The 144,179-nt window shown below is 39.8% G+C and overlaps 4 protein-coding genes across 4 annotated transcripts; 2 read left to right on the top strand and 2 right to left on the bottom strand.

Annotated features, from left to right (window-relative positions):
• The first annotated feature begins 38,905 nt into the window (after positions 1-38,905).
• Positions 38,906-106,132, top strand: raph1b (Ras association (RalGDS/AF-6) and pleckstrin homology domains 1b). The gene is given in 17 exon segments (XM_052127512.1): positions 38,906-38,924; positions 46,810-46,934; positions 50,894-50,996; positions 51,176-51,765; positions 56,483-56,569; positions 56,994-57,068; positions 67,050-67,127; positions 78,879-79,038; positions 79,138-79,259; positions 80,413-80,478; positions 80,685-80,828; positions 83,970-84,080; positions 93,420-93,518; positions 100,361-100,481; positions 103,413-103,555; positions 103,734-105,263; positions 105,266-106,132. Coding segments are annotated over 16 exon segments (4,413 nt in total). The 5' UTR covers positions 38,906-38,924; positions 46,810-46,814; the 3' UTR covers positions 106,130-106,132.
• A 1,636-nt stretch (positions 106,133-107,768) lies between these two features.
• Positions 107,769-109,508, bottom strand: spp2 (secreted phosphoprotein 2). The gene is made up of 6 exons (XM_052127517.1): positions 109,419-109,508; positions 109,013-109,134; positions 108,705-108,827; positions 108,277-108,384; positions 108,011-108,056; positions 107,769-107,907 (listed from the first exon to the last, which is right to left on the bottom strand). The coding sequence occupies exons 1-6, from the start codon at positions 109,474-109,476 to the stop codon at positions 107,780-107,782; spliced, it is 585 nt and encodes a 194-aa protein (XP_051983477.1). The 5' UTR covers positions 109,477-109,508; the 3' UTR covers positions 107,769-107,779.
• A 2,500-nt stretch (positions 109,509-112,008) lies between these two features.
• alg11 (ALG11 alpha-1,2-mannosyltransferase) lies at positions 112,009-119,501 on the bottom strand. The gene is made up of 5 exons (XM_052127514.1): positions 119,376-119,501; positions 118,671-118,892; positions 118,117-118,488; positions 115,744-116,321; positions 112,009-114,431 (listed from the first exon to the last, which is right to left on the bottom strand). Exons 1-5 carry the CDS (start codon positions 119,420-119,422, stop codon positions 114,148-114,150), a joined length of 1,503 nt encoding a protein of 500 aa, XP_051983474.1. The 5' UTR covers positions 119,423-119,501; the 3' UTR covers positions 112,009-114,147.
• Positions 119,502-124,266: 4,765 nt separating this feature from the next.
• cpb2 (carboxypeptidase B2 (plasma)) lies at positions 124,267-138,577 on the top strand. Its single transcript, XM_052127516.1, has 11 exons — positions 124,267-124,374; positions 124,982-125,057; positions 125,923-126,047; positions 126,328-126,436; positions 126,553-126,654; positions 134,753-134,857; positions 136,329-136,439; positions 136,673-136,763; positions 136,912-137,114; positions 137,214-137,298; positions 137,409-138,577. The coding sequence occupies exons 1-11, from the start codon at positions 124,298-124,300 to the stop codon at positions 137,594-137,596; spliced, it is 1,272 nt and encodes a 423-aa protein (XP_051983476.1). The 5' UTR covers positions 124,267-124,297; the 3' UTR covers positions 137,597-138,577.
• The last annotated feature ends 5,602 nt before the right edge of the window (positions 138,578-144,179 follow it).

Below are 144,179 nucleotides of genomic sequence, written 5' to 3'. Positions count from 1 at the left end.
GGAATGACTTCTTGTTCTTAACGATGAGGTGACTCACCCGGAATGACGCTTCGGTGGCTGCCTTCGCTTTTGTAGTTAGTTAGCTGTGAGAAAAATGACTGCTGTCCGGACAACTGGGATTTTTGTTCTTTCACCTTTCTCCTTCTCGGCTCGCTTTTTGGAGGAAAGTCGGTGTTGTAGTTTTTATGAAGGGTCCGAAAATGGCGCTCCACATTCCCTTTCTTAGGCATAGCAATGATAGACTGGCAGATGAGGCAAACGCACTTCGAAAATGACATGGTGAAAAATGACTCCGTATGGAAATGGTAAGTTTTAGACTTCTTACTTGGTCCAGCTTCTTTACTCATTTTTAAACCCTTTCTCAAGTTCAAAAGAAATAAATTGGAGGCTAACTGGGCAACTCGCAAGCTTGCTAGAGGTTTGCAGCACTTAGCGCCGTTGTATGCGCATGCGCGGCGATGACTGGCTGCCCTGTATGTCAATCAAGTGACAAATTTTATAGCAAGGACTGATGATAGGCTAACGTCTATTTTTTTTAATGCCATGCGATCTACCCACACTACCTTTGCGATCGACCGGTAGATCACGATCAACGTATTGTGCACCCCTGACCTAGACTGTAGCAGCCCGCCACAGTTTCATAATGAACCAAAAATATATGTACACTTCTCATAATAACATAAAAGATCTATAGCGTTATGTTTTGTGCTGTTGCTTCAGCAAAGCATCTCTCACTCTCAGTCAGCATCTGAGCCACTTTTGCTTAATTTATTTGATGGCTCAAATGTATTCTCTAGTCGATTTTGTGTTTTGACCATTTGTGAACCGTGTTAAACTCCTGAGACTTTTTTTGTCATCACCATTCATGTCTATACAACCAATGTGTTTATGATTAAATTACATATTTAATTATTATATTTTTATAAGTACTCCAAGTTCTTCATAGATCTAGCCTCTTAATTTTGCTTTCAAAGTGCACCAGATTGATGCCTTTAACTTGAAAATGTACAACATTTTCTTATGGGGGAGCATGACCCCTGGCCCCCTTAGAGGGTCTGAGGTTCACCCACCACAGTCTCACAATTCTGTGGGAATCGCTGCTTTATTATTTATTATTATTTATTTAAGATCAGATGGTTATTTTTTTCCAAAGCCACACATAACCACCAAAGTTTAAATTCTTGTTTTTGCGCAGTGGTAGATTGACAGACGAGTAGGCAGATATTTGCTGCTGTTCAAACTCAATCGAACGGATGAGTATTTACACTACGAGCTCAAAGTGGTCACGTATTTTCGACCGCCTCCAAATGTGGTTGAAGTGGACAAATCTCAAAACATATTGGTTCAAGTTTACACCTGTCTAGCATCATCCCATTTCAAATGGATCGCACAAAACGCATATTAATACCAGGTGTAAACTGGCCATCTAGTTACCTTGTAGATACCTTATTTTTTTCCTGTCAAAAAGACAGACAGCATTTTCAATTACCCATCAATATTTTTCAAATTGTGTAAATTACTGAAACTTTTCAGTTAACACAACCTTTGTGGTCTATAAATTAATTTAGTTTAATCTAGAATTTAGTGGCTCTCATGATTCTACTCTCACTGGTTTTTCCTCACACTTGTTTTCAATGAAATTTTAATTTGTGTTTTGTACTGGCAGCAGCCAGAATCAGAATCTGGAAAGAGTTATGTTGAATTATTGCAGACAGTCTGTTCTGACAGGTTCATAAAACTGTATGACAAGCGGTCATCGTACTGGAAGATTTCAAACTCTAGCTTTAAAGGAGTTGGAAGAGGGCCTCATGATACACCCCAATGCCAAACCCCAACTATGGGAATATTCCATTTGATTTAATCCCCACAGCATGTGTGTGTGCATGTATAGCAAAGAGGTTGTGTTTATGGGTGTACACAGTTCTAAAGGGTTTATGTTTGTATGTGTCTTCTTGCCACAATGTAGATAATTTAAAAAATAATTAATTAAAGCCAGATAACGGCACAAACCAAAGGAGGCCATATATTTTTATAACATGAAATTCACAGACACTCATCTTTTGGTTTCCTCAGTCTTGTTATAAATATCACTGTAATATATCAGATAAGCAGTGTTCCATAAAAAGACCATCTGGACAGGTTTAGATCCACACTAAGCTATTGTACCATAGATATTTCTGTGCTGTCCAGAAATATCTGCTCTTCTTTCTTATGATTTCATAGCACTGGTTTCTGATTGTTTTATCTGACTCTTGTTATCTGTGGGTGATACACTGACAGTAGCTCATGAAGGGTGTTGATGTGATTGTCCATATCCTGTCATATAGTGAGTGTAACATGAAGTTTTGACTCATGCACGTGCCATCTGTGAGGATGGGGGGTTCAAGGCTAGTTAATCAATAACCCAGCATTAGAACATCCCAGGAAAACATAAGAGAGGCATTCACTCTTTTACTCTTAGCTTTTTATAAAGCATTATGTGTTCTTTGTACCATTTTCTGTCAATTCCTCTACTCTCAGTAATAGACATTTCATGTTAAAGTCTCACTGCTGGGGTTTTCCTCTGACATCATCTCCACTAATTTGTTTTGGCTTCTGTTTTATGCCCCCATGCTTCCCATTTCCTGTTCACACAGGAAGTCTCAGCATTGTCTTCCACTGGGCTTTGGCCTTAGCAGGAAATGCTGATGGACACACCTGGTCGTCATCTCTCTTTATCTCTCTCTATCTCTTTTTACACACACCATAGGATTGGGAACCGAGAACTGGTTCTTATTCGAAACAAGTAAAAACATTCTCTTACAGTGTGTTTCCTGCAGCTCTATTCAGCCGCAACACTGCCTCTACCTAATCTACAGCACGAAACACACAGCGTGCGGCCAGTGTAGTCCAATTCTTGAGCAAAAGACTCTTATGAAACAATTCTTTTGATTCTACAATAGGGCTGTGTTGATACTCAAATATCAATTTATCACGATATATGATATTGTATCGATACTTTAGATCCATGTATCAATATTTATATTCAACTATTTGTGTATTCATATCATGTAAACTCACAACAATGTTGGCACACTGTAACATCCAAATCAATTTAATGAGCTCACCAAGAGACAAAAACGTGATGACATGCATTTCATCAGACATCTGTATAAAACTGAAATATACCCAAATGAATTGGAATTGAAACCGATTCGTAATCTAATCAAATTCTGATTTTGTTATGTATTGCAATATAAATTTAATCGTGATGTGTATTGCAATCAGGGATGCACCGATACTTTTTTCTCTTCTGATTCTGATATCGGAAATCTCATTATCAGCCGATACCGATTTCGATACCAGTGTTGTTTTTTTGCATAATCCATTTAGAATATCTTTGCATTATTTTGTAGAACTAATTGGGTTTGCTCTTTAATATGTAAAGAAAATCAAACCTCTTACTTCATATTATTTAAATTTAAATGTATAGCTTATTAAAAAATACTTTATTATCAACTAGTATTCTGGATAATGTAGCAGCAAAATTAACAGTAATTATTTTTTTTTCTTTACTTTAAAGGATTCAGATCTCTTTTTTTTGTTCAATTTAGTTCACTTTTTGTTCACAGAAATCAGCTCACTTTTCATTCACACAGAAGTTTTGGGAACCCATTCAACTTAAATATTATTATCATTTGTAAACAAATAATAATATACTATAATAGTAATATATCTCATTCGTGCACCTTTAATTTTAAACGCTCACGCTTTTATTTTGACATTCTGAACTCTCCAGGAAATCCTGTTTGTAGGTAAGTTCAAAGTAGAATAATTAGCTTCTTATTCTAATTCTAGTAAAAAAAATAATAATAATAAAAAAAAAGCACCTCCAGTGCCATTCTAAATGCATATTATATGTGAACCGAACTTTTGAGCAAATACATCTGAGATGTTGTTTGTGAGTAGCGCTCAATTATTGCACACCGCATTAAGGCTAAAAATAGCTGCGTGTGTGCGTAAACAGAGCATCGCCATTTACTGACGCCGTGGACCTGACAGCCAGGTCAATCAAGGTCTGGATGGAGGACCACCGTATCAAGACCCTGTCATGGCCAGCCCAATCTCCAGACTTGAACTCCATTGAAAACCTCTGGAATGTGATCAAGAGGAAGATGTATGGCCACAAGCCATCAACCAAAGCCGAACTGCTTGAAGTTGAGCTAGGAGTGGCAAAATGTCACCCAACAGCATTGTGAAAGACTGTTAAGAGAGTATGCAAAGACACATGAAAGCTTGATTTGAAAATCAGCGTTATTCCACCAAATACTGCTTTCTGAACTCCTAAGTTAAAAAAAAATTGTATTGTGTTTAAAAATGTATATGTGTATTTTCTTTGCATTATTCGAGGTCTGAAAACACTGCATCTTTTTTGTTATTTTGACCAGTTGTCCTTTTCTGCAAATAAATGCTCTAAATGTCAATAATTTTGTTTGGGAGAAATGTTGTCTGTACTTTTTCATTTGACTCAAACTCATACCTATAAATTATAAATCCAGAGAAACTGAAAATGTTTTAGTGGCCTCTTTATTTTAATTTCTCCAGGGCTAGCTATATATATATATATATATATATATATATATATAATCAATAATGTAATAAAAACAATTGATTTAGTATTTTTGTTTCATATATATTTAGAACCAATTATTGAATTGATGTTATGCCTCCAAAATCATTTAAAAATTTATTTTTAAGCAACTATTGGCAAGGATTCTATTAAATTCATCTCTGATTTGTTATATGTGCTATGTTGAAATCTGAAATGATCTCATAATTTGGCAACAGACTGCTAAGAGCAGTAAATGCAATAAATTGTAAACTAATACTCATTAATTGAAAAGAATTAGATTCATTAAGAGGAATAGGAATATGATTTAAAATTTATCATTAAATTTCCTATTATTAACATTCCTTGGTATCCGTGTATTTTGAACATGTTCTGTTTTCTGTACTTGAGACACTATGTATGACAGTCCTTTGGAACTCATCTGGTTTTTGTCATGTCTTTGTGGCGCGGTCTTCTTTCTCTTTCTTGTACTGTTCTTCTTTCATGATCTCTTATACCTAACTACCTCCTATTTTGAGGAACAGAATATTGACAAGACACGTTTTAGCTATTTTCCCTGTTAATAAGCATTTTCGTTACACATGTTCATTTATATTGTTCTGATCCAAAGCTAACCAACACACGCTCACATACAGTACATGCATCCAAACACGCACACAAAATGTGACCAATTTAACTTTTTCAAATTATAACGTTTTTGGCCAAGACAAAGATGTATGCTCATATGCTATAACGGTCTGGAACTACATGCTCATGTCAAGTTTTTCTCTCTTCATAATTGAAAATATTTCCAATTTTGAAGTGTACAGGCCTCCCAACTCAAACCAACAGATGTCTTCACACTGCATGATAATACTATAATTCAGCTTTAACACTACTAGTAGGATATTTTTGCCTAATTTAAAGATAAAACTCTATCCCTGCCATATTGTATTGGACCCAAAGACATGTGGTCCAATACAATTTTGTCATGTTTTATTATGTTTTTTTCCTTGTGATAAAGTTAATTTAATACAAACTCCCTAAACAAACACCATCCCAAGATGATATATAATAGGGTTGCTGTTTTTTCAGGACAGTTTTTCGAATGTGACAAAACTGTTGTTCTGTTTGTCTAACACATGTGTCACCCTCAGAGTGTATAAAGAAAGATCTAATGAGGGAGTTTTTTTGCAAGGACACCACATGGTTTGCAAGTCAGTGAGCCACAGCTTTGTCATGCGCCACACATGCAGCGTCTCATGCTGCCATGTGGACAGACGGTTGGCACAGTTGTGTCTCAGTATGCAGCTGTGGTCTGCTCTGATTGTGGTTACACGCATGTACCCGCGTCCTATTCATACTCTATACTTTTGAGGTGTGTGTGCGCTTGTCACTCAAGTCTTTGAGGGGGAATAGCAGCTTGTGTGTCGAGGAATCAGCACTCTTGAGTCAGTAGTCAACTTTACATTAGTAGTTCTCACACCTTTTGTAATTCATTTTGAGTTTAGGCTATGAGTCGGTGTTGTCTGGTTCAAGTTTTGATTAAAGGAACCTTCTTTCTCTTTCATATTTCTTTGAAATATGCAGTATTCACACACAAGGCAATGGTTCAGCTACAGTATTATAGCTGATTTTTGAAGTTGTTGTCCAATAGTCATATTTGTGGGGGGCCACAGAGAATAGCATGAAGCCTCCACATGCACTATGTCTCCGTGGTAACGCGCTCAACAAGCTACGTGATAAGATGCATAGATTGACTGTCTCAGATGCAGAGGCAACAGAGATTCGTCCTCCGCCACCCGAGGCGAGTCACTACATCTCCTCTAGGACTTGGAGCACATTGGGAATTGGCATTCCAAATTGGGGAGAAAAGGGGAGAAAATCACAAAAAAAAGTCATATTTGAGGTATGACCAAGTGTAATTTATGGTGTAGAACTAAACCGGAAAGTCTCTCGATATAATGATTACCACAGACCTATTTTACTTAAAAATCGAAAACTGCCATTTTAAAGTCCCATTAGAAATTCCTCATAGAGTTGAAAACACTAATTCTCTTCCATGTTTAGGACCACAAACTTATCAGCTCTCTAGCAGTCATTGAGTATATCTTTTCACCCTCTGAGGAATTGATTTGGTATGATGTAGTAGCTGCATGCTACACTTTACCTCACTCAGCAGTGTTTACACAATACTCTCTTATATACAAATTTATATTTTCCCTCTTTTCCATTCCAGGCATACATTATCCTGCTTGACATTTTGAGCATAGTGGAAAAGGCCAACGCTAAACCAAAGGTAGGTCACCCTTGCTCACCTAAACTGTAACAATACTTCCTTCAGTTCTAGATCCTTTTACAGACATGATATGGGACTGTTGGTGCATAATCTTTTTTGATAGACATTTTGTTTTGTCTTTGCTAAAGGAAAGTTAATTAATTTTGTTCAGCTTACATTGTGATATTCTCTGTGTATATGCACAATAACAGAAATAACTTTAAAATATTGTAAGAGTGAGCTTGACAAAAAGGAATATTTTCCAAGTAGCTGAAACCTCTTATGAAACATTTGCATAATGACTGGTGGAAGCTTGGTGCCTGTTTTTGATCTTGAATCTTTTTTTTACCACCAAACACAGAAAAAAAATCTTTACAAAGATGGCCCTTACTATAGTTTATGTTTATAGTTTAGTGTTTTCAGAGGTACCATGCAGATATGTCTGAAAAGAAGAAAGGGTAAGCAGAGATGTTGGAAAGAGTGACTGAATTTTGGGAAGACACACTGGGTGAAGGTTTAGGATTAATTTGATAATAACTGGCTAAACTACCAGTTGTCATAATTGACAAGTTGGTCTATTGTTTAAACTACTTGATGACTAGTCGGTGTTAGGATAATAATCTATATTTGTGTCCCCCATTAAAACCACCACCATTAAAAATATTAATGTTAGTAGTAGACCTCACCTGGATGACTAGTCGTTTAATCAACCTCCCTGGCACATCACTAGTGTGTATGAGGTGTGTCACTTGGTGTGTGTGCATGCAGTGTGCATAGGTGCCGATCCTGTGAGTGTGAGGGGTTTAAGCACCCACAAGAAAGCATATTCCCCATTTATTTTCTCCATTGTGATTTCAACATTAACAGATTGGGCGATTACATGAGAGGTAACACATTTCAGTAAGTTGTACCGTATCTTTCAATATTCCCTGATGTTTATTCGTGATTTTTCACACTATAAGTCAGAGTGAGAGTGTGTTTTATGGAGAGAAAACGGTCTTAAAACCTCCCACAAATGCATGCAACAGATCCACTCACACACACAGCAATCCACAAAATATAGTGCAATCCACAAATGCACACAATATATGGACACAGCAATCCACAAATGCATGCAACAGGTCCACACACACACAGCGATCCACAAATTGTAGAAGGTAATTTTTTGATCCATAGCATTGTAAGGGCAGCAACCACCATCCATAGCATTGAACGGGCAGCTACCACGATCTTTATTATATTATCTGGGTAATTTAGATAATATAATATTAAATTATATTAATATATAAATTATAATAAAATTATTATTGAATATTAACTGAGTATTTTACTCAGTTATTTTATGTCCGATATAAGAGATTTACAGTATATTTTGACAAGAGCAAGGTGAATCTGTGGATTTCGGTAAGCACAAAGAGGATTTTATTCATGATCAGGTCATTGACAAATGCACTTCCCCTGCCTTAGGTGATGTTTGTCTCAAGAAAAAGATCTCATATTGTCTAGTCTGCAGGATAGAGCAAGAACGATGGATGCTGCTGATCAGCAAGCTTAAAAAATGGAGAGTCCACGTATTGTCAAGTAATGCATACCACAGACCTTATTTTACACACAAATTCAAAAACCCCATTATAAAAATCCATATGAAAATCCAGAGGGAATTTATGGCGAATTAGAGGTTCCGGGAATTCTGGGTTCGCCTACAAATTGATGTCACGTCTGAACAGCTCCACTGCAAATGTGAGTAAGACACCGGTTATTGCATTTAAAATACAGCACACAATAGTGGTGCTGTTTAGTGGATTCTACCCTGTGTGTTCTATAATCCCACACCCTACATCAATGTAAATGCCCCCCTCCCCCTTTTTTTCTCCCCAATTTGGAATTCCCAATATGCTCTAATTCCTCATGGTGGCATGGTGACTCGACCTCAATGCGGTTAGCAGAGGACGAATCTCAGTTGCCTCTGCGTCTGAGATGTTAACCCGCACATCTTATCACGTGGCTTGTTGATCACGTTACCGTGGAGACATAGCGCATGTGGAGGCTTTTCACCACGGCATCCACGCACAACTGACCACGTGCCCCACCGAGAGCAAACCACATTATAGCGACCATGAGGAGGTTACCCCATGTGACTCTATAGGGCCAATTGGGTTGCTTAGGAGACCTGGCTGGAGTCACTCAGCACGCCCTGGATTCGAGCTTGCGAACTCCAGGGGTGGTAGTCTGCGTATTTACTCGCTGAGCTACCCAGGCCCCAGTAAATGGCTTTTGTTGAGTTCAGACTGAAGAATAATTTTAAAAATAACCTAGAGTAAGTCAGGCTGAATTGGATGTTAAGACTCCGTGACATGAGGCTCTCATTTGACTTTATGTGAAATACTGGTACTCTTTACAGGAAGTTGCTGTCCAGTAAGTAAGAAAGTTGCTGTCTTTCTTTTGGTGTCTGGTTAATTTAGGCTGACATTTTAGGCTTACTTTTGGAGACTAAACAAGAAGCTTGCAACTGCCTCAATGTACTTTCAGGGCATGTGTGTGTCCTTTAAACAAATGTAAGCAAACCAACCAGCTGCCAGCTCAGAGTCAAATGTTGTGGGCTGACGTAGTGTGCGATAGTGTGTCGCTCCAGCTCTCAGCAACATGCTTGTTGTATTTAGCAGACTTGCCATTCCCAGTTGCTGGAGGCATGTAAAGTCAGAGACTTCTGTCACGTCAGTATGTCCATCCTGACACACAGCAGGCCTTCACAGAACAAGCAGGTGGCCAATGCCACACAATCCAACTGTAAATTAAGTGCTAAAGATGGCTCTGTTAAATGCAGTCAGTGGAGGCACAGTGGGAGAAGATTGTAGACAAGCTGCAAGTGGAATACAGGAAGGTATCCACTATTAGGGATGGGAGTAATATTGTGGTTGAGTAGTATAACCCACAAAAAATATATCTATTTTGTTTTCTATGCTTTTTGTTTTGGAAAATGTTTTTAATGAACAATATCCATTTATAATAATAAATAAAAAACATAAAACATTTGCACTCACCCAGGGCTTACATAGAAGCCAATACTGACCGCATTAGGATAATGCACATATAGAAACTCTACATAAAGGCTATCGCATTTTTATAAATGCACATGCTATTTATTCAGAAAAACAAGTGGTAAATGTTGACTTTTACCGCTTCCGGGTTTCTCGTACTGCATCGCATTTCCTTTCCACTATAAAAACAGATCCATTTACATTTACATTTATGCATTTGGCAGACGCTTTTATCCAAAGCGACTTACAGTGCACTTATTACAGGGATAATTCCCCTGGAGCAACCAGGAGTTATGTGCCTTGCTCAAGGACACAATGGTGGTGGCCGTGGGGATCGAACCAGCGACCTTCTGATTACCAGTTATGTGGTTTAGCCCACTACGCCACCACCACTCATGGATCCTTTTCCATTGGTATCCATGAATCGAACAAGAACCGAATATTGAGTAGAATTCCATAAGAATCAAAATATTACAAGTATTGCCACACTTTGCTTTGCTTGAAAGCACACAAAGGTGCCATTGTGTCTCATTCTCCCATCCAACATCTCGACAACACATATACAGCGCCCCCTAGTAGAATCAGTTGTAACTGCATGATTTGGTGAGAGATTCAATGGGAAATACTGTATTAAGCGCTGCTCACGGCGGGCAAATTAGAAAAAGAAAATACTAGAGATGCACCGATTGCAATTTTCTTGGCCGATTCTGATTTTTTTGCATGTGTGACCTGCCAATACCGATTTCTTTTTTTTTCAGATTTTCTTTCTAAGAACTATTATTGACCGCATATACAAACAAAATCTACCTTTCTTCAATGCAACATTTTCTTTTCATTAGAAAATAAATGATTAAACATTACAATTTCCCCCAAACTGCACTAAGTTACAGGATCTTCTCTCACTTAAACAACTCTCAAAATAAAGTGCTCTGTGACTGGAAAGAGGTAGAAATAACAATTAACTGCAAATGAGTTACTTTATATAACAAATGTCATTTTCCACTATTTTTATAAATGGACCTTTTTCTCTTTATTAATTGTCTAACAAAACAATTCCAAAGATCTGAAAAAACTGAAGTGTCCAGTACGCTCAACTTACGTTAGATGTTCAAATATCAGTTGTAAAACTGAGCACTGCTTCGGGAACAGCTTGTAACCATACCTGTCAACACTCCTGTTTTTCTCAGGAGTCTCCCGTTTTGTTATTTCTCCCAAAAGAACTCCCGTAATTTGTAGGGCCCAAACCACGTTATATGAATAATCAAATCAATATATTATTCCAAGGTGGTCCATTTGCCAGATCTTGAATGAAACGCATCCTACTCACAATCGACACATCATACACATTACAAATCCTTTATGACCTCAACCTGGCAACCTACAACTCAGTTGCGCTGTTGATATCTGCGCAGGCAGTAGATGCGGGATGCTAAATCAAGCATTACTGGTAGATGGGAGGAGAAGACTCAGCTGGTGCTCCGGTGAAAAAAACAAAATGTACATGTACATTTAACAACAGCTGGATGGAAGAATGTAATTTCATATCCCAAAGCCATATCGACAATGCCCACGCCTTTTGCAATGTGTGTCGCACTGATTTTAATATCGGACACGGTGGGAAAAATTACGTTACTCAGCACATTAAATCACAAAGGCACAATTTCTATAGTATTTAGCCTGCCTCTGCCATCCGGCACCCCACTTCCCCTCACCCGGATTTGTGTACCCAAATGTTGACAGATAACGGGCTGCGTTGCGTGTGTGACATGACACGAGATTAAACAACTCTGGCAACGCAACGTTGGAAAGTACCTCCTACTCTGTATCAAGGAAATGTATCAGATTTCTGAAACCTCTGTCCTCAACTATGGAGAACAGCTGGTCATCCAGGGCCATGAATTCCATAATTTTTCTCGTAAATGCTTTGGTCTTTTCGCTGCTCATTCCAAGGGATGATTGGAGAGGCTGCTGACTTGTGGCTGGCTCTGAGCTCTGGCTAGCTTTGGCCGCATTCCCTTTTTAGCTTCTTTTTTAAAATGGGCATTTTCAGCTGGGTGATGGTGTTTTAAATGTCTAATTAGGTTTGTTGTTCCGAAAGTTCCCACTGTTTACTTTGGCCTTACAATTATTACACATTTCGAACTTTATGTATTCTTCACTCACAGTGAAGATCTTCCACGCCAATGACATGTTTACGTGCGGCTGTTACGAAAGACGTGTGGCTGACCGGTCGGTCACCAGTCCGGCCGAGCATGCGGAAAATCGGCTAATTCCGGTCCCTAGCCGGTCGATCAGTGCATCTCTAGAAAATACATTTGGAATATTTGAGAAGTGTTTTTAAATTCGACTAGATTGTAAAGAACTTTGATCAATTAGTCGTTTACTCATGCACAAGTGCACTAATAAAAAACTATGTGCAATGTGCTCCTATTTTGATTCAGAAGTCGCAATGGGGCTTTTTGGAGAAACGGGAAATTAGGTTCCATTTTTTTGGGACAGTTTTGTGTTTTAAAACTTTGTTAGTGCTATATAAATATTGTTTGTAAACTCTATTTTGCATGCTTTTTAACCTATGTTCCCCTTCTGTCGCTCACTCGACATTGTGTCGATGTGGTGACACTGGGGTCTCTCTTGAGAGCCTTTGTTACCTCTTATCTTTGAGAAAATGCCAATGAGAATTGGCGAACAGAATTTGCATGCCCCTCCCCCGGACATACGAGTATAAAAGGAGGGAAATGTGCTCTGTTCAGACAGATTTTTGTCTTCGGAGCCGTTGTGTTTCGGCGAGCTGAGTAAAACCCACTGCTTTTCCAAGCCAGTCTTATGTCTCGCTCGGAGCCCCTGAGCTGGATGAGAGTTTTGCCGCTGTATCGGTGAGCGTCTTGGCGTACTCTGTGATGGAGCTAGCGCCTACGGGTGTGCCGGCCTAATCTGAGGCTGACGCCGAGCTGTCCGCTATGTTTACCCAGGCTGCCTGGCTGGACTGGAAAACAGATGGCGGCCATTCAACACATCTTGCCCCACCGTGGCTCAAGATCCCGCATTTCATCTGGTCGCTGAGGGCAGTTTGGAGTGCAAAGTTGATGCAAAATGTCTCCACACGAGCTTGCGTTTCGCTTGTTCGGATGCGTTTGAATGGGAGTAAATGGAGCATGAAGTGTAGTGTGACCACCTCATTACTACCTAACCAACAGACAAACAAACACAGCACATTACTTAGGACGAAGCTGGAACCATTGTACAAGTGCAATGCAGATGAATGAGAAACAATGAATCACAAGAACGTCACTGAACCTCTTCAGTGTGTCTGCTATCAACATGTAGTGACACCGATGAGAAGCACACACATCAAAACTACAAAAATAAAATACTACTAAAATACACTGCATGCACAATTATTGGCAAGTGAGTATTCTGATCTTATCATTATTTATATGCAAATCTTTACAACTCCAAACCATATAATCTTATATGCTTATTGGATTCAATCACAAGTTCAAGAAGGCTGAAACACAACCACCACTGAATAAGATTCACAAGTTGAAGGATCAAGATTGGGCAAAGAAATACCTGAAGACAGATTTTTCAAAGGTTTTATGGACAGATTAAATGAGAGTGACTCTTGATGGACCAAATGGATGGGCCCGTGGCTGGATCACTAATGGACACAGGGCACCACTTCGAGTAAAGCACCAGCAAGGTGGTGGAGGGGCACTGGTATGGGCTGCTATCATTGAGGTAAGATGAGGTAGTTGGACCTTTTTGAGTTGAATATGGACTGAAACTCAACTCCTAAACCTACTGCCAGTTTCTGGAAAGTATTTTCTTCAAGCAGTGGTACAGGAAGAAGTCCTCAGCATTCAAGAAGTCCCCGATTTTTATGCAGGACAATGCTCCATCACAAGTACTCCACTGCTTGGCTAGACAGCAAGGGCCTCAAAAATGCTCAAATAATGACTTGGCCCCCATCCTCACCTGACCTAAATCCTATTGAGAACTTCTCAAACACCTCTTTAAACAGCATTTATGAGGCTGTGGCTAACCCTAATCCTGCTGCTTCAGCAACAGTTGAGCGTGAACAGATCAATAAACTGACAGACTCCATGGAAGGATGGAAGGCTCATGGCAATTATTGAAAAGATGGTGGCTATATAGGTCACTGAATATTTTTGAAAGGCCAAACATTTTATTTAATTGTAATTTTGTGATACTTGTTTGTTGCACTTACTCTAAAAATTAAGAATAAACCATTGAGTTTCTTTTTTTAATTAAGTTCCCAAAAAATGTCTCACTAATAGTTGCTTAATAATAGCTTAATAATTGTGCACACTTGTATGTTCCCCTGAGAAAGACAAAACTCACTTTTCCTTTGTTAAACATTCAGGTTTGAGGTTCAATAACATTTTGTATTGACTGAGAGCATTGTGTTTGTTCAACAATAAAATTAACCCTGAGGAATACAGTTTGCCTAATAACTGCTTGCAGTGTAATGATGAATTCTGCTCAAAATATTGCATTTGTGCTTGTGTTTAAATTTCAACTGAATTTGGTAGAAAACTTCAAAATAAGTTAAAGCTTTTTGTCTTTATTTTCTTGTTTATTACCATGCAGTAACTCACTGACATAGTGATTGATGTATGTCTCCATGAAATTAAAGACCCACCCCTCTAAATCCAAACACAAGTGGTCACAGGAGATGCATTTGAGCGACCGGGTGTAAACACCAAAGCGTCTTGCCTGACCACATGTGACCTGAGATGCATCTTAATACCAGGTGCAAATGGGGTCTCAGACACACACACATGCGCACTAACACACATACACTGAGTCAAGAGAAGGGGATAGCTGGCAGTCAGCACAATCTGTGAACATGTTTATGTGGATTTTGGGTCAGGCAGGATGTGGCAGATGTGGAAGTGAGGATAGCGGAGTACTATATTTGGAGGGTACAGCTGGCATAACTTGAACCCAATATTTATTCCTATTTTAAACTTAAAAATCAGTCTCTAGTTGTAATTAGGATTCTTAATGGATAGTTTACCCACAAGTTAAAATTCTCTCATTATTCACTTACCCTCATGCCATCCCAGATGTGTATTACTGTCTTTCATCAGTAGAACACAAATTAAGGTTTTTAGAAGAAGATAGAGCTCTGTCAGGTCCTTATAACAGAAGTACACTAGTGCCAGCATTTTGACGGTCCAAAAGTCACATTTAGGCAGCATAAAAGTAATCCATGCGTCTCCAGTCAATCATTGAATGTCTTCTGAAGTGAATCGATAGGTTTATGTAAGAAACAAGTTGATTATTAATTAATTTTCAACTTTTAAATTGGTGCTTCCATCCAGGGCTCTGATGCTGTTTGAAATGGCAGAACTCTTGCATGGTGTTCCTTCTGCTGTTGTAAATAATTCCGATTTCACGCATGAACTCACCGACACTCTTACATCAAGCTTCGCATCAGCTGCTGGCAGGAAGTGCTTTTTAAAAATGAATAACATTTGGAGTCGAGTCGATTACTTTTATGTAGCCTAACTATGACTTTTGGACCATCAAAGTGCTGGCACCCATATACCTCCATTATAAGGACCTGACATCTTCTAAAAACCTTCATTTGTGTTCTGCTGAAGCTTTCTTCAACAGCCATACACATCTGGGATGGCATGAGGGTAAGTGAATAATGAAAGAATTTACCTTTTTGGGTGAATTATTCCATTAATCCGCTTAGCACAGAGCATTCATTAGTATTAGATTAGAATAAACTTGTGCGATTATTAATCTGCAAAGGGCTGCAATTCAAGTAAATAAACTGGTTTAACTAGATTGCATAGCAATGCCCATCTAAGGTTAGATTTTGTAACAGAAATATATAAATAGTTAAAGCCGGCAGTATAAAATGGGCAAATCATTACCAATTTTTGGTCAAAAGGAATCCCTTACTATTTTTTTTTTTTCATATCTAATTGTAATCACAATTATTTTCAGAAAAATCACAATGTGACAGACCAGATTGTCAGTCCTATTTAGAGCAGTGCTTCTGCAGTATTATAGTGTTATGAGCTGAAGTGTGGCTCAGATCCTTTGCATTGCTGGAACATTTCGGCTTGTGTTGTCAGACAGAGTGAAGGTCAGACTATGGAAAATTGACGCACCTCTTCCCAGACTTGGGAAGTTCCTCTGGACTTGTGTAGCTCCCATATGAATGGAGCCCTTTCATTGGGCCACCGGCTATGCATGTGTGCACGTGTGTTGTGTGCCGTTTTGAAGGCCAAGGGATATGACATTAATTGCTGAATGAGAATCAACCCACACCCCAATGAAATGTCTTAAGACACCATGTGATTGTCTCTTATTTGATATATTTCTGTTTTTTTTTTATAAATTCTATTGCCTCTCCCTCTCTGTGCTTTACAGTATCTCTCTATTTCTCTTTACTCAAAAGTAAGGATATGTCATTCTAAATAAAATACAAGGAAATTGGATGAAGGCACTGATTTTCATAGGGCTATAAATAGTCAATGGCATTCATATCCACTTAAACTGCCTTAAATGTGTAGTTATGTATTTACTCAAACTCAACCTGTTCCACCAGGGAAATGGCACCACAAGATGCAACAGTGTGTTACAATAATTGACAGTGGTCAGATCTAGGTCAGAGGTGTGCGAGTCATTCTTGCAGGGATGGGCAGTAGCTTTGCTACAAATAGCATGTAGCAATGTAGCTTAACTACATTTCTGAGTAGCAATGTGGTAGCTTCGCTAGTTTTATATTAAGTAGCTTTACAGTAGCGAAGCTACAGTCAGGTCCATAAATATTGGGACATTGACACAATACTGATCTTTTTGGCTCTATACACCACCACAATGGATTTGAAATGAGTGAACGGTTACAACAGTTTGTATATGTGCCTCCCACTTTTTAAGGGACCAAAATTAATGGGACAATTGTCTGCTCAGCAGTTCCATGGCCAGGTGTGTGTTATTCCTTCATTATTACAAGGAGCAGATAAAAGGTCCAGAGTTCATTTCAAGTGTGCTATTTGCATTTGGAATCTGTTGCTGTCAACTCTCAATATGAGATCCAAAGAGCTGTCACTATCAGTGAAGCAAGCCATCATTAGGCTGAAAAATCAAAACAAACCCATCAGAGATATAGCAAAAACATTAGGTGTGGCCAAATCAACTGTTTGGAACATTCTTAAAAAGAAAGAACGCACCGGTGAGCTCAGCAACACCAAAAGACCCGGAAGACCGCGGAAAACAACTGTGGTGGATGACCGAAGAATTCTTTCCCTGGTGAAGAAAACACCCTTCACAACAGTTGGCCAGATCAAGAACACTCTCCAGGAGGTAGGTGTATGTGTGTCAAAGTCAACAATCAAGTGTAGGGTATTCAGGTCAGGTTTGGGGAATGTACAATTAATTTTAAATGATCGTAATCAATGATTAATCATAATCATTTTTGTATGTATTGTTTGAACCAGATAACAATACATACAAAAACGCCCCAAAAAGGGCTTATGTAGTCCAAGAGTCTGCTTCAAATATATATAGATAATTAAACACAACGAATTATAATTAATTAGGAATATACATTATATGCAGACAGGCTATATTAATTTTAATAACACCTTAATGGAATTGACCCGTAGGCTACCGCAATCAGTCAGTTCGTCCAGCGAACTGCTTTGCTAAATACTCCTGATCAATTCTCTTGAAGGTTTATTCTTAGTTATAAGCTTGCTCATCAAAGCACATTAACTTACTTTGATAATATCAGCTCGTAGCTTTAGATCACACATTAAAGAGGCTTTGTTTTATGACCAACAAACACAGACAATCAAGCGTATAATTGATTTTAATACAAGGCACTAGGATATATCACTACACTTGACAACACAAACATTTAACATAGAATAAACATAAAATAAACAGAGTAAACAGTAAGGGAAAGTAAAGAATTATTAGAGGTATGGCAAACTTATTTCAACAATTAACCCTTTGGAGCCAACACGGAAATTACACACTGTGATGCATTTGAATTTCAATGGAATAATACTTGCACAATGGACCTTTGTGTGGATGAGCAAGGCTGCGTGGATGTCGCGTCCCCGTGGCGTCCTTGAGATGGGCTTTTCTGTCGGTGCTTTCAAAACGTGGATTGTTCGCGGAAAGTTCGAGGCGTCTTAAAGGGTAACTGTTGAAGAGTCGACGGGTGTTCCGGAGGGTTGCAGAAGATCGGGGGAATAGGGCAGAAGTGTAAGATGGCTTGAAGGGATCCAGAATAAGTCCAAGGGGAAGAGGTAAGAGAGCGATTCCAATGCCGGGCCTGACTTTTAACGGTAGGGAGGTCACACCTCCCTTGGGAGGGCTGACCCAATGAGATCCCTCCATTTTGGGCGCGAGATGATTCCTTTGTCCGTCAAGGCTCATTTGCATGTTTTATTGACCGGGTCCGGCTTTGGCTTGAATAACTCAAAAGATGGTAAAAACATAGCAGAATGCAATTCTAAGGTGATCTTATATTTATATTCAGCTAGGACAAATCGTAAGGTTTAATTTGATACCAAGAAACGTGTATTTGGTACACTTAAAGGGTAACTAAACACCTGCTCAGAGTCTGACTCCACCCACTAGAAATATTTGAAAATGCAGGAAAAGTGGGCAGACCCCGGCGGGGATAGAGGGAACGAACCGAGTGCGGGGCTGAGCGGGGGGTTGGCACCTGAGACTCGTAGTGACGGATTAATTGACAGCTGCTGTCAGACTCTGTTATTATTATTCCTCACACGGTCGCAAGACGACATGTACATGAATCTGGCGTGGTGAGCTGGAACCTGCTTACGCCAGCTGTCACCGCTACGCCACGAAGTACCGCAACAGCCAATAGGAAAATTCAACTGCAGTAGCCACCGTTCAACCTGAAGAGGGCAGCACTCAGACGTTTTTACACCATATATTGTAGAATTGAAACACTTTATACACAAATGTCAAAAAAATTACTTGAATCAATGACCAGTACTAATAAAGCCCCATGCTTACAGATCATTAACTTAAAAAAGTTGGTTTAGGGTTTAGTTACCCTTTAAAAGTGGATATACACTCTTAGTCTATTAAATATAAGGCCTCAGAGTTTTACTACACAACTCAACAGTCCTACTAGTTTGATCTAACATCAGAAACACAAACATACGGGGATTAAAACATATTCCCTTAGAAATAAACATTTCTAGGTTTCAAATGAAAACACACACACACACACACACACTCTGTTGCCAACTTTCCACGTGCCTTTCTCACATGGTACAGCACGGGTTTGGAGTGTCACATGGGAAAGGAGGTTTGTCAATAGTTCATTGTACTTCACAGACTAGCGGGCACCATTTCAGTGATCTTACAAGGGGTTCTTTGAATTCAGAATCGATGAGTTAATGATTATCCCTCATACTCTACACAAGAGAAGACTTCACCAGAGTGAATACAGAGGGTTCACCACAAGATGTAAACCATTGGTGAGCCTCAAAAACAGGAAGGCCAGATTAAAGTTTGCCAAGCAACATCTAAAAAAGCCTTCACAGTTCTGGAACAACATCCTATGGACAGATGGGACAAAGATCAACTTGTACCAGAGTGATGGGAAGAGAAGAGTATGGAGAAGGAAAGGAACTCATGATCCAAAGCATACCACCTCATCAGTGAAGCATGGTGGTGGTAGTGTCATGGCGTGGGCATGTATGGCTGCCAATGGAACTGGTTTTCTTGTATTTATTGATGATGTGACTGCTGACAAAAGCAGCTGGATGAATTTTGAAGTGTTTCGGGCAATATTATCTGCTCATATTGAGCCAAATGCTTCAGAACTCATTGGACGGTGCTTCACAGTACAGATGGACAGTGACCCGAAGCACACTGCGAAAGCAACCAAAGAGTTTTTTAAGGGAAAGAAGTGGAATGTTATGCAATGGCCAAGTCAATCACCTGACCTGAATCCGATTGAGCATGCATTTCACTTGCTGAAGACAAAACTGAAGGGAAAATGCCGCAAGAACAAGCAGGAACTGAAGACAGATGCAGTAGAGGCCTGGCAGAGCATCACCAGGGATGAAACCCAGCGTCTGGTGATGTCTATGTGTTCCAGACTCCAGGATTTGCAACCAAGTATTAAAAAGTGAAAATTTGATTTATGATTGTTAATCTATCCCGTTACTTTTGGTCCCTTAAAAAGTGGGAGGCACATATACAAACTGTTGTAATTCCTACACCGTTCACCTGATTTGGATGTAAATACCCTCAAATTAAAGCTGAAAGTCTGCAGTTAAAGCACATCTTGTTCGTTTCATTTCAAATCCATTGTGGTGGTGTATAGAGCCAAAAGGATTAGAATTGTGTCGATGTCCCAATTTTTATGGACCTGACTGTATATTTTTGATTAGGTTGTAATGTAGTGTTGACAAAAGCTACACCGCTACATCATGCCTTGTACCCGGTGTTTCTTATCAGCAGTTTTGAATCAGAACTAAAGATGTCTGAATCATTTGTGGATGCTTTCACTTGCCATCACGTTTAAGGAATATTTAAAACACAGAAAATAAAGAGACCGCTGCAGTGGATTTATAGTCAATGGAAACCAAACATGCAAATGCCTCCTATCATTTGCCAGTGATGAATTACATTGACCATGCAAATACAACAGTATATGAATATGGTAATCATATATCAAATTACCATGGTAGTAATGTGGTATTCTTTGAAGTACCCTGCATGCTAAAATAAATATTTATTTTATTTCTTATGGGATTCATATTTAACTGTAGGTTATAACAGAATCACACAATCATAAATCAAAACATTAAATTACCCTTGTTCAAAAGTCTGCATACCCTTATTGCATACCCTTATTAATCTGTATTGCCCAGTTTAGCATCAATAACAGTGTGCAGTCTTTTGTAATAGTTGCCTACGAGGCCCCAAATCCTTGCAGGTGATATAGCTGCCTATTCGTAATGGAAAAATGCCTCCAGATCATGCAAAGTCTTTGGTCGTCTTGCATGAACAGTTTGAGATCTCCTGAGAGTGGCTCGATGATATAGGGTCATTGTTGTGCTTGAAAATCTAAGAGCGTCCCATGTGAAGCTTTCGTGCAGAAGAATGCAAATTGTCTGCCATTTTTTTCTGAAAACATGCTCCAGTCATCTTGCCATCAATTTTCAGAAGATTCCCCGTGCCTTTAGAGCTCACACCCCCCCAAAACATCAGTGAGCCACCACCATGCTTTACAGTGGGGATGGTATTCTTTTTACTACAGGCCTTGTTGACCCCTCTCAAAACGTAGCGCTTATGGTTGTGACCATAAATCTTTATTTTGGTCTCGTCACTCCAAATTACAGTGTGCCAGAAGCTACGATGCGTGTCAAGGTGTTGTCGGCATATTGTAACCAGGCTTTTTTATGGCATTGGCGCAGTGAAGCCTTCTTTCTGGTAACTCCACCATGCAGCTCATTTTTTGTTGAATATCATCGTATTGTGCTCCTTGAAATAACTCCACCATCTTTTTCCAGAGCAGCCTGTATTTCTCCTGAGGTTACCTGAGGGTTTTTCTTTGTATCCCGAACAATTCTTCTGGCAGTTGTGGCTGAAATCTTTCTTTGTCTACCTGACCTTGTCTTGGTATCGAGAGATCCCCGAATTTTCCTTGCATTTTCAAGGCTATTGATAGCTTTTTATATCCTTTTCTGTCTTTTATAAATTTCCATTACCTTGTTACGCAGGTCTTTTGACAGTTCTTTTCTGCTCCCCATGGCTCAGTATCTAGCCTGCTCAGTGCATCCCTGTGAGAGCTTACAAACTCATTGACTATTTATACACCGACAATAATTGCAATTTAAAAAGGTGTGGGCATTTAACCTTTTAATTGCCATTTAAACATGTGTGTGTCACCTTGTGTGTCTGTAACAAGGCCAATTCAAGGGTATGTAAACTTTTGCTCAGGGCCATTTGGGTGATTTCTGTTATCATTATGATTTAAAAAGGAGCCAAACAACTATGTGATAATAAATGGCTTCATATGATCACTTAAATAAAAGACAGTTTTTTGCATGTTCAGTCATATTTTCATAATGCTAAAATGTCACAATTTCTGCCAGGGTACGCAAACTTTGGAGCACAACTGTATATATGGTAGTTGTATTGCAAAGGACCATGGTATTACAATCTAATACCATCAGAAATAACATTGTATTGCACAGATGTGCTCACACACACATAGGGCTGGGTGATATGGCTATATAATATTATCTCTATATTCTTTTTCATATCATTTGATATTGATATTTATCACGATATTGAATCACATTTGCACATAGCAAATGTTTTTTCATTTCCAAAAAAAGAAGAGAAAACAAAATCCTAAAAAGTCTAAATAGTCTTTACAAAACTGCGCTGGGGGCCCAGACACAGCCAATGCAGTGGTGTCTGAGGGATCTTCTATGAAAATATAACAATATTTTATAGAGTTTATCAATTGAGTGCAGTTGGATATGAATGTTGTAAGATGATCTGTTCATTTTGAATCATAGTGACAATGTATGTATATGTATATATATATATATATATATATATATATATATTTTTTTATTCAAATTATTTTCATATTTCTTTGCATACAGATATTCAGTGTCATATTCAGGGCATCAATGAAGCGTGTTTCCGTGTTTAGAGAAAAATATTCAAGAATACAGCGCAGAAAGATCCACAATAGTATCCAGCTGCAGACCCGCAGCACCACCAGTTTCAGAACCCCAGCGCCAGAACCTGAAGTGAGGGGCGGAGCTTATGTTCTAAACCGAGTAGCGCCACCTAACGTTTTGGAGCGTAGTTTGCTTTTATTACAAACGAAACATCATACTTCATACGTATGTTATAATGATACATTAAGGTACAGTACAATAAGCATTTTAAAACATTGATGTTGTGTAATATAATTGTATATAGTTATCCGTTTCATTGTATTATGAGAGTTACTTCCTGATCATGATGGTGAAAATTAATGCTTGAAACTTATGGGCATTTTATATAAAATATACTTTATTTCACAAGAACATGTGCAGCATGCATTTTTCTTTATGTAAAATAAAACATGTCAAAAAACTAAAAAAGAGAGAAAATTCTGCATCATTTTAAAAGAAACAATAAAAATATATACAACAAATGACCAATTCAACCCTAGGCCCATTTTATCACGACAATCCTGTATAAATTAAACTTAAAATGTATCAAATGAGGAATTCACTCTCAGGCTCATTTTGTCCTTACATTCTTGCAAAAATAACTCCATGTCATCCCTGAACACAAAATGAAATAGAAAGGGCTCTCTGGAAGGTTCTGACTGTTCCAGGAGATTGTTGCGGGCCTTTTCCTTGTCGTCTTCATACATTCGAATGAAAAGAGGCTCTTCCATTGCACCCCTGAGCAGGTAACGGTAACATTAACTCACAACAATGCATATAACAGAGGAATGTGGAACAAACACTTTAACACCTTCATAAGATGTCTTCAAAACGTCACCACAAGGCCCATTTACAACACGCAAAAATGTATCGAACCATCCGTAGAATTTTTTTTTTTTAATACAATAAAGTATGACAACATATTCAAGCTTCAATAAGATGATAAAGTTATGCACAAATTAAATATTTAGCAGATAATAGCTGAACTTAATATATGCGATAATTTTTCACCACATGATGTCAAAAACGTTAGACAACGTTACACAAATTACCATGCTCTCCGCCATGCTTGTCTCATTTTCAATAACTCCGCCCCTCACTTAAGGTTCTGGCGCTGGGGTTCTGAAACTGGGGTTCTGAAACTGGTGGTGCTGCGGGTCTGCAGCTGGATATATCTCGAAAGATCAGATATTATGTAACCGGCACTGTTGTTTTGTCGCGCTGCTCACTAGAGACGATGAGAGGGCGTAACCGTCATCATGATGTCTTGCAGTCAAGATGGAATCAATCTGGGGTCTGGATCCGGACCTGGTGACCTGCGTAGCAGGGGCATAAGCAACTTCATACAGTCTGACGCCCGTTTCACACATACTCCGTTTGCGGTGCGTATGCAGTGCGTATTTTTTTCCGTACCCATGTTAACAGGTTAGAGCTTTTACACTGCACGCGGATGCAGTCCGTCGATCCGTTCCAGTTGCGGTGCGTATACAGCAGTGCAGCGATCGTTTACGCACCGAGTCTATTTTTGCTGTGCTGCACCGCACTGAATTAAAGTGGCAGCGCATTGTTCACATTAAAATAGACATAGATTGACAAGAAACTGTAATCATTTCATCATATACGCATAATTTCAGTTAATGTGTTCTACAGTTACTAAATTACAGGGTCAAGAAAAACAAAAAAGAATGATTATAGTCCCAAAAGTTGCAAAATGCCATCCTATATGATTTTTTACCCTAAAAAAAAGACAGAGTGAACGCAAATGCGTCTCATTCTTCTCCTTCTTAGCAACAGATATAGCGCGATAGCTTTTCTTCAACTCGAACTACATGTAAAACAAAGAATCACAATGATTAAAATGAATTTTCATACTGTTTCAATGCCTTAAAAAATCTCAAATTTAACGTTTGGGTTTAAAATCAAAATTCCTTACACATTTTTGATTTTGTGGCACACAGAAACTGCGGATCAGTAGCGCACTGCAAACGCAACATATGTGAAAGCACTGTAGCGCGTGCTGCTCCTGTACCGTATACGCACCGCATACGTACCGCATACGCACTGCACACGAAGTATGTGTGAAACGGGCGTGAGGCTGCATTTCCACTGAAGCGGAAGAAATCTGCACAAAGCCACTCGCAACGCTAGGGTACTGCTTGCCCCGCGCTGCTGTCAACTTTACAATATCCCTCGCGAGCTTGATGCTCCACTTCCATAGGAAGGAATTGAAAGTGCTCGCTCAAATTCGCTCAGCACGCGCCATTGGAAACATACAACAAGAAAGCCAAACTGCTAGTGTTTTTAGAAACACGCATGTATAGATCTAGAATACAGGCTAAATATAGAAAATTACTCAAAAGCTTATCGTCGATATCATGGAGTATTTTTATCGCGATAAATATTGATATCGTTATATCGCCTAGCCTTACACACACAAGGAATTTGGCCTCTTATCAAAAGCTTTCTGTACATAAATACAACAGCTAGGCACATTATTGCAGATAAGATGAATAGTATACTGTATTTATGCAGTTTTTGTACAAGAATGTGCAAAATAAAATATATTTAAATGGGTATGGGTTTGTAGAGGTAGTGGTAGAAATCTGAAAAATACAATATAGTGATTTTAGAGAGAGAGACAGATTTAAAGCCATAGATGATGCCCTCAGCACAGGTCAACTCATCAACTCGGCCACTACCAATCTGTCAAACAGAACAAGAAAAAAAAAAAATAAAGCTACAGTCTAAAGAGGGGATTGTAAGATTAAGAATTTGCCTTGAAATAGCTTAAGGTATTGTTACATCATTTCAACTAAACAGCCATTGTTGCCAAGATTTAAAATGTTATTTATTAAGTATATGTATAATATATTTATATTTTATAATATAAATCTAATTAAAAATAAGCGAATCATGTTTTCCCACACTGTTTTTTGTTTGCCGTTAGCACATTCAGACCTTTACAATCAGTGGCACTAATCGACAAGCATTTTTAACTTGGAACGGTTGGTTGCTGCACGCACCTTTTCAGCTGCTCATCACGGGTGAGAAGAAGAATTAACTACTTGACAAGTATGCAAAATAAACAAGATAAGAAATTAGTTCTCGAGCAGATAAAAAATATAAAATAAGTATTCCTCTTGAAGCTACAGCAGCGATGATGAGTTTGTTATTGATTTGCTCAAGAAAGAAAACATTAAAAACACTTCACAAACTATTTTTGTTCACCTGTTGGACAAGTTGACTGACAGTATTATCATGTATACACAGTCTGAGGGGTTATTAGAAAGAATAGAGTGTAAAAATGGTGTAACGGTTCAAACATGTTATCATTTGGAACAATATTAATTATAAGCCACATTTGTTAAAAATCACTGTGTCATGCACTCATATAATGACTGTTAAAACAGATGTTTAAAACAAATGTTTGATTGGATGTTATTGCCATGTAGATCTACTTGTGTTATACATTTGCTCAAAACCCTGCATGTTACTATTTAAATGTGACAAAATTGAAACGCTCCTAGTCTATATAACGCAAACAATAAAACACTGATATCACACAACAAACCCATTATTAAAACAAAGAGCTACACCGTTGGCCAAAAGTTTGGAATAATGTACAGATTTAGCTGTTTCAGAAGGAAATTGGTACTTTAATGTAAAAAATTATTCCATCACTATTTGAAAAGTCATTTTTTATCAAATCTAGACAGGCCCCATTTCAAGCAGCCATCACTCCAACACCTTATTCTTGAGTAATCATGCTAAATTGCTAATTTGGTACTAGAAAATCACTTGCCATTATATCAAACACAGTTGAAAGCTATACAATGCTTGAAACTGCCAAAATACTTAAGATTAAATTATTACACTACAGTCTTCAAAGACAAAGGATTGCTGGCTCTAACAAGGACAGAAAGAGATGATATACAACTAAACAAGAGGATAAGTACATCAGAGTCTCTTGTTTGAGAAATGAACAACCAGCAAGACACATCTATGGCAAGTGCTACAGGAAGCTTGGGGTGAAATGTCACCTGAGTATATGGACAAACTGACAGCTAGAATGCCATGGATCTACAAAGCTGTCATTGCTGCATTTGGAGGATTTTTTGACAAGAACACTTTGAAGTAGTTTAAGTTCTGTGGTTTTTTTTATTTATTTATTTTTTTATTATAATAGTATTTTTTCGTTTTGTTAATGTCTTGACTATACATTGTGATCAGTTGAATGCCACTTCAATGAATAAAAGTACCCATTTCTTGAATGAATTATTCCAAAACATTTGGTCATATGAATATGCACTGCAGTGCACTAAAAGTAACAGTAATAGTATTAGTATTATTAATATTTGATGAACAAAAATACTTAAGATCCGTAATGCTGTTTATTAAAAAAAGTGATACAAAGGCAAATGGCAGCAATATATGTATATCATAATAGCGATATAAGAGACTTCACGTAAGATTAAATGCAAAAGCTAAACAAAGGCATTTGATGCATATTAAATTCATATCCTCACTGCTGGGTAGGGATTTCTTCCTCCAGTTCCTTCAGTGTTTAATGTTGGTGGTCAAAACAAGACATGTCATTTTTATTTGTTTAGCGCTTTTCACAACACACATCATTTCAAAGCAGCTTTTCAGAAATCAAGCTTTAGCAGAAAAATAAATGTAATGTTTATAAAGTCTTAAGAGTCTTCGTTGTTTAGTTTGATTTAAATATAATTGTAAATTGAGTGTACAAACCAAAAATGTAATAATTATTGTAAATAGAACCCAAGTGAGAAAGCCGAAGGCGTCTGTTAAAAACTCCATAAAATGTTGGTAAATGGAGAAAAATAACCTTGGGAGAAACCAGGCTCACTGTGGGGGCCAGTTCACCTCTGGCTAAACACCATGAATATAATGCTAATATAAGTTATTTGTGTACAGTGCAAGTCTTGGTTTGAAATTTGTAAACTAAGTAAGTGTTAAGGGCCAGTGTTTAAAAGATTTTGTATGAACTGTAAGATTAATGACTAATGTCTTTGAAGTCCATAGTGGATTAGCTGCAGAAGTTCACATAGATGCACTGTCCTTTGTTAGTTGGCTGATTAAGACTTTTGTTGACAATTAATTGGTAATAATCTAAAGCTTATTTTTTTTTAATTCACATTCTCCGTAAAAAAAAAAGAAAAAAGCTTTGCTTTGTTGCTGCTCAATTTTGGGAGCCTCGGATACCTCTGAATATGAAAAAAGGCCAATGCCAAATTGGCAAACAGAATTTGCATGTCCCGCCCCTGGGCATACGGGTGTAAAAGGTGGGGATCATGCATCTGTTCAGTCAGGTTCTGCACTGAGAAGCCGAGAATAAGGTTCGGCCACTACAGCGGCTTGGTACAGTGTTGTGGCAAGGGGGACACAACGTCTCGTTACCTCCATCAGGGAATTGGGGTTACACTAGTAACCTAGATGTTCCCCTTCTGTCACTCACTCGACGTTGTGTCGATTGTAGTGACACAAGGGGTCCCTATTCATTAGCGACACCTACACTGAACCGTGCTGCTAGTGCAGCAAGCTGTAGCGTCCCAAAGGAGCATGGGCATCAGACTGCACGTAACCTTCCCTAACGCCCCACTAAGACGTCATATTGTTTTTATTAGGTTCCCAGCATCCGACCAAGGATTTCCCCTTGAGGGTTGGGAACAAACAACGTGACAGGGAGCGTGAGCCTAGTGGACTCTCCTGGGAGAAAGAGCGCACATGTTCACCTCAGTAGAGGGGAAAGGCGCTAGTGCAAGCGGTGCACCCTGTCAGTCGTCTGACTCAACCGACTCAACTCGGAGATTGTAGAATCTCGCAAGGTATTGGGTGTCACCCAGCCCGCTGATCTACAGATGTCTGCTAGAGAGGTGCCATTGGCCAGTGCCCACGAGGATGCCACACTTCTTGTAGAGTGTGCTCAAACCTGCAAGGGGGCGGGCACGGACTGGGTCCGATAGGCCAATGCAATTGAGCCGACTACCCAGTGGGCAAGCCTCTATTTGGAGACAGTGTTCCCTTTCCGCTGTCCGCCAAAGCAAACAAAGAGCTGCTCAGAGAGTCTAAAGCTCCGTGTGTGGTCCAAATAGCAAAGCACGTACCAGACACAGCAACGATAAGGCTGGGTCTGCCTCCTCCCGGGGCAGCGCTTGCAGGTTCATTACCTGGTCCCTAAATGGGGTCATAGGAACCTTGGGCACATAGGTCTTAGGATGACATGAGCATCTGCCGGACCGAAATCCAGGCAAGTGTCTGACAGAAAACTCTTAATGGAAGTGAGCGCAATCCAGAGGGCTGTCTTCTGGGAGAGGGCACTTAGGTCGACTGATTCAAAAAGCTCGAAGGGGGTTCTCTGGAGGCCCGTAAGGACCACGGAGAGATCCCATGAGGGGAACAGTCATGGCCTGGGAGGGTTCAACTTCCGGGCGCCTCTTAGAAACCTGATAATCAGGTCGTGCTTCGCTAGGGACTTGCCATCCACTGCATCATGGTGGGCAACATATACCTTTAAGGTGGAGGGGGACAGCCGCCCCTCCAGCTTTCCCTGTAGGAATGAGAGCACTGACCGGACTGCGCACCTCTGGGGGTCTTCAAATCGGGGAAAACACCAATTTGCGAACAGAAGCCACTTTAGGGCATAAAGCTGCCTGGTGGAGGGAGCTCTGGCTTGGTTGATGGTGTCTATGACAGCTGGTGGTGGACCATTCAGATCTTCCGCATCCCATCCAGGGGCCAGACGTGGAGGTTCTAGAGGTCTGGGTGCATATGCCAGAGGGTGCCCCATCCCTGAGAAAGAAGGTCTTTCCTCAGGGGGATTTGCCAGGGAGGTGCTGTCGCGAGAAGTGTAAGATCCGAGAACCAAGTCCGGGTGGGGCAGTAAGGGGCCAAAAGAGTGACTTGTTCCCCGTCCTCCGTGACCTTGCATATAACCTGTGCAAGTAGGCTCACTGGGGGAAATGTGTATTTGTGCAGCCCCCGGGGCATCTGTCCCGAGGGGACTTGCCTCCGACCTGTGAGAGTGGGCAATGGGAGTTCTCTTGGGAAGCGAACAGGTCTACCTGTGCTTTTTGCATAATGCACCTGAGAGTGGGGCCTTCACTCTCCTTTGAGTGGAGTCTATTGAGACAGCGCGTCCGCTGTCATGTTGAGGCTGCCCGGGATATGAGTGGCGTGCAGCAAACTCAGTCAGTGCGGACTCCAAAGCAGGAGATGGCGGGCAAGTTGTGACATGACGAGAGCACACAGCGCCTTGGCCATATATGTACGCTATCATCGCGGTGCTGTCTGAACGAATCTAGACGTGCTTGCCTCTGATCAGCAGGAGAAACCTCCGCAGGGCAAGAAATACAGCCAGCAGCTCTAGGCAGTTGATGTGCCAACGTAGCCACAGGCCCGACAAGGAACCAGCGGCTGCGTGCCCATTGCACACGGTGCCTTAACCCTGTTTCGAGGCATCTGAGGTGACCAAGATGCATCTGGACACTTGCTGCAGGGGGACTCCTGTCCGCAGAAAACAGAATTCTGTCCAGGGATTGAATAACTGACGGCAGAGGGGGGTGAAGATCACAAAATATGTGCCACAGTGCCATGCCCATCTCACAACTCGAGTCTGAAGCCAGTGCTGGAGCTGTCTCATATGCATCAACCCTAGCGGCGCGACCACGGCTGAGGAAGCCATATGCCTCTGGAACTGTTTTAGAGGGACCGCAGTGACTTTATTTGAATGCAGAGAGGCAATTCAACACTGACTGCGTGTGCTCGTTTTTGAGGCGCGCTATCATTGAGATGGAGTCTAACTCCATGCCGAGAAAAGAGATGCTCTGAACTGGGGAGAGCTTGCTCTTTTCCCAGTTGACCTGAAGCTCTAGATCGTAGAAAGGGTCTGTGTCCGGGCTAAATTAAATGTAAAAAAGTATGCGTCCTCCATCTACCGCTGCGTAACAATCTTAATGCCAGACATGTGTTAGAATGTGTTTTTGCGTGAGCATCTTTAATGGGAGTTTGTGCAGACCCCTTATTTTCGGCAGGCGTCCGCCCTGTGTCAGCGGCACACCGATGTGTGCCTCTGACACAGGGCGGAAGCCTGGCAAACTGAATCGTGTAGCCGAGTCGGATGGTCCTGCCCAGCGAGTGCGACTGGTTGGAAAGCGTAAGCCACGCGTCCAAGCTCTGCGTGAGGGGCACTAAAGCGACTATCACTTTTGACATACCTGTTGGGGCTTCACAGTGGTGGGGAGCAGGTAATGTTGCGTTGGGAGGCAAAGTTGCGTCCTGAGGCATGTGTGCTGAGAAAAAGACTCAAGGCACTTACCTCCCTCCACATACCCGGTAGGGGGCGGGTTAGTGACTAAGGAAGCGGTCCTAGTAAGACGTCCTCTGGACTTGTCAGAACCGGTTGGCCGGAGTTGTGAAAGCTGTACAGACGTGGACATGGAGGTGAAGTTTCTACGTCCACAGTGTCACTTTGGCTGTAAGGTTTTGTTGCCGGGGTGCCATGAGAACGGCGTTTGCTGGCACTGGCTTGGTGAACCAGGGGATGAGGAAAGCACTCTTATTAAAAAAGTGGGCAAATGAAAAAACAGAAACCAAGGATCCTCCTCCCGGTCCTCCACCGGGGGATGGTGTAGTCTGGCGGTCGCGAATGTCTCATCTCACCCCCTGGGTGGTCTGTCTCGGGAACGCTTGGGAGCCTTCTGGGTCCTTCAGAGGTTCGTGAGATGGGGGCATCTGCTTCCTGCGGGTAGCTCTACGCTAGGGCTGAGAGCTGGGCTCTGGTTGAGGGGGAGCTTTCTGCTGGTTTCTTGCTGCCGCAGGAGGACGCCCTCAGCGTGGCTGTGAGCAGCGCCCTGACCCAAGGGACCAGACATCTAACCGGGGGGGGATGTGTAAGCATGCCGGACATCTGCACGATTTAGTTGTAAGATATCAGCTCACTTTTCATTCACACAGTTAGTTTTTGGAACCCATTCAAATTAAATGTACAACTAATTTGTAAACAAATAATAATATATTATATATACTGTAATATACCTCAATGCCTCACACTTTTATTTTGTCATTCTGAACTCTCCAGAAAGACCTGTGTGTCTGTTTGTAGCCATGTTCACAGTAGTATAATTAGCTTATTCAAAATCTGGTAAAATGCACCTCTAGTGTCATTTTAAGTGCATATTATAAGTGAACCGAACTATTGAGCATCTACATCTGAGATGTGGTTTGTGAGTACTGCTCAAATGTTGCACACCGCGTGAAGGCTAAAAATAGCCACAAGTGTGTGTGGAAACAGAGCAGCGCCATTCACTGATGCACTGGAGCTGTGCGTGCATTTTATATATTTACTTATTATATTAAATACAGCCTTTTATGATTCACAGAGCTATCGCACGTCTTCAAGTGGCTTTGAATAAAATGCACGAGTCATATGAACTATTTTAATTGTGTTTTTATGGTTCTTTAATGTCATTTAATTTGAGCTTGACCGTAACGAACGACTAACCCGCAGTATCGGATTTGGATTGGGCTCTTCGGATGTATTCCCGATCTGTCTAAAAGCTTCAGTATCGGAGCCGATACGATCTAGGTATCTGATCGGTGCATCCCTAAAAATAATCCACACGACTCCAGTTGACAAATAAAGTTCATCTGAACCCAAACGATATATATATATAAACAAAACAATACTTATATACTTTTTAACTACAAATGTTCACTTTCATACTTCTCTGTGATGCGCACTCATGAGAGGGATGATGTAAGCTCGTTGGTGAGGTCACTCGTCACGTGGAGGAGGAGGCAGGAAGCGCTCATTGTTTACAAGACAAACTTGCACAGACCAAGCGCCGTTCACAAACCAAAATAGTCCAAATCAATATAAAATAAAAATCTGTATCTATCTACTTGTGCTTTTTCTTTAGCAGAAATATATAGGCTATATTACTGTCAGGAATTTAAGCCACACAAGTTGTAGTTAGTGAAACCAAGTGTGAAAGCGTTTACCGTAATTTCCGGACTATTGAGCGCACCTGAATATAAGCCGCACCCACTGATTTTTAAATAAAATATTATTTTGAACATAAATAAGCCGCACCTGTCTATAAGCCGCAGGTGCCTACCGGTACATTGAAACAAATTAACTTTACTCAGGCTTTAACGAAACACGGCTTGTAACAAAAATAAATAGGCTTTAACGAAACACGGTGTGGCAGCGGGGCGTGGTCAAGCGCCCGTCCGGAGAGAAAAGCGGTAAGGCGCTTACACCTGAGCTAAATTATGTCTAACACCGGTGTCTAATTTCAGTAAGCATGGGGAGAGCGGCATAAAAGGCAGCAGCCACAGAGCTGAGAGAGTGACACACGTCAGTCTAGTGTTGGCGCATAGAAGAATTGAGAAACTTTATAAAATTGATTGTAAACATTGCTGTGGCCTTAAGCCTTACCTGGAACGTCAAGTACCCTGCTGAAAACTGTCACACTGGTGCCCGTGTGACAGTTTTCCCAAGAAGGACACGTGAAGCAGGGCACTTGAAATTAGACACCGGTGTTAGACATAATTTAGCGCAGGTGTAAGCGCCCTTACAGCTTTTCTCTCCCGGACGGGCGTTTGACCACGCCCCTGCTGCCACACACGGCTTGTAATAAAACATTTGCAGTAAACAGTAGCCTACCAAGAAAGTCATTGGTCACTATCTTCCTCGTCCTGTGCACTGAAACCACTGAATTCATCTCCTTCGGTGTCGGAGTTGAATAGCCTCAGATTTAGTAGTCTTTTTGCACTGAGACAATTCCTCACGCTGCTGTTTCCAACGTCTTATCATCGACTCATTAAGACCAAGCTCCCGTGCAGCAGCTCTATTTCCTTTTCAACAGCCAGATCAATCGCCTTCAACTTGAAAGCAGCATCATATGCGTTTCTCCATGTCTTTGCCATGGTGAGGGTGACAAAATTACTACCGTAATCAGAATGATGGGAAGTTTGAGCGCGCTCGATTTAATCTAAACAGTAAACAAAAAAAGTTGTTTTGACCTTAACCCGTTCGGCAATTTCAATTGGTCTAATGAAAGCTTCACGCCGCCAAAAAAACTGAGCACGTCACAGAATGTTTTTTTTTTTGTGTTTTTTTTATATATATATAAAATTTGAAAGCGGGAAAAATCCATATATTAGCCGCGTCATTGTATAAGCCGTGAGGTTCAAAGCGTGGGAAAAAAGTTGCGGCTTATAGTCCGGAAATTACGGTACTGAGATTCACAGGGTTTACACGGTGAGATCAATGGTACAGGTGATTCACAGAAGAGAAGCTTTTCAAACTGAAGAAGAGGTAACAGGTGAAACAGCAGGGTTAGCACTAAACAGATATTGACGAAGATCAAGATTTACTGACAGGTAAGTAAACGCAGTGAGTCCTTTGTGTGAGACTTGACAGTGAATTTGAGTTTTTTATGCAGGCTGTGATGAGGGAGTGAATTGAGTGCAGGTGCCATGAATTAGAAATCAGGTGATGAGGACCGGAGTGCTGAGGGAGGGGCAAAGTCAGAGGGAGGCGTGACAATGACAAAGTTTTCACATATACCTGAGTTCGCTGGAAAAACGGCACGGGCACAGACGATGAATTCAGATATCGAACCTTTGTTTCTTTCGATGGTCTGAAATCCTCAGGGGTAAAATGCTCACTGCACACCCTCCAATATTTGAGAGAATGTAGGGGTGTACTGATATCCAGGTTCAGCGCGATAAGCCAGAGCTTCAATCGGTCATAATCATGTATATGCAATCAATGAAAAATGTATGTTTTTCCCAGCATGCAATTTCTTTGGGGTTTCTGGATGTTGAAGCATCCAAGATACACACACACCAAACGACCATTTTGAACAAAACGTTTATACATATACAAATCTACAGCAAAGACAATTAAACCTTTTTTCAATGCTCCTCCACGTGACGTTACCAACAAACTTGCATCATCCCTCTCAAGAGCGCGCATCACAGATGTACGGAAGCAAACATTTGTTGTATTTAAGTATTGTTTTGTTTTTTTAAATAATCAATTGTTTGGGTTCAGAAGAACTTTATTTGTCGACTGGAGTTGTGTGGATTATTTTGATGCACCCTAAATATGCATTTTGCAAAAATATTTTTGCATTGTTTAAATGAAATCCTTAAAATAAAAATCTTAAATTGTGTTTTGATGAAGAAAGAAACTGGGTGAGTGTGAGTTAATGATCAGCAAATTTTCATTTTTGGGTGAACTATTCCTTTAACTCTTCTGCCACAAGCATTTTAATTATCTGAATATTTATTTATTTTATATATATATATATATATATATATATATATATATATATATATATATATATATATATATATATATATATATATATATATACACTCACCTAAAGGATTATTAGGAACACCTGTTCAATTTCTCATTAATGCAATTATCTAATCAACCAATCACATGGCAGTTGCTTCAATGCATTTAGGGGTGTGGTCCTGGTCAAGACAATCTCCTGAACTCCAAACTGAATGTCAGAATGGGAAAGAAAGGTGATTTAAGCCATTTTGAGCGTGGCATGGTTGTTGGTGCCAGACGGGCCGGTCTGAGTATTTCACAGTCTGCTCAGTTACTGGGTTTTCACGCACAACCATTTCTAGGGTTTACAAAGAATGGTGTGAAAAGGAAAAACATCCAGTATGCGGCAGTCCTGTGGGCTGAAAATGCCTTGTTGATGCTAGAGGTCAGAGGAGAATGGGCTGACTGATTCAAGCTGATAAAAGAGCAACTTTGCCTGAAATAACCACTCGTTACAACCGAGGTATGCAGCAAAGCATTTGTGAAGCCACAACACGCACAACCTTGAGGCGGATGGGCTACAACAGCAGAAGACCCCACCGGGTACCACTCATCTCCACTACAAATAGGAAAATGAGGCTACAATTTGCAAGAGCTCACCAAAATTGGACAGTTGAAGACTGGAAAAATGTTGCCTGGTCTGATGAGTCTCGATTTCTGTTGAGACATTCACATGGTAGAGTCAGAATTTGGCGTAAACAGAATGAGAACATGGATCCATCATGCCTTGTTACCACTGTGCAGGCTGGTGGTGGTGGTGTAATGGTGTGGGGGATGTTTTCTTGGCACACTTTAGGCCCCTTAGTGCCAATTGGGCATCGCTTAAATGCCACGGCCTACCTGAGCATTGTTTCTGACCATGTCCATCCCTTTATGGCCACCATGTACCCATCCTCTGATGGCTACTTCCGCAGGATAATGCACCATGTCACAAAGCTCGAATCATTTCAAATTGGTTTCTTGAACATGACAATGAGTTCACTGTACTAAAATGGCCCCCACAGTCACCAGATCTCAACCCAATAGAGCATCTTTGGGATGTGGTGGAACGGGAGCTTCGTGCCCTGGATGTGCATTCCACAAATCTCCATCAGCTGCAAGATGCTATCCTATCAATATGGGCCAACATTTCTAAAGAATGCTTTCAGTACCTTGTTGAATCAATGCCACAAAAAATTAAGGCAGTTCTGAAGGCGAAAGGGGGTCAAACACAGTATTAGTATGGTGTTCCTAATAATCCTTTAGGTGAGTGTGTGTGTGTGTGTGTGTGTATATATATATATATAAGATAACTATGTATAATAATTTCATCATTATATAATTGTTATTTGAGGGGCTTTCTCAGCAAATATTTGTATATGCGATTAATTGCGATTAATTAATTGGAACACCATGTCATTAATTAGATTTTTTTTTAAAATTAACGATTGACAACCCTAAAAATTACCCTTATAAACACTCAACATTTACAAAGTAATGGAGCAGGGAATGTTTCTTAATGTGTCGGCTGGTGTTTTTACAGACATTTTCAACCTGTCCCTCTCTGTAGTCCCCACATGTTTCAAAACGTCCACCATTGTGCCTGTACAAAAGCAATCAATAACCACTTTTTTAAATGACTGGCGTCCTGTTGCTCTGACCCCCATCAAAATGCTTTGAGAGGCTAGTCAGAGATTACATCTGCTCTGTGCTGCCCACCTCTTTGGACCCATTGCAGTTTGCCTACCACAACAACCGCTCCACTGATGATGCCATTGCATCTACAATACACACTGCTCTCTCCCATCTGGTAAAAAGGAACACATGTGAGAATGCTGTTTGTAGACAAGGTTAGAATGGGCAGCAACATCTCCTCATCTCTCAGCCCACTCCTGTATTCCCTATACACACATGATTATGTGGCAACACATAGCTCCAATGCCATTATTAAGTTTGCTGACGATACGACGGTGGTAGGTCTGATCACTGACAATGATGAAACAGCCGACAGAGAGGAAGTGCACACTCTGACACGCTGGTGTCAGGAGCATAACCTCTCCCTCAATGTTAGTAAGTCCAAGGTGCTTGTAGTGGACTTCAAGAGGAAAGACAGAGAACACAGCCCCATCACCATTAATGGAGCACCGGTGGAGAGAGTCTGCAGCTTCAAGTTCCTCGGTGTCCACATGTAACAAACTCTTTCAGAAAACCCTAAGATAATAATACTCTAAGGGTACGTCAAATACCAGTAAATGACCAGAGAGCAAGCATATGTGAACTTAATTTATGCTTTTAATTTGTTTTATTTAAGTGTGGTCACAATTAGCTATTCTTTATTATTTTTTACATGCACATTTTAGAATTAAGATGTAACGCAGTTCAATGGAAAGGAGGCGGCGAGAACCGGCTTGGCAATATAAACAGTATTTTAACGATTAATTTAAACAAAAGACAAACACACACACGACTGACATGTCCGTAAACAATCTCTCTCTCATCGCACCTCCGTCTGCAATCGGCCTTTATCCCTCTCAGAGGCTTAATTAGCCTGATAAGGTACCAGGTGTGTATAATCACGACCCGGCCCTGTCCTCCACCCTGTCACATAAGAGTATAAATTCATCAAAACTAAGTAGTAACACAAATGTAAGTATGGAAATTATGCATTGACCAAAACAAATTCAATCAAAACCATCTTTTCTTTGAGCTTCTTTAATGTAACCTTTTGTCTATATTCCAGCTCTTCAAACTCTGTTTGCTCTCTTAAGCAACTTAACAAATTAATAAATCGCTGATTAAAACATTATTAACTTTTAAAAAGTGCTTCCTGCCAGTAGCTGACGCCAAGCATTATGTACGCATGTCAATGACTTCACTCAAGAATTCGGAAGCGGTGCTTATTTACAATAGAAGAACGAAAGTCACGTGAGTTCTGCCATTTCAAACAGCATCAGAGCCCTTGATGGAAGTGCTAATTTAAAGTTAAAAACGTTTTAATTATTATATATTATTAGTTTCTTACATAAACCTATTGATTCACTTCAGAAGACATTCATTGATTGACTGGAGTTGCATGGATTACTTTTATGCTGCCTAAATATGACTTTTGGACCATCAAAGTGTTGGCACTCGTGTACTTCCATTGTAAGGACCTGACAGGGCTCCATCTTCTAAAAACCTTAATTTGTGTTCTACTGAAGAAAGGCAGTAATACACATCTGGGATGTCATCAGGGTAAGTGAATAATGACACCATTTTCATTTTTGGGTGAACTATTCCTTTAAGGCCTGTTGACACCAAGTGTGATCCTGACATAAAAGGTATAAAATATGTGCTTACTATCAAAGATTAGCCCAATGCAAAATTGTACGTAATTCCATAAATTAAAAAATGGATATCTGATTGATCTGTATGGCATCCGAACACTAAAAATCTAACATCCATAATTAATAATAATAATAAAATATTATCGCAGTAAAATATTTTGGTATATATTATGTATAATCTTGTCATGCATTTATTCCATGGCGAATTATGAAAATTTGGAATTGTTGTGAATAGTCCTTTATTCTGTTTCTGATGCCAGATTTTTGTGCTGTGCTACTCTTTTCCTCGCATGCCCTTCCCGAAACAGAGGGTACCAGGAGGGTTGAGTTAAAAGAATAGATAGATGGAAAGCAAAACTAAAAATACCCCCTGCACTCTCCTCACCCAAACTTTAACCTCTATTTAATGAAACATCCATTCAGTGCCGTCCATACTCAGACTGATTACAATCAGACATTTGTATAAACATACAGTAACACATTCTTTTAATATCTTGATATGACGTGCTCAAAGGTCAGTGACAGGAAGTTACATAATGACTGGTGTGAACTTAAGTGTTTACAAGAGTGTTGTGTTAGAACAGCTGTTATTATTGGTTTTAAACATGAAGTGGGTAAGTGTAAAGCTGGCTTTGTTTCTGCACGGGTCTCTTTTTACTTTGTAATAAACAGAATGTGAGGGCTGAGGAATTGGTAAAGTCTGATTTAGGGTTGGTTATAAAACGAGAGCTAAAAGCTTTTAAAATTTTGCATTTCCTTGTTCGGTTTGCTTTAGCATGGCAATAGGGCTGCTGGATTTGGACAAAAAGTGATATTGTGATTATTTTGAAAAATATTGTGATTATGATTTGTATTAAAAACAAAACTAGCAAGTGATTCCTTTTGACCAAAATTTGGTAATGTTTTGCCCATGTTCTACTGCAAATAAAAAGGGTACTCTTTGCGGAACTAAACTTGGATCTTTTTAACTTCAGCCACAAACAAATAATAAAAATAAAAAACAGAGAAATAGTCTACTTCACATTGTACCTCCCACTTTGTACCTGTTGTCAACTTTGTGATAGGCTATCAGCTCACTATTCATCATCGGTTTTTGGAACCCAGTGAACTTCAATATTATAATATTTTATTTTGTAAACTATAATTGTCTAAAAAGCTTTATCCATGTTTTTATTATTAATTTTATTGACATGCTGACCTACAGATTTCTCCTTCAAAAATCCATCAGGTAAGGGTTTATGGTTGGTTCGGTGATCTGTTGACTTGGATTGCAAGTGAACCACTGTTTTGTTGCAGATCTGAGTGCTTACTTGAACTTAAGTGAATGTATCAGGTTCTGAAATGCTCCAAATGTGCCAGGTGTGAAAACGCCCTAAAACATCAGATCTGTGCAGGATTGTTGTGTTTTGATTGTCATTGTATTTATAATATCAACACCAGTGTTTAATATATTTTATATTGCCTTCCATTTTTGTTAATGGCACTATTCAGTCATGCCATCAATTTGCAGGCCAACCCAGTATGCTAATTTGCCATGGGTTCCAGAATAGCATTTTGGGATCCAGAATAGCGACTGTGGTTAACTTTACTGATAGCTGATCACAAAGTATAGTCAGGACATTACTGATGTACAAAAACAGCACCATCGCTATTTGAAAAAAGTAATTTTGATAAAATCTAGACAGGCCCAATTTCCAGCAGCCATCATTCCAACAACTTGTCCTTATAGTAATCATGCTAAATTGCTAATTTTGTACTAGAAAATCACATGCCATTATATCAAACACTGCTGAAATCTATTTGGTTTGTTAAATGAACTTGAAAGTATTCACAGCGCTTCACTTTTTCCACATTTTGTTGTTACAGCCTTGATTAAATTCATTATTTTCCTAAAAATTCTACAAACAGTACCCCATAATGACGACGTGAAAGGAGTTTGCTTGAAATCTTTGCAAATTTATAAAAAAATAAAAAACGAAGAAAATCACATGTACATAAGTATTCACAGCCTTTGCTCAATACTTTGTTGAAGCACCATTGGCACCAATTACAGCCTCAAGTCTTTTTGTGTATGATGCTACAAGCTTGGCATACCTATTTTTGGGCAGTTTCTCCCATTCTTCTTTGCAGGACCTCTCAAGCTCTGTCATGTTGGATGGGGAGCGTCGGTGCACAGCCATTTTCAGATCTCTCCACTCAAGAACATTCACAGAGTTGTCCCATAGCCACTCCTTTGTCATCTTGTCTGTGTGCTTAGGGTTGTTGTCCTGTTGGAAGATGAACCCTCGCCCCAGTCTGAGGTCCAGAGTGCTCGGGAACAGGTTTTCATCAAGGATGTCTCTGTACATTGCTGCAGTCATCTTTCCCTCAATCCTGACTGGTCTCCCAGTTCCTGCCGCTGAAAAACATCCCCACAGCATGATGCAGCCACCACCATGCTTCACTGTAGGGATGGTATTGGCCATGTGATGAGCAGTGCCTGGTTTCCTCCAGACATGATGCTTGCTATTCAGGCCAAATTGTTCAATCTTTGTTTCATCAGACTAGAGAATTTTGCTTCTCATGGTATGAGAGTCCTTCAGGTGCCTTTTGGCAAACTCCAGGTGGGCTGTCATGAGCCTTTTACTGAGGAGTGGCTTTCGTCTGGCCACTCTACCATACAGGCCTGATTGGTGGAGTGCTGCAGAGATGGTTGTTCTTCTGGAATGTTCTCCTCTCTCCACAGAGAAACGCTGGAGCTCTGTCAGAGTGACCATCTGGTTCTTGGTCACCTCCCTGACTAAGGCCCTTCTCCCCCGATCGCTCAGTTTGGACAGGCAGCCTGCTCTTGGAAGAGTCCTGGTGGTTCCAATCTTCCATTTACAGATGATGGAGGCTGCTGTGCTCATTGGGACCTTCAATGCTGCAGAAATATTTCTGTACCTTTCCCCAGATCTGTGCCTCGATATAATCCTGTCTCTGAGATCTACAGACAATTCCTTGGACTTCATTGCTTGGTTTGTGCTCTGACATGCACTGTTAACTGTGGAACCTTATATAGACAGGTGTGTGCCTTTCCAAATCATGTCCAATCAACTGAATTTACCACAGGTGGACACCAATCAAGTTGTAGAAACACTCAAAGATGATCAGTGGAAACAGGATGCACCTGAGGTCAATTTTGAGTGTCATGGCAAAGGCTGTGAATACTTATGTACATGTGATTTTTTTTCTTTTTTTTTTTTTTTTGTTTATAAAAAAAAAAAATATTTTAATACATTTGCAAAGATTTCAAACAAACTTCTTTCATGTTGTCATTATGGGGTATTGTTTGTAGAATTTTGTGGAAAATAATTAATTTAATCAATTTTGGAATAATGCTGTAACATAACAAAATGTGAAAACGTGAAGTGCTGTGAATACTTACTTTTTTTTTGTATATACTGTATAGATATATAGAATATATTTATACAGTATATATTTACATGTATATTTCTTCTCCTCATTTTTACTTTTTTTGTTTTTGTGGTGAAATGACATGTTCTTGACAGGCTTTGTGAGATTCACCAGAGCAGGTTGAGGTTTGTTACTGCTGACATGTCCACAGGGAGGAGGTTGTTTGGGCTCTCTGTCCTGACATCAGTCAGCTTTGATGTTTTAGCATCATACTGTGTATATTCAAAACACTCAAGAGCTACTGGAAAGGATACAGACACCCATATGCATATACAGCACTCAGTAGGCTGTGTGTTGTGTTTTACCATTTGTCTTGTGTTTGGGTAGCGCTGATTAATATCTTTAGCATGCATGCCTCTTTTGTGTTTGTGACTAAGCTCATGTAGTTATGCACACTTGTGCTTGTAGAGTGTGTGTGTGTTTGTGTGGTCAGGAAGTTAAAAGTTGTTACGGTCCGGTCACTTTGTCAGGTTGTGGTTCATCCTGACAGGACTGTGGCCGTATTGGCCGGCCTCTGTGTTTTGTGTTCCCCCTTTTGTGTGTGTTACCACGGTGCACTCTCCGGTGACATCGTGGCCCGGTCAACCAGTCAGGTTGGGTTTTGTCTGACAAGGACCATGACGTCATCGTCTCCTGTGTTTACACGGCACAAAGACATCCATCTAGTGCATGGGTACTCAATATTCGGACTTCGGTCTGGATCTGGACCAAAGGACAGTTCAATTCATACCGAGATCTAAATCTTTGTGCTAGTTATCTGAGACCTGGCTAAGTGATTGTGTAAGCATACATGTATACGTGCCCGGAGCGAGAATAGCGTGTCCAATGGTATGCACTTATTCCTGCTTTCCTCGCGTTGACTCTCTCCCTGTTATAGACATGAGGCGCGTATAAAGCCTGATATACTGTACGTAGTTGCAGGTTCAGTTATTTTAACAATAGTAGCGGAGACCCTGCTACAGTTACTGACACCTTTTGCTTAAACACTGTAGAAAACAAAAATGAAGCATCTGTCTGGATGTGATTCAGACGGTTCAACTGATTTTTGTTCTAATTTTGTGAAAATTAATCAGAGATGTCATCATGGCATGCATGGCAAAGAAAGCCTATTTACACTTAAAATAAGAAAACAGTATTTTAATGATTCACTGTTATGTAAATTGTTTGTTTGTAGATTTTCACTTTAAGGAAAATATAAAAATGGTCAATTCAGACTTACATTTTCTCTCAGGGGACACCCCTGAACCCCCCATACAGTGTTATTTATCCATCAAAAGGCCTCCTATGTCCCACACATACTATATATTCTGAATGTAAAAATATTTAAACACTGAAACTGGACTGATGTCATGAGCTTCAAAATGAACTCTTGTTCTTTTTAATATTCATATCCAAGTGCCCTCGACTGATGAAGTCTTGATTAAATATTTTAATCCTTTGGTAGATGATCCCTCAGACCCCACTAATTTGTCTCCCCCCACTAATGTCTCTCTGCCCCAATGTCCTCACCCCTGCCCAAATTTGAAGAGACTATTTTGACTGTTTCGGATTTATTTTGTATTTCTTTACAAAGTACTGTTGCTGCTAGCATGGCAAGTTATGTAAACTATTAAAAAATATGCTGTATATTATGTAATTTCATAGCCATATGTCGTGTAAGCTACATATTATTATCTGGACCTTTGATGGAAGACCGGACCTCTTGGAACTTGAATTTAATACCCCATGATCTAGTGCATGTTTACATAGGAGAACAATTGAAAAACAGTGCAGATGGAACCAACAACACATTTGGTGGGAACGGTCCCTTTTGGGTCTCTGTGTGTGAGACTGTACTTGCATATGGAGAAGGGGAGAGTGTGTTTGTGAGCGAGTGTGTGTCACAGAGAACAGCTGCTGGAGGGTGGGAGAGCCTTGACCAAATTGCTCGCGGGGGAAATGAAGAATTCTGCACATGATGGACATTTCCTGTCTATCCCTCTGTTCTTTCCTCCCTCTGTATGTCTCTCAATCTATCATTTTCACTCATTTACACACATGGTTTTGTAGTATAAAGTGGCAGCATATCCAATATTTTGACACATCCAATTGTATCACTTAATTACATTCAAACAAACAAATGTGTTTACACTTATACCATGGCTGTTTCGACCAAGAAATACATTCGTCCATTCATGTACCTAGTCTTTGTCTATGTTTTGTATCATCAACCGTGTGTATGTGTGTGTGTGTGTGAGAGAGAGAGAGAGAGAGAGAGAGAGAGATAGATCAGCAGAGCTTAGTTGAAAATCAGCAGCTGTTAAGCAACAGGGAGCCAAGTCAACACACCTCTCTAATTTCTCTCTGTCTCCACCAATTTTCAATCTCTGCTATCACTCTTTCCATAATTCTTCAATATCTCCTTTATGCCATATTGTTCTCTCCTATTCTCTTTCTCTCTCTCTCTCTCTCTCTTTATTTATCCACTTTGGGCTTGACTGATTAAGCAGAACCATCGCTGTTCTCCTTTGAGTGACTGAAGTTATCATTACCATCCTGCTGGACTGAAGGCAGTGTGGCTTGATCAAAACGTCTGAATTAAACCACATATGACATATAGTTTCACTGAACCTGTGAAAGCATGTCTGATTGGTTGGGAGACTGACTGACTCAAACAATGCACATGCAAATCCAGTGAAAATGCTGCATGAAACCAGCCCATAATAGTAATGCTTAAAACATTCCAGCTTGGCATCTCCCACTGATGTCAGCAGGGTTGTGTTGTAAGAAAATAGTGGCACCAGGACTATCCAAACCCAAAGTTCAGAAAAAAATCTTAGTCTTGTGTAGCCAGACTTTTGTCTTTAGGCATAAAGTCTGGTCCACATTGCATCTTTTCTCACCAAAAATGGCCTATCTAAACAGGAAAGGTCTGTCTGTCAAACATGTAAAGCAATCAACCACAGTTTTGTTGTTTTTATGTGCCATTTAGGGTTGGGTTTTTCTTTAATAATTGATTGCCACAATAATTGAACCATTCAATTAATTGCACAGAAGTGTAATTGGAAGTGTGTGTTCGCAATACATTTTTACCAGTTGAAATATGTGTTCAACAGCAATAAGTACCAATTAATTAACCAGTTAGTACCAGTTAATTTGCTACTAAGTGCCTCAGACAATAGCCTTGTTTCCACTATCGGGCCAAATAAGGGTGTGCTAGTGCTAGGGCTTCATCGTGCCTCCTCAGGGCTTTCTCAGGACCAATGGCCAATTACCCTTGGGCCAAACAAAGGCCAATCGGCAATTGAGACTGGTTCAATTTCAAAGGCGGAGTTTCACCAAACTTGTCAGTATATGCATCCAGCGCACAACAGTACAGGTTCAATAAATCAATAAAACCATGTGGGCACAGTACAAATCGGTTAAAACGCACAATGGACAAAGAAATTACTTTCCATGGTTCGGAGAGCTTCAAAAGTGATGCATGACTGTTCAATATTCATCTTGCTTTTAGTCATCTGCAATTCTAGATCGGACTGCAATAGCTGCAGTTTGAACTTTTGTCTTCAAAATCTTCTCTAGAAACATTTTAAAAGAGAACTTCATCCGCTTTCAAACCTGGTTCATATATTACCACTCAAACAAAAACAAACCCCTGCTGGATCAAAGAGAATGGGGTCAGCAGGGCTAAGGAGAGTTCAGAATTCCCAGGGGATTTTCTCTGCTTTCAGGTTCCCTTTAAATGCCGTGATTGATGGAGAAGAAGAAAAAACAGGTTACCAGAGTCTCTCCTTAATGTGCTTTATGAAGAACTGGCAGCATAAAGTGTATGTATTAGATGTAAACTCCATATATATATATATTTCCAAATTTTGCAGTATTTGAATAAGTAGATATTCTCAAACCAAGAATATGTTTTAAGTTTTTTGTATTGTGACCTAGATATTTATATAATATTGTAATGTTGCCTACTTTTGTTCCCTCTCTTTCATCCATTTATCGCCCAACCTTGACTCAGCCTGAAACGGCCTTATAAATACTAACATGCTGACTCATATCTTCTGTTTTTGGTTTATCCACAGTTTTGGCAGAACATGTGTTGTTACTTTACTGTCCTGTAGAGGGCAACCCTCGCCTTACACCCCCACACTTCTGTTCTATTGAAGTCATTACCTATACACCTGACACTCCCTTTATTACAGTGTTGCCTCTGTACAGCATTACACACAAAAAATTTATTTAATTGACTTAAATTTGAACAAATGTTGATTTTGGTCCAGAAATTGGATTGGCTTGTGCATTGTTTTGTTGAACTGTGAGTAACACTGCTGAATGCTGTATGGAAAGTAATGACTTTAATAACTTATTAATAACATAATAACAATTTTTTTTCAACAGAAATTATTTAGGACCCACATCAGGCTTCTGAGATACAGCAGGGGTTGCCATAGCAATTATTGTGGGGGGGTTAAACTGATGGTGGGAGATCTAGAAAGGGTTTCCATAGCAACTATGCCAGTCTTTGAGACTGAGCAGAGGTTACCATAACAACCACATCACACCCTCTCAGAAAACAACCTTGATTTACAGTGCATGCATATTAACACAGGACTGCATACACACAGATAATGAATAAATGGGTGTATCAATTACAATGGTAAACTGGCAGATGTTGTCTAAATGTACTGTGCTGTCAAATGGTGCTTGGAAGGTGTCATATCACAGGTCATCACTTCATTTAAAGAGAGATTCAAAAGTTGCCATGGTGATGGGAGACAAGGGAGAAACAGAGAAATTAATATCACACAATGGATGACATAAACTGAATTAGCCATCTTGATGACCTGTGACGTATGTCACCGTTCAGATGACACTCTGTGTAATTGACCGTAATAAGACCCAACAAACCTGACAAGTTGCTTTTTAAAGTATTGGTGTGTTTTGTCAGCAAGGTGAAATTTCTGTAATGTTCTGTATATTTAGACATCAGGCACTGTGTTGATGTGAACACAGCACATTTGTTGAGTCGTACTTTGATTACTGTATCATGAGCACTGAGGGTGTGTGTTTGTGTGTGCATTACAGCAGATATGGAGCAGGTATCAGATGATGAGCTGGAACATGCTGCTGAAGAAGACAGCGATAAAGAAGATCAGGATCTGGACAAGATGTTTGGTGCCTGGTTAGGAGAATTGGACAAACTCACACAGGTGTGCTTGACACAATCACTGAAATGCACTCGCATACATGCATCATGAACATGTAATACATTGGTTACTGCTAAATCCTGTTTAAAAAAAAATCTGGTTGACCAATATTTGTACAATTCAAAATTTTCTGCATAACCGGTAATTGGCTCTTTAACGCTTAAATGTATATCTTGGTTCACTAGTGACCTGGAACCACATTCAAACCCCTGTAACTTTTTCTTTTTTGGAGTTGTGCCCACACCTCTTAAAAAAGGAATTCATAATGGCTTAAGTACCAAAAGTGTATAGGGTCATTTGAGACCCTAGGTTTGGAATAGTGTGGTTTTTTTTTTGCACTTTATATTTTTTATGATTATTTCATATATAAGTTTACTATCACAGGATATCTATTTCTTTGTTTGTTACAAGAGAAAATTAGTACTATATTTATACTAATACATATTATATCTTGTTGATTTTCTGTACAACAATAGTGAATTATCAGCATCCCATATGCGTGTACACACAGGGCTTGAGTTGAGGGGGAATGCGAGGGGATGGCATCCCCCTTGTTGCAAGAAATACCAAAAAACCTCCCCTTTGTAAAACCACCTTCCCTCCTTTAATTGTATTACTTAAAACTAACTATCAAAAAAAACTATCATGCAAGTAAAATATTTAATATTTAATTTTAATACGTTTAATAAATAAAAGAATTTAAATAAGAGCGATTAGCCAGTCAGAATTAGATTTCAACATTTATGAGGTTGCCAAATTTCCATAGATGTAATCCCCCCAATTAGATATTGACGCTTGTACAGTTTGGATATATGCCATCAGGGTGACACTTTAGTCACGCAATCTGGCAACCTTGAGCATGCAAGCTCTCTCTCCACTGCAAAAAATTATGCCAGTTTTCTGAAAACACTGTAAAACAGGTATGTCGGAGTTTGCGATGGGTTGACTTGCCCTTCCTAGTGTTCACATGAAACGTACGCTACACGTTTTCAAATGTTTCACGCACTTACAAACATGGTCAAGTAGTAGATTGGAGTAGAAAAAATGCGTGTCTGCAGTGGGTGAACCAGGAAAAAAAAAACTTTAACAAAGTTAATCAGAAAATACAATTACAGAGGGTAATATGTGTATATTATGGTCATGTGTCCTAAGGGTCATTGAGGTGATGCTAATTTTTTTCCTGATCTATTAAATTAAAAATAAATGCAATTCACACAAACCATTTACTTGAATACACCTCTTCTATGATAAACATTTTTCAATTGCTGAGTTTAAGTCATATTGCTATTTTTCTGGGTTTTACAGTAAAAATGTGATGTGGTGACCAGAGACAGAAACAAAAAAAAAGTCAGTCTCATTAAAAGCTGACATTCTTGAAAATAAATTGTTGGCATGACTAGTGCAGAATAATATTTATTGTTATTTCTTTAAAAAAGAAACAGTGAAATAATTGTATGAAAAATATGGTTCATATTTTAAAATGCTTTTGTCCACCAAATCAAAATCTTTGGATGTAACCAGCTTATTGGTTATGTTGACCTTAAAAACTATAAAACACAGTAAAATAATGTTTTGTCCGTATTTAGTTTGCCGAGATAAACATTGGTACTGAGGCTATTTAGTACAGATGGGCCACTTTTATTCAAATGAATGGGAGAAAATGGAAATGGTCAATGGACGTAGAAAGGAAGATGTTTAAAAATATATATGTATGTGGCAGCAGGGGCGTGGTCAAGCGCCCGTTGGGGAGAGGAAGCGGTAAGGGCGCTTGAGCCGGTTCTCGCCTCCTCCTTCCCGGGCTTCGGCACCAGTGTAAGGGGGTTACGATGAGCAAGGAGGAGGCGAGAACCGGCTTGTCAATATAAATAATAATTTAATTAAACTCAAAACAAAAGCACAAACATAAACACACACATGACGGACATGTCCGCTAACGATCTCTCTCTGACGGTCTGGAGGTTCTGTGGCTGCTTTTATGCCGCTGTCCCCATGCTCACTGGAATTAGAGACAGGTGTTAGACATGATTTAGCTCAGGTGCAAGCGCCCTTACCACTTCCTCTCCCCGACTGGCGCTTGACCACGCCCCCTCTGCCACAATGTATTTTTACATTTTTATGAAAAGGCACATTTGGTTAATGTGGTGTTATCCTGAATTTCTTGATATTTTGTACTCAAAAATTCATATTTATTTTTTTAAATGAAATGAATTATAAGTTGTTTATGCTCATGTATTCAATAATAATAAAAAAAGGCGACACCATCCCCCTTTTTTAAAAATCAAGCACTATGCACACATAAATATTATACAATTTATTTTTAAAGGTAGTATATTTTATTCTATTATTTTCTAATTGTCTTGAAAATATTTAGAAAATTTGACTCTATCTGGGCATTTTGTAGATCCATTTGTGACAGTTGCACGTGCCAGGTCTCTGAAGACCGGAATATGGAAGACTGTTTGGTGAAATTCCTATGCATTTAAGGGTTAATAATTAGGTCTCCTGACAAATTTCATGAATAATTATAACATATTCATAATGCACATTGTTTTTATTGTTATAGTATAATTATTATTAGGTTATTATTGTCTATGCTATAAGCAGAAATAAACAATAATTAATAATCAATTCAGTACTCTATTTGTCATTAAAACAAAACAATGGATATCTAGTTAACACTTTAAGCTCTGATGGTGTTTTTAAAGATTTCCTGGTTCAGTGGGATACCCAAAATTAAAGACGTATAACAAAAAAAAAAAAACAAGGATAGGTCAAGTGGTTTGTAACATTGTAAAAAATACATTTTACAAATTTTAATGATATAGATTATGAGACTCTCAGCCTAAGAAACTGCTGAAAAATCACAATTTACTTTTTTCTATTATTTGATATATATATATATATATATATATATATATATATATATATATATATATATATATAATCTCATGGTGTAAATAAGGTAGCTCCAAAACACTATGTTAGCTGTTTCTGAGTGTTGATATGATAAGCAATCAAACTTTATAGCATTACAAAAATATTGATCATGGTGTCCAAAAATGTGTTTGTGTCCAAAAGCCTCTCCAAACAAAATAAAACCTAATAATTGTACATAAAAAACCTATTACACATTCAAAGACAACAATGACTGTATGCATACATGGAGACATGATTTTAGTACTGAGATTTCACAGAATGAGTAAATTTTGAATCAATGAGTCTGCATCATTTACATGGCACCATCTCCTGGTGGCCATGTGTAACATTGTGCTTTGTGTGGATTATCGAATGATCTTTGCATCCGATTACCTTGTATCGTTAGAAAGATAATCACCTCCTCTATGTAATGGTATATGATATTTGATGTTCTGTTTATTCTTCAGCGAAAACTCTGCATATAAGCAACACCAACATAATTGTCTAAGAAATATTCTTAGCTATTACTCGCTATACTTTTGCTTTAATTCTACTCTTTGAGAGCTTTCTAACAATATATGGCACATAGCTATTTGAATAGTTTTATGTTTTTACTGATTGCAATAATGTGTACAGTGCACTTTTTTAAAATAAATGATCAAAACGGAACTCTTCTGATTTGTATGCAAATTTCAAAGCACTTTTGTTCATAATGCTTACATACATTGTAAATAGAGCTTCTAAGTTTTCAAACGATGCCTAGTTGGTCAAGACTGTTGTTTATGTTTTGCAAATTTTTTGGCGGGCCCAACCGAGCTTAAAGGGTTAAAATAGGGTCACTCAATGTGATATTGTGATTTATATTGTATTGAGCAAGTATTCCTTTTTACAGAGGATTCCACAAGGGCTGAATTTATTTCAGAATGGCTTTTGATTCAAATATTTGCATTTTAATACATTGTATTGTATCATTTAGCTGTCTCATCTAATTTCACCTTATTCTTGCTTTCTCTCTCTCTCTGTCTTTCTTTTTGTCTCTATTGTAGAGTTTGGATGATGGTCGTCCTGAGAAAGTGCAGAAAGCTCCTCTCAGACAAGAGACAAACCTTGCTAATTTCTCGTACCGTTTCTCTATGTACAACATCAATGGTTAGACTACAGGCACAGATAATGGCCTCTTCAGATGTTTCTGATATGATTGGTGTTTATACATGGTTTAGTGTGGTTTATGTTCAGTAACTTTGTTTTTATTTAAGCCATCTGTACATCTGTCTTTATTTTTACACTTTACGGTTACACATTTATCTTTCCTCTTTCTATCCATATAGAAGCCATTAACCAGGGTGAGACAGTGGACCTGGACGCACTCATGGCTGACCTTTGTTCGATAGAACAAGAGCTCTGCACCATCAGCAAACCCTCGGGCAAGACTTCAGATACCAAATCCAGACAGAGGCCCACGGGCCGCTCGGCCAGCACCAAACACACCGGAGGGGGCAGCAGCGGGGGGAGCACCAGCAGCAGCACCCGTGCTTCTCCTGCCTCCACTGTACGGGGTGGCAGCAGCCAATCATGCCCTATGGCCTCCAACTTCTCCTTGGATGACATTACAGCTCAGCTTGAGAAGGCATCTTTGAGTATGGACGAGGCGGCGAGGCAGACATCTGAGTCTTCCTCACCATCTTCCTCCTCATATTCCTCTGCAACTCTGTCTCACCCGCCTTCTAACTCGCATCACCGCCGCACAGGATCAGTGGGTGCGGTCATCGACCAGGAAGTGCGTTCCATCGGTCATTCATCCAGGTCAAGCATCAATTCTGTCTCTGCATCCAGCATGGATTCACTGGATATTAGAGGGCAGGAGAATGAGACTCAATCACAGCAACAGAATCAGAACCAAAACCAGACTAGCACGGAGGTAACACACTAAATATCTCTATAATAGGTCATATTTTTGGCTTTTTCAGTCTTCTTTGAGTTCTTTTTGGATAATTTTGCTGCTGGTGCTTTAATTGGAAATAAAAAAGGAGAGTGTTAGCCATAGAGTTCAGACTCTAGAAGAGCTGGACACTGTAACCATGACAACATGTCCCTGGAGACTACTAGTTTTGAAGGCATGAGAGACAGTGATGCTTCTCTCTTCACTTTGATAACTTTAGAAAGCTTAATTTCTGTAGGGTTTGAGTCCACTGAGTGAAACATAACAGTGGAAACTAAAAACAGATGTGAAGGACTTAAATCTAAGGCATAACACTCACAACAACAATAAAATAATTATCCAGAGAAGAAATTAATAGAGAGGCAGTGTTAGACAGGACACAAAAAGTTTCTTTATCAACACAGAGCTTTTTAACAGAGACAAATCTCTTGGAAATGTATTGAATCTTAAAAAGTCATTAATATTTCTATAGTGATTATACATTATAGACTTTCTGATAATTAAATTCTGAATAAAATGACTACAGTGAATCAGTGAAAAGTAGTCGCCAAAAAATTATTTGACATGTCATTGAGATGTTTATAAAAGAATCATTTACATGGCTATCCTGTTTTTCACGAAACAATTTAAAACAAACATGTCTCTTTACTCGGAAATTCAGTACATGTATACAAAGAGAGATAGACACACGCACATTCCTATTCATAGTTCTTGTTTGTTCTTTTGTTGGGGGCAAAGTCTCTAGTGGTTTTGGGAAATGTGATTTTCACTAAATTCACCCTGGAATCATTAAAGCAGAGTCATCTCTTTACTGCCCACAACCCCCACACTCAAGTCTTAGTCATTAGTCATTTGAATAAAATGTATCACAAGAACACACACTCAGCTTTTATAGTTCCACAGTACTGCTGGATAAAGATGGAAAGACAATCCAATAAAGCAGTGATATGTTGCACCACTCTGTTAACCACAACATTGCTTTATATGCACCAGGAAGTTATATTTCGGATTCCATTAAAATACACGTAAATGTGGGAACTGTCAGTTATTGTGTGTGTGGGTTTGATGTCTGGATGAGAGAGAGAATGCATGTGCAAACCCTACTCTTGTGGTCTTGCATGCAAATATTACATGACATGTGTACACACTGTCATGTAATGTCGACATGTTGACTGTAAAAAGTACAGTGTGACAGTAACACCTGCACAAGCCGCACTAACTCATTTAAAGGTCCCATGAAATGGTTTGATGAGTCCAGTTTTCTTTCCTGTATGGACATATCTACTATTTAAGGCTTTAGTTTACGTAACAGCTGTGAACTATGATTTACTACTTGCTCTAGCTAGTCAGAAGTTGGTGGATTTTTGGGAGGGATGGTATCATTCTAGAGTGTATTTGTTGTACAAAAACAATTGTGTGTTCAAAATGGCTTATCGATATTTTTGTCTGTTTTCCACGGAGAGACTGTACATTTTAAATGAGTATATAAGCTAAACGTTTATTTTGTCAACTTTAAGTACAGTAGCATAAAGATGGCCTCAAAGCTATCAGACATTGTCTTAAGGCCACAAAATTGCCAATTTTGATTTCGTGGGGTCTTTAAATGCATGATGTGTTTTATTTGGTAACATCTTTGCAGTTGAATGCTTACAGTGAAAGTTTCTGTTTCTGTTGTGAAAGTTTCATGTCAGATGAGATGACTTTTACTATATGTCATCGATATTGATATGGGGTGAGACATTGCACAGGGATAAACATACAAATGCACACTGATTTAAAGCATAGCCACAACTAGTGCTGTCAGTCTATTAGAATTTGTAATTGTGATTAATTGCATAATTGTTCATAGTTAATCGCAATTAATTGCAGATTTTGAAAGTGCTGAAATTTGCAATATATAAATACAGTACTTATCCTTTCAAAATGCATTTATTAACATCTTAGGAAAAAAAACAAAACATATAACAATATAAGGTTTATTTACATATTCCAAACAAAGCCTTCTACAGTATAAAGATAGAAATGCACTAATTTAAGTAACATTAAACGTTTCGGAAAGTCTAAGTGGGAGCTTGATTAATTTAAAGAACTAAACTGCACATAGGTTGCATATTAATTGCAATGTCATTAAATCTGTTAAACTGTCATCCTCCACAATATTGATCAGCCGGTAGACTGCAGCTATCTGCTTTGTTACAGCAATTGTGACGCAGTGTTCATGATTGGCACCAGGGTGTTGGCGCCAGTGTCAAGCAGCGCTTTGAAGTTCACATGAAAAGTGCTTGCAGACTAAATGTCTGATTCTGTGTTTTGGTGATAGTTAAGACTTGATGTGCTTCTGTGTTAATTAAAATGTGCCTTACATAGGCTGAAAAATACTTTATTTCTGTCACAAGTTCTATCTTGGCTTGATTTATACTACAAATAGCATAATTTCTCCTTTTCCCATCACTTTATCACTGTAGTATATTATTTGCTGTAGTATGGTAAATGCGTTAATCGCTATTAAGAAAAATGATGCGTCAAATGTTAATCGTATGCATTAGCACATTAATTTTTACAGATTTAGCCACAACGCATTATGAGTTTACTTGGGACTGGTGTGATGATATTGCTTGCCAACCTTGTCTGCGGTAACTTATTGCCAATGTTTCAACTCTGGCCATGACCATGTATAGTCAGTAAACCCAGTAACTTTTGCTCGGTATGCTCAAGGACACCAGAAAGGAACGTGATGCAACTATTTTCAAAGTATGTTGTTCCATTAAAAGCATGATTTAGATAACTTTACACTTTCATTAACACATTTTTGTACAGAAGAACTCAAATAAATGCTTATACAAGCTTCACATTTCTGTTCTTAAACCCTGTGGAATGCCTTGCCCCATATACTTACATTGTAGGTACATTCTTAAACACAATTTTTACTTCTTTTTTAAACTTTGGGATAATTCATAGTTATTTATTGTGGTAATATCACAGTTTACATACACATTGGTTGAACACATTTTTAACCACTCCACAGATTTAATATTACCAAACTATAGTTTTGGCAAGTCATTTGGGACATCTACTTTGTGCATGAGTAATTTTTCCAACATTTGTTTACAGACAGATTGTTTCACATTTATTTGACTACATCACAATTCCAGCTGGTCAGAAATGTACATAAACTAAGTTAACTGTGCCTTTAAGCATCTTGGAAAATTAGACAATTAGCTTCTGATATGAGGTGTACTGAATTGGAGGTGTACCTGTGGATGTATTTTAAGGCCTACCTTCAAACGCAGTGCCTCTTTGCTTGACAGCATGGGAAAATAAAAAGAAATCAGCCAAGACCTCAGAAAAAAAATTGTGGACCTCCACAAGTCTGGTTCATACTTGGGAGCAATGTCCAAATGCCTGAAGGTACCATTTTCATCTGTACAAACAATAGTAGACAAGTATAAACATCATGGGACCACGCAGCCATCATTCCGATCAGGAAGGAGATGCAATCTGTCTCATAGAGATGTTGCGAAAAGTGCAAATCAATCACAGAACAGCATCAAAGGACCTTGTGAAGATTCTGTAGGAAACCGGTAGGCACGTATCTATATCCATAATAAAATATAAATATATCGACATAACCTGAAAGGCTGCTTGGCAAGGAAGAAACCACTGCTCCAAAACCGCCATAAAAAAGCCAGACTACCGTTTGCAAGTGCACATGGGGACAAAGATCTTAATTTTGGGAGAAATGTCCTCTGGTCTAATTAAACAAAATTTAACTGTTTGGCCATAATGACCATCGTTATGTTTGGAGAAAAAAGGGTGAGGCTTGCAAGCCGAAGAACACAATCCCAACCATTAAGCATGGGGGTGGCAGCATCATGTTGTGGGGGTGCTTTGCTGCATAGGGGGACTGGTGCACTTTGCAAAATAGATGGCATCATGAGGAAGGAAAATGATGCGGATATATTGAAGCAACATCTCAAGACATCAGCGTAGGAAGTCAAAGCTCGGTCGCAAATGGGTCTTCCAAATGGACAATGACCCCAAGCATACCTCCAAAGTTGTGGCAAAATGACTAAAGGACAACATATTCAAGGTATTTGAGTGGCCATCACAAAGCCCTGACCTCATTCCAATAGAAAATGTGTGAGCAGAACTGAAAAAGCATGTGCAAGCAAGGAGGCCTACAAACCTGACTCAGTTACACCCGTTCTGTCAGGATTAATGGGCCAAAATTCCTGCAACTTATTGTCAGAAATATTGTGAGGCTACTCAAAATGTTTGACCCAGGTTAAACAATTTAAAGGTAATGCTACCAAATGATAACAAAATGTATGTAAACATCTGACCCACTGGGTATGTGATGAAAGAAATAAAAGCTGAAATAAATTATTCTCTCTACTATTATTCTGACATTTTACATTCTTAAAATAAAGTAGTGTTCCCTAACTTAAGACAGGGAATGTTTTCTACGATTAAATGTCTGGAATTTTTAATGTATTTGGCTAAGGTGTATGTAAACTTCTGACTTCAACTGTATATAGCATCTATTAAACCCAGAACAAGCTTTTAGGAAAAGTGACCTGCCTATCGTGACACTCGATTGTGCATGTTTTTATACTGTCTGTTTGCATGATTAATGTGTTTGTATTTGCACCTGTTCTGTATGTGATGACACTACATCCCCCACCCCTTTTCCCAGCATGCGGTACTGCAAAAGGCCATTGTTAAGGCTGACAGACGGCACATTGACTTCACCTCTCTGGAGGGGGAGGTGGATCAAAGTACTGTAAGTGTGTGTGTGTGTGTGTGTGTGTGTTTGTGTGTAAATGGTATGTTGATTTCCAAAATATGTCCTATTACTGGCTCTTAGCATATCTTTGATATACAGGTTTCATAACTTATTCCAATCTATCCCAAGCACTTTGTTTCCTAAAGTTTTTTAAAAGAGAACTGTGGATAAAGGATTTGTTAATGAATAAAAAGAAGAATTCTCTCCCTTTATGTTTGCTTACCATCCACACTTTTGTATGTCACCCCTATTCTGTTTAGTTCTCTTTTTTCATCTCTGATCATGACCACAATCAATTCTCAGCCAGCGCTTCCACACTTTCTACACTTTACCACAATCAAATTTGTTTTTCTGTCATTTTTTAAATCACAGTAATCGTTGCACTGATTTATCTCTGTTTGTCTTTCCCTGCACCGTAAAGCACTCGTATCTGGACAGGGAGACTTCTCTGATTCTGAAAAACATTGCAGGAAAACCCTCTCACTTGCTGACCAAGGTGACGCCTTAGTTTGCTCTTCCTTCTTTTTTTCTCTGCATGTTGTTGCTCCATGTCTCCACAGAATGCCTCTTAACCGCACACATCTTGCAAAATGTGAAGTTTTTCTGAACCCATGCTGCCTTCTTAAATTTTTAAAGAGCTACATCATTTTCTTCATGTCCTCTCTTTTGCTGCCCTTTCCATAGGTGTGCAGTTTTGCTGTGGTAAATAGAGCACAAGGAATATAATAAATACAGAATAATTAAAGATAAAAGCAGATAATCCAGTCTAAAAGTGTTTACAATGTTTTGCCCTCCTTAATGCTTCCACCTTCGATCACCTCTGTCTGTAGAGAAAAGATATTCTGTGTATTGGTACTTTATGCTTCAGTTCAGGTTTCCCTATTTGGAAATATCCCTAAAGAAATGGCTGTTTTCCCCACAGATGGCATTTTAGGACATTTTTTGTAGACCAGGGATTGTTTTTTCTTTGTGTTCTCATATTAGAAAGTCTTCCTTGTTTAATAAGTTACAGATTAAATGTTGCCTCATAATGTTTTGGTTGTATGAGTAGTGTAATGAAACTCTGATCCAAACACTCTGTTACACAAACATTAATCGCAGCATGTTGTGAGACGATACAATGTGTTTGACTCGTGGGATACTTCAAGGATGCTGGAACCCCATAATCCTCTTACCGGTGTCAAAACGTTTGCTACACACACACAGACAGACTTTTCTCTTTTCTACTTGATTGTCATTCGTTTCTTGCTTAAAGGGATCTTTCACCCCAAAATAAAAGTCCTGCCATTTTATTTACATACCCCTATGTTGTTTCAAACTCACATGACTTGCCTTTTTCTTGGAACACAAAAGGAGATGGCAGACAGAATGTTAGTCTCAGTCACCATTTACTTACATTTTTTGGAAAATAGATGCAATGAAAGTGAATGGTGAATGAGACTATTTTTCTGGTAACATCTTTTGTTTTCCCCGGAAGAAAGACATTCTTATATCGATAGTTCACCCAAAAATGAAAATGTATAATTTACCCTCATGCCATACCAGATGTGTATGACTTTCTTTCTTCTCTTGAACACAATGAAGATTTTTAGAAGAATATTTCAGCTCTGTTGGTCCTTTCAATGCAAGTGAGTGGTGGCCAGAAATCTGAAGGTCCAAAAGCACATAAAGGCAGCATAAAAGTAATCCATATGACTCCAGTGGTTAAATCCATATATTCAAAAGACATATGATGAGTGTGGGTGAGAACCAGATCAATATTGAAGTCCTTTTTTTACTATAAATCTCCACTTTCACATCTGAAAATCACATGTGGTGCCTGTTTAGTTTTAATTTTTCTTCTGAAAGTGGAGATTTATAGTAAACATGTACTTAAATATTGCTCTGTTTCTCACCCACACTTATCGCTTCTGAAGATATGGATTTAACCACTGGAGTCATATGGATTACTTTTAAGATGCTTTTATGGTTTTTGGACCTTCAGATTTCTGGCCACCATTCACTTGCATTGAAAGGGCCAAAAGAGCTGAAATATTCTTCTAAAAATCTTCATTGTGTTCAAGAGAAGAAAGAAAGTCATACACATCTAAGATGGCATGAGCGTGAGTAAATTATGTGAGAATTTTCATTTTTAGGCAAACTATTCCTTTAAGGGTTAGAAGAACAACATGAGGATGAGTAAGTGATAACTGAATTTTCATATTTGAGTGAATTATACCCTTTAAATTTGGAAGTTTGTTGCTTTATGTCACCTTCTTTGTTTCTGCTCCCTCCTCTCTTTGGTTTCATCACTTCAGGTGGATATAGACCTGTAAAAATTAGATCACAGTAAAGATTTGTTACAGATTTTTACTACAGTTTTGATGTAATATTGATGTGCACTGTGCACAATGTTTAGTCAGTTGTGAAAAATTTTGTAAAGTGAGGATGTTTTCAAATATAATGCCATGAATCATTTTTATTTATCAATTAAACTCACAACATAAAAAAAAAACTAACTAATATTTGGTGTGACCACCCTGTGCCTTTTAAAAAGGCACCAATTTTCCTTAGTACACTTGCGCATAGTTCTTCATGATTGTTTGCAGATTTGTTTTTCCTAGCATCTTGCAGAATATGCCACAATTCTATGTATTTTGGCTGTCTCAATAGATTCTGTCACTTTATGGAAACCCAGACTTTCTCAATGATTTTGAGAAGTGGGCTATGTGGGGGCCATACCATCTGTTGCAGGACTTCTTTTTCTAGTTCTATTTTAATTTGCAAAAGGAATGTTTGCACATCTAAAATTGCTATTTTCTATTGACACACTAAAGCAGAAGATGTAAAATGAGCTGTATAAAATAGATGTTTTTGTGAAATATCTAATGTGCCTAAGATAGTACTGTACATTTAATCGCAGACAGTTTGTCTCTTTTTTTTAAATAAAATATTATTCATAGCTGTTAGTCATACAACTTAGATATTCTTGCGTGTATTACCCAACATACACTAATTACGTAGCTTTTTATTTTTTTTAATTATTCTATTTTTAACTTCTCCCTCTTAATTTATTCGAGAGTGCAGCTATTATTATGCATGTAAAAGTAATTATACTTTAATTTCCACGTTGTCATACCAATGCAGATGTATGAGCAGGTACAGAGAATTATGGGTAAAGGGGTTGTTCTCTTACGAGAGGTTCTCTCGTATTGTGTAAGCTAGCTTACGCTACAGGAAAGATTAATCTTTTCTGAGATATTGAAGCCAAAAAATGCGGGCTCGACTCGAAGCGCTCAGAACCGAAGCCGCCGCGCCGCCTTCCGTTCCGCCGTGCAGGAAAAAGCGCCGCTCCCAAAGGCTGCCAGAACCGGTGATAGAAGTGACTGCCTCGCCGGAGCCTCTACCTCGAGCATCGCTCTCACCCTCCCCGCCCCCCCGGCGCGTCAGTTGCCACCCAGCGGCCGCACTGCTGCCATCTCGGAGGACGAGGCGAAGGATAAGGGCTGTTCCATCATGGCTTCGGACAGCGAGGAGTGGTCAGGCTCCCACGCCTCCTCCTCGGCCCAGGAATCCAGCAGGACCCGCGCCGGAGTCGAAGGGGAACAAACACGCCTCCTCACACAGGCCGTCGACCGCCTCGGGCTCGAGTGGTCACCGCCCCCTGAGCAGGCTCCCAACAGACTCGACGGCTGCTTTCTTCAGAGCCGTCGCCGCGCAACACCCGCGCCCCGGGCCGCTCCCTTCCTGCGGAACTCCACACTGAGCTTGCAAAGTCGTGGAACGCGCTTTCTCGGCCAGGATCCGTTCCCACGTCTCCACCCCTCTTGCTTCGGTGGACAGCGCCACCGAGAAGGGCTACTCCTCCATCCCCCCGGTCGAGGATTCGGTAGCAGCACACCTTTGCCCGCCCTCTGCGAGATGGCGGTCTAAGCCTGTGCTCCCGTCTAAGGCCTGCAGAGCGACTTCCGCCTATGTTGGCCGCGCCTATTCCACCGCCGGCCAAGCCGCATCTGCTCTGCACTCCATGGCCGTCTTACAGATCCTTCAAGCGGACCTTCTTCGGGAGTGGGATGAGAAACGCAGGCACCCAGAGGCTGTTACAGATCTAAGAAGCGTGACGGACCTCGCCCTTCGCGCCACCAAAGCTGCAGCCCAAGCTCTAGGGAAGTGCATGGCCTCGCTGACTGTGACCGAGAGACACCTGTGGCTAATGCTAGCCGACATGGGAGAAGCAGAGCGCTCCACGTTCCTCAACGCACCGCTCTCTCTGACCGGTCTCTTCGGCTCCGCGGTGAGTGGCATTGTTGACCGCTTTTCAGAAGTCCAGAAAGCCACCCAAGCCATGAACCTCTTCCTGCCGCATCGCGCTAGCTCCTCTGCAGGCCGCCCATGTGACCAGCCTCCTGCACGAGCCTCTTCACAGCGCCCAGCTCAACAAAGTCAGACTTCTCAGCGTCGACAGGGCGGCCGCCCTCGATCGCGCTCAGACAGCCGCCGCAGACCGCCGCCCCCCCGCGGGCCTCGGTCTAAGGTTGCGCTGAAACCTGAGCAACCGAAGTCCTCCTAGCCTTGTTGAAAAATCGACGGCTCAGTCCCGCCGTGGCCGGACCACCGTCAAAGCTTTGCCCCCTGTCAGTCCCCCTCTCTCAGGCTACTACAGTGGTGGATTCAGCAGCCAACAAGCCGGTGATACTGCCCGCTTGCCTGCACTCAAACGCCGTTTTCACGGCGACCCAAAGAAATCTTGTAAAGAGCAAACATGCCATATGTGTAGAAAATGTGCCCACAATCCAGTGTTCACCTCTACACACAAGCATTACACTTCCCGTGTCCCAATCAGAGCCCACTCACATAAAGCGGACACAAACCGCTCGAGTGTTAGAGTCAATAAACGCGCTCACAAATACGTGCGCGTGCCCATTCTCTGCCTGCTCTGTCACACGGCCAGCAAACACTTCTCTGTATGTAAGTCCTGTGCCCGTGACTATGCTCACGCATCACTTAACAGATGTGACTCTTTCCCCATTCACCTCAATCGGGAAGTCACTCACAGAACAGCCTGTCCCTGCTGTCTGCGAGCAGTCATGCATAAGCACAGTAAGCGCGCTCACACATTCTGTTCAGCGCGCTGTGTGCGGCAATCAGGGCGATTTGGCCATTCACCCTCTAGCGTTACGCTTCAAAGCGTGGGAAGCTATCCCAGGGATATCGAAATGGGTGTTAAGCACAATAAAACAGGGCTATTTGCTACAGTTCGATCGCCGCCCTCCCCGCTTCAGAGCGCGGCTCGAAACTATTGTGAACACGGAAGCAGCCTGCATGCTTCGTTCAGAAATAGCAAACCTTCTGTGCAAAAGGGCCGTAGAGAAAGTGCTGCCTTCGCTGAGCGAGTCGGGGTTTTACAGCCGTTATTTTCTTGTTCCCAAGAAAGACGGCGGCCTCAGACCAATATTAGATCTCAGGGGTTTGAACAAGGTGCTTGCAAAAGACTGTTCAAAATGCTTACAATCAGGAAACTCCTCGCGCATATGCGCCAGGGGGACTGGTTTATCTCTCTCGATCTGAAAGATGCCTACTTTCAGATTCAGATAAATCCCTGTCACAGGCCATTCTTGAGATTCGCCTTCGACGGCCAGGTTTATCAATACACCATCCTTCCGTTCGGCCTGTCTTTAGCACCCCGTACTTTCACGAAGTGCATGGATGCGGCGCTCGCACCCCTGCGGAGTTAGGGCTTGCGAATTCTGAACTATTTGGACGACTGGCTGATTATGGCACAGTCACATACGGAGCTTCTGTCTCACAGAACAGTTCTCCTCAGCCATCTGAACAGTTTGGGTCTTGCAGTCAATTGGACCAAGAGCTCACTACAGCCCAGTCAGGCAATTTCCTTCCTTGGAATAGAACTAGACTCCGTGGCAATGACGGCTCGCTTATCTACACAGCGCGCGTGGCTTGTTCAGCGACTAGCCGCGTCCTTTCAGATGAACAGCCTCACGCCTCTGAAAAAACTTCAGAGAGTGCTAGGTTACATGGCCTCAGCCGCAGCAGTACTTCAGCTGGGTTTACTGCGCATGCGCCCGCTTAAGCATTGGCTAAACACCCGCGCCTCTCGCCGGGCTTGGGCCACAGGCCGCCAGCCGATCAAGGTGACTCAGACCTGTATTTCAGCTCTGCAGCCCTGGACAGTGGCCGAATGGTATCAGCGGGGAGTGACGATGGGAGCTGTATCTCGCCGAAAAGTCATCTCGACAGACGCGTCCAACACTGGTTGGGGCGCGGTCTGCGAGGGCTCTCCAGTTTTTGGCCTATGGTCAGTTCAGGAAAAGCTCCTTCACATAAATTGTCTGGAAATGATAGCGGTCGAATACGCGCTTGTGCGCTTTCTCCCGGTCATTCAGGGTCACCACGTCCTGGTCCGTTCGGACAACAGATCTGTGGTATCCTACCTAAACCGTCAGGGCGGTGTCAGATCCAGGAACCTCTTCCATCTGACGAAACGCATACTGAGTTGGTCCCAGTGCCACCTGCGCTCGCTGAGGGCGACGCACGTGCCAGGCCACCTGAACGACGGCCCAGACAGACTGTCCAGAGACAATATTCCTCCAGGGGAATGGTCCCTGCACGCTCAAACAGTCCAGAAGTTATGGCGCATATTCGGCAGAGCAGAGATAGACCTCTTTGCGTCAGAAGAGAACTCTCACTGCCCAATATTTTTCTCGAAAAGGACGCACTGGCCCAGGACTGGCCCAACCGCCCGCTTTACGCCTTCCCTCCCGTCTCGCTATTGCCACAGGTAATGCAGAGGATCAGGGAAACGCGTCACTCGGTGCTCCTCATAGCCCCGCGTTGGGAGAATCAGACATGGTTCCCGGAGCTTACGCAGCTGTCACTGACAGCGCCGTGGCCCATCCCAGTGAGAGCAGATCTCCTCTCTCAAGCTCGCGGCACGATCTGGCATCCCCACCCAGAGCGCTGGGCACTGCACGCGTGGGTGAGCAACGACTACCCGTCGCTCTGCCAGAAGGGGTAATAAACACCATCATACACGCTAGAGCCCCTTCCACGAGAAGACTCTATGCGTCAAAATGGTCTGTGTTTTCAAAATGGTGCACCGACAGAGACCTGGACCCACGGACATGTGGGCTGTCGTCGCTGCTCGTGTTTTTACAAGAGCTGCTGGATAAGGGCAGATCCCCATCCACGCTCAAAGTGTATGTGGCGGCCGTCGCGGCGTTCGCTGAACCCCTGCACGGCCAGTCACTGGGAAAAAACGAGCTGGTCATCCGCTTCCTCAAGGGAGCTAGAAGGATGAACCCCCCCGCGCCCCCCATCGGTTCCTATCTGGGATCTTTCTATAGTTCTCGAAACTATGAAAGCCCCCCTTTCGAACAGCTTCAATCCGTGGATTTGAAATAACTTTCACTCAAAACCGTTTTTCTGACTGCCCTGTCATCAGTCAAACGTGTGGGAGACCTTCACGCGCTGTCTGTCAGCGCTGCGTGTCTTGAGTTTGGACCAAGTGACTCCAAGGTAATTTTAAAGCCTAGACACGGCTATGTTCCCAAGGTGATCAGTACTCCTTTCAGAGCACAGGTCATTTCCCTATCGGCGCTGCCAGCATCCGATAGTGAATGCGACGCCAATCTCCTTTGCCCAGTCAGAGCACTGAGATTGTATACTGCGCGCTCCGCCTCTTTCAGACGCTCTGAGCAGCTTTTCGTTTCGTTCGGAGGGCGCACCAAAGGTCTCGCCGCCTCGAAACAGACACTGTCTAGATGGATAGTGGACGCTATTGCTGCCGCATACGCGTCAGAAGACCTGCCATGCCCGTTGGGCATTAGGGCTCACTCCACTAGAGGCATGGCCTCATCGTGGGCATGGTCCAGCGGGATTTCCATTCACGACATATGTGTGGCAGCGGGCTGGGCTTCCCCCTCCACCTTTGTCAGATTTTACAATCTGGAAGTGCCCGCCCTGCAGGCAAAACTACTAGCGGTTTAATACGCTACAGCTCCCCTGGTGAGCTGCACTGATGGGACTCATTCCACACAGACCGGCACCGCCGCTCTGTCGTTCCCTTCCCACTATGTGCTTATGTATTACACACACACTGGCCCGCACTCTTGCCGGCCAAATATTATTTCCCCACTCACAAGGGCTCCCCCGGGTCCCCCCACCCCCGGGGCTCATGCAGTGGATGCTTGGCGTGCACGGCGTTGACAATGGGTTCCCGTAGCGTACCTAACGTAACCTCGGTTCTCTCTAGATGAGGGAACGAGTATTGCATAGCCGGCCGTGCTCGCGCCACTAGCGACTTTCGCTTCATTCAATGAAAACCAGGTTTCCAGCCTACGAACTACGCTTATATGCACTCTAGCCACGCCCATTTTGGCGGACTTTGATGCAGTGAGCGCGCGGACGCCTCTCATTGGACGCGAGTTCGCCCAAGTGCGTCTATAGGCTGCAGCAGTTGCCGCAGAGCAACCAATGAGCTCGCTAGCTAGCCCGCTCAAGGTCTGCAGTTGCTGCACTGCGTTGACAAATGATTCAAAATTAAGGATAATTTTTTGGCTTCAATATCTCAGAAAAGATTAATCTTTCCCGTAGCGTAAGCTAGCTTACGCAATACTCGTTCCCTCATCTAGAGAGAACCGAGGTTACGTTAGGTAACCGATTCGTTTTTTCTAAGCATCTAAATCTGTTGCCATTTCGATTTTTCATGGACACGAGAGCTTTTTTTAAACCTTTGAGTGTTACAGCACAGTTTACTTTTTTTACTTAGGGGTTTGTAGAGGCCGTTTCTGGTTATTATTGTTAAACTATTATGTGTAACCTCCTAGAGATGAAAATCTTCAGACATTCTTTTGGAGAATGAGGTTTTTTATTTAAATAATTGGCAGGGCATTAAACAAATTGTTTATATATATATATATATATATATATATATATATATATATATATATATATATATGTATTTTTTTACTTAAGTTAGAGGTGTTTTTGAAATCCATCTCCGTTGTGAAGTGTGACGAAATCTGAGGAAACCAGCTGTGGACTTACTGCAGACTACTCTATGCAGACTCTATGCTCAAACACAGACAGAGAATGAGAGAGTTGGAGGAAAGAAAAATACTTCAAAGGGACTGTAATGCCTTTTATCGAAGCCTCTGCCTCGGCTGTTTGCAGAACTCTCCAATTCTTCTTCATGCTCTCTCTCTCTCTCTCTCTCTCTCTCTCTCTCTCTCTCTCTCACTCTCACTCAGCAGAACAGACATTTCATCCTTCATAAATATGCACAGCAGAGAAACATCTGCCAAAGACAATGAAACGAGAGAAAGAAACTGTCCTTTCATTACATAGAACTCACTTTTTTAATCTTTCTTCTGTGCTTTTCACAGCATATCTTTATATCTTTATCTCTCACTTAATTTGTTTATCTTAATCTGTATATTTCTGTTCTGTAACAGTAAAGATATTACATAATAATAAAGATGAGTAAAGGGGTAACAACCTCAAATAAAATCCTTGTTTTTCAACCCCCCTCTAAATAGCTAGATTTGATAATCTTCTCTTTATTGGGTTTGGAGTTTTGTACAGAGCACAACTTTTATGTGAACAACATACAAATTGCATTTCCTTTTGGAGTTCTATGGGGGGGTCCTTTTTCCTCTGGTCCCATAACCAGAGAAAAGGATCAGAGAACTCAATCATCTGCATTTGGCCTCGACTTGATTGGTGAGTTGAAAGAAGGTCAAACAAATGAGCCTTGTTGATTGGCTGGTGAAAAGTATGTGTACATTCTGATTGGAGAAGAGGGAAGAGAAGGTCTTTATAGCTGATGGTGGCTTCGTCTGCCGGTGAGGGAGATTAAACCCTGTGATTGGGCACGCTACCCGAGACATGCAGCTGTTTCAGAGAGAGAGAGAGAGTTTATTGAGGGGGAGGTCTCTATTCCCTTGCAACGTTAGGGAACAGTAGAGTAGAGTTGTAAGGTACGCTTGGTGTAAAGATATGTGTTTTGTCTGTGTTGCGACCAATGCACTTATTCATTGTGGGAGTATCAGTCAGGCCTTGTTTCTCTGAGAAATAGTTGTGTATTGGTGCCGTTTGCGATGGGCACATTCCTTATGGGAGTTCCAAAGTGATCCAGCCATTGCGGCGGTTAAATCTGTGTATCTGGGAATTTGAATTGAATGCGTGAGCAGACATTTCTGTAAGGAACATTAACATATGCAGTAACATGAGAGTTGCTGGTTGATTAGATAAAGAGACAGTGTGAAGTGTTTAAAAGGTCAGAAATGGATGTGATGACCGCATGTTGGAGAGGGCAGGTAAGTTTGTCTATGTGTAGAGCAGATACATGCAACATAAATCCACCTGGTTGATTTCATACCTCAGTAATAATGTTTGATCTTCTGTTAGTGTGCTTTTATATGCATATAAATATGTGAATGTGTGTTTATTTGTTAACATTTCAATGCGTTGTCCACAGGAGGAACAGGCTGCCAAAGCCAAGGCTGAGAAAATCCGTGTGGCACTAGAGAAAATTAAGGAAGCCCAGGTGAAAAAGGTGGGTACATCCAGGGATTTGTTGTGTGTCTGCATACCAAATGCATGGTAAACCTCCTCATTACACTACATGCAGCCCTTCATGCACTTTAGCAAGAAAAGAATTGAATGCACAGTAGAAAATAGGTCACCCATGTGTCTGTGTGTCTCCTTCATTGGGATTTACAAGAAGATGCAAAAACAAAATGTGCATAGATGTCGTACCTCGGTAGGTTTTTCTTTTAATTAATTTTTCAAAGAAATGTATTTGTTTTCATTGGCATTTCAGTTGGTGTGAGAAGAGACTGGCATTTATTTGTAAGAGATGATCTATCCTATTACACCATTTAGCTGAATAGGGTGATCAAAATAAATGCCACCAGGCACATACTAATACTGTATGAATGAATTAGACACAGTACAGTGATTGGGCCTCTATAGATGTGCCAGATGACTGTTTCCATTCAGTATGGGTGTGGAGGAGACTGAAGGCATTGAGCCACTATAGTGCAGTCTGACTGAGACAGAATGGCACTGCGTCAAACACACATTTAAAAACTTGACAAAAAAAATATATGTGCTGAAGTCTTAGAAAATATTTTTTAATCACAGATCTTTGAGAAAGCTACAAACATGTAGCATATATATATATATATATATATATATATATATATATATATATATATATATATATACAAATGTGTATATTTATGAATGTTAAATATATACAGAGGGGTTCAAAAGTCTGTGTCCATTTGTAAAAACCTCTAGTTTGCATTTTTTAATTGCAAGTTAAACATGAAAATGTAACATTATTTTTAGAATAGTATTTGGTATTTCCTCATCACATCCTCCTCGCTTTAATGAAAGCATGCACTTGAGCATACAGTCCTCAAGTTAGTGCTAAACCTGATGATTGATGTTATCGCAGTTCCAAAGAGTATCTTGTGTGTTTCAATGGGAGCAAGGAAACCTGACCTTTCGTTCAAAGTAGATAACATGGCCATTGTCACAAATTAGTTTTACAGTGTTGGGTGGTATTGGACTATTGTAATCTTGATTACATATTCAGGTTACCAAAATCAAGTAATTGCATTACATTTTAGATATGTTTAATCAAATTAAATATTACATAATTGCATATCCTATTTATTACATAATTACATTACCTATCCGTCTTGACAGTTCCGGCCCAGCATATTATGTGATATTAGGACCCCCACAACAGGATTAGTAAATACAAATATTTATTTTCAGTGTAGAGCTCAAAGTATACTTTATCCACATTGCTGATTGGTCCATGCATGGTCCAGATTGTCTTGTCCTCATGTGTGAACATCATTGGCGCATGTGCAGAGTATTAAAAAGCAGTCGTAGTGCACGTCAAATGCATTCGTATTCACTCACGGTCAAAAGAGTGTACTTTGGAAGGCACCGTGGTCGACCGGGCACGATCCGACCTGAACACAGAAAATGAAGTATACCTGCGCCTTAAATAGCGCTGGACTCACAGCCTGGCAAAAGTCTGATGGAACTTTTAAAAACTACAAAAAAAATATAAGCATTGAAGAAAAGGCATGTAGGCATAAGTATACGTATACTACATACACTGAATATGTTGTTATATTATATATTGTTTTAAAATACACTGCTGTACAAATCATACCTATCACAATAAACACCAGGGTGCAAAAAGCATCTACCTTACCTTCAACACCTTCAACACACTAACACTGTTAGTGACCTAATAATAATGTAGAATGTAACGTCATACATTTTCTTTGTTTAAAATGGTTCAAAATCCTAAATATATATATATATATATATATATATATATATATATATAATTTATTATTTATTTATTTATTTATTTTTTAATAAGCATTTCCTGGTTTCTTAACTGCTAAGGTGCATTCAATTGTTTCCTCCTATAGAAATGTTATTTCACATTGTTACTTTTTTGTGCTGAGGTCTAAGAATGAACCCAACCAGGTCCAGATGTGATATATAGTGTGTGTTTGCATGTTTATTTATGCATGTGTTAGTGAGGGAATATAGAAGAGGAGTATAGATTGTTGGAGGGGATTCTGCTGAAACTGGGCATGGAAAAGTGCCTAATGCTTTTCTTTTATTCGAGTTTCAGGACCCCTGGCAAGGGTGTCTGTTAATCTGCCTATGCAACACTTTCTCTCTCTCACCCTCCTTATCCAGAAGAAAGAAAATGGGTGTGAAATAGAGAGGGAGTGAGAGCCAGAGATCATTCCTGCTTCCAGTTATTCTTTATTAATGCCACATTTCTGAAGATCTACAATATACTCCAGCCCAATTCCATCAATCTTCAAGTCAAACATTGCCAAACTTAACAACATATTTGTAACATACTATTTCCAACAAGGTCCCATAACCATTGGGCCATTGACCAGGGGCCTTAAAACCCAAAAGGCTCCAAGTTGTAAATCGATTATTAATTTATTTTGAGAGACCTATTATAAATCCACATAAATGTAATTTGAATATCACATACATATGTGAAATACCATTTGTTTGGCCGAATGCATGCTGGACGATAGCAGCGCGAGCACAGGCACTCGAGTGCGTGCTCAGGGAAGTGTCTCACAGTTTATTTGAAGGACTACAGAAAACAGCATCTGATTTACAAAACGTTTCCAAACACAAAGATAAGGTGCCGTTTACCCTGGCTGTGAACAAAGCTGTTGGTTTAAATTCATATAAGCGACAGAATTTGTATGGATAACTTTTAAATGTTTAAGTCCTGCATGCATTTAATGATCAAGAGAAATGTGCCTTAAATATGTGCATGGTAACCTTTTGTAATATTCGGTTAACCGAGTTTTGTTGGGACTCGAAATATAGAACGTTTATTGCCATGGATGCGTCAAACACAAACTTAGATAGCAGGGAATAAAGTGCACAGTGAGCTATTAGACTAAATAGCACAATACAAAAAATCAGTCGAACAAAAATAATCTCTGCCTGCAACATAGTAGGCCTATTCACCTCTGTGAAGTTGGCACCCCATATAATGAAATAATCATCAAAACTATTCCATTCGTTTGTGCCGCAAAAATTAACGTTTGTGCTGGTTTGGTGTCTGAGATATTAAGCATACTTTTTTGGGCGGTGTGACGTCACTCTCCACCCCTTCTCGCACAAATGAATCCAAACCAGTGCTGGTTGTTTGTTCTCGGTTGTGCCGGTTTATGCCGTTAAAAAAACATTAGAACTATTTCCATTCCTTAGATATAGCAAGAATTTTTTCGGGAGCAGTGACGTCATTCTCCACCCCATGTTGTCTAAATCACAAACCGGTGTCATTCGTTTGTGCTCTATTTGTGCCGGGTTGTGCAGTTAAAATCAACACTATTTCCATTCCTTAAATATAACAAAAAACGTTTACATTTTTTTAAGAACAGGGACGTCACTCTCCACCCAATGTCATCCGATTCGCTCCAAACCTGTGTCATTCGTTCGTGCTCGATTTGTGCCGTTAAAACAAACATTGTATCTGTTTCCCTTCTTTAGAAATAACAGATTTAATTCAGGGCTGTGATTTCACTCTCCACCCATGATGTCCGAATTGCTCCTAAGAGATGGCATTCATTTGTGCCGGTTTGTGCCGTTGAAAGAAACAATCTAACTAATTCCCTTTCATAGAGATAACAAAATTATCTCCCGAATCTGTGACATCAGTCATGCATTTACCTCATCTCGTCCAATGAACTAATTTTCTGACTCGTTTGTTTGTGCTCGCTCAGTGCAGGTTTCTTACCATTGAAGAAACCTGCAGAAGAAACCTTGTCATTTAATTTTTTTTATATATATTTTTTTATTGACATTGGCAGTAACTTCAAGCTTCAAATCCATATCACATATGCCCTGTATTTGTGAGTGTGGTAAAGTTCGTTTTAGATTTGACATTCATTTGACATTCACGACAATACCCATTAAACACTCATGAATTAAACATGCATGAATACGTTTTCTTTGACTAGCACAAAGCTGAAGCTTGATTTGTTTTTATATAAATGTATTAGCCCTATAAATCAATTAAACAATGTAACCATTTAATATTATGACTTCACAACAAATATGAAATGTTCTTAAAAATATTTGTTTCATTACACAATGCTCTGTTTGTGGAATTTACATTCTATATGTTTTCAAAATAAATATAGTAGTGTAAATGTTTGTAATATTCTAATTCCAATAAACTCAAAGACCGTTTGACCTAGAGACATGAAACCAACTTTAAAACAGTCATATTCATATAGCAGAAGACATGCTTTTGGGAGTAAATGTTCTGTACTTTTTATACAGATTCAATTATCCCTATAAATCTATTAAACTCGATGACTATAGAAAAATAATATCTGTATAAAAAGTACTGAACATTTACTCCCAAAAATCAAGAATAATATTCGGAGTGTTTTACAGTTAGTTTCATGTCTCTAGGTCAAACGGTCTTTGAGTTTATTGGAATTAGAATATTACAAACATTTACACTACTATAATTTTTTTTAACACATATAGAATGTGAATTCCACAAACAGAGCATTGTGTCATGAAAGAGATATTTTTAAGACATTTCATATTTGTTACGATGTCATAATATCAAATGGTTTAATTGATTTATAGGGCTAATAAGATTTATATAAAAAAAAAAATCTTTTTTTTTTTATTTCAGCTTTGTACTAAGCAAAGAAAACCTATTCATGCATGTCCAGGTTGGTTTGGCTTGAAAATGTGATTTGCATGGAGAGTTTAATGGATATTGTTGCAAATGTCAAACGAATGTCAAATATTGAATCAACACCAGATTGGAGCGATTTAGACAACATGGGGTGGAGAATGATGTCACCGCTCCCGAAAACATTCTTGCTATATCTAAAGGAATGGAAATAGTTATAAAAAAAATTTTAACGGCATAGCGAGATGGGGTGGAGAATGACATCAATGCTTAATATCTCAAACACCAAACCAGCATAAACGAATGGAATAGTTTTGATGATTATTTAATTATGTGGGGTGCCAACTTCACGGAGGTGGCCTATTCTTAATAAATGGAAAATTCATAATACTACCCAGGCAGGTTCACTTTCCATGAAGCAGCGAATGCTATGGATTGTAGGACTTCTTCGGGATACTTTGATTTTTAAATGATTCAGAATTTAACTAGTGTCATTTTTGTCTGCACACCTGAGCAAAAAGGGGGGGAACATTGGCTCACCATTTATAAAGCACTGAAACTTTGCCAGGTGAAAGACAATCTGGAATCATGTGTAACAGTATCATTAAGTCCTCTTTGCAACCTGAACTTAATCAGAATGTCGAGTTGTGCCACCAGCGCTGAAAAAGGATGATGCAGAGCAACAAATAGTGAAACAGAACACAGGTGTCTCGAGATGTGTTAATAAATATTGAAATTATTTTTAAGTTAACAGTGACTAAAAAAAGTAACGGTCTTTCACAACGAATTGTAAAACCGAATGAAGGTGCCTTCAGATGTGTTTATAAATACTAAAGGTCTTTTTAACTTAACAGTGAGTTGTGGCACAACGATCAAAGACGTCCATCCAGTGTGTGTTCACATGGCCTCAACGCACGTGAAGAGCCCATAACTCGCCTTATAGTCTACTTGAAAAATTCACCCGAACCTGATCTAAAACCTGTAGGTTTTTTCGGGTTCCATCAGACTCCGGTCAGGTTGAAGACCTCTAAACACGTGCAGAAAAACCGAATAGTGATTTTGGTATTTGAATACCATGCACATCCCTATTAATAATGCATGATTTTGGATCGGTTCATAATTAAAAAGTACATATAACTGGCCGTATAAGACATTGCTCCAAACTTTTCTTCCATCAAATTGAAAAATCCAACCAAATCTGGTAAGCGTCCTGTTGCGCATAAAAGTGAACGTAGTCACGTGACACGTCGTGGGGGACCTCCATGGTGTACCGGCCCATGGGCCTCTCATTTCTTAATCCATCCTTGCCCATAAGATATATTTAGCTATTTTTACAATATTCCAAACATGGATGACTACTGTGACTGATGTTAGCCATTTTCTTTTAAAAGTGATGCATTGTGGTGCAGTGCACAAATGCACAAATTCAAACTTAAATTCCATGCCATATTTATCTTGAAATATGCTACAGCCATTTATTTATTTAAAGGGGCCATGTCATGAAGCATAAAATGTCCCTTGATTTTGTAACATATAAGAGATCATTGTACTATAAGATTCAGAACCCAAAACGTGCTTTTCGCTGCAAAAAGAGAGTTAGTTAAAACCAAGCTGCCAAAATGATTTGTTCTCTTCTTCCTCCACATTGTGATGTCACACTGTAGTAGACATTTGCCTCTGCAACACATCAACGCCTGTTTACCTTTTCACTTCCGTAGCCCACCCAGTAATGGTGAGCTGTGAGAATGCAAGGAGAGAGCACGTCAGTCAAGAGCAGAGAACCAATCATAACAGTAATACTGCTTCTCTTTAAAGGAGAAGCAGTAACCAAAACAGAGCTTTTCTGACAGAGGGTCAGATTTTTTTTTTTTTACATATTCAAATAATTAAAAAGGCATGTCATGACCCCTTTAAATGTATACGTTTTGCAAATAAATCAGCTTTTCCATCCCATGTGCTCAAGAAAACAAAATCATCACTTCCAAGGAAATTGCTGCAAAATAAAAATGATAATAGGCACTTGGGAAGCCACTGTGGCTCTTTTATTAAATGTAATAATTACTTGCGTTTTAGAGTGCACAGACAAAAAGCTCTGGTGAACATGTTTGCTAGCGATTAACTGCAGATGCATCTCAGACTGTTCTGGGAGGTAATAGTCGCCAATCATTTTGATTAGGAATGTCCCGATACTGAATCGTGTCTGATACCACGCTCATGTATTTGTACTCGTTTTCGTAAAAATATGAAATGCACATTCTAATAACGTTATGTCCTAGTGAGATATATATATATATATATATATATATATATATATATATATATATATATATATATATATATATATATATATATATCGATTTAACGTGTTAATTCAGTGTGATTTAATTTTACAAAAAAATAACCCGTTAAAAAAATTTATGCAATTAATCGCAATGCCCCCGGAGTGTAATAAGGAAGATTCCTGAGAAATGCAAGCTTGTAGTACCACCTGTTTTCTCCAGAGGGCAGTAATTGAAATTTCAGCTATGTGAGCAACACGCAGTTTATACATTGAAGAAAACAACACAAGCATGCATTACGTTCTTGCGTTCAAAACACTTGAAGGAGCGCAAATGCAAACTAAGGGGATCACAAGATGTGTTTAAAGATTGAGTATTAAACTATATTTAACTTGACACAGTGACCTAAACATTTTATTTTTATGACGCAAAGCACCAGAGACACTACACAAGCATGCCTGACACAGGTGTAAATTGACATGCTCTTAAACAAGCCCTCATATTAAATCTCCATCTGATTGACAAATTCACTAGTGAAATGGATTGCTGTGAACTGTATGCCAATGATGGACTTATGATCAATAATATGGTAGTAAACAATACATTGCATTGTAAAGCCACTTTTTGTATTGTCTTATCAATGATTATCTCTTCTGACACAAGAATGTAATGCATTTTAATAATCTGAATATATATATATATATATATATATATATATATATACTCACCTAAAGGATTATTAGGAACACCTGTTCAATTTCTCATTAATGCAATTATCTAATCAACCAATCACATGGCAGTTGCTTCAATGCATTTAGGGGTGTGGTCCTGGTCAAGACAATCTCCTGAACTCCAAACTGAATGTCAGAATGGGAAAGAAAGGTGATTTAAGCAATTTTGAGCGTGGCATGGTTGTTGGTGCCAGACGGGCCGGTCTGAGTATTTTACAATCTGCTCAGTTACTGGGATTTTCACGCACAACCTAGGGTTTCTAGGGTTTACAAAGAATGGTGTGAAAAGGGAAAAACATCCAGTATGCGGCAGTCCTCTGGGCGAAAATGCCTTGTTGATGCTAGAGGTCAGAGGAGAATGGGCTGACTGATTCAAGCTGATAGAAGAGCAACTTTGCCTGAAATAACCACTTGTTACAACCGAGGTAGGCAGCAAAGCATTTGTGAAGCGACAACAAGCACAAACTTGAGGCGGATGGGCTACAACAGCAGAAGACCCCACCGGGTACCACTCATCTCCACTACAAATAGGAAAATGAGGCTACAATTTGCAAGAGCTCACCAAAATTGGACAGTTGAAGACTGGAAAAATGTTGCCTGGTCTGATGAGTCTCGATTTCTGTTGAGACATTCAGATGGTAGAGTCAGAATTTGGCGTAAACAGAATGAGAACATGGATCCATCATGCCTTGTTACCACTGTGCAGGCTGGTGGTGGTGGTGTAATGGTGTGGGGGATGTTTTCTTGGCACACTTTAGGCCCCTTAGTGCCAATTGGGCATCGTTTAAATGCCACGGCCTACCTGAGCATTGTTTCTGACCATGTCCATCCCTTTATGGCCACCATGTACCCATCCTCTGATGGCTACTTCCAGCAGGATAATGCACCATGTCACAAAGCTCGAATCATTTCAAATTGGTTTCTTGAACATGAAAATGAGTTCACTGTACTAAAATGGCCCCCACAGTCACCAGATCTGAACCCAATAGAGCATCTTTGGGATGTGGTGGAACGGGAGCTTCGTGCCCTGGATGTGCATCCCACAAATCTCCATCAACTGCAAGATGCTATCCTATCAATATGGGCCAACATTTCTAAAGAATGCTTTCAGCACCTTGTTGAATCAATGCCACGTAGAATTAAGGCAGTTCTGAAGGCGAAAGGGGGTCAAACACAGTATTAGTTTGGTGTTCCTAATAATCCTTTAGGTGAGTGTGTGTATATATATATATATATATATATATATATATATATATATATATATATATATATATATATATATATATATATAATTTTTAATTATTTAAAGATAACTGTATAATTATTTCAACATTTTATATTGAATTATTGTTATTTGTGGGGCTTTCTTGGCAAATATTTTTATATGCGATTAATCGCGATTAATGAATCAGGACACTGTAAAAATGCAGGCAAAACTGATAAAAATAGATAGATTTGCCCCTTGAAGGTCTCTGCGTTGTTCTGTCTTTTCTGAGTGCTGAAGTAAAGCAATTATTGTTAATAATTTACAAATTCATCCGTTTTTTATTTTATCTGACTCCAATTTTATATTAATCTGACTCCAATTTTAAGTTGACCTCTAATTTAGATTAAGGGTCCAATTAATTTCTGATCATTCATTTATTTTAATCTTTTAAGTTATTGATTACTCTGAATCCTCTTCTGTTCATTTACCTTTTGATCAGTTTCTAATGTGATTCAAACTGATAGTCTTTAAGTGGCTTCCTCCAGAAACAAGTCAAAGAACATACCTGGCTGTTGAGAAAACTACATGTAATTGCAAAGCATGGGAAATCTGAATGCAGATTCCTATTATTACAGTTACACACACTGAGGTGTGGGATCATCTGACTACAGAGAACCATGAACAATGTGTCACATCTCCTTAAATACCCAAACCATAGACAAAGGGAATTTTGTGAGTGGTTAGGTTTAGAAGTCCTGGGGTCACACCTCATTAACATACAGGCAGGGATAGGGACAGACCTTCAGAATTCTACAGCATTTGGCAAAGACCTTATAACTTTTTTTTTAGTAGGCTTTTGCAGTTTAATAATCCCTGAGTCATGTAGCGCCCTGCTTTTCCAGACTGAAAAGCGACCGTCGCCACACAGAAACACTTAAAAATAAAAGCTCAGTCAAAATAAAAGATCGATTTAAATGAAAAAATTATGACAGAAATATATCACTATTGTGAAGCCATGTAATATTCACTGTATTACTAATAATATCGTTATAATAATAATAAATCAATGGTAATTGTATTATATTTAAGCAATATCTCACATCTGTGATGCTCTGTTATGCAGCACTTTATTTGACAAAATGTAACTCCAATGTTGTATGTTGGATTGTGTTGTGAGCTTCTGTATATATAGTTGAAGTCAGAAGTTTACATACACCTTAGCCAAATACATTTAAACTCAGTTTTTCACATTTTCTTAAATTTAATCATAGAAAAATGTCCCTGTCTTAGGTCAGTTAGGAGCCACTACTTCATTTTAAGAATGTGAAATGTCAGAATAATAGTAGAAATAATTATTTATTTCAGCTTTTATTTCTTTCATCACATTCCCAGTTGGTCAGAAGTTTACATACACTTTGTTAATATTTGGTAGCATTGCCTTTAAATTGTTTAACTTGGGTCAAATGTTTTGTGTAGCCTTCCACAAGCTTCTCACAATAAGTTGCTGGAATTTTGGCCCATTCCTCCAGACAGAACTGGAGTAATGGAGTCAGGTTTGTAGGCCTCCTTGCTTGCACATGCTTGTTCAGTTCTGCCCACTAATTTTCTGTTGGAAACATTATGTGTGTCATGTACAAAGCAGATGTCCTAAACGACTTGCCAAAAATATAGTTTGATAATATGTAATCTGTGGAATGGTTACAAAACTTTTTTAATTACTTTCATATGTTATGCGATGATACTGGTCTGTTAGTTAATCTAATTATGAGCTAATTATTTCGTTTCATTACTTTTTTGATGCGCATCAAGACATATATTTGCTAAAATGTGTTTTTATTGTTGTTTATCCACATGAAAAAACAACATTTAAAGTAAATAATTCTGAACTTTATTAGAAAAATAAACAGTACTGACTGAACCATGAAAATATTTGTACTTTTTTAAAATAAAATAAATATATTAATATTAATATATTAACTATATTAATAAATATTAAATAAAATAAAAGATATACATCCAAACTGAACTGCTGGATGGTTGTGCTTGAGATGACTCCACATGCTGGTTGCATCAACTACTATTGTACTGTTTTTCCTGGTGACACTACTCCCACTCTGGTACTTTCTTTGAAGCCTTTGCCATCTGAAAATAATTAAAATATTACAGGTCAACTACTCTCTACCTTTAAATATACAACTTAGCTGGCTAAAGCATAAATGTGACTGGATAAAAACTAATGCAAAAAGATGGGAATGTATTTTATTTAAACATTTGGGTAGGACTTGCGTGTTTTTTGTCACATTGTTCTAACCGCTTGAGGTTAGCTTTAATGTTAGCGTCCTCTCAGCCTGGTCTGCAAACATACTGCTGATCTCTATTAAAGCAGCATCAAGTCAATAAATGTATTACTTTATAATGATATGACAACGTGTACTGTATACATACCTTTTAGTTGTTGGTGTTTTAAATCTGCATTGTTCAGCTCCGTGCAGTGTTCCTCTGCATTCAACGTGCAGTCACATCTCAAAAACAACCACCACAAGGCATCAGTGAAAGTTTTTATTTAGCCTCTAGAGGCCGCTCTCATACTGTATAACGACAGCGTGCCCTTCCCAGCCGCTCCAGCACCGGATACAACGGGACTCAACAAAACTCATTTTAAGCATAAGCCATTAGAACAAGGTTTTAAGGTCATGAGAAACATAAATTAAGTCGTGTGCCCACAGTTTTTTAATTGTAGTGTATAATCGGTTAATGTAGTAAACCTTTATTGCTGGAAATTCAAAATTGAGTGAAACTAGAATGAACCACTATTTACAGACTCTTTCCTTATCACCTTTATCATCAGCTGGTGATTCGCGTACACATGTCAGATGAGAGCTCAAAGACCATGATGGTGGATGAGAGGCAGACGGTCAGGCAGGTGCTGGACAGTCTACTGGATAAATCTCATTGCGGTTACAGTCCTGACTGGGCTCTTGTGGAGACCATTCCTGAGCTACAGATGGGTGAAGACACGTGCACACACAAAAGATCTGTGAACTTAAAGGACAAAATTAAGATGATTGTGTGCCTTATCTCTCTCACTATCTCTTTCTTTCCATCAGAGAGGATTTTTGAAGACCATGAGAACTTAGTTGAGAACTTGCTGAACTGGACCAGAGACAGTCAGAACAAGCTCATGTTCATTGAGCGGATTGAAAAATATGCACTTTTCAAAAACCCACAGGTGAAGCTCATTTATTCTGTTATTCACATAGGGAAGACCAAGGCTAGTTGTCACACTTTTTACTGCAGTGAATATTTCTTAGGGTAGGTTTATTTTTTAAAAGACTGTTTCTGTATATGCACATACCTGTACCTTAAAGTCATGGCAACAAAACAAAAATTACAACATTTCCAGAATATTCAAAATGTACAAGAATATCAAACCATTATTTTGGCCAATTTTTTCAACTTGCCTATGAAAAATACCCTTGTCCTGAGAACACAGTTCAGATGTTCATTATATGAATGAATGTTACATTTATATAGTGCTTTTCTGACACTACACTCAAAGCGCTTTACATAGTGAACAGCATCCACCTGGATGATGCAGCAGCAGCCATAGTGCACCAGTACACTCACCACACTCCAGCTATTGGTGGGGAGAAGAGAGAGTAGATTAGATTAGATTGATATAGCCAGTTAATGGATGGGGATTATTAGAAAGCAATGATTGATACGGGTCAATGGGGGAATTTCTCCAAGACTCCAGGGTTACACCCCTACTTATTTTAAGAAGTGTCCTGGGATTTTTAATGACCACAGAGAGTCAGGACCTTGGTTTAATGTCTCATCCAAAGGACGGTGCCTTTTTACAGTATAGTGTCCCCATCACTATACTGATGCATTAGGACCTACACAGTCCACAGTGTGAGTGTCCACCCCCTGCTGGACTCCCTAATATTTCTTCCAGCAGCAACCTTAGCTTTCCAGGAGGTCTTCCATCCAGGTACTGTTCAGGCTCAACCCTGCTTAACTTCAGTAGGCAACCAGTCTTGAGGTACAGGGTGATATGGCTGCTGGCTATATAGTTAACTCTTGTCTGTATTTATCTCAGTGTGTTTTTTATTGTGTTTAATTGTTTACCCAAAATCTTTTACAAAAATATAATGATATTAGAATTTTAGTTTGAAGGATATAATTCATGAAAATGTATCAAATTTAAGGGAGTTTTAAACTGGGTGTTTGTGACAAACTTCAAATACAACTGCTAGAACAACTGAAGTAGTCTAATTGTGTTGAGTTGAGAATTATTTTCATGCTATTGTGTGTTGAGGAGCTATTTTTACACTCCGTCACCCTCATTCACTCATTTATATGTTGTGTCTATTTCTTAGAACTATTTACTTGGGAGAAAGGAGACCTCTGAGATGGCAGACAGAAACAAGGAGGCACTGCTGGAGGTAAAACACAATTGCATGTGTAATCATTATAATTTGTTATCAAATTACTGTGACAATAGAACCTTTTCAATTAAAGCACACAACGACTTCATCACAGCATTGCTAATATTAGTGTTGAGTGTGATAGTTGACAGAGTCTGTCTGGATTAAACATTTGCTTCTTGACAGTAAGGTAATTATGTTTTCTGTATTTGTATGGCTTGAAGGAGTGTTTTTGTGGAAGCTCAGTGTCTGTTCCTGAAATGGAGGGTGTTCTGTGGTTGAAAGAGGATGGGAAGAAGTCCTGGAAGAAGCGCTACTTTCTGCTGCGGGCATCTGGCATCTATTTTGTGCCTAAGGGCAAAGCCAAGGTCAGTGTGATTTTGTGTTTATTTTTGTTTTGTCATATGATTTGGTATTAAAAGAACATTAAAAGAACACAGAACCTAATGAACACTTCAGTGGAATTCCTGTTTATGGATTCACTGAGGAGGCTCTAAACAAACCATATGCTGTTTGTCATCCAATTACAATAAATCATGGGCATGAATTCCCAGAGAGAGGCTTGCTCAAATGCCATATTTACTCAGAAAAAATAAAATTTCTACATTAAAAAATATATATATATTTATTCTGATCATGTCGGGTACAGGCATACAAGTGATTATTGGCCTACTAGTTCAACAAATTATGTTGTTCACTGGCAGTAAGCAAATGTGACTGTTAAAAGGACCTCAGACAACATTGACCACAGGCAATACTATTAGCAATAGATTTAGAGGCTTAAAGCTGAAGTATGTAACTTTTTCTGTGGTACTTTTTCCTATTTAAGCTTAATATGCACTGACAACAATAAGTAAGCCATTCATAGGTTAATTTTCTCAATAAATTGTAAGCACTATGTCTCTGTAGCGCTGTGAAAATTCATGTTTGTTTTGAGTCTACACAAATACAATAACATTGACTCAGCCAATGATGTGAGTTCGGAGGCGGGACTCTCTCTTTGTTTGACCAATGGCAGAAGGGGGGTGTATTCGGAAAGCTGTTTTGAAAACAGAGTATTTTTGCAATTCTGTTTGGTGGTGTAAATATTACATACTTCAGATTTAACCTTGTAATTCACCCAAAAATGAAAATGCTGTCATCATTTACTCACCCACATGTTGTTCCAAACCAAGACCGATGCACAATGTTAGCTTCAGTCTCATTTCACTTTCATTGCATCTTTTTTCCATTCCATGAAAGTCAATGGTGAGTGTGACTAAGGCCACATTTACACTGTCAACCAATTCAGATTTTTTCACAGATTGTATCTTGTTGCATACTTATATCAAAATCACCTATGAGATTGGATCTTTTCACATCCAATCTGAGCCACTTCCAAATGTGGTTTTAAATCAAATACATACCCAATATCTGGACATCTGGTGAATTTTTGTTAATATCTGTGCATATAAAACAACGTTATTCTGGAGATATAAGATTTTAAGCAGTTGTGAAATGTCAAGCACCCATTTGCAGTGTGTAAACATTTCAAACTTGCGATACCGGGGTCTTGCCAATTATCGGAACCATAGCATTTTTAGAAATAGCATTATAATTTTTGACCACAAGGTGGCATTGTCCTGAAACGTTTTGAGTCCCTTCAAAGCATGGTGCCAAAGACACATACAGAGTTTCGTAATGATACGCCAAGTCGTTAATTTTTTACAGCATTTTATGTCTAAATTAAAAATGGCTGAAATAGGAAAATGTGGTATCGTTGGAACTCAGGACTTGATCTAAAGAGACCATTTTAAAAAAATTTTGGCAAAAGTGTTCAAAAGATATAAGTAAAATAAAATCAGTTTTTGCTCTCTTCTGACCAGTAGAGGGTAGTGTGCCAAAATGCTGCAGGTAACCTCAGGACCTAATGGTGATGACATTAACCAAGTTTCGTCCCAATCCCTCAAAGCATTGCGGAGATACAGCCTCAAGTTAAATTGTGCGCGTTCGGTGTCGAATTCGTTGAAGCGCCATTCGAAAACGGTATGGTTTATCAAAGTTCTGTGAATAACTTTTTGTCGGGAGTGCCTCTAGATGATGCAGGCCCATTTTCGTGCAAATCGGACAAACAGTCTAGGAAGAGTTGAAAAATTAGGTTTTCAAAACATTTAAAAATGGCAAACAGGAAGTTTGCTTGATCATGACATAATTGGTAGCATTGTTCTCGGCATGAACCACGGAATCTATCAAGTCTCATGACAGTAGGCAAAAGGAGTCAGTGGCTATTATCATTTTTATAAATAGCGTTGCAAATTTTGACCACAAGGTGGAGCCTGCAAATTGGTCAAACGGCCTAGGACGAGTTAGAAAAAGTAGGTTTTTCCGAATATTCATCATGACGGAAAATGACCTCATAGGGTGCCTCAAATCGAATCGAGTTGAGCCAAGGAATCAGATGAAAAAAAAAAAATTTCTAGGACTCATTTCAAATGTTATTAACATAAACGTGAGTACAAATGTGGGCAGTTGGTGGCGCTAGATGGTTTGAGGTAGAGATGCCAAATTTGCTGTGTTAACAGATCAGACTGTCCTCTATCTGTGTGGCAAATTTCATAATATTCCCGCATCCGTTTCTATGGGCTGCCATAGAATCAAGAGCGGAATAATAATAATAGGAAAACTACCAAAAACAATAGGGGTCTTTCGCACCTTCAGGACTTGACCCCTAATAATAATAAGAAAACTAATGAAAACAATAGGGGTCTTTCAACCCTTCTGGGCTTGACCCCTAATTATTTAAATTACAAGTGCAAAAACCAGCTAAAAGCAGTAGAATAAATGAAAATAGCGAACCTCTCTAGTATTTCCAGAAGAGAATAACGGTAAAAGAACAAGAATTTTAGGTTATCCGCAACCACGTTTACAGGAATATTCTGAATAGATGTACACACTATGGAGCATGTAAATTTCTTTTTGGAATAAATCTTAACCTGCTTAAATCTGCTTTCATAATAATTCTTCCATGTAAATTGTCTTGTCTTTAAGAGTTGTCTTCTCCTTTGAAGAATTAATTGTAGACAATTCTTGTGATGTTTATTGATATTTCTAAAAGTGGCATGTACATAAAATAATGTTTTTTGCCCTTCATGTTAATCACTTATTAGGACTACTACTAAAACAACAGTAAATAGTGCATCATATGCTGACTGAGAGCTTAGAGCATCTTTGTGAGTAATTAATGTAAACACAGTTGGTTATGGAACAACATGAGGGTAGAGGATGACAAAATTTTCATTTTTGGGTGAACTGTCCCTTTAAGTAAATGTGGCCTTTTATCTGTAACATGCTATTGCTTTGACTCTGTGATGACCCCTTGTGGTTCAATCCTGTTACATAGATGGTGGATTCATTATCAGTATCATGTCTTTATTGTGTCTGTTCAATAGCTTTCTCTTTAAGCCATATAGGATAATATTTCCAAACTAACAAACAGACTAATGATAGATTAAATATATTGGTCTCTCCAGGCATCCAGGGATTTGGTGTGCTTCTTGCAGTTGGACCATGTTAATGTTTACTATGGTCAGGACTACCGGAGCAAGTACAAGGCCCCCACTGACTACTGCCTGGCCCTAAAGGTGTGTGTGTGTATGTATGTGTATTTAGGTATTGTTATTTCCAAAAATGGATCACATATCAAAATCATCTGTCAGCTAAACAGTACAGTTCTTTTTACTAGAGGTCGAACAATAATGGTTTTTGCTGATACCGATAACTAAGGTGGGAAAACAGGACAATAGCTGATAAATCAGCTGATAGTTTTTCAAATTTATAATATGAATGAAAACTTTTTTCACTCAATGTAAAATAGTGCTGATACGGCTCGGGACCATCAAAGATGGTAGCCCGTGAAAGGAACAGTGGTACGCTCTTTCCCTCCGTAGTGCTAGGGTGGTCTGCTTGGGCAAGAGAAAACAACCCTGAAATCTGAAAACAAACCTGAAAATTCCTTGGACCTGGATACCGACAATACCTCAGAAAATAGATGTGCTCTTGTGCCAAGTAATGATGACTGGCCAAAATTCATCATCATTGAAGCTGCTGCTCCAAATTCTCCAATCATCAAGCTTTCCCCTTTCACTATACAAAAAGGTATTGCAAGAATAGCGAGAAGAGTAAAGGAAGTAAAATGATCTGGACAGATTCTTGTGGAATACAGTAAAAAGGCCAATGCTGAAAATCTACTACGTGCCAGCATGTTAGCTAGAGTTCAAATAAAGACATCTCCTCATCCAACTTTGAACTACAGGAAAGGAGTAGTCCAAACTAGAGAGTTGGATGATGTGGATGAAAGGCCCAAGGGGTAATGAACGTCAAAAGAATAATAATCAAGAGAGAAGAGCGAACAAATAAAACTGGTACGTACATCCTCACCTTTAATAAACCGCTAATCGCAGATAAACTTCGAATTGGATACTTAAGTCTTCCAGTGGACTTGTTTGTACCCAACCCTCTGCAGTGTTTCAACTGTCAAATGTAAGGCCATGGATCAACAACAAACATAAAGTCATGTGAAAAAGAAAGTACACCCTCCTTGAATTCTATGGTTTTACGTTCCAGGACATAATAAAAATCATCTGGTCCTTAGCAGGTCTTAAAATTAGGTAAATGCAACCTCAAATTAACATCAACACATGACACATTATACCTTGTCATAATTTATTTAACAAAAATAAAGGAAAAAAACAGAGACTGTTCTTCAGACATCCATCAACTGAAAATCTTATCAAATTCAAGATGAGTAAAGCACGAGCAAGAAGAATTATAAATTAAGTAAAAAAGGAATGCTGGAGAAGATTAATTTCCAGCATGACAACAAATGCTCCATCATGCTAAATATGGAACCTGAAATGAAAAATGAAGGGAAAAACAAATAAAACACATCAAACAGCAAGGCACACTGTTGACTTCAAAACAAGAAATTGCAAATATTCTAGCAAAAACTTTTGAAAACAATTGATCTATTGAGAACGGCCTTCCTGCTTTTCAAATTTGTCTTGCTCAACAAGAAAAATAATAGTCTAACTTTGGCTCCAGTTACACAGAGCCATACAACCAACCTTTTTATATGGAAGAACTACAGTGAGCCACTTAAAATTTCCACGACACAGCTATTGGACCGGATATAATCCACTATCAATTTTTTAAGAATCTACCCCACCTTTCCCTGAAAATGTTCCTTAGAATTTTTAACTCCATCTGGATATCGGGAAAAAATCCCATCCACCTGGCATGAAGCAGAAATGATACCTATTCCAAAGCCAGGAAAAGACCATAACGACTCCATAAACTACTGCTCTATAGCTTTAACCAGTTGTTTATGCAAAACAGTGGAGAGAATGGGCAATGATCGCTTAGTCTGGATGCTGGAATCTAATCACCACATAAGTAACACCCAATATGGTTTCAGGAAAGGTCGAAGCAATACAGATCACCTTATTTGTCTTGAAAGCTATATTCGTGATGCTTGACCAGAAAAAAAAACATGTTGTAGCTGTCTTCTTTGATTTGGAGAGAGCCTATGACACAACATGGAAATGAATTTTAGAAGTCAACTGCATAGGCGGAAATCGCGGGGGGTCGGGGGAGTCAGGACCCCCCCCCCCCCCCCCCCCATCTGAGGGTTGTCCCCCCCCTAAAATATCATTAAAATATGTGTATTGTAAATAATATAATGATATATTCTTAAAATAATTGTTTAAGAAATAAAATAATACAAATGCAAACGGGGCAACAACAAAAAAAACCTTGGTGTCCCCTTCAAAAATTGCTCTTGAGAATTGTTATGTTTATTGCCCACAATGTTTTTATTGTCTTTTTTGTCTAATCTACATAAACAAGGCCTTGGAGTACCTCAAGGAAGTATTCCATGTGTATTTAATCAGTATTCAAATAAATAGGATTGGTTCTGATGTCCTCTGTAGTTTATATGTAGATTATATCTGTAGATTATATCTGCATTTGCTACAAGAACAGGTACATGAACACTATTGGAGATAAACAAAATGCACTCCTGGTCAACACAGAACGGTTTCAAGTTCTCACAAACAAAAACCATCAATATGCATTTCTGTTGGCTTCGTCCATAAACAGCTCTGGTTCATTGTGTAGTGAATGGAGTCCCCATTAAAGTTGAGAACAGGCTGCTTCGGATAACTTTTGACAACATACTGTCTTTTATTTCTCAAATTAAATTGCTAAAAAGAAATGTTTTAAAGCTATGAATGTTTTAAAGATTTTATCCAAAACCAATTGGGTAGCAGACAGCTCAACTCTCATGAACTTGTACAGAACCATGGTACACTCAAAGCTGGACTACGGAAGTATAATTTATGGATCAACTAGGAAGTCATACATATGGCTTTTGGACACTGTACACCACCAAGGTATACAACTAGCTTTGGGAGCCTACAGAACCTCACCAATCCAAAGTCTCTATGCGGAAGCCAATGAACCTTCCTTGGAAATCAAACACCTAAAGTTGGCCTTACAATATGCAACCAAACTTAAAACAAATAATGAAAACCCAGCCTATTCAGCAGTTTCCCCACTATAGCATTCAACAATATAAGGGAAAAAAACAAATAGTTTAATTCGTCCATTTGGCCTACGTATAAAAACCCATCTGGAGAATCTGAAAGTGGATCTAAACAGTTTGGAACAGACACATTTCTGCAAAATTCCTCCATGTGATCTCAAAAAGCCTAAAATCCATCTGGATTTAACAAGGAACCAAAAATCCAAAACGCATCCAAATGATTTCCATCAAAAATGTGTAGACATAAGACTAGTATACCTACAACATATCCCAATATACACAGATGGATCTAAATCTGGAAATAAAGTGGCAGCTGCTTTTGCAACAAACCAACTGTGTCAGGGTATCCGCATCCCTGACCAGAGGTCAGTTTTCACTACAGAGGCAAATGCTCTACTACTGGCACTGAAGTTTATTGAGACTGCTCCACAAAAATCGTGTCTTGAAGCATTGGAAGCTACTAAAACAGATCACCCAACAATCGTGAAGATTTTAATCAAAATGTCATCTTTTGAAGCAAAGACTTTTTATATTATTTTCTGCTGGGTACCTGGACACTCAGGAATCTGCAGTAATGAACAAGCAGACAGAGCTGCCAGAGAAGCATCTACAAGATCTGAAACAAACTCTGAATGTATATATCAAAAACAATTGGCAGTCGGATTGGGATCAATGTTTAAACAATAAATTATGGGAAATAAATCTTGTTGTTGTAACAAGATATGTGTTCCCTTTTAATAATCGCTGGGATCAAGTCATGTATACACAATGCCGGTATTGGACATACAAGATTCACACACCAATTTTTACTATCAGGAGAAAATTCACCAAAGTGCTCATCTTGTCAGAACTCACTATCCATTAAACATATTTTACTGGACTGTCATACCGCTACACATCTGAGTAATCTGTATTATTCAGTTGATACATTTGATAAGGTTTTTAGGAAAAATTCATCTTAAACACCTTATTTAACTATTTTTAAATAACTAAACCTAGCTCCTGCCATGAATAGAAGCTGGCATGGCCTAAAAAAAAATTAAAAAAACATTCAGCTTTGCCATCTCTTAAAAATATGCTAACACTTTTAGAAAAACTTGAATCTTTCTGGCTTTTCCTAAATTTATTAGAACACATAAATACATATCTACGATTTTTCCTTTTCTTGCAGACTGTCTTCCATGTTTTCAACTTATTACAAAAGTATCCCTCACCCTAACATGAATTTTTCTCCATTAGAGAGCTTTTATGAGGCTTTGTTCCCTTTTTAGTGTTTTAATCTTCTGAAAACATCTTTTTGACTAATTGTGAATGCATTACATCAACAGCTTTTCCTAAAATAAAGGAAGAAAACTAGTATTTATGAAAACAGCATAATAATGCATTTATAAACACAATACTCTATTTTTCGTACAACAATGAATAAAAAGGTGTCACTTCAGATGCAATAAACATACATTTACAAATGGTCTGTGCATTGTAAACATTGTGCAAGCACCTATCCTGAATTTGTGTTTGGCATGCAACACATTATCAATAGTGCCACAGAAAAAGGTATACACATTTGAACTGATGCAAAGATGTCTGATGGGGGATGGTGCTTCACTTTCATGTAACGCAGCAGAATTGGGTTGATATCAGGGTGTTGGAATAATGTAAAATGAGCTAATTTGAAAAAGTAACTTTATTATTATATGATAATAAAGGTCTTAGGTTTTTATAGCTTTTTATTATTTGTATTATTATTATTATTATAGCTTTTTATTATAATTTTTCCTAATATGAAGAAAATGGTTATGTGAAAACAACATAATAATGTGTTTACAAATACAGTAGGCCTACACTAATAAACACTAATTTTACAACCATGAGTCAAAAGGCATTGATTTCAGACGCAATAAACATTTACAAACGATCTGTACGTTGTGTACAGTAGCACAGAGGATTGAATATTTGGTATCTATGAACATTAGTATCACTGGTTTATTGTTGAATGTTTCTTGTTGAGGATCTGTGTTTATTTTGACTCAAAATTGACCCCAGACATGATAAGTGTAATTTTAGCATATTTAGGGGTTTCAATGAAAGTTCGCTAACTGGTTAGTTTGGTGGTGTGGTATGCTATTAGTTTAGCTGTACTGTGAAGGTTGCGCATGCGCTGTAGATTGTAAGAGTCTCTTTAGGACTTCCTGTGAACTTTCGTCAACATAGCAACCAACACCAGTGATTTGTGATCTGGGACAACACTACCGAAAACAGTTTCATCGATGCATATGAATGCACAAATAAACAGTAATCAGTTAAAGTGCCCAGATTCTCACACCAATATATGTAGCGAAGTGTCGTGTATGTTACAATTGTTTGTAAGGGAAACAGTATGTGTGAGCTAGGAATTAAATTAAACGGTCTTATTTCTACATTAATATGTAAGGAAATTTATAATGGAATCAGTCGCGTTGGACAACCGTTATAATTTAGATAAATTAATAAATTCTCCACCATTAAAATCGTAATACAACATCTCGTTGCATCAGCTCACAATTTCTACAGTAGGGATTTAGCTTTAATAAGAGAATTATGATAAATTAGTAATATTACTGGAGTGGTGGTGGCGTAATGGGCTAAGGCACATAACTGGTAATCAGAAGGTTGCTGGTTCGGTCCCCATAGCCACCACCATTGAGTTCTTGAGCAAGGCACCAGGTTGCCCCGGGTTGCTCCGGGGGAATTGTTCCTTTAATAAGTGCACTGTAAGTCGCTTTGGATAAAAGTGTCTGCCAAATGCATAAATGTAAATCTCATGGCTTATTGACAATAATATTGCACATATAGGTATAGTTTTGAAGCTAAATTGTTTGGAAGCAGGGATGAGATTACTTATCAAAATATACCACAGTTAAAAATTTCTTTAAAAGGGAAACATGAATAATTAATCATAACTCATTATAATTAATTATGAACATTTGGATCGGTTAATAGAATCAACTTGATGTAATTGAATTAATATTAAAATCAATTTATCTGCACATAATTTTCCTAAATATACAGTGCATTAATTTGCCCTTTCTTACAAGACTAAAAATATATTACTTGATGCCATGAACTAAGCCTTCAAACAGCACAATGTATTGTTTGTTAACATAATTATAATTTTGCTATGCAAACCGGGCATATCATTATAAATATAAAATATACATATAAGTATCAAATGACATGGTTTTTTCCTAATACTTTGTATAAAATAATTGGTCAGAAGGCACACATTCAGTAGGTTTGGAGTCATCACATTAAAGTTGTTGCACAAATTTAAACACAACAGGAGGGTTAATACATATCTCCCACACTGGTACCTTCTTCAAAGTCTTTGCCATCTGAAATTAATGAAAATATTAATTAAAATATTACAGGCCAAATGTGTTTGTTGTTCAGCAACTGTAAGCTTAATCACTACTGACAATATATTAAAATTGTATTGTCATATGAAATATATAAACAATATAAAGGAAAGGAAGAGAGAAAAGGAGATATAAATAAAATCTTTTTAAATTGAATTTTAGAATGGCATTGTAAAAGAAACGTAAGAGCACGGTAAAATATATAAGTCTGAAATCTAAAACAAATCTGATATTCATGAGAGGGCACATGGTGCCTTCTGCAAACTGTTGTAATTCCTACACCGTTCACCTGATTTGGATGTAAATACCCTCAAATTAAAGCTGAAAGTCTGCAGTTAAAGCACATCTTGTTCATTTCATTTCAGATCCATTGTGGTGATGTATAGAGCCAAAAAGATTAGAATTGTGTCGATGTCCCAATATTTATGGGCCTGACTGTATCAGATTTTTTTCTTTACATTTCAGACTTATATATTTTACCCTGCTCTTACATTTCTCTTGCACAACTATAAAGATAAAGAAAGCTTGGAAAGAAGTTTAGTTTGTCAGAAAAGAAACATTTGGAAAACTTTGTCAAAAATGTATAAAACGTCTCTGTTACGTACATAACCTCGGTGCTCTTGAGACGAAGGGAACGAGACATTGTGTGCTAACGTATATGGGGAGTTGTCCTTCCACACGACCTAGTTGAAACTTCTCTACAATAATGCCATTCTATATTAATATTCTAATATTGGCTATAGTGTTTGATCCCTGGCCTTTTAGGTGCAAAGCTGTCCACTATAAAAGCAGGTGCACAAACACCATTCCTCAGAATTTTCTGACTGAGGGACAAGAACTCTTGAGTCTTGTAATGTGGCCAGTGTTGGCAATGTCTCGTTCCCTTCATCTCAGTGAACCGAGGTATGTAACCAAGACGTTCCCTTATGACTCTGTACACTTGACATTGCATGCTTATTCATATGGGGAACAGAATCCCGTCACGCCACACTACATGACATAACCTTCCAGAGAGAAAACATAACGCCGCAGTTCCACGTGACTTCACGAACACGGTCGGCTAGGGAGTTTGTAACAGTTAAAAGATGGGCAAGGAGGAGGTGGGAAACGGCTGAACAGTCAAGGCAATCTACTACAAAACCTACAACCTGACTGTAACCAATTGGATGGCCATCAACTGCCCGGAGAAAAAAAAAAAAAAAACTCATCAAATCTGCACAAATACGTAAAGTAACTGGTGGTGGTGTAGTGGGCTAAAGCACTAAACTGTTAAGCAGAAGGTTGTCAGTTCGATCCCCACTCCCACCACCATTGTGTCCTTAAGCAAGGCACTTCATTCCAGGTTGCTCCATTGGGATTGTCCCTGTAATAAGGGCTCTGTAAGTCCCTTTGGATAAAAGCATCTGCCAAATGCATAAATTTAAATGTAACCAGTTCCCATCCTTCACTTTGTTACATAGTTTTAACTATTTGAACAGCTAATGTTGTTAGCATCATCTCCATCTTGTCGGCAATGCAGTTCTCTAGTGCAACAATTAGGGGGCTTTCACACTAGCACTTTTGGTGCGCACCCCGGTTCGAATGACGTCAGAGTTCGGTTCGTTTGGATGATGTGAACGCTGTCTTCCGAACTCGGGTGCGCACCCGCGAACCGTACTCGGGTCCGCTTAAAAAGGTGGTCTGGGGTACGGTTCACGTGAACTCCAGTACGGTTCGCTGCTGATATGAACGCAATCGAACCAAACCGCGGAAGTGAACCGCTATTGATGAGGTATAATGTGGTCGTCAGTCTCACACGCGTCACTTTCAAAATGACCGGAAAGGGTTTACTTTCGTGCGTGCGTGTGTGTGTGTATACACTTACCTTGACGAAAAGCGGGATTGACGCACACGCACTGCAAGCAGAGAGATGATTTCTGCTTGCCTTCGCAAAAATTGTCTTCAGCGGACAGCCCGCTGTCTTTTGAACGATTTCAGTATTTTTGCAGCAGACAGACGCAAGTGTGTTTCTGTATCTTGATGTTGAAAACAAAACCAAAGGTTGAAAAAAAAGAAGAACAAATGTGAACCGAGCAAGTCTATTCATTGAATTTTGACGCCTTTTCATTTCGCGGTTATCAAGCAACACGATTACGCACCAGCTGCAGCTTGATGACGCAAGCGTACCGCGGTTCGGATACAAATATATAATGTGAACACAGTCCATCGGGGGCAGGGGGGAGGGGGGAGCAATCGAACTTGGGTTCGGAACAGGCAATCGAACCAAGTGCGAAAGCCCCCTTAGTTATAAACAAATGTATTATCAAACCACCTACGATTACATTTTAGTTGTCTTAAATTATTTATTTACTATACCATGACTATCTGTAATAATAATGTGTACTATATAAATACATTGGCTTTTCTATGTTAATGTTTAAAATCCGCTTCTGAAGTGTCAATCTCTGCATAGCCTAATCACGTGAAACAACAAACTCTTGGTGATAGCTTTTATTTAACCTCTAGAGGGTGCTATTATACTGTAGAACCAAGTAGTACAACTGTACAACAAATCAACAACAATTGATTTAAAAAACATCTAAAAGCAGTGGTTGATCGGTAAAACTAATATATTGGTCGGCCACTACTGTGTACCAATTTTTTTTACATTGTTATTCTTTTATAGTATGCAGGAATGGGATATTTTGTTTCTGTGAATTCGTTTTAATAAAAGGTGTTGATTGTAAATATGCTAAACATTGGACTATGTCTATGATTTTGTTTTATAAAACTATACTGTTTGTCTTCATTTTGACTAATGTGATTATGTAACCGATGGCTTTGCATTATAATAGTCTCATTTGGCTGTTTGCTATGGTTTGTTATACACATTGTGCGAACCACAGTTGCTGCCCTCTAGTAGTTCATAAGTATTAGCAAGACAAAAACAATGTTTAAACCATTTTTGTCTTTATTGTCTTTGTAACATTGTGGACTGCACACAGCACCCTCAGATCCAGAAGAAATCGCAGTATATCAAATACCTGTGCTGTGATGATGTCAGAACTCTACACCAGTGGGTCAACGGGATTCGAATTGCTAAGGTAATCCCATATTTGTAATAGCTTGTTTTATCCTCTGTGTTTTATCTAATTAATGAATTATAATCCTATATCCTCATACCATGCTCTACTACAGGGTTTCTCAAACACTGGGCCGTGACCCAAAAACAGGTCACGAATCATTGTCTTCTAGGTCGCAAGATCTTTTCTGTAATGAGTAGTGGTGCACTGATCAGGAAATTTGAGGCCGGTACTGATCACCGATTTTTTTTATCACTAAGATCGGATAATACTGATATTTTTAAAAGTGCCCTTAGCCAGACTTTTCCGAGTTATATTCTGCAGTTATGTTTATGCCCCACACAGTAAAATTACATTAATTGTGAATTTCTAACATTTATTTGTATTGAAAACAGTTCAATACAATAAATGTTTATTACTAACTCCAAAACTGCTCCTGTGAGGAATCATTAGTATTTATGATTTGTTTACTGCCAAATCATAAATACTAATGTTTTTTTGCAATACAAATCACTAATTGCAAATGCTTGAAGACAGTGCCGTTATTTAAGGTTTAGATTGGTGGCTGATCGATCGGTGCACTCCTAGTCATGACCAATTAGAAGGATAGAACAGTACATTTGCAATGTTTGGGGCAACAGTGACCACTATTGTCAAATCATGTTCAGGTTTATGTAACACAACCATAAGTAAGAGGCTGCATTTCTCTAATGTTAATTATAAGTTGTCCAATCATAATAATCCATTAATGCTACAAATGTTCTTTTTGGACAAGGTTTCTAAGTAGCAATTTCTGGACATCATTTCAGAGCAGCTGTCCCTAGTGTTGCGACCCATCCTGTAAAATATGGGATTGTCCCGTATTTAAAGATGAAATGATGCGTCCTGTATCGAATCAGTTCGGGACATGATTTGTTCCTTATTTAAACTGGTTTGTGAGCGCCCATAGGCGGAAGTCGGTGGGGGTCGGGACCCCCCCATCTGAGGGTTGTCCCCCCCTAAAATATCATTAAAATATGTGTATTGTAAATAATATATTGATATATTCTTAAAATAATTGTTTAAGAAATAAAATAATACAAATGCAAATGGGGCAACAACAAAAAAAACCTTGGTGTCCCCTTCAAAAATTGCTCTTGAGAATTGTTATGTTTATTGTCCCCCCCATCATTTTGATGAAATTTTCGCCCCTGTGAGCGCCAACACGAAATCATTCAAGATCATTAATTTAACCTTACTATTCGTTGGAAATTGTGCCTACGGTGGATAAGAGACCATCTTAAATGTCCTCACATTGTGCTAAAATTTTATAAAACTGTAGAGGGTGTGGTAAGGGACCATCTGAAAACTTCAGCTAGCAGCACCAAAGCTACAAATATTAGGCTATAGAAATTAGGCCTCTATATTATAAGCATTTAAAATTAACTAAATTAATTAAGTACCTGTTAAGTTTGTGGGACCCTTTGTGGGTCATGAATGACTAGCATTAAAAAAAAAAGTGGGTCACAGTGGGCAAAAGGTTGAGACACCCTGCTCTACAGGAACCATTTAATATGACAATATTTATAATTATTTATTTATGTATTATTTTTAGTATTAATAATAATAATAATACATTTATATAGCACCTTTCTACAAACTTAAGGGCGCTTTACAAGTAGTAAGCAAATATTTAAAACATTTAATTTAAAAAAGAAGAGGAGATCAATTAAGAGTCAATGAGGTGGGTTTTGAATTAACGTATGTTTTTGAGGTCACTGAGCGACTGTGGGATAGAGTTCCATAATGTTCGAAGCAGTAATGCTAAAAGCCCTGCCACCCAGTGATGTTGGCTTATAATGTGGGATGAGAAGTAAACCGGAGTCAGAAGACCTGAGTGAGCGAGATGGTGTGTAGGGATGTATAAGATATGAAATGTAAAGACCATGTAGCTTTAAATGTTGTGAGTAATTTATACTGAATGTGATGGAGCTGCAGAATTCTGAATGTATTACAGTCGATTGATTGTTAAATGGGGAGACCAGAAAAGAGGGCATTACTGTAGTCAAGTTTTGAAGTGACGAAAGCTTGAACAAGAGTCTCTGCATCTTTTATATTCAGAATGGGGCGTAGACTGGCAATATTACGTAGGTGAAAGAAAGCAGCTTTTGTGAGAGAAGAGATGTGTGGGAGAAAGGATAGTGAAGAATCAATAATAATGCAGAGGTTTCTGACTGTAGAGGATGGTCTGACCAGGACACCATCAATGTCAACAGACTGATCAGAGTGGTGAGATGTAAGATTTGTGGAACCATCTAAAAGTACATCAGTTTTGTCAGTGTTAAGTTTTAGAAATATATTGGTCATTCAGGTATTTATGTCATTGATACATGCGGGTAAGGAGCTTGTGGGTAATGGGGCAGTGGATTTTGAACTGATATAAAGCTGTGTGTCATCAGCATAACAGTGAAATTGGAGTCTGTGCCAGTGGATGATATGACCCAGGGGAAGCATAGAAGTGATGACGAGCAGTGGACCAAGAACAGAACCCTGTAGGACGCCTTGAGAAACAGGAGCTGTAGTAGATTTTGACTGACGAATAGAGATGTAGTGTTGACAGTCAGAGAGATAAGATTGAACCAGGATAGTTCAGTACCAAAAATGCAATTAGTAGAGAGGCGAGAAATGAGAATGCTGTGTGAGACAATGTCAAATGCAGAACTAAGATCTAAGAGAACAAGAATAGTGAGGGCACCAGAGTCTGCGGCCATTAGTAGATCATTAATGACTCTAATGAGTGCAGTCTCTGTGCTGTGGAGTGGACCGAAACCAGATTGAAAACACTCAAAATAGATTGTGTGAGGCCAGCTAGGATTTTAGCTGAGAGGCAACCACTTTTTACACTCATTTGGACAGAAAAGTGAGATTTGAAACAGGACGGTAATTTTTAAGGTCAGAAGGGTGAAGGTAAGGCTTTTTTAAAACTGTGGTGATTGATGCAGTTTTTAGTTCTAGAGGGAGAATACCAGTACTAAGATGTCTGTTAACGAGGAGGGAGATGGCAGACAGACAATGTTTAATCAGGGTAGTGAGGGCCAGGTCTAACTGACAGGAAGTAGAATAAGGTTTATTGATTAACTCAGTAATTAACTCAGGTGGGCTAGTAGCGGCAAAGTCAGAAAATGTGCCAATCATCAGGTCAGAGAGGAAATTCTGTGGTGCATCTGGAGATACAATAGGAGGGAAACGTTTGTATAGTGAATTAATTTTATTTTGAAAGAAGTAAAGAAATGACTGACAGAGCTCAGCAGAATCCGAAATAACAGATACAGGTGGGTTTGTGTGTTTGTTAACAGTGGTGTAAGAGGTAAAGAAATGGAAAGGAGGCGGCGGGAACTGGCTGAACAACAAACAAAGTTTAATTATATAACTTAACATAAACACAGACACACATGCAACATGGCAGCATGCATCTCTTTCTCTCTCGAATGTCAGTGGGCAGGTAAGCTCAGTAATATCTTTAAAGTATGATTTGTACTGATGCAGAAAATTAAACAGGTTGCGGTAGATTATAATGGATTTTAGATATGGCCTGGGGAGAGGTTCATAACTTAGTTCAGTAAATGAATGATCATACTGTCCAATCTGAGAGCCAAGCACGAGACATTACATAAACCAGCAGTACAGACTAGGTCTAGGGTGTGGCCACGAGAGTGTGTAGAGAATTCAACATGTTGTACTAAATTGAAATAGACATGAGCTCATGGGCAGCAGCGCAATCAGTATCTACATGTATGTTGAAATCACCATTTAACAATACAGATGAACACATGGCACAAATCAAGTTAACAGCTTATTCAGATTACTGAAGAAATTAGAAAAGATTTTTATGGGCGATTACACAAGAACCACAAATAGTGGCGATGGACCAAAACCAGGTATTCAAAGGGGCTTATCTCATTGAAGTAAATTATTTTAGTATGTAAGCTACTGTGATAGACAGCAGCCAGACCACCACCCCTGGAAATCAGGTGAGGTTTAGCTAGCTAGTTTTATCCACGGGGATTTAGCAGGTTCATGTTGAAAAAGTAATTGGGAATTTGCCATTGTTTCAGTAAGAAGCAATATAGCTAGGTTTTTATCAGTTATTGTGGTGCAGAGCAGTGTGGCTTTCCTGTAAGGGACCGACAGTTAAACAGTGCAATGGAAGGATATAAACAGTCACACTCGTGGTGGAATGGGCTCGTAGCCCTTCAGGGGGCGGCACGTGCTGAGCCTGGTAGGCAACAGCTATGGCATCGATGATCCAGTGGGTGATCCTCTGTTTAGAGACAGCGCTTCCACAGGTGCCTGCCTGTATCGACTCCAAATTAGCTGAACCACCTGAGGGTGGAGTCTCCACTCTCCCTTGCGGGTGACCTGTTGCGACAGCGTGTCTGCCATGGTGCGTCGTGCCAGGATGTAAGTGGCTCGCAGTGAGTTGAGGAACTGCTAATTCAGAGGAGGAGACGGCGAGCGAGTTGTGACATGCCTGGGGAGCGTAACACGCCTTGGCGGTTGATATATGCCACCGTCGCTATGTTGTCTGTTTGAACCAACACGTGCTTGCCCTGGATCAACGGCCAGAACCTCCTCAGTATTGCCAGCAACTCGAGGTATTTGATTTGCCAACGTAGCCACGTGCCCGTCCAGGGATCAGCGGCCGAGTGCCCATTGCATGTAGTGCCCCAGTCTTGGAGGTGACGAGTCTGGAGATCTGCTCTAGGTGAACCCCTCCCTGTAGAAATGTAAGGTCGTTCCAAGGGCTTAAGAGGCGGCAACAGATCGGCGTGATGGCCACGCGATGTGTGCCGTGGCACCTTGCCCATCTCGAGAGTGAGTTAGGATTAGCCAGTCATCGAGGTAGTTGAGAATGCGGACGCCCACTTCCCTTAACGGGGCAAGGGCAGCCTCTGCGACCTTCGTGTAGATGTGAGGGGACAAGGACAGGCCGAAAGGGAGGACTTTGTACTGGTATGCGTGACCCTCGAATGAGAACCACAGGAAGGGTTTGTGTCGAGGTAGAATCGAGACGTGGAAGTACGCTTCCTTTAGGTCTACCGCCACAAACCAATCTTGAAGCTGGACACTCGTAAGAATGCGTCTTAACATCAGCATCTTGAACTGGAGTCTATGTAAGGCCCGGTTCGAAACTCGCAAGATTGGCCACAACACACCTCCTTTTCGGTACAATGAAGTAGGGGCTGTAGAACTCGCTCTTCATTTTGGCTGGAGGGACCGGCTATTATCGCGTGCTTCCGTAGAAGGGTAGTGATTTCCGCGAGCAAGGTGGCGGCGTTCTCGCTCTTCACCGTGGTGGAGTGGACGCCGGCAAACCTGGGAGGGCGCCTGCCGAATGGACGGTCCGGGTCAGCCATGGCGACGGGTTGGAAACCGTGAGCCGTGTGTCCAGACTCTGGGCGAGGGGGACCAGGGGAATCATTTTGTCGGACATACCGGCGGGTGGGGCCTTGCGTCAGGGCAGAGCCAGGTAGGCCACATTGACGGGGTTTGAGCCCTGTGTCGGTGCACTTACCTGACTCCTGGTGCTCACCGGCAGATAGATCGAGGAGGGGGAGGTGGTGTTTCGTCCCCGTGCTCTGTCAAAACCATCCGGGTTTGAGTGCGCCGGGATGTTGACACTGCTAGAGAGAGAGAAAAGCCGGTGGTTGGGGTGACGGTCGAACACACCGGTTATGTGACCCAGGGACTGAGGAAACTGCTCTTTTGTTGAAAGTTTGGGTACCGCAGCTACTGGAGCGTGCGGTGAATCAAAAGAAAAAGGGAACAAAAGATTCTCCTCCCGGCCCTTCACCAGAGGATGGAGTGGTCTGCTTACCAGCTCCGGGGCAGTGGCTTCTCGCATCCCTGGGTCACCTGCCTCACTCCCAGTTGGCCTTGTTTGGCCCAAGGGTAACCGGCGAACCAAAGGCCATTGACCGTTGTCCTCGAGAAAGCCATGAGGTGGCATGATGAAGCCCTAATAGGCCTAATAGTGGAAATGCAGCTATTGGGCATCATTTAATCTGTTTTTGTCAATCTGTCATTTTGGGACTATGACCCTGTTTACACTTGGTATTAAAATGCATTTCAGGTGATCCAATCATAAGTGTTCAGCACTAAATACTGGTATTAACAGGGTCCAAAATGTTTTGTGATCGGAATACAAAAACCACACATGGAGGTATTCAAGATACATGTGGCCACATAACATTTGAGAGGCAAACGCAAATCCATTTTTAGGGGTCCCAGACAGCATTGAAGCACACTTCACTCAACTGTAAATCAACCACTGCACTAAAACTAGATTTTTTAACTTTTCCATTTACAAGCAACTTTTAAAAGTAAATAATTCGTCCGATCTGAATTTTTTTTTTTTAAAAGAGCATAGGAGCATGAGAACCTTGCAGAATTTCTTTTGTATATCTGATATTAGTATGCAGTGACACAGATGAAAAGCACATACATGTGATGCTCAGTTAATACAGGTACTCCTCTAAAATAACTGAGAATTTAGCTTGAAATATTGTGTTTCTATTAAATTGCATCTGGGAGAATTTTCATCCTCTCTTGTATTTTTTTACTTTTTGCAGTTTATAATTATGCAGTAATAAACTGACATTGATTAATGTTGCCATGAAATCAGAGACCCTTCCCTCGAAATCTGAACACAAGTGGTCACTGGAGACATTTTTAAACGACCAGGTGTAAATGTTGATGTGTTTTGCCTGAACACATGTGATCGGATCATCTGAAATGCATCTTAATACCATGTGTAAATGGGGTCTTTGACAACGGTGTTTAAATTAATTCATTATTGCATGTTGTTTGTTGTTCTTGCACAGTATGGAAAGCAGTTGTATGTGAACTACCAGGAAGCCATGAAGCGAACAGAAGCAGCCTATGACTGGTCTTCTCTCTCCAGCACCAGCATCAAGTCAGGAACCAGCTCAGTCAGTATACCTGGTGAGTAACCTAGACCTGAAAAATCACTTTGCACTGCACATTTTTTACATTCACTGGTTCTTTATAGATCTTTCAAAATTGTCTGTAGCATCATAGACATTAGCACTTATGTAGTCTCAGCCTAGGGTGGCCAGATGACCTTGTCAAAAAACCAGGACAAAACAAAAGTCATAATGTAGTATAACATGACCTATTTCTACCCTGTCTTTGGTTCTTTGTCTGAAACTATAGATATAGTATGTTCCAGTTTATGTAAAGCACACAATCAAACTACAACAGTTGTTTGACCTAAATAACAATAGAAAACTGAACAAAATTGTCACACTGTTTCTCCCCAGCAGGCAAACAAGATTTGGGTTTAGAGTATATTTCATATTTAAACATCGAAAATAGTCAAACACAAGCTGCAAATGTGAAGGGTTAATAAATGTGTATTAAGCTGGAGTGAGAGTGTTATAGGCCCAGAGATTCCCCTGTTTGATCTGCTGGCTTCTATACACATCCCGTGTCAGGAAGCAAGTAAGTTTGCTGGCTGGGGAATCTCCCTCAATTAATTCACTGCTTAAATATGGGAAAATGGGCTTCCCGATCTGTTCATTTCAGACTAAACGCAGGCCATCATGGCTATAACGAGACTGATGAGAAATCAGTTAGCCATAATAATTATTCATTACATTTATATGGTGTTTTGGCGCTCAATGCACTTTACATCATATAGGGGGTATCTCCTCAACCACCACCAGTGTGCAGCATCTACCTGAATGATGTGACGGTAGCCATAGTGCACCAGAATGCCCATCACACACCAGCTATTGGTGGAAAGAAGAGTACAGTAATGTAGCCAATTCATATATATAAGAAACTATATAGGAAGCAATAATGGATAGAGGCCAATGGGCAAATTTGGCCAGGACTTTTTATGAGAAATTCTATGGGCCTTTTAATGACCACTGAGAGTCAGGACCATGGTTTAACTTCTCATCCGAAAGAGAGTGCTTTTTACAGTATAGAGTCCCCATCACTAAACTGGGGAATTATGACCCAAACAGACCGCAGTGTGAGCGTCCCCTGCTGGCCTCACTAACACCCCTTCAAGCATCAACCATAGTTCTTCTCAGGAGGTCTCCCATCCAGGTACTAGTGAGGTTCAAACCAGCTTAGCTTTAGTGGGTAACCAGTCGAGAGCTGTAGGGCGATATGCTGCTGTTGAAAAACTACAGAAAACGTAACCAAAAAAGCATACAAGTTTTGCTTAAAATAAATGTCTAAAAAGACAACAACAATAAAAACACCAACACTAACCACAACTAACACTAACTACAAACGTGTAGGCGATTACAATAGCAAAGGTAGCGTAAACTACACCGTAATGTCTTTAATTTCACTCCGCTTTCTTTACACATAATACAATTATTCATCTCAAATATACCTTATCCGTTTATGTAATGATTTGATAAGCAGCCATGTAACAATGATACTGCTTGGTGTTATTGTCTTAATCAGAGTTTACTTAGCAATTACAAAACGACTTACTCTTTATTACAAACACACTGATATATGAAAGATTACAAATAAATGGTTTACTTACTGGCATTACTGCAGGGTGCAGGGTTGGCATTGCCGCATCTTCCAATACAATAAACTTTAAAAAGCCTGCAGCATATTGTGAGTGGTTCACAAAAGATTCTGCCATAAAATGTGCAGAACAAACTTGTAGTATCATTCTCTGTGTTGGAGTAACTTGAGCCGATCTCTTCTTAACAGTACACTCTCAACTATGAAAAATGTTGTGGGTCTTGTAAATGCAAATAAGCAATATCTTGTGACATCACAAGCACACAGATTTATAAACGAGATGTTTCAGCAGGGTGGTAGCTATAAATGCTCTTTTTAAAAGTTATGAAACTTACAGTTTGTTTTTATAGTACAGTTACCTCTTATAGGTACTTTGTTTAAATATGAAGGATTCTCCATTTCATGGCCCTTTTAACTGCTGAGCTGTCTCGCATACATCAGAAAATAAGAGTCAATCATATCAGCAGAAGTGCAAGTTATTACATATTGATTAAAGATTACAAGGCCAAAACAGTTTTATCAAAAAACAAATATGCATTGATGAATCATCCACAATAAGACCAGAAACATGCATTAAGAAAGATGATGTTTCATCAGGGTGGTAGCTATAAATGCTCTTTTTAAAAGTTATGAAACAGTTTGTTTTTATAGTACAGTTACCTCTTATAGGTACTTTGTTTAAATATGAAGGATTCTTCATTTCATGGCCCATTTAACTGCTGAGCTGTCTCGCATACGTCAGAAAATAAGAGTCAATCAAATCAGCAGAAGTGCAAGTTATTACATATTGATTAAAGATTACAAAGCCAAAACAGTTTTATCAAAAAACAAATATGCATCGATGAATCATCCACAATAAGACCAGAAACATGCATTGTTAAGAAAATAAAAAAGGTCCATTTTGATTTCATACCGACTTTAAAGTTACCATTAATTAAATATATTAAAGCCTTGGAATTTTTTAGGCTATCTGGAGATATATAACATTTGGTTTGAGGTACTTAATCAGAAGTTAACTAGATATACACAATGAGAACTGTATATTGTGCATTGTGATCAGAATTTCAGCCTGAATAAAAATAATAAATACTGATTGTTAAATAAAAACCAAACTGTGATTGGTTGCTCTACATGTCTGTCAGCCTGTCTCTTCCTGTCTAAGTAGGAATTTCTTGGCCAGAATAAACTGCAATGAGGACCAGATATTATGCCACAAGTCAAATGTCTTACAGGGCATTAGTCTTTCATAGCTTTTGTATGTTTACATTGTGATGCAATTTTATATTTATTTTATTGGCTTCAGTTACTGTAAATGAAGGGCTTGCTGGCTGACCTTTAATCTCTTTGTGCTAAAAGAGTCCCAGTCCAACCACTCTAGTCAGACAGATAGTGGTATGTCAGATGGTACTTCCTCCTCCCATGCCCGCTCTCAAAGTGTGGTCAGTTCAATCTTCTCTGAGGCCTGGAAGAGAGGGACTCAAATAGAGGAGAGCACAAGGGTGAGTCGTCCTCTGTGTGTCTCTTACTGTTCTGAAAGGTTACATCATAACTGTTTGGTTAAATCTTTTGGGGAAAAAACTATCCAGAATAAGATGAACCAGGTTATGCTTAAAGGCCTTGCAACAAGCAAATTAATTAATAATGCGTTATTTATTTGTATTTATTCTTTTGGTTCAGGCAAGACCAGAATCAATCCGTTCTGCCCATTCAACCCATAGCAGCCATTCTTCTCATCATGTGCCTCAACAGCAGCATCTACACCCACAGCAACAGCCACTCTCACAGTCAATTCCACAGTTGCGTGGAAGCGTTAGCCAGGCACCGGTCCAAGCACCACCTCAAATGACACCTGCTCCACCTCCTCCTCCACCACCTCCTCCTCCACCACCTCCCCCGCCCCCTCCCATTTCCAGTATCCCACACCATGCTGCTCCAACCATGTTCGCCAAATACAGCACTATCACTCGTCTGAAGAATGCATCTCAGGCCACTGGTCACCACAAGTCTCACCCTCAATTACAGCAGCAACTGCTAGTGGTCCCACAGGCCTCCAAGCCACAGTCAAACAATATTCCACCAACGGCTAACATTCCGCCCCCTCCTCCTCCCCCTCCACCTGCTTCAATGCCTGCACCTGGATCAGCTATGGCAGTGTTGAAGCTTGGTCCTCCAGCCCCTGCCACAGTTCCCCAGCCCTCCCCTCCTTCCCCTTTTCCTCCACCTCCACCACCACCATCTCCTCCTCCCATAATGCCCATCCAGTCACAGCCTCTACCACCTCCTCCACCCATAGTGCCTCTTCAATCACAGCCTCTCCCACCACCTCCACCCATGGTGCCCCTTCAATCCCAGCCTCTACCACTTCCTACAAACATAGTATCCTTCCCATCACAGCCTCTGCCACCACCTCCACTCATGTTTCCCCTCCAATCACAGCCTCTACCATATCCTCCTCCCCCTCTTCAGGCTAATGGCCTTCCTCCCTCTCCTCCATCCTCTACAATTCAGCCACCTCTCCTCACCAATGGACTCAAGCAGGTCCTTTTTCAAAAATGTCCCAATGTGTCCCACAATGTATCACCCTCAGCCAGTCAGACCCATTTTCCTCCACCACCTCCTCCTCCACCACCACCACCTGCACCTCCAGTCCCTCCTCAACAACCCACTGCTTTGGCTCTAAATCCACCACCTCCACCAGCCCTCATACAGCAGCCAGTTCAACCTCCAGTCTTACCCAAATCCTTTGCTGGTGTATTCCCACCTCAGACAGCACCCAAACCTTCAGGTGGAATTCTTCCATTATCCCCAGTAGCTCCATCAACTCAAGCTCCAGCACCACCTCCTCCTCCCCCTCCTCCTCCACCACCACCACCACCACCACCACCACCTCCAGCACCATTAAAGTGCCAACCCCCACCCATACTACCCAAGCAGCACAGCATTTCCAAGACACTACCATTCTCCAGCCAACCTTCATCAGTACCATCTCTTGTTAAGCAGCTTGCTAGCCAGTTTCCTGTTGCATCTCCAGCAATGACCAATCATACAGAGAGTTATAAAGCTCCTCAGTCCCCACCTGCAGTGAAGGCTAAACCAAAATGGCAGCCTGTAGGGCAAGGCCAGCAAAAACCACGGTCAATGGAGTTTCCACCACCTCCACTAGAGAGTACCCTTGCCTTTCCTTCTCCTCCACCCCGCCACCACCACCACCTCCTCCTCCAGGTCCTACCCCTCCTCCCCCACCTCCTCTTCCTCCGACTTCAGGCTCCCCTATGAGGAAGTCTCCCTCTGGCTCATCTGCAGGTGTCAAGAAACCTCCACCAACTCCTCAGCGCAACTCTAGTGTGAAGTCTAATTTCTCTATGGAGTACCAGGAGTCCCGTAGGAACTTGGTTAGCAAGTTTAACCCCAGTGCTGCTTCATCATCGAAATCATCCTCTATCTCACCCTCCAAAGAGCCTTCTACAGGCCCTCCAGCACCTCCCAAACCAGGCAAGCTCAATCTGGCAAGTCTTCCTTTGGCTTTGCAGAGCAAATTGAATCAGAACCGCCAGTCAACTGCAGACTTTCCATCCCCTCCACCCCCAGAGAATGACTTCTTCCCTCCTCCTCCACTGGAGTCTGACCTCCCACCTCCACCACCCCTTCCAGGTGATCTAAATGGTGTGTGTCCTAAAGTGGCCATGGTCAATCCTCAGCCCCAGCCAGCTTGGGGCAAAAGTTCCCTGAAGAAAATGCAACCTTCAGCATCACTTCGCTGTAACAACACTATTAGAGAGTCTCCACCAATATCTCCACCTTCCATACAAGGAAGCACACAGCCAAACTTCTTAGAGGACCTTAACAAGACATTGAAACGCAAGTCCTCACGAGTCTCGGGAGACAAAGTGGACCCTGTGGCGACAATGGATGACATGGCTTTGCCACCACCTCCCCCTGAGCTAGTGAATGACCAGCAGAGACACAGTGGGAGTGGCTACATGTCCGGGAATATCTCAGGCTATGCAACACTAAGGCGAGGGCCTCCTCCTGCCCCACCCAAGCGGGACAACAGCACCAAACTGAAAAACTGAGACAATTGCATCTTTTCTCTGACATTCTTGCTTGCTATTTTCGTGTCAGTTCCATAGAGTTGTAGAGGAGAAGCCATCATTTTGTTGATATACTCAGATTATTCTGTACAGAAACTGCCTAATAAGTTTCATCTTAACTGCGTGTTTGTGACCATGCGTCCGTTCCAGTTTCAAACAAATATGACAAGAGTGATTCCACTTCATTACCTTGGTACTGCATGGATGTCAATAATGCATCAAAAGATTAATTGCATTGATTTTTGGAAAGATTCATGTTTTGAACTTTGGGGTAGGGTGGGATTTTTAATTTTGGCCTTTTGCTTTTATATTGTTTTTATATTATTATTTAATAATCTGAAGATATTTTGTTATTGTAGGCTGAATTCTTTTAAATGGTTGGATAGTAAATGTTGTTTGAGGAGTATTAAATAGGTAGGTCTATGTAGACAGCGTGTTTGGCTGGTATATAGTTCAGCACAACTTTCAGCATTTACTGTATATGTGGCTGAGAAGGTCAGATCCAGTGTTCAATTGATGCATTTGTCATGTTTACTAATATACTTTGAGCCACTTTAATTGCGTATTAGTTGTAACTGTCAAAATAGTAAATGAAGGATGAGTTGCCTCAATAATGTCTATTTCTGTGAGACTGTGGAATGTTTGCATTTTTGATTAGACTCAATTGTAGCTATTCTCATTTGCTTCTCATCTGCAGTATCTTTATATATGTAAAACAAATGACTGCCTTGCTGTTCCTCATTGGTCCTTACGTGCTCTGGTGAACATTCAAACTGGCTTTTACAGATTGTCAATCTATTAAGAAATGGAATTTTAGTCGTGTGACTGAATAACACAATCATTATTCACATAGATTATCTTATATCCTGTATTATAACCTGTATTATTGGCTCATTGAATATAGCCATGCCTTAAAAGGTTCTAGAACATGTCTTGCGTACCAATAAACAACTCAAAATGTTCTTGCCTTAAAAAAAGAGGCCAAGTAAATCTTTAGCTTTCCCTGCACGGTTTGAATTATCAGAGGGTTCTGTCTTGTTTTTCTCTTGTAGAAATGACATACAACTTCAGAAATGTACAGTGAACACCATTCTATAATGGTTCTTCTGAGCAAGCACTTGAGGGCCACTTAGCATATGTACAAACAAGTATTCATATTATTGATGTATGTCCACATTTTTATTTGAGAAAATTGGTTTATTGACTATTTACAATATCATGAAAACTTTCAGGATTTTTAGATAATCATGTGACTGACTGAAGTTAATATTACATTATTGAAGTATCTGGTCTTGATCCATCAAAGGTCTATGAAAATCATGCCCTGCATATCTCTCTCTGGAAAATGTGTAATTTAAAATGAAATTATACATGTTGGTAACAAAAATGTTTCTGTTCTTTTCATTGGGTTTCTTGGGGGAAGGTTAATGATGGAATGTTTTCTATTCATGTTCACACAAAGTTCATACACAGAATAATCTTTGTCACAAAATGTTTCATTTTCATGTTTCACTGGAGTCTGTAGTTATTGGTAGCCTGTTATAAAATCCTTAGTATAGTCTGCTTCCTTTAGTCACTTGCTTTATGTTAGCAGCACCTTTATCTTTCAGTGTAGAATATTTATTCTGGCCATCACTGAAATGGCAGGTGATTGCTGAAGTTGTCTCCTCGAACATTGCTGGTTTCCCTATTGTTGTGTTGATCCGAATGTAATGGTGGGGCCACGTTAATTCTTGGTGCTAAAGTTGCACGTGTGTGGTCTGCAATTACAGTGTGTCAAAAGCATTATTTAAAAAAATATATAAACATGAATACACCAAATATGAAATTAAGTGTAGCAATACCACATATTAATTTGTTTACCTCTAGTCCCAAAATGATTTGAATCATAGGTCCATTCCAATCTCCTCTGTGGGCAAAAATACAGTAATTTGTCATTAATTGATTTTACAATGTGCCTCAGTCCCAGCAACCCCATATCACACCAAATTATTAATGTATTGGAGACTTATTCTTTTATTTATTTATACTGACACATTTTGACACTATTTATATTTTTGTTAGAAAATAATGAAGTAATGACTGAATGAATCTCTCTTTTACCTCCACACTTTGTTTGAGTCACTCACCTCCTCACTGGACTCAGAGCTTGAACTGTCTGCATGTGTGCATCTGAGAGAAATTATAGTAGTGACCTGCTGAGCCACTCGTACTCTGATATAGCACCCTGCCTCCGACTGAACAACAGATACCAAATTAAGAGTCATGAAAAAGAACGTTTTACCGTTATTATAAGAAATCATTTTGCAAGAACAAACTATTACAAAGCATTGTAGGAGTAGACATTAAACAAATGTTGCAGATGCACTTGGAAAATTTTAGGAGGGTAGTTGATGTGAAATACTTTGGAAAGTTGACATCCTGTGGTGTAACATGCTTATACATAATCTAAAACTATTTTAAACAGCATACCACTGAAGTGTACAGAACAGAGGCTACAGGCTTGCCCCTTTCGTTCACATATGTTTATGTGAATGAAGACTTTGAGATGTCTTACCACAAAGAAACTCTTGCGGTACATGCAGCCCTGAGGGTCGAGCCCAGAGTTCTTCTGGCACGCTGTCTCCCTGATCCCAAACCTCAGAAACAGATCATACGTGTCCATTTCCAGAGGAACAATCTTGAGGTCAATAAAATCAAAATGTTTGCAGTTATCAGGAGAATCATTGACCAGTGAAACGGTAATGATATTGGATAATTATCTAAAGGATTATTCTCTAAATGATGATTGGGTACTCATTAGTCACTCAGCACCAGTCTTTTGCCTGATGTAGAAATAATATTGTTTTAAAAGTGTGAACTCACCTTCTTAACAGATGCCTTGGACACCCTGTACAGGTGAAGTCTGGCATAACGTGCATTGATTTGATTGAGGGCCATCCGTAGAGCGTCATCTGCTTTTGAGCTCAGCTCAAACAGAGGAAGTCCTATGGGTGTATGTCAGATGCCATGTTACTCATTTAAGGATCTGCACACCCATATGCAAAACTATTACTGTTAGGTTTTAAACTTAGTTTCAAAGTTTAACAGTAATTAATTTAGAAGTAAATACTTTTTGAAAGTCCACTTTTTTAATAAAAAGAAATAGAAGTATTTCTAATCACTAAAGTAAACATTACAAATGCATGAATATTAATTTGTCAGTCTAGACTATGGTCATATAATTATTCCTAATGTCTTTGTTGATGGTAAATTGAGGTGTCACACTCACCTGAGCCTCCCAAAACTTGCAGGAGCAGACACAAAAGAACACAGAATCTCATTTTCATCTATCAATAAGATTAGATGCTCTTACCAGTAGTCAGTCCAGTTTTAAACATTATCCCTCTTTCTAGTCCCCTCCTCCTTTCCTAGAACAGGGACTTGTTTGATTTGGCCTCTCCTGTTCAGTGCAATAATCTTCCTAAAGAGGAACTTTGGTTGTCTTACCTAGAATATGTCCCACTCTCTGGAATTACTTTTCGTACATTGCTCCTATTTTGTATTTGACATGGTTTTTTTTTTTCACAAGTTTGTAAATTAGAGAATAGAGATAAGGGATTGTTATCCTTATGCTTGTTTTAACTGGACTGATACTGAACATGTCTTCCTGAATCCTGGAATCACAGCTCCCTCATAGTTTTTATAACATATCATGTTTAATTTAAACTTCACTCTAATGGATGAATACAGCTTTGACAATGCGAGTTCATTTTAAGTCACTTGGAGAGTTAGATAAGAAATTTCCTTGACAGCGACAAATGAGTCAAAAGAGCAAGTCACACTTGTAAGTATGGGGGTAAGAGAATTGTTATGGATACTGAAGAGACAACTTTGTTGTAACATAAGTTAAAGTGTTATCAATTCATAACAGAGACTCCAAAAATGGTCAGTGAATGCTTGGCAGGTTCCTTTGTTGTAGTTTGGTTTCATAAATAAGTATACAATGGATGTGGATGATGAAATGGCCTTTTATCAGTCTAATCCATGCCAAGCAACATGCCAATTTAACAGTTGCTTCTGCACTTTGAAGTTTGAACACAAACTCTATTACTGCATTGAACAACTTGTGCCTACTGTCACTCTAATTCTTATTAGTCTTGATAGTTGCTTATTTATTTATTTATTTATTTTTTGCCCATTTACATTGCATTATCACATCTCATCCCAATGCATAAACAAAAACTCAAGAAATTGGTTCTATATAGCTAGCACCAGATTTATTTTGGTCTGTTTTGGGCCATTCTTATATATATACAGCTCTGAAAAAAATGAAGTGACCACTTCATTAAAATTATCAGTTTCTCTGGATTTACTATGTATAGGTATGTGTTTGTGTAAAATTAACATTTTTGTTTTATTCTATAAAGTACTGACAACATTTCTCCCAAATTCAATTGCTCAATTGTAATTTAGAGCATTTATTTGCAGAAAATGAAAATGACAACTGGTCAAAATAAAAAAAAAAGATGAAGTGTTTTTAGACCTCGAATAATGCAAAGAAAACAAGTTCATATGAATTTTTAAACAACACAAAACTATTTTTTTTTTAACTTGGGTAGAGTTCAGAAATCAGTATTTTGGTGGAATAACCCTGATTTTCAAACACTGCTTTCATGCGTCTTAGTATGCTCTCTACCAGTCTACATTTGCTATTGGGTGATTTTATGCCATCCAGGCACAAACATTTAAGCAGCTATACACTGGCGGCCAAAGGTTTGGAATAATGTACAGATCTTTCTCTTATGGGAAGAAATTGGTACTTTTATTCACCAAAGTGACATTCAACTGATCACAATGTAGTCAGGACATTAATAATGTAAAAAACTATTATTATTTGAAAATAATACAATTTGAAAAAACAATTCTGAACTTCTTAAACTACTTCAAAGAGTTCTCCTCAAAAAATACTCCACTATAATACTTTATATTAAGTCTTTTTTTAAAGATAAATCTGACAAAATTGAGTGAACTTTAGACTCAAAACAAGAAAAACAAATTGCCAATGGGGTAAACAAAATAAACTTGTTTCTCTTTGAATTACATTTTTTTTACATTTGGCAAACAGTATTTCACCTCACGTTTCTTGTAGCACTTGCCAGAGATGTGTCTGTCTTGTCAGGCATTTCTGACGCACCTTACAGTCTAACTGATTCCACAAAAGCTCAATGGGGTCAATATACACAACACTTTTTTCCAATTATCTGTTGTCCAATGACTGTTTCTTTGCCCGCTCTAACCTTTTATTTTTGTATTTCTGTTTCAAAAGTGGCTTTTTCTTTGCAATTCTTCCCATAAGGCCTGCACCCCTGAGTCTTCTCATTACTGTTGTACCTGAAACTGGTGTTGAGCGGGTAGAATCCAATAAAGCTGTCAGCTGAGGACATGTGAGGCCTCTATTACTAGAGACTCTGATGTACTTATCCTCTTGTTTAGTTTTACATCTGGGCTTTCCACATCTGTTTCTGTCCTTGTTAGAACCAGTTGTCATTTTGTCTTTGAAGACTGTAGTGTACACCTTTGTATGAAATCTTCAGTTTTTTGCCAGTTTCAAGCATTGCTATACTTCATTCCTCAAAACAATGATTGACTGATGAGTTTTTAAAGAAAGCTGTTTCTTTTTTTGCCATTTGTGACCTAATATTGACCTTAACACATGCCAGTCTATTGCATACTGTGGCAAATCACAAACACAATGTTAAGCTTCATTTATGGAACCAAATAGCTTTCAGCAGTGTTTGATATAATGGCAAGTGATTTTTTTTTATATATATATTTATTTTTTCTTGATGTTGCAAGACATAAATATACATTTGGTCATATTATACAACATTTTTATCTTGTCCTACTACATCTTTTTTCCATGAAACAAAAAGATAAATAAATGAAAAAAATAATAAAACAAAAACAAAGCAAACAAACAAAATGGTAGCAAAAACAAAAACAGGGGAGAGCCTCAGATATTATATTTCACACAAAGTCTGATCTTATTGGCCGAATAAATTTCAAGAATCCATTTCAAGTCTACAAGTGGAAGTCAGTTTCTCCATAACGTATATATCATGCATCACATCAACCCAATTTTCCTTTCTTGGCGCTTCCACCTTAAGCCATTTCCTAGTAATTCCCTTTTTTCCTGCTAGTAACATGATTTTAAACATTTTACAATTCAGATTCTTTTTACCTTGCATATTAAGTCTTCCCAAATAAAGTGTGTCAAAAGTGAAAGGTAGATCAATCTGTAAAATCTTGTCCATACATTGTTTGAGTTCCATCCAATATTTCACCATCGAAGGACAACTCCAAAAAACATGAACATGATTAGCACTCTTTTCCCCACATCCCCGCCAACAGATTGTATCCCGATATTTTGTCTGAGCTGGAGTTCTAAAATATCTCATTAAGTTTTTCCATCCATGTTCCCTCCAGGTTAGGGATGATGTCACTCTCCATATTTGTTGAGTGAGATCCTCCCATTCCTCATCCGTCACTTTTAAGTTTGCTTCAATTTCCCATTTTTGTTTTATGTAGTGTGTATCGTAATGGCAAGTGATTTTGTAGTACCAAATTAGCAATTTTAGCATGATTGCTCAAGGACAAAGTGTTGGAGTGATGGCTGCTGGAAATGACTTTTTTCAAATAGTGATGGTGCTGTTTTTTTACATCAGTAATGTCCTGACCATTCTTTGTGATCAGTTGAATGCCACTTTATTGAATAAAAGTACTATTTTCTATCCATAAGAGCAAGATCTGTACATTGTTCCAAACTTTTGGCCACCAGTGTATATATATATATATATATATATATATATATATATATATATATATAGTCTGTGTGCGTTCTGCAGAAGAAAGTCATATGGGTTGAGGGTGAGTAAATAATGACAATTGTCGTTTTTGGCTGAACGATTCCTTTAAACCTAAAATAAAATGGTTCTTTAGGTAGATGTGGTAGAACATTTGTTATTTTTAAAGAACCATTAAGGAGCCTTTTTTCAGAGTGTGTATTAATCTAAAGTGAAGATCAAAAAGAATCAGTTTGGTTCAGATAATGGTCAGTACATTTTTCTGTCAAAGGGATTTATTCTCACCAGGAACTCCCAAACTCTACAAAAAAGGACAATTATGATGTCTACCCCATGTAGACTGGTTTTACTTTAATCTCCCTTGAGTACTATGGCCTGTTTAATTTGACCTCTCTTCTACTGTGTCTAGTTGACTCAATGTACTTCTCTTACCTAGAATCTATGGCGTTTCAGTAAATTGCACTTGGAAAAAAATCTTATCTGCTACTGGAGGTGGTTTAGATATTGTATTAGGTTTGAACAGCTGTGCGTAGGAGACAAATATGAGAATAATGTAACAGAAACACTGCTAAAAAAAACAACGTCCAGAATTGACATCAGTTTGAGAAATCTCCAAACATTTTGTTGCATTTCCAGTACACCAGTCTTAAAAAAATCAATATGTAAATCAAGATTATGCACTATTTAGCTTTTTTAATACAATGTAGTTTTGTTGTGAAATCCTCTGAAACCTGCTGTTGTGAGACAAAACAAAGCTAATATAATTTACAAGTATAATTATATAATTAATTTATCATATAATTTGACTTAACACAAAAACATATATGAACAATATGTTTGCTTTTCAATAAACAACAAATGCCTTCTAATCAGTGCTTAAACATTTAATTAAATGTCACTGTTTCAAAGCATTGAGTCATGTTGTTAAAGCAGAACAACCAGTATTTTCCATGATGCATCCCTCACCCTAGTGATGTTTCTTAACAATGTTTACAAGACAAATCTGTATAAATTCCTCACTTCTGCTCTAGAAATGGGATGATTAACAGTCAGCACTATGGGGCCAGCACAAGCTTGTGAACTAGACTGAACAATATTGGGCTGATTTTCTATAGTCATTCAGGACTGAGAGTACCCTCCCACACTCCCTCACTCTCAAAGCACCAATGTTGACATCAGAGGCTCCACAGCTGCAAGGAAGGAGCCTTCAAACTCCTGGTCTGAAAAGCGGTTGACGGACTGACGGGCCCGTCGCAGAATCTCTAACCGAGCAGCAGGAGTCATTGAAAGGATTCGTTCTATTGCATCTGCATAGCTGTCTTCATCATCTGCCAGGAAGCCTGTTGAACCACCATCATAGGGCACAACAATGTCCAGCTTAGGACCACCAGATTTGTGAGCCAGAATGATTGTTCCAGCAGCCATGCACTCCACCACACCTGCAGAAATGATGGAGAAGTGGAGTGCTACTTAATAAACTTTTGCAGAAGTTTGTTTTAACTAAAACATTATGCATTACATGCATTTATGCATTACAGTAGAGGAAAATTACCTTTGCATATTTGACTCAATGGTAGTAACATCACCCAACAAATGGGTTAAAACACAAATGTTTTAGTGTAAAACTATTTGTTTTTTGATAATCATTAACAATCCACAAATATCTGTTAGTGTTCTTGACTTTTTTTTTATTACTTTGTCTAAAGGCTCTCTAACTTAAAGGAATAGTTCACCCAAAAAAATTATCTCATAATTTACTAACCCTCATGCTATCCCAGATGTGTATGACACAAATAAATATTTTTAGAAGAATATCTCAGCTCTGCTGGTCCTTTCAATGCAAGTGAATGGTGGCCAGAAATCTGAAGGTCCAAAAAGCAGTATAAAAGTAATCCACAAGACTTCAGTAGTTAAATTCATGTCTTCCGAAGCAATATGATAGGTGTGGGTGAGAAACAGATCAATATTTATTTTTACAATAAATCTCCACTTTCACTTTCAGATGTGAAAGTGATAATGTATAGGAAACAAAAGGACTTAAATATTGATCTTTTTCTTACCAACACTTATATTGCTTTTGAAGACATCATACGGATTACTTGTTATGCTACCTTCATTTGATTTTTTTCTCCACAATCTGGAATGCCCATTTCCCAATGCTCTCCAAGTCCTCATGGTCACATAGTGACTCGCCTCAATCCGGGTGGCGGAGGACGAATCCAAGTTGCCTCTGCGTCTGAGACCATCAATCCACGCATCTTATCGCATGGCTAAAGCGCGTAACCGCGTTGACATAGCGTGTGTGGAGGCTTCATGCTGTTCTCCATGGGATCCACGCACAACTCACCAGACGCCCCACTGAGAGCGAACCACATTATAGCGACCACAAGGAGGTTACCCCATGTGACTCTATCTTTCCTAGCAACAGGGCCAATTTGGTTGCTTAGGAGACCTGGCTGGAGTCACTCAGCATGCCCTGGATTTGCCTTGCAACTCCAGGGGTGGTTGTCCACATCTTTACTCGCTGAGCTACCCAGGTCCCCACCTTTATGTGATATTTGGAGCTTCAAAGTACTGGCTACCATTCACTTGCATTGAAAGGACCAACAGAGCTGAGATATCTTTTATTTACTCTTCATTCTTCATAATCTTCATTTGTGTTCAGCAGAAGATACATCTGGGATGGCATTTTGGTGAGAATTTTAATTTTTGGGTGAACTATTACTTTAAGAGCATTAATATTCATCTTACCAATACCAAAATGTTCATTCCACATTGTGTGCAACCCGATCATGGCATCTGTAAGATCTTGTTTCAGTTCCTCAAATGGAATATTGAGTTTAAACTCCACCCTGTCTGCCATGCCCAGCTCCTGGCACAAGCCCCTAAGCATCAGTACCCTGTCTTCATCTTCCTGGTTACGACATCCACCAATCAACACCAGTTTCAGAGTCTTTCCACTAGCAGACTCCACCCCCTTCCTGTCTAGAAGTTTTCTGAAAGCCCTGATCTGCAGTTGATGGTCCTTTTCAGGGCGGAACTGACCCACAGAGACAACAGAGTGACACTTTTTGTTTTCTTTCTCCTGAGCCTTTTCCTCCAGAGGTATGTCCAGAAAGGCCTGAACATCACAAGGTGGGTAGACCACACTGGTACAGTTGGGAGCGCGCCATAGAGCCAGTATGTGACCTAATGTCCAGGTGGAATTTACCATGACCACGTCACTACAGGAGCCAGCCAGGCCGTAGAGCAGTGCAAAAACACAGTAGTAAATCACTTTGATAGCACTCAGTACAGGGTTACTGGAAATGTAGTCTGCATTATTGAACCTAAAGGGATATAATTAAGTACATAAAATTATATGATATTATATATTATATTAAATATATATATATATATATATATATATATATATATTATACATATTGTATATAGAACAAATCCTGCAATATACATGGACCTGGAAAACAATGCAATTGATCTATATATATATATATATATGAGACAAAGAGAATCCCTGAAAATGTATGCTAAATATTAAAATCAACAAGAAACAACAGAAAAATAATATAGGACGTGACTTGATTTTGTGCATCTGGAATGTGTTTCATAATAGAATGAGGTCAGACATGAATGCCAGTTTGCAGTTGATTGTGGAGGACTATTTCCCTTCTGAAAAATTGCCAGTGCCCTTTTTAGGGCGGCTTTTTGACTGGGACATGAAAGCCTTCAAAGGTAGCTTGACGTATCCCAATGGTAATGCTTCTTTTTCAAATCGATTAATCTTTGCTGTAAACGTATTTTCAGCTGTTAACAAACATAACATTATTTTAATTATTTTAACATTAACTATTTTGGCAAGATTAGAAAGGCTGCTTACCTACAACAGTAGCCTTAAACAATGCCTAAATAGGCATTTTACTATTGGTTAACATTAACCAATAGCCCATATACCCTAAGTGGCATCAACCAAAAAGGAAACGTGGCAAGGTTTTCATTAAAACTATTTGGAATAACGTGTACTGACGAAGAATGTGTATTAAAGGAATATTCCAGGTTCAATACAAGTTCAGCTCAATCGACAGCATTTGTGGCATAATGTTGATTACCACAAAAAATGATATATATATATATATATATATATATATACACACACACACACACACACACACACATACATAATTAATAAAATCCCTACTTTTTTTTTCATAATTTTTTTCAAAGAAAAAATCTAAATTACAGTGAGGCACTTACAATGGAAGATAATGAGGCCGATTTCTGGAGGGTTTAAAGGCAGAAATGTGAAGCTTATAATTTTTTAAAAAGCACTTAGGCCTACTTTAATTCTCCTTTTAAAACTCATGTATTATTTCAGCTGTAAAGTTGTTTAAATCGTCATTCGTTTAAGGGTTTGTTACATCGTCACAGCAACGAACTTGTAAAATTAGATAAAACTTTACACATAAAAGGTTAGTAAGTGGTGGTGGTGTAGTGAGTTAAAGCACAGAACTGGTAAGCAGAAGGTTGCCAGTTCATGCCCCACTGCGACCACCATTGTATTCTTGAGCAAGGCACTTAACCCCAGGTTGCTCAAGGGGATTGTCCCTTTAATAAATGCATTGTAAGTCGCTTTGGATAAAAGCGTCTGCCAAATGCATAAATGAAAATGTAAGTGATTTTGTCACACTAAAATCATGTTAACACAAATATTGTTCACATATTGTGTTTATACAGTGAGTATTTTAATGTTTACAGATTGGCCCCATTCACTTTCATTGTAAATGCCTCACTGTAACATTGGGGTTTTTTTTAAGAAAAAGAGGGATGAGTTTAAATACATTTTTGTGCAAATTAACATTATGCCACAAATGCTGTTAATTAAGCCTTACTTGTAATATTCCTTCAAGAAAGTAAACTTTAATTTTACATAAAATTTAAATGCAGATATTAAGATTAATGTCAGCCTTGAACTACAATACATTAATCGGAGTTTGTTTAACCTCTTTATCATTAATTCCATAGTCCCAATATCAGAATATAAATTATGAGACATCCTGATTTTAATCACCAATTCGCATATTGATTTAACTCCGAGTTAATAATGACGTGACCATCTTGACTAACCTCGGATTCCTTTCTCGAACCACAGACAGCATATCAGTGCTGATGGTGGGGTAGTGCACGTAACTTCCCACGTGACAACCCCCCAGGTAATGGAACACAGGTAAGGTGAAGGTGTAGCCCATGGAGTCAATGTAGATATCTGGGACAAACTCAGTCAAAGCCTCCCACCCCAGAAAGATGGAGCCCACACTCTGCCCCAAAAGAGTAAAGTGTGGATAAAGTTTCGCCTCCACCAAGAGGCGATGTTTCAAGAACACAAACTTAACGGGTCGAGGGAGTATGATGTTGAAGCACTGCCTTGCTCCATTTAAGATCTGTTCTCCAGTGACACCCTGGTCTCCTGTGTAGACCACAAAGGAAACATCCGGGTACCTGTTTAAACATGGGATTAGAGAAGGTATGAATGCCTGAGATAATGCACATTCTTACTGCTTTAGCCCAACCTCGCTGATTCAAGCATTTCAAGACAGCTGCAGTCAGATTTACAGCTTGGCATATTGACGCAACTGTCTGACTGAATGAATGATTAGCTCTTCAGAGCTGAAATATCTGACCTGTTTTGAAGAGCACGTAAAGCACACCACAGCACTCTCTCTCCACCTCCGCCCGCATTGCAGTATGGGTGAAAGAAGGCCACAGCAGGCTGGTCATCCTGAGCTCTCCTGGTCTTCCTCTTCATCTGCAGCCAGGCTCTGACCCCCATGATGAAGATGAAGAGGATGGCTGTCAGGACAAGACTCAAATAGAGGGAAGGCAACAGCAGTGACCATAATAACCTGTGGGAGGCAAAACATGCCTAATAACAATGCATTGGTAGACAACAGCACATCTTGATATAATATACGTTGTACTGTTACAGCTTTCCTGACATACTTTAAACCAGCCATACATACATATTCCTACAATGCTATATTTTAAGACACTTAATCAACGGTATCAGGCAAATGAGTGACTTCAATGAGTGTATATGGATTGTTTCCTTCAACTCGAATATATTGACATACTCGACATACTGAACCTAATAGCAGCCAAATCACTTGTGGTAGTTCGTTAAAACAGAACAGTACAGTTGTATTTCATATTCCAAATAGCGAAAATAAAGGGCTGAATCCGTTCATTTAGCACAGATAATGAACAAAACGAACAGTTGAATTACTATTATTCACTCGCCCACACAGCAACAGTATGTTAACTAAAGGGGTTTTCTAATTCAGTATTATAATCTACACAGAAAATCAAGAGTTTAAAGCATTCTCTACCTCATTAAATCGCATAGACAGAGAGACAGGTTATCGTGCGATGACATGTTCACATATGACAACACAACACTCGGCAGAAAGCGGAACCGCTGATGTCACTATTCAGCTTCTTCTTCTTTAAAGTTTATGGCGGTGCAGCCACCCACTGGTCAGGAGTAAAGACAATATAATAATATTTATATTATTTATATATAAAAATATATTTTTATAAAATTATTGTCTAATTTTACATTTAATGGTTTTAATTATTAGTAGTTTTGCAACTTCATACATTCTCCTGTGTTAGGGGTTAATAATGTTAATGCATGAGTCAGTGGACTAAACGCACATTCAACCGGACGACTGCACTGGAGATATAACGGGAGATTGAGGGGGGATTGGGGACTTTCAGAGATTGAAAGACTTTTAAGAAACTAATTTTTTAAATATAATTGTATCACATTAACAAATTTTCCACCCAGTTTATTAAAATTAAATGTTTAAGGTGAAATAATTAAGATGTTTGCATAGCCTATTGAAGGTCATTTCTTGTGTGAATGAATCAAGTTGCTAAACTACTAATAATTAAAACCACAAAATATAAAATTAGACAATACATTATTTATAGCGTGTATTTTACCTGGCGCTTATCACGCATAGAGGTTATGTCCTATGGTAACAGTAAGGGATTTGTGTGCTTTTTAATGATCGTCCATTCATTGGTGAAATAGTAAGGAATTATTTTATTATCATTATTACATACGGAGATCATACTAAACAGTGGTATTTTGTGTTAAACATGTAACCGGGTGTAATGGGGAAAAAAAATACACACCGGAAGCAAATTATGTTTTTTTTTTATTGGGGTTTTTATTCTGACTGCTGTTGTAAATAAGTGACAGCGGTCGATGGGAGCACAATTAGACACATAAAAGTCTAATTGAAGGAAAAAAAAAAAAGTTTAACTTGTATAGAGATTTCACAACAAAAAAAAATATTTGATTTCACTAGTTAAACAAAAAAACAAATTGCGGATACACTTCACAGTAAATTTGAAAACTACATTTAGATTTTAACCAGTGGATAAATGGCAAATCCACAAAATGCCTAACTCAATTCACACTGAAATACTGTGAAATCCACTGCTATAGATCAGATTCAACTATATTTACTCAATACCAAATCAAAATATGGTACAGACTGGAATACGGCAGTGGCCAATCCTTCACCAATTACCACGAGGTTCACTCGTCACACATCCAAATACATCCAGAAAGACGATAGTTTAAACCAGTAAACCAGACCGATGCACTAGCAACCACACGGAGCTCCTCTGTACACTGAAAATAGCTTCTCTGGTCGCGTGCGCATCCAAAACCAGTGAATAGTATCGCGAGAAGAGAGAGATTTCTTAAAGGGGCCACGAACATTTTTAACACAAAATAGAAACGATGTATATTTATACTAGGCCTACTTGGCCACAAACATATTCTTCTTTTCAATACCATATAGTGTAAGAAACACTTCACTACTCACACTCTTCCTAAAGGGTTTAGAGATCTGTCAAAAAGAAAGAAAAAAGAAAACACAAGTCAATTCCCTAACTCCCGCTCTATAAATAACCAATAGAAAACAGAATCTTTCAAAGTAAATGGCATCCTCCCTACTAAAGAATCCCACAACATAAACGACTAAAATGTGCAATTTCAACTATTGAGTATTTCCACAGAAGTATAAGCAGTAGGGCCTACAATGCAAGTGACAATATTATTACACTAGTCACTTTAAGACTACAGACAAGTTGTTATCCTACTCACTCTAACACAACCATATGTAAGGCTGGAACCAAAGATAGTCTAACTCATGCAGGAGAAAATATTCTCTGTGTGTCTCTTTCACTGATGAAGAGAGTTGCGGGCCTCTTGTAGGGCCTACTCTCAATTTCTGGGCTGAGGCAATCATAGATGATGAACAGCAAGTGGGTCTCATTATCCTGCTTAATGGAGAGCAAAAGTGACAAGAAAAACACAGGGAGACACAACACACAGTAAACCACATTTAAATATCACCATCACAATGATATACGTCCCTCGGGACGTAACAGTTCTGTATTCGTTTTATGATCTGATTTATGCTTGTATAGTTGTGTTACGGGACGTAGATTGGATCCAAGTGCAAAGTGCGAATGAATTTAATGATAATATAAATCAGACTACATGATAAACAAAAACATCTTTAATTATAGCCTATAAGCACAAAACACACAAATAATAAATAGCCTACATACATTGTTATTTACAGTGAAGTGCCTTGTGAAAGGCTTTTATCTCAAGATACTAAATAAATAAATTGTGATCATGAACAAATAGCATTTTAATTATGGAAAGATCACGACTAACGGGTCAGATAAAATGTTGTCCATGGCCAGTTAAGACTGAACGCGTTTGTATACGTTTAAAAAGCTAGACACGGCGCAACAAATAGAACATATACGTTTCTCATGAGACGTTTTAAAAAGTTTAAAATCTTTTAGCGTGACACGGTGTCATGATAACACGGCGATCCGAGATGCTTAAAACGGTGAGACACAAGCCTCCTATTACCTCCGGGTGGAACCCGAGGAGTAATACTATAGGTGATTCCTCACACCTCACCAATTTTTGGGGCATTTTACATCGGCAGAACTGTCTAGCTCATGTTTAGACAGACCAACAATTTGGATTTGACCTTTTTCATCTGGAACTCTTCACGTCTGCAGTAGACAGTGTGTTTCAAAAGCATAGACAACTTATTATATTAAAATATATTAATATAATACAATTTCACCACGAAGGTCTGCACATGACATTTGTGAGACAGCGTTAAAAGCATAAGATTAAATGTTTACTGATAGTGGCACCTGGTGGCCAAGGTTGGTACCGCATTCCTTTTTTTGAAGAGAGAAAAACATTTTTTTTTGAAGAGAGAAAATAAATGTTTTTTGGAAGAGAGAAAAAATTTTTTTTAAAGAGTGAAAAAAAAATGTTAAGAGAGAGAATTTTTTTTTTTGTTTGTTTGTTTTTTAAGAGACAAAAACATTTTTTTTGAAGAGTGAAAAAAAAAACATTTTAAGAGAGAGAAAAACATTTTTTTAAGAGACAAAAAAAAATTTTTGAAGAGAGAACATTTTAGACTTTGGCTCAGGAACAAACTGAGACACAACTTTTTTTTTCCATCTTGTAGTTCAGAGCTTCCGTATAGAGGAGTTCATTTAAAATTAATTAACTGGATGTATGTTGACCACTTACATTATCTCAAACATTATTCACCACTCATGCCATCCCAGATGGTTAAGACTTTCTTTATTCTACTGAACACAAACAAAGTTTAAATATATATATATATATATATATATATATATATATATATATATATATATATATATATATATATATATATATATATATCAGCTTTGTAGGTCCCATACAATGCTAGTGAATGGTGACCAGACCTTTCAAGCTCCAAAAATAACATAAAGGCAGCATAAAAGTAATTCATAAGTCTCCAGGGGTTAAATTAATGTTTTCTGAAGTGATATGACAGGTGTGGGTGAGAATATGATCAATATTTAAGTCATTTTTTACTCTAATTTGACTTTCACTTCAACATTCTTCTTCTTTTGTTTTTGGTGATTTGCATGCTTCATGTACATCGCCAACTACTGGGTATGGAGGAGAATTTGTAGTAAAAAAGTACTTAAATAGTGATCGGTTTCTCATCCACACATATCATATTGCTTCTGAAGACATAGATTTAACCACTGGAGTCTTATAGATTACTTTTATGCTGCCTTTATGTGTTTTTTGAGCTTCAAAGTTCTGGCCACCATTCACTTGCATTGCATGGACCTAGAAACCTGAGATATTCTTCTAAAAATCTTTGTTTGTGTTCAGCAGAAGAAAGAAAGTCATACACATCTAGGATTGCATGAGGGTGTGTAAATGATAAGAATTGAGAGAATTTTCATTATTGGGTGAACTATCCCTTTCAACTTGTTAATGCATAAAAATAAAAATCTGAAAATGGCCACATTCACACAGACAGTGTTTGGAATTGACATCTGACAGCTCACAAGCTGTCTATGAATGAATGACCAAAGTCAAGCCTGTATTCTGTGAATAACACCTGTAACCATAGTGACGGTGAATAAAGTAGGCTAAATGTCAAAGATGGTGACATCGATAACACTGGCAATTCCTATCACATTTGACATGACTGAAAACACAGCTCAGGTTTATCAAACATTTGGTTGTGAGTACTAAAAATGTAAGGGTGTCAGTTAGGTTATAAAATGCAGTTGTCAGTCTCGTTTATAACCGAAATCTGTGTGAACGTAACCTTATCTTACACACTAAAACTGGACTGACAGCTATATTGTACTGCTGTGGGAACGTGGCCTATGTTCAATGAAACCACTGAAGAGCGTCAATATACTGCCACTGCAGAGTGACTGGAATTAGTGTTTTTTTTTTACATTCTGTAAATATTTGGATCACGTATAATCTGCCTGATTCAGATACTGTTCATGTCCCTGTATAATAAATACTGTTAAATTTGCCCTTGGCGGCAACCGAGTTGTAAATGGGTTCCAAGTGTCTATAGTCAATGGTAAAAAAATGCATTGGCCCTTCCAGGCATGGAATACTCTCAATATATTGTTGTTTAGCCTAAATTAAACTCATTACTTGATATCTGCTTTTACTTCATTAAAATTGACACAGCAATTCTATTTTACAAGCAACAATAGTTGCTTTTCAGCTCAGTTTTACAAGAAACATTTTGAAATACAAATATGACCTTTAGAGAGCCAATGAGACTAAAGTTTAACCAGCAAACAAACAGTTATAGATTAATACTGGCCTTTTACCTTGCCTTACACAGGTTATTTGGAGACAGAACAAAAAATGTGGCCTCTATTACAACTGGCTTATTTGATATGTTTCAACAACTTTCTAGAAAAGTGTGTCTGCACACCAGAACAGTAAGGCAAATCTTATATACTTTTCTATATTACTTGTATTTTGTACCCGAAATGATATGTTGAACTATTGATGCCAATATATGTGTGTGTGTGTATATATATATATATATATATATATATATATATATATATATATATATATATATATATATATATATATATTATACAGTATTTATTTACGTTTTCTGTGGTATTTAACAAAAATTTACTTTTGTATTTTAACATTTAGTAAGTGTCATACTGTGACATGTCAAATTGCTTTATTGTAATCAATGTATAAGCTCACTATTCAATGATTGGATAGATGAATGAAGTTACTCATTGCCAAAAAACAGGAACTGACCAAAGACAATGAATGCAAATGCTGACAATATGATTTGCCATGACTTCATAGCTTTCTTTTATTTAATATTTCAAAATATTTTCTTGAGCAAAAGGCCTAATAATAGATTGCAAGTCTTGTTTAGAAAAAAGGGACAACTGAAAAATCTATTTACACCATCTTTTTAGAATCTAATATTTCTATAAATTCAAATAGAAAAATACATGGTAATGGACCCCTCTTAACAAAGGAAAGTTTTGCTGATGTTTCTCTCTTTACTCACAGTGACCGGGTTTTGTCCATCACTGTATCCACACAGGAGCATGTGGACACACTGCGGAATATAACCAGTAACAACGAGGTGATTTACTTTTATCAATTGTTTTATCAGTATGTGAATGCTGTCAGAGGATGATTGTGAATATCAAATTCAACAAGTGTTGCAATATCTAATGTAGGTAACAGAGCAGCAGCATTGTTCAAATGAGAATTGTCCAACCAAATGTAATAACATTTATTTGTTAAAGGAATATTTCACTCAAAAATGAATATCCTCTTGTTATTTACTCACTCTCATGCCATCACAGATGTGTATGACTTTCTTTCTTCTGCTGAACACAAAGATTTTAGAAGAATATCTCAGCTCTGTAGGTCCACACAATTCAAGTGAATGGGTACCAAACTATTGAAGCTCCAAAAGGACAAATATGCAGCATAAAAGTAATCCAAAGTAACTCCAGTGGTTTAATCCATGTCTTCAGAGGCGATTTGATAGATGTGGGTGAGAAACAGATAAAAGTCTTTTTTAAAATGCACTTTCACATTCTTCCTCTTTTCTTTGTGCAAAATAATTATTTCACCTTTTGGGCAGGAAGGAGATTATATAGTAAAAAAAAAAGACATAATATTTATCCGTTTCACAACCACACCTATCAAATCACTCATGAAGATATAGATTTAACCACTGGAGTCTTATAGATTACTTGTATGCTGCCTTTATGTGCTTTTTAGAGATTCAAAGTGTTGTTACACATTCACTTGCATTGTGAGGACCTAAAAAGCCGAAATATTCTTCTAAAAATCTTCGTTTGTATTCAGCGAAAATAAAATGAAAGTTATACTTATCTGGGATACCATGAGGGTAATTGATTAGAGAATTACATTTTTGGGTGAACTATCCCTTTAAATAGACCATCAGTCTGGTTGCATGTTTTGTGATTATTCAGACAGAGTTGTGGCAACCTGCATCACCAACTCACATTACAGCAAACTCAGAGGTTCACCTTTACATTCAGTCAACAAGTGTGGAGCATGTCACTCAAATCCTACGCAAACTTCGAATCACTTACACGTAAGTCAATCATTGAAATGTGGTGGAATGTAGACTGCCTGGGCCTTTAACATGTTTTGCAACTTTTTAGTACATTTATTACATTCAGTATTTTTCTGATATCCACATACTGTTAACAAGCATCTCCTTGATTTGTAAGATTTGTAAATGGAGAAACACGAATGACATACGTTTATGAATGGTAAAACATTATTATTTTTTTTTTTTAAACAGACTAATCATAAATGTATAAAATGGGAAGCATATACTTTGCATCAGGCATTGTGTGACATTTGTGCAGAGTTCTTTTGGAAAACACAAATGCACTGGTTGAGATGCAGACCAAAAATGATTCATCAGATCCCCGGAGTGCTGGCGTGAACTATGAAAGATATCATTCCTTAGAGGACGTAAGATAAGCAAAGTTCCAAATTAAAGTTCATACTTATTACATTTAAGTGCACCGTGTTTTGTTTAATAATACATAATTTGACCAACCCCACCTTTTTATGTGTGTGTGTGTCAGATTTATCACTGGATAAATAAGGTCAGCCAAGAGAATCCAGACATGGTGACAGTAAATCTTATAGGGTCATCGTTTGAGAAACGGCCACTCTACCTACTGAAGGTATATTCATGCATAGACATTTTTCACACTCAGGGTTTTAGAACATAGAAGTAAACGATAGCGGGGGAAACTTCGACAGCTCTGAAAGTGAATGCGAGACAACAGCAAATATTATTTTCACTTACCCATAACCTGAGAGCAAAATAAACAAATCAACTATTACATTTTAATGACTTTCCAAAAAATAAAGAAAATAGAGTGGTGGACTAAGACAGTAAAACTATCACTCTCTCAGCAGCAGAATTTAGTGTTAATTCTTCTTTTAAAACTAATTACAGGGTAATATAACACAAAGCATAATGTTATAAACTTACACTCAATATTAAAAAAGAAATAAAATAAAAAAAAGTTAGATTTACGCTGCTAAATAAGGAGGAAATTATTTGTTTTGTTAAACTTCAATAATAAAAAAATAAGGAGGAAACGCGTCATCACAGTCTGTGAAAAAAGTCGATTGAGGTTGCTTAAAGGTGAACTCACTAACTCGTTGTGTCATATTTGACTTACACTGACACCCAGCGGCATGTATGCAGCATCATTTAAAATCAATAGTTCCCCTTCTGTCGCTCTCTCCACGTTGTGTCAGAGAAGCGACACTAGGGGTCTCTCTTGAGCGCCGATATTCACCTCTAAACTATGAAAAAAGGCCAATGAGAGTTGGCACCCAGTATTTGCATGTCCCGCCCCCGGATATACGGGTATTTAAGCGGCGCAAATACGGGAGTTCATTCAGAAAATTTCTTCGGAGCCGATGGTCGTGCATGCAGTCTGCTGGGAGTTACACACCAAGTTCCTGTTTAATCCTCTGACGCTCTGCATGCTGTTGGATCTGACGGCGCATAACAGCGGCTTTCTCATTCGTGCACGGCTGTGCATTCTTGCCCCTGGGCGCTTCGACAGCGCAGACAACTCGAAAGAGTTATTCTAAAAGAGTAAATTTCGCTCTAAAAGAGCAAAAACACAGCGCTGTTGAATGTGCTTCTCAGGACGCGTCTTTTTAAAGACGATTTTCCGCCCCGGTGTAGTTTCTGGATGCGTTGATTCTCCCCATCTCTGACGGCCATAAAAACTGCCTTGCATTCCTGGGTTGCGATCACACGCAGGCAGCGTTTTTATGAATGGTCTATGTTTTCAGTACGAGAACATAGCCATGACAGCATTGTGGTCGTAGGCTTTTTCTTGTAGTGAGAAAAAGCCGCTTCAGCCGCCCCCCCGCGCCTCGCCTCCTTCCTACGGGATTGAGGCCTGTGCCGCGGGCGATGAAAATGATCTGGGGACAGTGACGGGCTCCGTTTCGCCGGGTGAAGCCCCTCGAAACCCCCCGCCTCCCCGGCACGCTTGCTTGTTTTCGTCCGAGCTCGGGATGAGCATTCTCTCCAATGGGTTATGTTTTCAGTGTGAGAACATAACCGCGGCAGCGTTGCGATCTCTGCTTTCTCTTGTAGTGAGAGGAGCCATTTCAGCCGCCCCCCGTGCCTCGCCTCCTTCCTACAGGATTGAGGCAGGCGCCGCGGGCGATGGAGAACGATCTGGGGAGAATAACGGGACGCTTTCGCCGGGTAAATCCCCTCGAAAACCTCCCGCCTCCCCGGCACGCTTGCCTGCTTCCCCTGAGCTCGGGATTAGTGCGGTCCGCTTAACAGCCTACCGTCCGGTCCCTCGAGCTCCCCGGCATTGGATGATGACATCACCGCTGCATCGGAGAGCGTAACAGCGGCGTTGGATGCGGATAACTGGCCTGGGCCGCCACCTTCGGGTCTCCGCCCAGTCTGAGCCTGACGCAAGAAGGTCCGCTATGCTTCCCCGGGCTTAATTGGTTCCGCGGGCATGTGCGCCGCTCACAGCCGCGCCCCCCCCCCCCAGATTCCTTCCCGGACGTGCATGACGAGCTGAGCAAGCCCAGCTTCCTCGCTCCTCCGCTCTCGCTACCCTCGGTGGTAGAACGGTCCCAGACCGCTCCCCCCTGCACGCCATGGCCCCCTCCTGCAAGTCCACCGGGCCAGAGCACTTCAAAATCTGCACTTGGGTGGTCCTGTTCTTGACGTGCTGCAGGAACTGCACTCAAACAGGCGATGGCCACTCCGTGGTCCAGAAACGCAACGATGGACAGGCAGTACGGGAGGCAGACAAAGCACACTTTCTCAAACGCCCCTGTCTCCCAGCTCTGTCCATTCAGCGACACCACTTGACGACTTCACCCAGCAGTTCTCAGTGGTGAAGAAACAGACGAAGGCTATTTTCAAGCAAAAAAAGTATCCTGCCCTGCCGCAAACCTGCCGCCAGGGGCCATGCCCTGTCTGCTCGCCGAGGGCGTCCTCCTGCGGATTTCAAGAAAGAAAGAAAGTGGTGCTCCGCCTCAACTAACAAGTGAGTGGGCCCAGCTCCCAGCCCCAGCGTTGAGCTCCCTGCAGAAGTTGGACGCCCATCGTCTCACGGACCCCCTTGAGGACCCAGAAGGCTCCCAGGCGCTCCTGAGATGACAGACCCAGAGACCGAGATGTTAGCTCCGGAGCTGGTAAGACCACTCCGTTCCCCGGTGGAGGGCCGGGAGGAGAATTTTTTGTTAAATTCTTTACACTCTATAGAGCTATTTCCTTGTTGTCTCTGGGGTCACCTGGCACACAAATGCCGTTCTCACGGAACTCTGCTTTCAGGCCTCAACAGTCCCGGCTCCATGGATGCGGTGTCCCCGCCTTCAGCCCCACGACTGTTCCCCGGCCAGCCGGTTCAGATGAGTCCAGAGGACGCCAACATCAGACCTTCTCCTCAGTCACAAACTCGCCCCCTGCCGGATGCGCGGAGCAAGGTAAGTGCTTTGAGTTTTTTCTCAGCACCAGAGCCTTGGGACGCCACGTTGCCTCCCAACGCCGCGTTACCTGTTCCGCACCGCTGCGAAGCCCCGCCGGGTACGTCCAAAAAAGTCGTCCCCTTGGTGCCCCTAGCACGGAGTTTAGAGGCGTGGCTTTCACTGCCCAACCCGTCATGCTGGCTGCACCGGACCATTCGACTCGGTTACGCAATTCAGTTTGCCAGGTCTCCGCCCCCCTTCCTGGGCGTACATTTTTCCGCAGTACACGGCCAACATGCCCATTCCCTGCGCGAAGAAATCGCCTCCCTTCTATTAAAGGACGTGATAGAGCCTGTCCCTCCAACCGAAACGAAGAAGGGTTTCTACAGCCCTTACTTCGTTGTACCCAAGAAAGGCGGCGGCTTACGACCAATCTTGGACCTGCGAGTTTTCAATCGGACCTTGTCCAAACTCCCGTTCAAAATGCTCACCCAGAAACAAATTCTATCTGGCGTCCGGCATCTAGATTGGTTCGCAGCGGTAGACCTGAAGTACGCGTACTTCCACGTCTCAATTCGCCCTCGACATCGACCCTTCCTACGGTTCGCGTTGGACGGCCAGGCGTATCAGTACAAAGTCCTCCCCTTCGGCCTGTCTCTGTCCCCTCGCGTCTTCACGAAAGTCGCAGAGGCAGCTCATTCTGGCCCACTCCCGAGAGTTACTATGCGCACACAGAGACCAGGTGCTCAGCCACCTCAGCCGTTAGGGGCTTCAGGTCAACTGGGAAAAGAGCAAGCTCTCCCCCGTCCAGAGCATCTCTATTCTCGGTCTGGAGTTAGACTCAGTCTCAATGACAGCACGTCTCTCCAACGAGCGTGCTCAGTCAGTGCTGAAATGCCTCGCTTCCTTCAAGCCAGGCGCCGTGGTCCCGCTAAAACGTTTCCAACAGCTCCTGGGGCATATGGCATCCTCCGCGGCGGCCGTGCCGCTGGGGTTGATGCATATGAGACCACTTCAGCACTGGGTCCGGACTCGAGTCCCGAGACGAGCATGGCGCCGCGGCACGCACAACGTAAAAGTTACCTCTGCCTGCCGCCAAACCTTCAAACCCTGGACAGACCTCTGCTTTCTAAGGGCAGGAGTACCCTTGCAGCAGGTGTCCCGACGTGTTCTGGTCACAACCGACGCCTCCAAATTGGGTTGGGGCGCCGTATACAATGGGCGCGCAGCCGCAGGCCAGTGGAACCGAGGCCCGCTGTGCTGGCACATCAACTGCCTAGAGCTGCTGGCTGTTTTTCTGGCCCTGCAGAAGTTTCTCCCATTAATTCGGAACAAACACGTCCTAGTCAGGACAGACAGCACCACGGTCGTAGCCTACATAAACCGCCAAGGCGGAGTACGCTCCCTCCACATGTCAAAGCTCGCCCGTCGTCTCCTCCTTTGGAGTCAGCAGCAACTCAAGTCACTGCGCACCACTCACATCCCCAGCAACCTCAATGTGATATTGGACGCACTGTCAAGACAAAGCTTGCCTGGCGGAGAGTGGAGGCTCCACCCCCAGTCAGTCCAGCTGATTTGGGACCGGTTCGGCAAGGCTCAGGTAGATCTGTTTGCCTCCCAAGAAACCTACCACTGCCCGCTCTGGTATGCCCGGACAGAGGCTCCCCTCGGGGCAGATGCGTTGGCACACAGCTGGCCTGCGGGGCTGCGCAAGTACGCATTTTCCCCAGTGAGCCTTCTTGCACAGGTGCTATGCAAGGTCAGGGAGGACGAGGAGCAAGTCATTCTGGTAGCCCCTTACTGGCCCACCCGGACTTGGTTTTCGGACCTCACGCTCCTCACGACAGCCCCTCCCTGGCGAATTCCCCTGAGGAAGGACCTTCTTTCTCAGGGACGGGGCACGCTCTGGCACCCGCACTCAGACCTCTGGAACCTCCACGTCTGGCCCTTGGACGGGATGCGGAAGATCTTGCCGGCCTACCATCGACCGTCTTAGATACAATCAATCAAGCCAGAGCCCCCTCTACCAGGCATCTTTACGCTGTAAAGTGGCATCTGTTCGCGGACTGGTGTTCTTCCCGGGCCGAAGACCCGCAGAAGTGCGCAGTTAGGTCAGTGCTCGTGTTTCTTCAGGAGAGGCTGGAGAGGAGTCTGTCCCCCTCCACCCTCAAGGTGTATGTCGCCACTATCGCGGCCCACCACGACATGGTAGACGGCAAGTCTCTTGGTAAGCACGACTTAATCATCAGGTTCCTAAAAGGTGCCCGGAGGATAACTCCCTCCCGGCCTAACCTGTTCCCCTCCTGGGATCTCTCGGTTGTCCTTACGGGACTCCAGAGACCCCCCTTCGAGCCGCTTGACTCAGTTGGACTCAGGGCCCTCTCTCTCAAGACCGCCCTGCTGATCGCGCTCGCTTCCATCAAGAGGGTCGGGGACCTGCATGCGTTCTCTGTTAGCGACGCTTGCCTGGAGTTCGGTCTGGCAGACACTTTCGTGATCCTAAGACCGCGACCGGGCTACGTGCCCAAGGTTCCTACCACACCCTTCAGGGATCAGGTAGTGAACCTGCAAGCGCTGCCCCAGGAGGAGGCAGACCCAGCCCTTTCACTGCTGTGTCCAGTACGCGCTTTGCGTATTTATCTGGACCGCACACAGAGCACCAGACGCTCTGAGCAGCTCTTCGTCTGCTTTGGGGGACAGCAGAAAGGGAACGCTGTCTCCAAGCAGAGACTCGCCCACTGGGTTGTTGACACCATTTCCCTGGCTTATCACACCCAGGACGTGCCCCCCCCTTGCGGGTCCTAGCCCACTCCACCAGGAGTGTTGCGTCCTCATGGGCACTGGCTAGGGGCACTGCCCTAGCAGACATTTGTAGAGCAGCGGGCTGGGCAACACCTAACACTTTTGCGAGATTCTACAATCTCCGAGTTGAGTCAGTATCGTCCGTGTTTTCTCAGGTACCGAGCCCGTGAGAACTCGGTAGCACGCCTACGATCTGACCGGGTGAATCGCTTGCACCTAGGCCCTTCCCCTAACCAGGGGAAACAGTCGCCTTCATTCCCAGGAGATCTCAGGTTTGGGACACTGGTTGATTCCTCCCTAGCACTCGTGGGTCGCAGTTCAGCGGAGGAACTCGCTGACCCAAGCCACTGCGGGTACCGCAAGCTACCCTGTACTGGTATAGGTGCTCCGCAGGTAAGGCCTCCTTCGGACTCCCCCTGTGTGTAACACCACGGTTCTGTCCCCTCTGGTGAGCGGACTCCCGTGTTTCCCTTAGGCAGTCATGGCTGCCTCGGTTGCCGTGCTGTATGTTCCCCCCTCTATGAGGCTGGATCCACCACCGCACCAACTTTTCCACATAGGCCCTAAGTCAGGCCTCTGATGGTTTTGCCACTTAAACTTGCCTCCCCTCTCGGGTAAGCGTGGCCTCCGCAGGGTCTTCCCCGCCCTCAATAAGGGCTAAGACCCCCTTCCCTCTATGCATGTAAGGACCCCGGCCTTAGTTGCTCTATGCGAGAAACATAGAGAGAAAAGAGGCCCGGCCAGGCTTGGCCCATTCAGGGTAACGATAAGGAATCCTGATGGCTTAAATGGGGCATTGGGGAAGGGTACGTGCAGCCTGATACAGTTGGTCGTCCTGCACGTAAGAATACCTGCTCGCTCCTGTATCAGCAGTTCACGTACACGGCTCAGCGCATGGCACTTTTATAAGTGGACCCCTAGTGTCGCTTCTCTGACACAACGTGGAGAGAGCGACAGAAGGGGAACGTCTAGGTTATGTATGTAACCCCCGTTCCCCGATGGAGGGAACGAGACTTTATGTCTCCCCTGCCACGTCGCTGAGCCGAGCCACTGTTGTGGCCGGACCATTTCCAGCTCCTCACAAAAATCCTGAATGAACTCCCGTATTTGCGCCGCTTAAATACCCGTATGTCCGGGGGCGGGACATGCAAATACTCGGTGCCAACTCTCATTGGCCTTTTTTCATAGTTCAGAGGTGAATATCGGCGCTCAAGAGAGACCCCTAGTGACACAACGTCTCGTTCCCTCCATCGGGGAACGGGGGTTACATACGTAGCCTAGACGTTTTCAGTTTCATTTGCCATTGTAGAAATGTATTATTCCCAGTCAGCCATGATTACTTTAATCAACGAGTGAAACTGTCATATATCAGGACGGTTACTGAGATTAAGCGAGTAGTATTCGGCTTGTCATGTGATTCTAACATGGTAGACCCCATGTGTGGACCCTCTCCATGTAGAATAAATATGACAGGAGTCTTAATTTTATTGTGAGTGGTCATGATTTCCTACATATACTGCAAAATTATAGTTCATGTCTTTAGGAGATAAACTATTTTAATGAGGAAAACATTGCTGAGTGCACATTTACAGGCATAGTTCACCTAAAAATTAAAATCCTCTCATCACACCCTCATGTCATCCCAAATGTGTATGACTTTCTTTCTTCTGCTGAACACAAACAAACATTATTAGAAGAATATTTCAGCTCAGTAGGTCCATACAATGCAAGTGAATGGGTTCCAACATTTTGGAGCTCCAAAATTCACATAAAGACAGCATAAATGTAATCCATATGACTCCAGTGGTTAAATCCATGTCTACATAAGCGATATGATAGATGTGGGTGAGAAACAGATCAATAGTTAAAGGTGGAGTAAGCGATTCCTGAGAACGACTTGATATTTGAACTCAACAGCCAAACAAACACACCCCTCCCTTCAGTGCTCCTTCAGAAGCTGGAATAGAGTTGTGTGGATCGGTCCGATCCATTTTGTTTATTTTCCCATTTACAGAGCCAGGGCTGTGTACAAACACCAGCTTTTTTCAGTGCACACACAGAACAGCCAGACAGAATTTGACAAAAAGTGTATTGGATTAAAATTACTTCAGCTTTAATTCCGTTTTTACCATATATTTTCCTCCCTGTACAGTAGTTGGTGATGTGCACAAGGAATACAAAATGGCAAAAAAAAAAGAGAGAGAACCCACATTTATTTTGCTTCTGAATATATGGAATAAACCTTATGGATTTCTTTTATGTTGACTTTATGTCCTTTTGGAGATTCAAAATATTTGTACCAATTCACTTGCAGAGCTGAAATATTCTTCTAAAACTATTTTTTTGTGTTCATCAGAAGAAAATCCTACACATTTGGGATGGGGGTGAGTAAATGATGAGAGAGTTTAAATTTTTTAGGTGAACTATCCTTTTAACGTTTGCACAAATTACAGTCAATTTCAAAATGCTATCATGTAAAATAATGCATTTTCTGTCTGCATCCTGCAGCTGTCAGGCCAGAGGGGTGAGGTGAAGAGAGCTATGTGGATGGACTGTGGTATTCATGCACGGGAATGGATCTCTCCAGCTTTTTGCATGTGGTTTGTGAAATATGTCAGTATAATGTTTTCAATCTCCTTTCAACATTATCTTAACATTAGCTGTTAACATACTCTGATTCTGCATCAAACCATAAATTGCTTTTATACTTTTTAAAACTTTTTATTTTACTTAACTCATCTAGCTTTACGCATCTCTACTTGCAATTTACATGTGATTTGGCTGAGAAAAAGACATCGATAAAATCCCTTCTTTTTTTTTTTTTGACATGTTAGAAATATAGTGCATAATGCAGATTCACAGAAGTTTCAGATAGACACAGATTCACTAAAGAATTCACATAGTCCTTCAGGCATGAGTCCTTCAGGCATGAGACAAAACAGCCCTGAGACTTGACTTGGCCTACAGTTTGTCTCTTAGAGCTGTTTAAACTGTTTCAGTTGTATACTTTTTGCCCATTAAAGCAAGTAGGTATAGCAGCAGGCTGGAGACCTCTAAATAAGGGTGGAATCTTCAAAAGAGGGCAGGAGTTACTCCAGAAGGGGGCGGGGTTATTCCAAAAAGGGGTTGTGCCAACTCCAAAAGGGGTTGTCACTTCCACAAATGTTTAGTGTAAGGGAAAGGGTTAGGTTAGAGGCTCCCTATATCTTTAATGGCGGTTTGGAGCTTCTGCCCTTTTTTGGAACACTCACTGCAGCTATATCCCTCTTTATTAAAGTCCTTTGCATACCAGAGGTGATGTGATAATGTGAAACAAAATTCAGACGAATGGTCCTATAACATTAAAATCAAGGCATATGATCATCATTAACATATTCACACCTTTACAATAGGTGGTGCTATTTATGCTGAGATTTTAAACAAATGTACATGGCACAAATTGTACTCCATGTGTGGCAGTGGCATATAATCTGTGTTGTTTCAGTTGATAACATGTTTTAACAGCTAATGTTATTTTTTTAAACTCTATTCTTTCTAATCCCCCTTCAGACTGTGTATACATGATCATACTGTCAGTCAACTTGTCCAGCAGGTGAATGGAAATAGTTTGTGAAGTGTTTTTAATGTTTTCTTTCTCATTAAGCAAATCAACAACACACTCATCATCGCTGCTGCAGCTTATAAAGTCATTCGTTTTCTTTTTTCGATCTGTTCGTTAGACAAATTGCTTTCTTGTCTTTGGAATTGCGATTTCATGGTTGTTTTGCAAAATTTCCAAGTAGACTAGTTCTCCATCTCATCCATGTTGGGCAAAGGGCAGACAAGCTGAAAGGTGCTTTGCGCCACCTACTGTAATGGGGCAGGAATGCTTGTCAATTAGCACCACCTATTGTAAAAGTCTGAATGTGTTAACGGTGATCATTTGCTTTTCATCTGCGATTCAATAATTTCACATTATTGCAGCACCTCTGCCAAGCAAATGCCTTTATTCAATTCAGATTTCAAGATCTTCATTGAAACTTAACAAATTGCAGCTCGAATGGAAAATTTAATGGAAAATTCTTTTCCTGTTTTTTGTTGCCAGGCACTAACATTTTACAACCAAAATAATGACATTACAGAGATGTTGAATAACATGGATATTTACATCTTGCCTGTCATGAACCCAGATGGATACAAGTACACATGGACAACAGTAATATGCTCAATATACTAACTTTTCAACAGTGCATTTGATATGCTAATTTAATTATTGTATTACATCTTTTTATGTATTTATTATTGTTTGGTGGGAAAGCTCCTGAAATGAATACTGAATTTGTCACAGATTTTTGCACATGTAAATGACATTCAGAAAAATGTCCTCTGATCATTAAACAGATCTATGTTCTTGTCATGATACTTTTCCATTTTTCATTTACCAAATAGAATCGTATGTGGAGGAAAAACCGGTCCGTGAGCAACAACAGCGAGTGTGTTGGGACTGATTTGAACAGAAATTTTGATGCAAACTGGTGCAGTGAGTACCAAACTCTGAACCTTCATAAAAACAAACAAACATTCATAGTGTTATATTTATTTATTTATTTTAGCTTTTGAAGGAGATTTCATTCAAGAAATAAACGATTTCTGGTAAAATAATGGTTTATTCTTTTCCTGTTGTACAGCGGAGGGTGCCTCCAGTGACCCATGTGATCCCATATTTTGTGGTCAGTTCCCAGAGTCTGAGCCGGAGGCCCAGGCAGTAGCAAAGTTCCTGCGCTCCCATAAAGACACAGTTAAGCTGTACATTTCCATCCACTCCTACTCTCAGATGCTCCTGTTTCCCTCCTCCAGTTCCTATGACAGTGTTCCAAACCACAATGAACTGGTGTGTGATGTAGTTCAAAAATAAGACTGATTAATATAAAGAAGGTTGTGTTTTCTTTTCCTAATTTCTATATACGTATTTGCGTGCATTTTCTTTCAGCTTGAACTTGCTAAGGAGGCCTCAGCAAAAATACGCAGATACTACAAGAGTCATTACAGATATGGTGCTGGTGCAAGAACCATATGTAAGATACATGTGTTTTATCAATCAATCCATCAGAATGTATAATTTTTGTAACTCAGTTCCTGTTTCTTTGTTGTATTAAAACATATTCATTGTTATTTTTTTAAATAGATTTAGCCCCAGGAGGCTCTGATGACTGGGCTCATAGTCTTGGGATCAAATATTCCTTCACGTTTGAGCTCCAGGACCGTGGCCGATACGGGTTTCTTCTCCCCCCCAGCTTCATCCCTCAGGCCTGTAATGAGGCTTTACTGGCAGCTAAGATAATAGCCTTACATGTAATCAAGGAAACTCAATGAGACCCTTCTGCCACAATAAACCTGAGTGATAATATATCATAGATTTAGATACATACATTTTATGATTTGGTGTGCTGTAAAAAGACTAACAAGAAGCTATGATACTATAAGTAAATAAGCAAATTTCATATATAACAAATAATGATAAACAAGTAAAAATGCATTTTTGGCTGTGTATGTACTTAGCTATAGTTTGGGGACAAAATTACACCCAAAACGGAGCTAAATTTGACAAAACCTTCCTTTAGGGACATTCATGAGCATGTACCCCTTTTTTTCCTAAATTCTAGGGGAATTCTTTAAATTCTTTAAATCTTCATTTAAAACTAGCAAGTCTATTAAGATGCCTTTATCCTGCCAAGGGGGAAAAAATATAAAAACATTCTGACTTCATAACTCACTTATTGTAATTGCGACTGTATTTCTCGTAATTGCACATTTTTATATTGTCATTACAAGTTTATTCCTCACAATTGCGAGAAATAAAGCAACTAAGATATATAGTCGCAATTGCAAGATATAAAGTAAAAATTACAAAATATAAAGAAGTAATTTTTAAGATATATGTGTAGTTTATATTTAGAATTGTTAGAGTTACGAGAAATAGTGTCAGAGTTGTGAGATAAAAATTCTGATTTACATATTTTCTTTATTCTGTGGCCTGATCTGGCTTCCATAGTCTATGTTATATCCCCCATTTAGGTAGCAACATTTTCATAGTCAAAATATCATAGTTGGATCATTCATGGGATTCAGTAATATTTCAGTCCCCAGACATTTTAAAGAGGTGGTTCACTAAAATTCACTAAAATGAAATGGCTTTTTACAAGATACTGATTTGTCAATTATAATAAATTAATATAATCTTTATCATAAAAGAATGTGTTCTTTCTATCTTATTGCATTTTTGTCATGTTCCTGAGGCACTTAACTGAATTTTTACCTAGAAAATAATTAATAAAATGTGCACACTGTCAATAATTGTCATTAATGTAAACATTCCCAGATAGCAAAATTGTTGTGGCCCAGATCCGGCCCACACTTGACACTTTCATCTGGCCCACATACCGCGTGGAATGATGGCACTTGGGCGGTCCGCTCCTGTTTGCCAGATTTGGGCCACAATCAATCCGTAGCAATGCCGCATGTCAGCCATGAACAAAACAAATGAAGCAGAACTGGCCCACATCTGGGCAACAGGTTATTTCAATTCTGGCCCAGATCCGGCCCAGACCTAAAACCTTGCTCTGGCCCACATACCACATGGACTGATGGCACTTGAGTGGCCCACTCCTGTTTGCCAGATATGGGCCAGAATCGAGCCATTGCAATGCCGCATTTCAGCCATAAACAAAACAAATGAAGCAGAACTGGCCCACATCTGGGCAACAGGTTATTTGAATTCTGGCCCAGACCTAAAACCTTGCTCTGGCCCACATACCGCATGGACTGATGGCACTTGAGCGGCCCACTCCTGTTTGCCAGATATGGGCCACAATCGAGCCATAGCAATGCCACATTTCAGCCATAAACAAAACAAATGAAGCAGAACTGGCCCACATCTGGCACAGACATCAAAATTGTTCTGGCCCAGATCCAGCCCACACTTGACACTTTCATCTGGCCCACATAACCCGTGGAATGATGGCACTTGGGCGGTCCGCTGCTGTTTGCCAGATTTGGGCCACAATTAAGCCATAGCAATACCACATGTCAGCCATAAACAAAACAAATGAAGCAGAACTGGCCCACACTTGACACTTCACAGGTTATGCCAGATGAAAGTTTCAAGTGTAGGCCGGATCTCGGCCACAGTAATTTTTCTGTCTGGGCCAGTTCTGCTTAATTTGTTTTGTTTATGGCTGACATGTGGCATTGCTATGGCTTAATTGTGGCCCATATCTGGCAAACAGGAGCCGAAGTGCCATCATTCTCATCTGGCCCACATACCGCGTGGAATGATGGCACTTGGGCGGTCCGCTCCTGTTTGCCAGATTTGGGCCACAATTAAGCCACAGCAATGCCGCATGTCAGCCGAGAACAAAACAAATAAGGTAGAACTGGCCCAAATCTGTGCCACAGTTCATTTCAATTCTGGCAGATCTGACAACTTACTCTGGCCCACATAACACATGGAAAGTTGGCAATTGTGTAACCCGGTCCTGTTTTCCACATTTGGGCCTCAAGAAAGCCTTAGCAATGCCACAACAAACCAAATAAACCACACCTGGCCACAGTTGATTATACAAACCCTGGTCTTTCCCAACATTCCTCATGTGGGCCACATGCAGCATGGAATGGTGGCACTTTTGCAGTGTACACCTGTTTGCCAGATCTGGTCCACAAGCAGGCCATTTGTTTAGCCACATGTTAGCCAAGAATTAACTAAATAAACCATAACTCTGTGTGTGTGTGTGTGTGTGTGTGTGTGTGTGTGTGTGTGTGTGTGTGTGCTGTAGCGTCGCATGCGCATGCTGTGCCATTAAAACTATGGAAAACTCAGTGGCTGACACTAAGTGAACTGCATCAACAACATACAGTAAAGAGAAATGGCCCCTCTTTATGCTAAGATAAGTTACAACAAATGATCTAAACACATTTCTGAAAACATTTGCATAATTTATTAATATTGCCAAAGAACAACCCACTGCAAGTTTACATTTTCAAAACTGTAAACCAATTAAAAAAAAAACAATAATAAACAAACACAAAATATGTGCATAGAAAGCATTGTAGAAACTAAATAAAAACAAAACATATTTCCAGTAGCTTTGGTCATCCAAAAAAACAAACAGACAACGCAGAAGTGAACACACTACAAAACCTTGGCAAATGGAACCATCCAAAATTATAGAATTTGACCTCCTTTACTGGGCCCATCGGCGTCATGGCAATCTTGCAAGCCTTTATTGGAAACACAAATGAAAAAAACTGTTGACTCAGTAACAGAACGCTGATTATACAATAGTGTTTAAGTACAAAACACACACACACACACACACACACACACACACACTCACACACACACACACACACACACACATGTTGTGTTTCCATGTTTTATGGGGACTTTCCATAGACATAATGGTTTTTATACTGTACAAACTTTATATTCTATCCCCTAAACCTAACCCTACCCCTAAACCTAACCCTCACAGAAAACTTTCTGCATTTTTACATTTTCAAAAAACATAATTTAGTATGATTTATAAGCTGTTTTCTTCATGGGGACCGACAAAATGTCCCCACAAGGTCAAACATTTCGGGTTTTACTATCCTTATGGGGACATTTGGTCCCCACAAAGTGATAAATACACGCTCACACACACACACACACACACACACACACACACACACACACACACACACACACACACACACACACACACACACACACACACACACAACTATTCAGAAGCCAAATTAAATAAAAAACTCTAAACAAAATATAATTAAAAATAAATAAATAAATAAATAAATAACACAAAACAAAAAAAAAAAGCTAGGCACTGTAGTGAGAGATGCATTCAGGAATTACCTGCGTCTGTGCACCGTCTTTTTACTAATAGTGAAGCTGCAAGTTTTAAAAACTTTAAAAACAGCTGACTCTGTGCTTTAATGAAAGCAGCACATTAATATTGAATGGTGAATAAATGGACTGGAACTATCAGTGCATTAAACGGTTTGGTAACACTACAAGGTATTATTTGTTAACATTAGTTTATTTATTAACTAGTAAATGAACTACATTATTTATTAAGCTTTTTTAATGTTACAGTAGGGCAGGGACGGTATGGATTTTTTTTAACCGCGGTTGAAAAGCAAGAAATTCCTCGGAATAGCGGTAAACATCCCACCCCCCACATACTTTTGCACACACACACCAGCGCACACACCAAAGGTCGTTTTTGCTAGACAGGCTTTGTTAATATTGTTACCTACATCCGGAAAAAAACGAGCACACTTTGAAATAGTCAAATTTTCATCAGGCAGTAGCTAATTTGGCATGGACCAATCACTGAATAGATTTCCTTATTTAAGAATATTCTCAGATACATTCGCATTGAATGTTAAATTCCTAAGAGTTTACATTCAGTATACATTTGACAATACATAATTTTCAGGAGAATACATTATGATGTTCACATTGGAAATGAAAGATAAACACCTTTTCCAACATGTCTTAATTACTAAAATTATATTCCATATTTATGTTTACATAATATAATGTTATTTTTTTTATTTAATCTATGTTGATTATATGAAAAGTGAACAGCATGAGTAAGATAGGATCATAAGATGATCAGACATGATTTTGACCACTTTATTAAGTTTAGTTTTGTAGAAAGCATTTCTTTAAATTGAATTTCGTTTTGTATAAATTGTATCTTAATTTTAATCACTGTTTCATCAACCAATTGCCTGGAATTAATAAATAAGAAGCAAATACAGCAGATATAATCAAGACATGGAGGCGCCAGTGCGATCTCTTGCATTGCTCGTGAACTGGAGCTCGTCTCATAAATGAACCGAAACTCAGCGTATAGGCTACTTGCTTCACAGACATGAGAAATAAATAGAAAGCTTGAAATGTCTACTTTTAAACAAAATTCAAAACGAAATTATAAAATTGTACAGTATTTATTTTTGTGCCTGTGCGCCGATCGGAATTCTGGGGATACAACATAGCCAATAGGCTATGTTAGGGACTGTTAGGGATCTTTGCTGCATTGGATCAGTCTCCTTTCTAGAACAGCCAAGAGCTTTCTAGCCACGCGGCATGTTAACTAAAGTAGTTAACTAATGCTAACTTGTAAAGTGTTACAAATGTTTTAATGCACACCTTGCAGCCAATCAAAATCAAGTATTCAGACACACCATGGTATTATACACATATAGTAAAAACACAATGTAACCTCCTCCGATTCTCTCTTTCTCTTCTCCCTCCGTCTCGGTCACTTGAAAGATGAAGCCATTTTTTAATAAATGATTCGATCTCTTGATTGGTGGCCTCAGCTGTCAGTCTGTTTCTGATAAATATAACATTGTAAATGCAACGATGGATTACACAACTTTTAAAATCTTAGAACACAGTTAGGGAACACAAGCTGGGTGACTCTTTTAACAGCCCTTTTCCTTAAATTGCTGCGAGTGATACCACTTTTCTCTCTCCATGACACAGTAATTACACCTACAATACATGCAGTACAGCCAATAACCAGGTGAGCTGTGGGAAAAAAAGAACAAACATTTTACATTGATACTTTTTTATTTTGTACCACAGCATGAAATGTATTAGCAGCTTACCTTAATGGTGACACTGAATTTTAAACTGTAGGCTATTTTATTCCCACCAGCAGTTTTCTGTGGCAAATCACATTGACACATGTTATTAAGGTGAAAAACATCCTGACTCAAAACAGTACATAGCAAAACATAGGCTAATGCATGCTAAATAATTTTATAATTCCTGTATAATAAAAATGTGAAACAGAATAATCCCTGAACAAACTTGCTACAAATAAAAAATATATTATTGTTATTTTGTAATCATCTCAAAAGCTTTTATTGTAAGAAAAAGCATGTAGTAATTTGTGCATTATTGCTAGGGTTAATGAAACATTGCTGTTACAAAGTAAAACGTATCGGTTACCTAACGTAACCTCGGTTCTTTCTAGATGAGGGAACGAGTATTGCGTAAGCTAGCTTACGCTACGGGAAAGATTAATCTTTTCTGAGATATTGAAGCCAAAAAATTATCCTTAATTTTTGTATCCATTGTCAACGCAGTGCGGCAGCTGCAGACCTTGAGCGGGCTAGCTAGCGAGCTCATAGGTTGCTCTGCGGCAACTGCTGCAGCCTATAGACGAGCTTGGGCTTAACTCGCATCCAATGAGAGGCGCCCGCACCACTGCATCAAAGCCCGCCAAAATGGGCGTGACTTGAGTGCATATAAGCGTAGTTCGTAGGCTGGAACCCTGGTTTTCATTGACTGAAGCGAAAAGTCGCCGTGGGCGTGAGCACGGCCGGCTACGCAATACTCGCTCCTCATCTAGAGAGAACCGAGGTTACGTTAGGTAACCGATACGTTCTCTTCACGAGAGGTTCTCTCGTATATGCGTAAGCTAGCTTACGCTACGGGAACCCATTGTCAACGCCGTGCGCGCCAAGCATCCACTGTATTAGCCCCAGGGAATTAAGGGGGGGACCCGGGGGAGCCCTTATGAGTGGGGAAATAATATTTGGCCGGCAAGAATGCGGGTCATTGATTGTGTAATACATAAGCACATAGTGGGAAGGGAATGACAGAGCGGCGGTGCCGGTCTGTGTGGAATGTGTCCCATCAGTGCAGCTCACCAGGGGAGCTGTAGCGTATTAAACCGCTAGCAGTTTTGCCTGCAGAGCGGGCACTTCCATATTGTAAAATCTGACAAAGGAGGAGGGGGAAGTCCATCCCGCTGTCACACACGCGTATGCAGCAGCAATAGCGTCCACTATCCATCTAGATAGTGTCTGTTTCGAGGCGGCGAGACCTTTGGTGCACCCTCCGAATGAAACGAAAAGCTGCTCAGAGCGTCTGAAA

The sequence above is a fragment of the Xyrauchen texanus genome, chromosome 5, assembly GCF_025860055.1.
Source record: "Xyrauchen texanus isolate HMW12.3.18 chromosome 5, RBS_HiC_50CHRs, whole genome shotgun sequence".
NCBI classification, from domain to species: Eukaryota; Metazoa; Chordata; class Actinopteri; order Cypriniformes; family Catostomidae; genus Xyrauchen; species Xyrauchen texanus.
Note: the sequence above shows the minus strand (reverse complement) of the source record. Positions and strands in the feature narration are given on the sequence as shown.

Bases quoted from the DNA above. Each gene is read 5' to 3' on its own strand.
- cpb2 (XM_052127516.1), top strand. From the start codon at position 124,298: ATGTGGCCTCTATTACAACTGGCTTATTTGATATGTTTCAACAACTTT. The intron at 125,058-125,922 runs GTGATTTACTTT...GTGATTATTCAG, and splicing joins ATATAACCAGTAACAACGAG to ACAGAGTTGTGGCAACCTGC. The intron at 137,115-137,213 runs GTGTGTGATGTA...ATTTTCTTTCAG, and splicing joins TTCCAAACCACAATGAACTG to CTTGAACTTGCTAAGGAGGC.
- spp2 (XM_052127517.1), bottom strand. From the start codon at position 109,476: ATGAAAATGAGATTCTGTGTTCTTTTGTGTCTGCTCCTGCAAGTTTTG. The intron at 109,135-109,418 runs GTGAGTGTGACA...ATACACCCATAG, and splicing joins GCAAGTTTTGGGAGGCTCAG to GACTTCCTCTGTTTGAGCTG. The intron at 108,385-108,704 runs GTAAGACATCTC...TCTGTTGTTCAG, and splicing joins ACCGCAAGAGTTTCTTTGTG to TCGGAGGCAGGGTGCTATAT.
- alg11 (XM_052127514.1), bottom strand. From the start codon at position 119,422: ATGTCATCGCACGATAACCTGTCTCTCTGTCTATGCGATTTAATGAG. The intron at 116,322-118,116 runs GTTAGTCAAGAT...ATATCCCTTTAG, and splicing joins GTTCGAGAAAGGAATCCGAG to GTTCAATAATGCAGACTACA. The intron at 114,432-115,743 runs GTAAGATGAATA...TCATTTCTGCAG, and splicing joins GAATGAACATTTTGGTATTG to GTGTGGTGGAGTGCATGGCT.